At 33.8% G+C, this 124669-nt stretch overlaps 2 protein-coding genes across 4 annotated transcripts; both read right to left on the bottom strand.

Moving 5' to 3' along the window:
* Window positions 1–13125: 13125 nt before the first annotated feature.
* LOC110033050 (xylulose kinase) lies at window positions 13126–29227 on the bottom strand. 2 transcript variants are annotated; one of them, XM_020736903.1, is made up of 10 exons: window positions 29075–29227; window positions 25178–25392; window positions 17048–17187; window positions 16679–16931; window positions 16408–16540; window positions 15180–15268; window positions 14768–15045; window positions 13939–14008; window positions 13626–13841; window positions 13126–13538 (listed from the first exon to the last, which is right to left on the bottom strand). In XM_020736903.1, the coding sequence occupies exons 1-9, from the start codon at window positions 29127–29129 to the stop codon at window positions 13641–13643; spliced, it is 1434 nt and encodes a 477-aa protein (XP_020592562.1). In that variant the 5' UTR covers window positions 29130–29227; the 3' UTR covers window positions 13126–13538; window positions 13626–13640. The 2 variants fall into 2 exon arrangements, with proteins under 2 accessions (XP_020592562.1, XP_020592561.1); XM_020736902.1 differs by having other exon boundaries at window positions 13126–13841.
* Window positions 29228–34685: 5458 nt separating this feature from the next.
* On the bottom strand, window positions 34686–102355 carry LOC110033031 (CCR4-NOT transcription complex subunit 1). Of its 2 annotated transcripts, none has more exons than XM_020736875.1 (51): window positions 102116–102355; window positions 99940–100237; window positions 98708–98936; window positions 98283–98622; window positions 98082–98195; window positions 97860–97988; window positions 97594–97776; window positions 97096–97287; window positions 93370–93507; window positions 93171–93290; window positions 86334–86563; window positions 83705–83808; window positions 77923–78017; window positions 77610–77849; window positions 76375–76599; window positions 76143–76266; window positions 75890–75957; window positions 75534–75679; window positions 75323–75431; window positions 75088–75234; window positions 70142–70189; window positions 69933–70061; window positions 69594–69833; window positions 69365–69499; window positions 69205–69290; window positions 69008–69113; window positions 68832–68927; window positions 68588–68737; window positions 67187–67369; window positions 66863–67101; window positions 66626–66746; window positions 66421–66546; window positions 65295–65339; window positions 65108–65185; window positions 64898–65014; window positions 47082–47208; window positions 46401–46504; window positions 46181–46318; window positions 46003–46083; window positions 44733–44879; window positions 44426–44563; window positions 44179–44226; window positions 43932–44078; window positions 43781–43842; window positions 39764–39917; window positions 39482–39673; window positions 39287–39391; window positions 36861–36995; window positions 36123–36368; window positions 35307–35408; window positions 34686–35059 (listed from the first exon to the last, which is right to left on the bottom strand). In XM_020736875.1, the coding sequence occupies exons 1-51, from the start codon at window positions 102212–102214 to the stop codon at window positions 34910–34912; spliced, it is 7305 nt and encodes a 2434-aa protein (XP_020592534.1). In that variant the 5' UTR covers window positions 102215–102355; the 3' UTR covers window positions 34686–34909. The 2 variants fall into 2 exon arrangements, with proteins under 2 accessions (XP_020592534.1, XP_020592532.1); XM_020736873.1 differs by having other exon boundaries at window positions 75890–75987.
* Window positions 102356–124669: the final 22314 nt, after the last annotated feature.

Below are 124669 nucleotides of genomic sequence, written 5' to 3' on the forward strand. Positions count from 1 at the left end.
GGAAAGTAGTTTTCCAGTGGTTAAGCAGAACAAAGTATCATTTAAAGAGCAGGCAAATAAAATGTGAAGTTGTAGACCATCACATTAGTTAAAGGGCTTAAAATATTCCCTCTTTGTATAAATCATAAAATCTTAGAGATCATATAATGCTATATTAGTGGTGTATTAGTGCACGATTGATGTACTAATTTTATTTTGTGAGAACTTTATTAAGACATTGGAAATTAAAGGGACTGAAGTACTTGAGCCATATATTTTTGGGTCGTTGGTGTGGTTGGTCGGTTAAATTATGTCAATAGTTTTTTTTTTTTTTATTGTGATGAAATATAAAGTCTTATTTGATTTTACTTTTTGTTTTAGTTTTTGATTTTTTAAATTAATGATCTTAATTTATTAGAATTATATGAAAATATGAAACTAAATAGGAAACAATGGAGAAAAAGAATTTATGTAGCCGACCTCACTTAGTGGGATAAATGTTTTGTTTTTGTGGATGAAACCTAAGGTCCTATTTGAGATCACTTGCTGTTTTTTATTTGTATTTTTGAAAATAAAAAACAAAAAATAAACCCAAAAATAATATTTATTTATTTGTTTTTTTTTTTATATAATCACATGGGGATTGTTTTCCAAACATAAAAAAACAGAAACTATGTTTTTTGTTGTTATAAAAATATGTTGCTCGGAGCATTATCTATGTGAGGCACCGCCACTCACCACGATCTGCCGCTTGTCGGTGGCTTGTCACCTGCTGCCTGTCGTTGCTTCTCGCCCACCGTCTGCCTTCTCATTAGATATGTGATAATGGCTTGACGCCAATCAACACATGTTTCGTCTGAAGTAGAAAGTATTGTGCCTTCACTGCCCATAGGGGTGACCTTTGAATGCTCAGGGCACACCGGTGACAGGAACCTTCTATCCTGAATCACTATTATCACGGGGTACTCGGTGGGACTCGACTATTCCTTGGCTAGCTTAGCAAGAGCGTCAACTTGTCATTCAATGAACGAGATATCTTGAGCAACGTGACCTCAAGGGTGTGCTCTAATAATATCATTACTTTTTCATGATAGGCTAAGAGGTCAGGTTTGAGAACCTTGTAAGTTTCTAACACATGGATAATGATGAACTGTGAATCCCCATGCACCTTGATCATTTTGATATTCCTTTGGATGGCTAATTCAAATCCAAGAATCAAGGTGTCATATTCTTCCTCGATATTTGTGTGTGGCTTTGTTAAGCTATAACAATAGCGAAGAGTACAATGCTCGGAAGAAACGCAAATCAAGTCGATTTTGGCTCTTACCCTTGGGAGGGATACAGATTGGTCTTCCTTCAAGGAGGACGCCCCATCGAAGTACAGTTCCCATTCTAAGAAGTTGACAACTGACAAGTATTCATCAGTAAAGTCATTGTTTAGCGGTTAGTCAGCTAGGACCAGATGAGCTGCTAAAAAGTCAACTGAAGTCTTTCCTTTGATGGCTCACTCATGAACCATCTCATTAATCACCCAGCTAGAGTGGGACAAGTCATTAGCTACTGCAAATGGTTTATCTTTGAGATCACATCAATGCGATGAAAGAGCATGTAATTGCTCAGTTTATGAACTAAAAATATTACGCCAAACAATATTTCTCGATTGGCAGATATTTCATTCAGCTAGGATGAAAAGCCGAATAAGGTAATACAGAGCATTCTCTTTCCCATTGCATTAATCTGGGATAACAAAGCTGCTACTGACTCGTCAAGAGCAGTGATATACAGAATCAGGGGTTTAACTAGGATAGGAGCAGCCAAAAATGACAAATTTAGTAGATAACTCTTGATATCGTCGAAAGCATCCTAACACGCTTTGTCTTAATGGAAACGAGCATCCTTTTTGGTCAGTGTCAAAAGAAGGTCTACACACCTGGAGAAATTTGAAATGAACCTCGTAATGAATGCAAGCTTTCTTTGAAGGGAGCGCAATTGCATAAAGCATTTAGGAGGCTCCATCTCTATGATGGATTTAATCTTGCAAGGGTCAACCTTAATGCCCCTATGCAAGACTACAAATCCCATAAATTTTCTAAAAGAAATGCCAAATGTGCACTTCAATGGGTTCATCCTCATATCATATTTTCTAAGGCGTTCAAAGATGGTCCTTTGATCTGAGAGATGATATTCTTCGAAATGACTCTTGACCACTAAATCATCAATGTAACATTCGACTTGGTTATGCATTAAATTATTGAAGTTATGCGACATAACGCGTTGATAGATTGCTACAGTGTTCTTTAAACCAAAGGGCAAGACCCTATAGCAAAAGATGCACATGGGCATGCGGAACGCCATATGTTGTTTTTCTATTGGGGCCATTAGATTTGATTATAACTAGACAAGTCGTCGATGAATGAAAATATCGCATGTGTGGAAGCAAAATCTAAAATTAGCTTTGGTGTAGGCAAATGAAAATAATCTATCGGTCATGTCTTATTTTGGTCTCAAAAGTCGATGCAAATCGTATCTATCTGCTCTTCTGAATGGATATGATGTTTGCAAAACCATGTGGGGTAAAAGATTTCTCTAATGAGGCCAACCTCAATAAGCTTTTTGGTTTCTTCGATAACCATCAGCTCTATCTCGAGCCACATTCTTCGAGGCATTTTTTTTACAGAAACAATGCTTAGGTCAATGGTTATATTGTGAATGACAACCTCCGGGGCTACATTGAGCATTTTGAAATAGCTCCAAGCAAGGCAGTCTCAAAACTCTATGAGGATCTCTATGACTTTTCCGACCATAGAATTTGATAGGAGTTTACTTAGGAAAGTAGGGTGAGGATTATCAATTGTGCCTAAGTTGACCTCGATTAACTTGTTAGCAATCAAAGAGGTGTCGACCTCTAACTCAAGAGGGGCATTCTAAGCTTTGACCTCCTCTTTGTGGGAGGTAAAGATCTCGCCATCATGAGATGTGGAGATCATCTTGCGTGAACTATTGGAGATTTTAGCATTGTTCGACCTTTTGATATATACAAGGCCAGATCTTTCCCATGGGGATCTTTTCTTCCACATAGTCATGCATAGTTTGGCTTGACGAACAAACTACTTTTTGGGCAGTAATATGTTATCCAAAAGTTTATACATGAGAGACAAACAAAAAATAAGAAAAAGGAAAGTCCTCTACTTGTCCATTATCATCATTTAGGAGCATTACATCATTATTGGGTACATGAGAATCAACTTTATAAAATAGAATGCCCTTCCCCTTAGACTCAGGTCTACGAGGTACATAGAAGGCCTCGAGATCCTCCACTGCAAAGCATTTGCAGTTGTCAGACCTTTATAATGGCCTCACGGTACCGGATTGATAGTCAACATTTTATTTGCCAAGGATAACTCAGATAGATGAGGGACCGTGATCATTGATGGCAACTAAAATTTCTCTTCATCGGTGTCATCTTGATCATTGTCGTGTGGGCCCGTGGGTTTCTGCATCGATAAGGTTCTTCTGAATTAGAGTCAGTGTCTGATTCGACAATCGTCGTTACCTTAGAGGTTGCTAAAGTAGGGAGATTTTTGGCTGGCTCCAATGTCAATAGGGCATAGAGCCTTTCCTCTTGTTTCACCATCTATATACATATACATATATTACATATATCTACATATCAATATATATTATATGCATACCGAATTATGTGAACAAAGTAATATGTTTCTCTAAAAAGTAATTTGTACTTGCATTCGGGGAACTCGAACTCATTATAAAAATCTAACACCCGACAGTGACAAGCTTGGCGAGGGGTGCAAAAAATCTAACAACTGGCAACAATAAGCTCCACCAGGGGTGAAAAAAAAAATTTAACACCCGACATCGACAAGCTCCGCGAGACGTACAAAAAAATCTTACACCCGACAGTGACAACCTTCATGAGGGATGCAAAAAAATCTAATACCCAAGAGAGACAATCCGCGATGAGTGAAAAAATCTAATACCCGATAACAACAAGCACCACGAGGGGTATAAAAAGAATCTAACACCTAACAGTGAAAAACTTCGCTGGGAGTGTAAGATGACTCGTCAACTAACAATGACAAGTTACATGAGAGGTGTGAAACGATCGTCCTCATCCTTTCTAATAATTTAAAACTCGACAACGACAAGCTCTGTGATGGGTATAGAGCTTTAGGACTCCACCCCGGGAAGATCAGCTCCAGGACTCCACTCTAGGGCAAACAACTGCAAGACTCCATCCCGGGGCGAACAGCTCTAGGACACCACTTTGGGGCAAACAACTCTAGGACTTCACTCCATGGCAGATAGATCTAGGACACCATTCTAGGGCGAACAACTCCAAGACTCCACCCCGCAACAAACAGCTCCAGGAGACCACTCCAAGGCGAACAGCTCCACAACGCCACTCCATGTCGAACAACCCCAGGACTCCACACTACGGAGACCAGCCCCATGTCTCCACCCTAGGGCGAACAGTTCCAGGACTCCACCTTGAGGAGAAGAGCTCCAAGACTCCACCCCGGGGCGAACAGCTTTGACACTGCTCTAGAGCGAACAGCTCCTGGACACCACTCCAAAGCGAGCAATTTTAGAGCTTTCCCCCATGAAAAGCAAACGGGCTAGGGTCGGCCGAGCCAATTAAATTTCTATTTTTCATAATTAAGATCGCCCATTATAAGCGGGTTTATGGCAAGCTCGTTGAGCCACTGGTTCAATACCCAGGTCTAGTTAAGATGTAAGTTGGATCCTATATTTTATTTTAATCGTTTCAATCAACTCAAATTCTAACAAGTATTTTTCTACTACGAACATTTAAAAAAAAAATTGTAGCATTGTTATTTCTTTTTTAATGGTTGCTTAAAGAATAGATTTGAAATTTTAAACCATTAATTGCAATTGTTTTTTGTATTTTAGCCCAAAGATTTTTTATTAATTTTTTCTCATAAAGAGGGAGTGACAAAAGTAAAAAACTCTTAGGTTAAGTTTATCTTGAAATTATGAAATATTAATATATTTACTAATTTTAAAATATTTTGTTATTGATGAATACTTCAAATATTAGTTAGCAATTAGCATGCTTAATTATGCTTTATGATGGCCATTTGATTGTTAACATGCAATCTCCTCTTTGGGTGAGAGAAATAGTTCAATGAAACAATATTGCAAGGACCTTAATGGGGCATTTTTAGATCTCTTAAATATTATGGTTGGATTGCATCACTTATAACTAATGATGAAATTCTTATTCTATTTTAATTTAGTATCTCTAAAAAACTTATGAAAAGAAAATCAATTCTCATTTCATTCCTCTAGTTGTTTTGATCATGCCAAGAAAATATATCAAAGAGATGCAATGATTATGACAAAGGACTTTCTAATTTCATGATTGGTAGCACAAAAATAAAATTTATTTATTTTTAATTACTTTGAATAATGCTTTAAGGTGTTGTATCTTAGCTAAAATAGTAGTCATATGCAATGTAGTTTTGATCCATATTCAATAAGTGGCTTGAAATACTAATATTTCAATGAAAAGAGTTATAATGCATCTTACTCTTCACCAAGTTAACCACCAAACTATGACTACATGGCTGATGTGAAAGGTGAATATTCCTATCCTCCACTCGCCTCCAGCCTTGCCAGGAAGATTATATTTTCCTACCTCCTCCCTCATTGTTTTCTAATATTATTCAAAAAAAAAAAAGGAAAAAGAAAAAAATCTTATTGTGATCACTATCATCTATAACCATCGACGGCTTTTTGTGCATAGAAAATATCGTGTTAATTATCGATAACATTTAGTTAATTTCCAACGGCTTAGCAGCTGCATAAATCGTCCCTTTTGCTCGAAAATGTTTCTGATGACACATTTACATTTGTATCTCGTCAGTTCATCTCTAAATAAAAGCCGACAGACATAAGTCATCGATATTAACAGAGTCGTTTTTCCTAGGTCATTAATCGATGAGTGTTTGATTATAACAGACGGGTTTTAATGTTGGATTTGTATTATAAATTAACGAATAGTAAACAATGGCTAAACCATCGAAAAAGCATGCTTAATAGCTGAAAACTCTCATCTTCCCCTTTCTCCCACGCGCTCAAAACACTCATCAACATCCTCTTTCCTTCCTCAATTTTGCCTAAACTTCTCATCTCTATCCAAAACCCTCGCTTAGGTCACTCCTCTCCCGGTTTTGCCAAAAACCATCGCCTTCGTGAATGAACCTTCGCGATACAGTCACCATTAGAGCTAGCTGGGAAGACAACAACATGATCACAACTTACAGAGACCACTGAAACTCCCATCTTTCTCAGCCTTCCGCTTCGCTCCTATCAAAAATCATTAAGGAAGGTAAGCTTGTTCGCGCCATTCTTCCTCTTCGCTCGTCCCAGATTTACTAAACCCTAAACCCTGCATAAATCTTGCTTAAATCCTACTTAAAATTCTGCTTAAAAATAGGTTAATTTTAGCTTTAAAGCCTATTTAAAATCCTGCATAAATATTGTCATAGCTCCTGTTGTTAACGTCTTTCTCATATATATATTGGCGAACACGATCGGGTCTTGTATTATTTGAGAATTGTCATAGGAATTGAAATTCGAGTTAACTCGGTTGTTATCAAATATGTTATCACTAGAGACGGTCAAAACATCGCTGGAATCATAACTCTTAGCAATATACGATTCTGAAAGGACAAATAAATAATCATACAGATTCAACGGTTTGATGGATTTCTGCCCCAAATCTGAAACAATCAATCTATGAGATCAGCCCCTACTCTCTTCGAATCGTCAGTCTTTGTTTCTTCGTCCATCTTTCTTGCTCGATCCTGAGGTAGCTCCTCTGCTGCAATTGATAGTGTTGGCTTAACAGGTTCTAAACTTTGAATGGAAGCTTGCACCGAAGCAGTATGAATTCGGTTCAATGTCTTCTTAGAGGATTTTGTCCAAGCTATACTCCATCCATTATTAGTTGCATAGAGATCGATTGGAAAAATTGGAGAAGAAGAAATCATATTGACGAAACACTTTTTAGGTTTTTTCAAATACTCTTTCGGGATCGTTATGTTCTCATTTTTGAAGTTCCTCTCGAGCCATTCTTTGAAGCTGAAACAATCTTCTATGGTGTGTCCAAGCAACATGTGGTATGGACAGTATTTGAGGTGGTTTTTCTTACCTCTTCTAGTTTCTTTGACTCGGGCAACCCGAACTTAGGCTTCTTAACCAAATTTCAGAACATCTTCCCAACGACCTCAACCTTGAAAGAGTATACATGTTCAATTGATCGGTCATGGTCGAGTTTTGCATTCCATCCATCTGGTAGGGCCTTTGCTGGAATGATTGTTGACTATACTGTTCTGATAAGTCTGCCAAGGCTGCTCAACTTGGATCTGCATTGGTTGCTTACGCCTCTCTCTACCGCTGTCACTATTCCAAACTACTTTTCAAATGCTTTTACCGACTTTGGTTTTTTAGCTCTTTCTAGGAATCCAAGTTGTTTTGCTTCTTCTTGTAAACTTCAAGCTTTACTGAGTAGCTTCTCGAAGATCTTGATTGTAAATCCCTTGAGTAAGAAAGTCGTTGGATCGTGGATGTTTTTCAGCAAAATTACCATCGCATGTTGTTCTTGGAGTTGTGCCTCACATTTCATGCTTAGATTTCTTCATCATAAAAAGTAGTCCAATGTTTCTGTCGGTCTTTGTCACTCTACCATAAGATCACCTCCAACGAAACTCTTAACAAACAGGCTTTCTAGTTCTGTGAGCGTCTTTATCAAGCCGTTGGTTAACTCCGCATGCCAATCAAACGCAAGTCCTGAGAGACTGCTCATGAAATGAGGGAACAATAATGCTTCATCACCCCCCACGTTGCAACAACTTAGTCGAAAGTGTGCAACATGCTGTCAGGGGTTATCTATTTCATCGAAGGTTTTGAACAATAGTGGTATGAAACCCTTGGGATATTTCACAGCATAGAACTGCTACGGATAGTGTTCCCTTCTGTCACTCAGGACTTCGCTCACCAGTTGTTCTACCATCTGCTTAATGTCCTTTTTTGGTATCGAGGTGAATTCATTCTTCTCGTCTACAATTTGAATGATCTCCGGCTAATTTTCCTTTGCAAGGGTTATTTTTTGAGACTAAGGCTGACTCTATTGAGTCGTTATAAAGGTCATAATCTCTTCCATCGTTTTCTCCATGCGATTGATTTGCTCGCAGAGACCACTGAAACTCCCATCTTTCTCAGCCTTCCGCTTCGCTCCTATCAAAAATCATTAAGGAAGGTAAGCTTGTTCGCGCCATTCTTCCTCTTCGCTCGTCCCAGATTTACTAAACCCTAAACCCTGCATAAATCTTGCTTAAATCCTACTTAAAATTCTGCTTAAAAATAGGTTAATTTTAGCTTTAAAGCCTATTTAAAATCCTGCATAAATATTGTCATAGCTCCTGTTGTTAACGTCTTTCTCATATATATATTGGCGAACACGATCGGGTCTTGTATTATTTGAGAATTGTCATAGGAATTGAAATTCGAGTTAACTCGGTTGTTATCAAATATGTTATCACTAGAGACGGTCAAAACATCGCTGGAATCATAACTCTTAGCAATATACGATTCTGAAAGGACAAATAAATAATCATACAGATTCAACGGTTTGATGGATTTCTGCCCCAAATCTGAAACAATCAATCTATGAGATCAGCCCCTACTCTCTTCGAATCGTCAGTCTTTGTTTCTTCGTCCATCTTTCTTGCTCGATCCTGAGGTAGCTCCTCTGCTGCAATTGATAGTGTTGGCTTAACAGGTTCTAAACTTTGAATGGAAGCTTGCACCGAAGCAGTATGAATTCGGTTCAATGTCTTCTTAGAGGATTTTGTCCAAGCTATACTCCATCCATTATTAGTTGCATAGAGATCGATTGGAAAAATTGGAGAAGAAGAAATCATATTGACGAAACACTTTTTAGGTTTTTTCAAATACTCTTTCGGGATCGTTATGTTCTCATTTTTGAAGTTCCTCTCGAGCCATTCTTTGAAGCTGAAACAATCTTCTATGGTGTGTCCAAGCAACATGTGGTATGGACAGTATTTGAGGTGGTTTTTCTTACCTCTTCTAGTTTCTTTGACTCGGGCAACCCGAACTTAGGCTTCTTAACCAAATTTCAGAACATCTTCCCAACGACCTCAACCTTGAAAGAGTATACATGTTCAATTGATCGGTCATGGTCGAGTTTTGCATTCCATCCATCTGGTAGGGCCTTTGCTGGAATGATTGTTGACTATACTGTTCTGATAAGTCTGCCAAGGCTGCTCAACTTGGATCTGCATTGGTTGCTTACGCCTCTCTCTACCGCTGTCACTATTCCAAACTACTTTTCAAATGCTTTTACCGACTTTGGTTTTTTAGCTCTTTCTAGGAATCCAAGTTGTTTTGCTTCTTCTTGTAAACTTCAAGCTTTACTGAGTAGCTTCTCGAAGATCTTGATTGTAAATCCCTTGAGTAAGAAAGTCGTTGGATCGTGGATGTTTTTCAGCAAAATTACCATCGCATGTTGTTCTTGGAGTTGTGCCTCACATTTCATGCTTAGATTTCTTCATCATAAAAAGTAGTCCAATGTTTCTGTCGGTCTTTGTCACTCTACCATAAGATCACCTCCAACGAAACTCTTAACAAACAGGCTTTCTAGTTCTGTGAGCGTCTTTATCAAGCCGTTGGTTAACTCCGCATGCCAATCAAACGCAAGTCCTGAGAGACTGCTCATGAAATGAGGGAACAATAATGCTTCATCACCCCCCACGTTGCAACAACTTAGTCGAAAGTGTGCAACATGCTGTCAGGGGTTATCTATTTCATCGAAGGTTTTGAACAATAGTGGTATGAAACCCTTGGGATATTTCACAGCATAGAACTGCTACGGATAGTGTTCCCTTCTGTCACTCAGGACTTCGCTCACCAGTTGTTCTACCATCTGCTTAATGTCCTTTTTTGGTATCGAGGTGAATTCATTCTTCTCGTCTACAATTTGAATGATCTCCGGCTAATTTTCCTTTGCAAGGGTTATTTTTTGAGACTAAGGCTGACTCTATTGAGTCGTTATAAAGGTCATAATCTCTTCCATCGTTTTCTCCATGCGATTGATTTGCTCGTCCTTATGTTGAATGACTCTCTGTAGCATCTCAGCAGCGTCCTCTTCAACAATTGATGGGGCATCTTGTAGAGATGACAAAGCTCTGGTCTCAACAATGTTGATCTCAGCAAACTCTTCCTCCATATAGTCTGGCAGATCATATTCTTCATCATCAATGTCCTCACATTGCTCTTCAGAAAGTTGTTTAATGTCAGCTCTAAGCGTTTCCAAGGTGACCTCAATCGATTTTCCTTTGATAGCTTTAAGATCAATTAGAGGCTCCTGATGAATATTATAGTCACCATGTCTTTTGTTGTTAATTACTATTACGCTTCCAACTATGACATCCATGGTCAATTGTCGCTATCGTGATATCTATGAACTATTACTGTTACAGCTTTCAACTACAACATCTATGACCAACTGACGGTATTGCAATCAGAAACTATGGTCTTTATAGTCAACTGACAATATTGTGGCTTCCAATCACAACATTTGTGACCAACTATTGCCTATGCAACAATCAACTAAGACATATGTTGCTAACTACTATAGTTACGGCTTCATACTCGAACTCTGTGATCAACTACCTCTAATGCAACCACCGACTATAGTCTATGTAACTCACTATTACTATTATAGCTTTTAACTGCAATGGCCAACTTACATTACTACGGTCACCAATTACGGCCTCTAAGGCCAACTGATGATATTGCAACTTCGAATCACGACCTTTGTGGTCAACTATTGCCTATACAACAACCAACTACGACATTTGTGCCCAACTACTAATATTATATCTTACAACTGTAGTTTCTTCGTGCAATGCTAAATCGTTAAATAATCACTCTAATGCCATGAATTTTCTAGCACAAAATAAACCTATTACAAACAAAAGAACCAATAACTCGTCCAAAATAAAAAAAGAGAGAATAAAATAAATAAAAATGGAGGAACTCAAAGTTAGTGCAAATATCAATTAGTATAGACAAAACTCTAAGATAATGTTTGGTTTGTTGTAAAAGGAGTGCATTGCATATCTTTTGTAAAAATTAAAAAAAAAAAGTTTGGTGTTTGGTAAATGAATTCTTACTGCAATATAAATTTACAATACATTTTGAATTTATTCTCTAATTCATTTTCAATGTATTTAGAATTCATTGGATTTGAGCAAATTCCAAACACATCACTTTATGTAAAGTGTTGTACGCCACTATCAACTACTCCTATCAATGTCTACAACATGTCATCCAATCAAGAATCACCCGCCATCGGCCGTCAGCCACCACTCGCCGCTATTTCTCGTTGGCTGCATACTTTATACACATTTTCTTTTCTTTAAATCGAACTAAAAAAATGTTATCCTAAATTTATTTTTTATTGAACCAAATAACTTCGAAGTATTCTGAATACAATAAACTATTTTTGCACCGCATTCCTTTTTCCGCAAACCAAAAAACCCCTAATCAGAACCAAACAATTAAAGAGTAGCTTTGCTAATAACATAACAAGATTCATCCACATCCAACCAATTATCGCAATCAAAGGAAAAACCAACCACAAAAAATTACAACAAAAAAGTAATACTCCACAAAATGGCCAACAGCACAAAGATAATATTTGAAACGGTAAGGGAGCAAAGAAATAGAGCCAACAAATTTCGAATGTAAATAAACACCAACTCCAAAAGCCTAAAGAAAATTGAAGCCCGATCAAAGACAAACAAAAACATTGGTGAATTTTATAGAAAAAAGAATTATATGATTCTCTTCATATGATGGTGAGATAATGTAGAAATTTTGTGCTATATTTGAGGTTTTATTCCATTTTAAGCTCACTTATGTTGAAGATTATGACATGGTTTGGAACGTTGGATCATGTTTCATCATTGGAATGCCCTCGTCTTCAAGAAATTGTTGTAAGATTTTCAATCAACCAAGAAAGACATTTTATAAATTCCAATTTGGATCAAATTTATATGATATTCGCTATGTTGTTGGGATGAGAAAGGTTTGTTTTGCATTTCTAGCAAGCTTGAAATCTATTTGGTTGTTTAATAGTAATCAAATTAACCTTCATGAAAATAGAATCTCCCAAGATCTTTATGATTTGAAGCTCAAATCATGTCAGCAAGAAGATACAGTAAAGCACCGTACGTCAAAAAATTAAGGGCCGTGTTTACTCATCCACATCAAATTCCACCTTAACCTCCAAACTATTCTTCCATTTGTGCTTGAAAGCATCTCCTCTTCGCTTCTCTCGTATCATTGCAAGTAATTCCCACACCTCATCCTTAAATTAGGACAACCCCATTGTCCTCTATCGAAGTAGCAGGTCACTCTTCACTTTTAAGATACAGCAATCTCTCTATTGGGATTAGCCAAACCCCTACTGACTTCCAGGCTTCAACTTCCCAAAACCCATATTGAAAAAATTCAAGAAGGTTGTAGATATTATGATTCTTCACATGCCAAGTCTCTAAACCCAACAAATCCAACTCCAATCCCCCCTCTATTTTTGTCCACCCCTTTCAATACATCTCGGAATATGAGGGGCCTCATAGCTAAGGGTTGTGTTATTGATTTTAAAAATCTGATCAAGAACAGTAGCATTGATAGCTATATTTGCATTTTTACTCTACTTTGTGTTAATTCTGAGCTTTAATGAACCAAAGCAGTTCAGTGATTTTAACTGAAAAAGGAATGATTTTATCCCACCACAATTTAAGTTACCTCGCAGTTTGGTCAACACGGCATTCTCATGAAAGCGCAAATCATTTATTTCTAAACATAGATTTATAGAACATAAGTCTAATACCAATTGTATGCCATGTCTTAAACATATTATACTAGCTTAGTCCAGCTCTTAAATTATAATCAGTTAATAAATGGCATATCATATGACACAATATAATGAAAAATGACAAATTTATGGGTGTGAGAAACATTGCTATCCTAAAAAAGACGGTGCATGCCATAAATAATAGTTCAGACTAGAACGTTGAATGATGTGGGTGCTATCACGCCATTCGACAAATCATTCAACCATACATAAATAGATAAAGGATCATTCTTTACTTCAAGAAATCTTCAACGAAACAAAAATAGCTAAATGGTCATTGTTCCCTTCAGAAGTCAACAAATGTGAACCGAATTGCACTCGGGTATCTTTAAATTTCTATGAACAATTAAAGAGTTAATTTCCGGTCTATGAAATGAACCGATAAGGCATCCCCATCTTGAGAGCATATTTAATAATCATCCCTTCTGCTCTTCTCTCACTTCAATTTTTTTTTTTTTTTTTGTAATGAGAGAGACAGTTAAAAGAGAGAAAAATCCTGTAAATCCTCATTCTAGACCAATAATCATTCCTTCTGCTCTTTCTCAGTTTGATTCTTTTAATACACACCCTTTAATGTGAGAAACACTCATTCAGCATTAGTAAATGTTAGGTCATTGCTTTTCATTACCAATAAAAATTATATCAATATGCTTACAGTTTCACAGGATGTTCAGATACTCTGACCAGCACCCTTCATTGCAAGGAGTGCAGCACCATATGAAGCTTCAGTCTGCAATGCACAGTGCACCGGCAAGTCCAGGAGTCGCACCCTAATCTTTCTCCACTGCTCATTCTTTGCTCCTCCACCTGCTGTGAACACTTCCTCCACTTGTGTGGCCCCAAGCTCCTTCAGCAATCTATAGCCCTTAACCTGCGCACAAGCAAGGGTTGATCACACATAAGAAAGATCAACATTACCATCATTAAAAGAACTTTAAAAAAAAATGTAACATTTGAGTTCCTGGTACCTCTATCCTAGCAATGGATTCAAAAAGCCCGTGCAAGTATTCTGCATCACTTTGAGGCCGTGGGTTCAATCTTATGAAAAAATAGAAAAAAATATTAAATAAATAGTTTGTGAGCAAATTACACAAAACTATCTTTCCCAAAGTCCCATCTCAGTTTCAATGTTTTTAAAGTCCCATCTCAGTTTCAATGTTTTTCAAAATATTCATTTTAATTTTAAGGCCTTGTACCATGCAATGCAAGTTGTGGCTTAAAGTTGTCCGGCCAAATCACTAAATTGAAAGTTTCAAAACCTATCATCTTCATCATCAATATTAGCCCCATTCTTTCTACTTATTATTTGGGATGAGCTCTTCAAATGCTAATTCTAAACTCATTTGTATCCAAGTTCTGCATGAGTTAACACCATTTCAACATATCTTTTTGTGCAACATCAATGCTTTGAAGTCCATGTTACCCAAATGAAACTTTTGAGACGATTACTAGTTTACTTAATTTTAAGTGGATAATTGTAATGTTGTTTTATTTTTAAATGACCATTCTTCGGCAATACAAAAGTAGAATAAAAAGCACAATCAATAACCTAACAAACTTAAAAGTCTTGTAGATTGAAAATGAGAAAAAAAAAATAATCATTTTTTTTTCATTTTATGCATGCTAAAAGCCATTAAATTTAATGAATGTGATATTTTAAATCCATACTTATTTCTAACCAATCAAATGATAAATAAATATCATTTTACCAATTTATAAAAAAAAATTTAAGGATGCCTGCCCACAATGAGAATCTTAATTCCCTATGCATGATATGGTAGATGACTATTTTGATACCTGGGCATCATGTCTAGGTCTGCAACAGGAAACCGTTCCCCCTTTGATGCTAAAGGATAGTAGTCCAAAGAAGAAGGTACCAAAGGGTTAATTTCCTTGCTTAGCAGTTCCAATTGCCTATCTGTGAAAAATTGATGAAGAACAGATCCTCCAGTATTCGAGGCACCACCTACTAGCCACTTATCATCAAAGCGATGACTATATACACCGTATCGTGAATCTTCAACTCGGGAGGTACTTAAGAGCTTGATGGCTAAGGTTGAACCCAGTGATGTAACCTAGTCAAAGTAAACCAATGATAATAATACTAATAAATAAATAAATAAATGATAAATAAAATACCTAGTCACAGTAAAGCAAAATTGTGGTATTCTCTCAACAATTCAGTTACAAATATCTCTTTGAAACTCACAGCTTGCCCTGGTTTGGTAGCACGTGCTGCAAGAAAAGCTGCAATACTATCAGTTGTTCCAGCGCAGACAATGCAATTCTTGGAAAAACCTGCGATTAAGAGCATAACTAGAGGTTAAAGCACATTCTGCTGCCTGGATGAGAAGGGAAAAGGCATTGTTTTAACCGGAATTTTAACCAGTTCTGATAATTTAGATTGATGAGGTCAGTAACGGCAAGCCAAATGGTGTGTAATGCCCTTACAAACAAGTTGCAGTCATCTTTTAGGTTAAAAGCCCTGTCTGGAATGGTACCTTATCCGAAACTCTGAATTGTGCTGAGTCTATTTAATTTAAGTGGAAGCAAAATGTTCGAACTGGAGACTAACCAGCCACTTTGGATTAACAAATGGCAAGTGTAACACCTTAGAATCAAAGCAGTTAGTTCAGAGCTAAATATACTGATTGGGCACCCACAAACTACTAAGGTCACAGATTACATCAAATCTGAGCAACAAAGGGGAAAAATTTTTTTTTTTTACAACAGAACCAAAACACCTTGCCACTTAATATTGACGGGCATGATCAAACGAAACGTGAGAGTGCGTTAAACCCAAAAAACATAGTCATTTTATATTGCTTCTTTCATATTTATTAGTTAGATTTTGTGTTCACATAAAGTCTGATAATATCATCACAATATAAAAAAAAAAAAACTTTAAAAAAATGCATGTAGATCAGTGCAATGACAAAAGGAAACAGTTTCACAAAGTATTTAATGAATATTAGTTGTAGTCCCACATGACAAACGTGGTGGTGAAAGAAAATTAGGCAAATAGTTATGCGGTCAAACAATTTGATCCTCGAAGCTAACATGTGGAGTTCCCAATCTAGGTAGTTCATAATTGCTAAAACAGCGTAGACAATATACCAATTATAATAATTCTTTCAACACTTATGCAAGGAATATCTGCTATAAATACAGAAGAATGAATCAATATTAAAAATCAACTAAGAAGATAAACGACATAATTATACCCAGGATCAACGTTGTCATTATTAGACTTATCACAACTACTGGGAGTAGGTCCAAGGAAACCTCCTGCACTATTTGAGTAATATTAGAGCTGAAAATTCTAGTTTGTACATGCATGACTTCAATCATGTCAAAACTGCTTGAGTTTTTATAGAAAATGTAGATATCATCAAATCATTATCTTACTCTCTACATGATATGGAAGGAAGACTTGCCGAATTGCAATCTGATGTCCTCCTTTAAACAACCAATTGGTGTTCCCGGTGCTTTGACAGAAGGTAATAGAACTGAAAATGGTTGAGAGAGCAACCACTTAGGATAGGAGTCAGCCTCCAGATCATATCCAACCTATCATAATCAAAGTTACTAATACATACGGAAAGAATAAGACATTGAAAGTTCAAGTAAATCTAACAAGAGATTGTTAGTATCATCATATGTCAAAAAATAAATCAAAAAAATAAAATGGATAATATAACTACAGACCTTCAAAGCGTTGTTGTAGTCAGTTACGCCAAGCTTTCCATGAAGAAGCCACAGTAACCAGTCAGACTGATGCATCAATAAGGCAGAGGATTTGTTTGAACCATATGAATTCCACCATGACACGACCTTACATAGTGTAGATGACCCAGAGCAGACAGTGTGGTTTTTGGGAGCAATAGAACGAACAAATGGCAAAGCATCTGGAAGGCTTTCATTATAAAGATAGGGTCTGCAGAGTAACTCCCCTGTATTGCTGTAGTTACAAATTTGAATTCACACTTACAGGGTGTTTAATGTATGCCAATCTACACCAACACAGAAATTGTGGGAAATAAGATTTGGAAAAGATATCAAAAAAGAGGCATCCACCTGTCAATTATAATCGTTGTTGCTGAAGTAGCATCTATAGATATGGAAACAATATACGAACGAAGATCAATAGGAACATCTTCGAGTAGCAAGAAAAGTGTTTGCTTCCAGGAACTTCCCCATTCTATTGGTTCTCCCACCTGCACAGTAAAAGAGAATTTATTTTCTCAGCGAGGAAAACAAGCAAGGAATTACAAAAGAGTTAAATTATATTCACAAATAGAGAGGAGATTTTTTTTTTTGGAAAGGGGGTGAGGCAGGATATGAAGAAAAATTTTCAACTAATTCTTAAATCTTAAAGCAGTTCCACATCATATTTTTATATGGGTCGGCATTGAAATGGGTTTGAATCTGAAATCAGCAGAAACAACCCCTAAAGTCAATCCAGTAGCTGCAGTCTCCGTAGTATCAGTTGTATATCATTAGACCTTTAGTAATAAGTTTGTTTATTTCAAAAGAAACGCAGGGCTTGAGATGATTATGAATACATAGTGAAAGAGACTAAAGAAAGAGATAAAAGAGGGGTTTCACGCCAATAGAAATTATATAGTACTTCTGCACTTCGTTAAAAATGTTGCACTTGAAGAAAAGAAGCGAGCAACAGAATAACAATAAATTTATATAAATAACTGATTATAATCACTTAAAGGTATTGCTTCAGCAGTACATCTGTTGAAATTTTTGTCATTATGTACTGCTCATTTGATTTCCTTTGAATTTTTCATGTGAAGGTGATCTGATCAGATATGTGAATTTTAAATTTCAGTGCTCATTCAGAATTTGAATAAACAAATTAATTTGTGTAAATTCTGTTAGATGTGACAGAAGTGGTTTGATTATTTTTAAATATTTACGGATGGCATTCAATTATTCAACATTTTATTATTGAAGGAAAACGGCTTTTGGATTGATTGTGCCAAAATTTACATAACAAAATGCAGCCACTTCCTTAGAAAATTAGATGACCAAGGAAGTAACTAGCTTCCATTCAATAACTCCAAAAGACGCCTCTCAAAACCATACCTCCAAGTTCATTTTCAATTGACTATCATTTCTCAGAAATAGCAAAATAGTATAAAAACAGAGACGTGCTAAAATGACCAAAAAGTTGACCCGAAAAACTGGCCAGGGAAAGTCTTTTCTACCCTCATACCCTCATAAAAATGATTAATTAAAAAAATCAAAATTCTCTCAATCCCAGCTCATTCAGCCTAATTTTCAGTATTTTCTTAGTCACTGTAGCACGAACCAAAAAAAATTTGAAGATAAGAAGAAACAAAATAAATTTAAAACCTATAACTATCTTTCCATATGCCTAAGCCCGCAAAAATTCACGACATTTCCTACAACTCCCCATTCCTTCTAAAATCGAAGGGCCCCTCACACTCACCCCTTCCTATTTGAATCGAGGCCCAAGTCTCCCTCTGTCTCGCACGATGGGGCAAAGAAACCCAACCCTTTGTCTCTCCATCTTTCCCAATTGGCACCAATAATCGCTACATGACGCCCCTTTGCACACAGAAAGGCCACGCAAAGCCTCCCTATCCATTTCTTCCTCTCTATCATAAAGAATCGCAGACGAAAATCGAGTCGTTCGCAAAATCCACGTCTGAGCCCGCCCGAGTCTCCCAGCCACAAACTCCTACCTGATCTCTCTCGGTGTTTGTAAGAACCAAAACTGAAGCCGATGCCATAAGCTCTTGTCAAAGCCTCCCATCTCCCTGTTCACCTACATCACTGGTCTTACACTTTCAACTAGGGCTGGCTGGGAAACCAAAGAAGTGATTGCTGTGTACAGTGACCTTCAAAACTCCCATCTCTCTCTCTTGAACATCTCCACCGCGATATAGTTGAGACTAAAGCCAGCAAGAAGAGCAACCAGGAGTCAAAACATACAAAGAGTTCTGAAATTCACAAATTTCTCGCCTCCCTCAGCTCACACGATCTCTGGAAACATTATTGCTTTCTTCTCTCTGCTCTATCGTTTTGAGTACCCAGGCTGAACCCGAGAGCAACTTCAGCCCTGCCTTGCTTGTTTGAATTCAACTCCCCAACTCTTCATGTTTAGCCTGCACTTGAGCAAGCTGAAAGCCCTAATCAACAAAAAACCTTTTATCTATTTATATATAGATATATAAAGATAATTCATCGGCCCGCCAATCTTGTTTCAGCGTCATGGTGGCCGCTTCACAAACAAATGTATAAAAACAGGAAATTGCGCTTAAATCACTTTTCATGCAGGTTAATCGAAGGTTCATACGAATTTTATAAACGAGTGAGTTAGAAGACCTCTATGGCCGCAATATATTGCAACACTAACCAACACATCTTATAAACAAAAGAGCAGGTTAGGCACTCCCGATGCAGCCCCCTAAGCGGGGATGACGTCTGGAGTTTGCTGAAATTTCTGATTATTTTGGACATGAAAATTACTTTCATTTGAACACTTTGAACATGCAAAATAATTTAATATGTGAACATAAATGATTTAAAACTTGGACTGTTTGGACTTCGAAATGACATAAAAATATATAAATTACAAAGGGACAAAATAATCACTCAAATTATAAATCAAAACATTTCAAAAGAAAAGTCAAATGCACATGGGATTTATATAGGATTTATGAAAGATTGAATAATTCGCCTATAACTTCATCAATATATTCATTCAAATAAGTCAAGTTTATATAACTTCATGTCTTGTATGTGATTTTTAAAATAATTATTGATTCAATTCATGCTTTAAAATCATGTAAACTGCCGCAAGTCATGCAAAGTTGTCTAAAATAAACCGCATGTGCTCGCCAAATTGACTAAATACCTAAACTTAAAAAGTCTGGGAATGTTGTGCGGGTTGAGGTTAAATGCTCACTAAAATAGTTTCTATTTTGAGAATCGTGCAAAGCTCTTTTAAAAAATCAATGATTATTAAACAATAAATAACTCTCATAATTTAAAAAAACAAACTCGAGATAATCAAGCTATGCACGGTATCAATCGCGCTGACCCGTCTATAGGGCAGAGTTGTAAGACTCACTTAACTAGTCTAATTAGCCTTTTCCTAAAGACCGAAGTTGACGATTCTAGTACGTTTCAATAAAGGTCAAATCACACATAAGAATTTACAAGTTCAAATCACCAAGTCAAATCCTCCTCACAAGAGCTGAAGTCGACAAAACTGATATTGTATAGATATTCAAGTAACAAATTTCAAATAAATTTCAAGCATCTGTGTTTAAAATGTTCAAATCTTCAATGATAGTCGAGTTGATTAAAAATTTCATTTAGATGATTCTATTTTCAAAATTAACTTTCAAAATCTATTTATATAAATTCAAACAATAAAAATATGAATATGATCAATTGTAAGCAAGACAAAGTTAACAAATTCATATAAAATCATGAGCCAGTGTTAAGTTTGGTCTTTTACAAGAAAGACAAAATCTATAGGGTTCAAATCAAGCAATCAAATCCCAATAATGATCATGTTGACTGAAAATCTCTACTAGAGAGTCAACTTTTAAATTAATTTTCAAATCAAATTCTCAAAATAACTAACCAAAACACTAAAATTAAAATCACTCACCTAAAGGCTTCAAACAAACAAATCAAAATATTTAAGTTAAAATCAATCACTTAGGTCGAAAAGAAAAATTCATCCACCCGAAGCAATAGTTTATTTAGGGTGATAATTTTTTTTTTACTTCAGCTAACAAAAATTAAATGTCATATCGAGTATATCACTATATTCACATTTAAAGCAATCTTAAGCAGTAAAGACGTGACTCAAGTCTTCTGTCTACTTGATTTAGCCCAGCAACTCCATAAAAATATCAATTACGATTATAGCCCTCTGACTGGGCGGTTGCCACTAAATGGCGTCATTATTAAACGTATGTTCCCCAAAAATTTTTTACTCTGAGTTGTAAACTATAAGGGTACATTTAATTTACATAAAACCTCCCTTAAATAAACTTTCACCCCAGATCTAAAAGGGTCTTTTGAATGACGAAACATATGATTGCTAATAAGAATCATTTAATCAGGTTTGGTAGAGTACCTCCTCTGACTAATCACATCAAGGACTATGTGACCCGAGATAACATAATCATGGGATCATGATCAAGTTCATCATCATTTACCCCACCATTCACTTTATGCTTATAATGGTAAATCATAAAATCTAAAATCAAAGTCTGCTGATAATAATATGTTAAATATTCAATGTTAAATGATTATCCTTAATCGAAAGAAATCTCTTATTATTAGGGAAAAAAATAATCATACGGGTTTGCACCTATTGCACCTATGGGAAGTCTCAAGCCCCATATCAAAAAGTCCTCACAAAATAAGCGTGAAATCTTTGGGTAGTTGATACCAATCAAGACTATTTTTCAAAGAAATTAGGGTAACCAAATATTTTATTTCAATAGCACAGAACAACACCACTCAAATACATAAAGATAAGCACCTACAATTTGAGAGGTAGGTAATCTCTTCCAAATCCTAACCCTAACACCTACAATCCAAAAGACAGGCGACCTCTCCTAAAATTCTAATCATAAAACTCAAGACAACAATCTCATGCATACCCTAACCCTAAGCATAATAAGACATTTGTACCCCCACAATAATAGCAAATAAAAGAAATAATTACCCTTAGGCACCAACATAACAATACCGCCCTCCCTAAAAAGAGCATTGTCCTCAAGGTAGGAAAAAAAAACTTTTGTTAGGTCAAGTTGTATGGCTCCCACATGGCATCATTATCTGACAATCATTTCTATTTAACTAGAATTTCGTAATGACCCTCATGAGATTGAAATGCAGTCTTGAGACATCTTTCGACAAAATTCGAACCTATTGGTACCCTAACTTCAAGTCAATCTTGGAAAATATTGCAGTCTCAAACAACTCCTTGAGTAGCTCATCGATTGTCGTAATCTTTTTCAACTTCATATCACGTGTATCTTCCATGCTATGCAACTCAATCCAGAATCTCAACCCTGCATCTTGAATTGCCCTTACCATGGTCTTGAACTTTGTCAAAATCTTGCATAAATAATAACTAATAAAAGACTAAATTGCTTTGAAACAAATTTAATCTCAATTGGAGACAAATTTTCATGAAAAATACGGCAAACAAATATTTTCTTCAATAGCACAAAATAACACAATCCGAGCACGTAAAGATGAATAACTATAATTTAAGATGTAGGCAATCTCTCCCAAACCCCAACCTTAAGCCCTATAGGTGTCTCTTCTACAGGTGTAAACGAGTCAAGTCAAGCTCGAGGCATGCCAAACTCGAGCTCTGCTCGTTTATCAAAATTTGAGCAACTAAAAATTCATTTTTTTTTTATGGGAGCTCTCCGAAGAAGGTATTGGTGGCTGAAGAAGAAGAATGTTGCGGCAGCTCACCTAAAATGCATCGAAATGATTAGCGGTAAGCTAATCAAGCCAACTCACGAGCTAACGAGCCAAATCTGGAGGAGCTCAAACTTGAGTTTTTTTTAATAAATGAGCCCATATTTGTGCTCAAGCTCGTGGCTCGATAAGCTCGGCTCGTGAGCTTGTCAACAAGCCGAGCTTGAGCCAAATCACGAGCCGACTCCGCTTATTTACACCCCTAATCTCTCCCGAACCCTAACCCTAAAACTAAACATAAAAATCTCATCATGCCCTATTCCTAACCTATTAATACCTATTTATACCGAGCAATCCGTAGTCACCGGTATAATATTACTCCACTCTTAATATGACATATTGTCCTCCAGGTGAAAAAAAAAAACATATCATATTGTTGGATCAAGTCGTGAGGGCTCCCACTCATAACTAACTTGAGTTTAGTTCTCATCGTCAGCACTTGATTGAAATAAATGATAGATCGTTGACACTGCCTAAGGATTGTGACTAATCTATAGCCTGAATCATGTCTCTACAACGAAAGGTTAGCTGAAATTAAGTAAGACCTGCATGATATACTCATCATGGCCTTCTTTACCTTCTCAAAAGCATGGGTCGCCACTTTCCCCCACTGAAAGTATTCTTTCAACTTCTCTATCAAAGGCCCACATAATTGAATTACAATCCTTCACGAACCTCAACACCTGGAAGGTCTTAAGTATTGGCCACTCCAAGATAACAACCACCTTTGATGGATCCACAAAACCCCAGATCTTGCACAAACTAGGGCCACTGCGAAGAGCCACCATCTTGCCTCCCTCATGAAAAGCTTTACAGTGTCAAAATCAATGTCTTACAAACTCACCTACTCTTCTCCACCTATCTTGTTCCCATCATTACTCCTAAATCGTCTTTCATCCGGAAGGCTGCAACAACAAAAACCACTAGCACACTTCAATGCAATCCTTTGTCGGGTTTCCATCCACCATGGTTTCCTATTCCAAGACAAAATCATTTGAATCAACATTTTCCTGCACTGCATCACACGTATTGTTTCTCCTGTTTTCGCTTATTCCAAACCTCCTGATGTCGTACAATTCCTTACAGATGTCATTACTCGAATCTGCTCCTGATTATTTTATTGAATCTCACATGCTTCCATTTGTTCCAATAATCTGAATATCACACTATTCCTTTCAAATGCTTCCGCTAGAGTCTGGTCTCAATTCCTTCGCTCGATCCGGCGGCTTCTAATCCACCTAGAACAATAGCACTGTCATGATGTTGTGTTAATCCTTCTAATTGATGCAGTTTACATTCGCTTCTAATTCCTTCGCTCAATCCCGCAACTCCGGCTCCACTTAAAGCAGCAGCGAGGCTCTAATGTCGCACAATTTTTTTAAATTGTTGTCGCTCGCGTCCACTCCAAATGTTGTTGCTCAATCTTGCGGCAGACAGTGACAAGTTTGCAAGTTTGTGTAAAGCTCCAAGCCCATCATTTTTTTCCAAGGCTGTGAATCTCCCCTTAATGGACAAGAGTCGTCCCTCCATGGACGAGAACGCCCCTCCATTTCTGATATGATTTAGCTCACTTCTCTCTCTAATTTCTCCTCCAACGTCTCTATTATTTTTATTAATTTTTTTTTCTACCATTACTCCCAATAAGTTTCAATCAGTAAGGCAAAACTATGTACTTCGCAATCCTGTCATTGGTTTCCCGATTAGCTCGAATTACCATTGTGCAACGACGTTAGGTCACGTCGTGCTTCACAGAGAAATTGAATCACAGCTGTATTGTGTCATAAGGGCACCTAAGTTGCTTCCCAGCTAGCTCGATCGTGATTGTATCACATCACGAAGGCACCCATATTGCTTCCTAGCTAACTCGATCGTGATTGCATCACGTCGCGAAGGCATCACTTGTACGCCGCAATCCCTTTCACTGCTTCTCAGATTGAAACGTAATTGTTTCGTCTGATTTCCTGTACGTAGAGATCCCTTCTTTGCTTCGCAATCAAATCGAGTGACTATATCATCCTATAAGTTGCAATCCCTTCATTAGCCTCGTAGATATCTCGGATCGGAACAGCTTCGCAGTTAGGCACGATGTCAAATGCTCTAAATACTACTTTGATAAGAACCAAAATGATTTTTTGCATAAATTAGGGCAACAAAATATTTTATATTAATAACACCAAGCAACACCACTCAAATACATAAAGATAAGTACCTAAAATTCGAGAGGTGAGCGATCTCTCTCAAATCTCTAATCCTATAACTCATGACAATAATCTCATGCATATACTAATCCTATGCATAATAAACACTATTTATACCCCACAATAATAACTAATAAAATACTAAATTGCACTTAGATGCCTGCGTAACAATAGTGTCTTCTGTACAAAGCTCTCAACAACAAAGAGAGTTTGAGGTATGAATTTTCAGAGCACACAAAAGAACGGAACTGCTGCACAAAAGAGGGAAAATCCCAGGTTTCATTCATGTCGGTAATAATAAAAAAAAAATCTGAATAGCCTACCCAAAAAGTAAAATATAGGATTAATCTGAATCATCAACAAAGTAAAGGCAAACAAAATCTCATTTCTTGTAGTCACTAAACAAAAGAATGTTTAGGTTGAAGGATATGAACAAAAAGTCATGATACATGATAGGTTGAGGGTATAGTAACAAATTGATAGTACATTTGAAACAAAATCTTACAACTCTTGGATATGCCCGTTTACTTTCAGAATGAACTGTCCCTTCTTTATCTATAAGAGCATATCGAGCACCAGACGTACCAAAGTCTATCCCCAGGTAAAGCTGTTCCGTTTTCTGAGGCTTATAATCAAGCCTTTCATGGTTACGCTTAGCATTCATTGGTGTATCCAAATGTTGCCGAACTTTTGGGAAGTATTTTCCCATTAATAGTAACCCTTACATTAGACATATAGAATGTGATTAGTTACATTTCAAATTGCTGATGATTCTTAGGTTACACAAATGCTAAGTTATGGTCCTACAATTAACCAATTTGCAGAAATCTTTTACTTCGCAATTCTAGTCAACAGTGCAGGTAAATTTTGACAGGCCTAATAGCAAAATGTAACAAGAATATTTATTTAATAGAAAGTAATGAATGAAATCATATTGTTAGGAATTTATTCAAAAAGTGAAGTTAACTCCTAAGAAGTGGACTAAAATTAAAAATTTGGTATAGTTGAATTTATTAAAAAAAACATTGAACTTTCATGTGAATACAGCCTCTGAGAGTCATTATGATGAAAGCAAAAAATAATACCCAAGAGATAAAACATCACAAGAAAATCAAAATTTACATGCTTTGGCTAACATAATTCTATGTCAACATGAAAGGACACCCATAAAAACACCTTTCCAAAAGAGATTGGATGGCTGGGATTGGTAACCCCACATGGCACAATTACCATCGTAATTGTAAAGGATCCAAATCTGTCCTCAATGTATCCACAGCTTACATTGAAGGCTTTGAATCTAGGTTTGAACTATGAAGCCTACTCATGATTGTTGGGGCATTCAAATCAAAGAGAGTGCACCACTAAAAACATCTAATGCTCGATATGCTAATTTTATTCCAGTGGTACAAAAACAAAACGATACAATCTCAAATACATAAAAGATAAACACCAATAATACGAGGTAGGCGATCTCTCCCAAACCCTAACCCTAAGATTCAAGACAAGAATCATACATTATAACACTAAACATATTAAGCCCTATCATACCCCACAATAATAACTAACACGTGACTAAATTGCCCTTTTAGTCTTGCGCCTAGCATAATTCTTTAAATTATTTGGCAAGCTCGACATCGACTCAGTGGATCATGAGGAGGACGACGCCGGTCTAACATTACTCCCTTACCAAAAAAAAGATACATTGTCCTCAAGATGAAAGAGAGGAAATTGTTGTTAGACCAAACCGTAAGGCTCTCACATCTGGTCATAATCTGGCAATTCTTTACGTTTAATCAAAACTTCAACCTCACCTGCCGATTCCTAGCGCACCCCTTTTAACTCAAGTGGCTTCAAGAGAACTTTCATATCCTCATTATTTCTCAGGAAGTGCACGATGCATAAAACATAATCTATTGATATAACCATGCAACACCCTTAGTGACTCCCATTGAACTGACCTCAATTAATTGACTGTCTTGGACAACATCAACAACTGAATTAGATATTGGACACCTCCATAAATGTTGTAGCATGTCCCTAGCTTGAATTCTTCCAAATTCAACATATGTATGCTTGTAGTTCAATATAACTGAGGTCTACCGATGTTCGAAGTGAGACATGGAAATTCTTTATATAACATACTCAAAAACAGGATCCACCCTGTCAACCCCATTCATATTAAGATGCTCTAGCATTGTAGTCATCCACTCTCCATTTGTAAGTAGCAAAAACATCCCATTTTCATGTTGTTGGCCCCATATTTTTTTTCCCCGAAATTATCATCTAAGACACTTCTATCACTTCCACTCAGAATAATAAAGGCAATTTTTTTTATTATTGCAAAGTATTGTTAACGGTCTTTTAAGTCTACATGAATCCTAAGCTCCATCTTCTTAATTTGATCGCCACATCTTCTACCAGAGGATTAAACCGACTCTATTAGTGTTGATTTGAAATCCTGGGGTAGCAGTATAAGCACACTAATGAGAGAAACTTTTGATATCAGAGTTATTGCATGCTAGTGTTCCCTCTAAGGTGACAATTCACATGGCAACTGAAAAACCTTTGCGAATTATTACAAGAACTAGTGGATCGGTGTCAGAATCTCTGTCAACTCCGTGTCATGTGTCTCTTCCATGCTATGCAACTCAATCAAGAATCCCAAGACTGTGTTCTGAATTGTCCTAAACATGATCTTGAGTGTCACCAAGGTTTTGCATAAATTAGGGTCACCACGAAGCACCACCACTTCTTATCCCTCCTGAATCTCTGATGTGAGAAAAAAAATATAATGTTTTTATGCTATGAAGTCTATGTTTTAATTGATATTTAAAATAATTTTATGCTTGTAGAAGGTGTATTGGTTGTGTATTGCAGAATACAGGCATGGAGCGAGCTTAGGGGAGCTAAAGGAGAAAAATTGGCCAAACATGAGGACTGGCACCCTTTTGCCAATGTCCAGTACCCTTTTGATAGTATTCAGCGCCCCTTGGCCAGTCCTTCTCTCATGGAACACAACGAAAGAGCACCAAGAAAAGGAGCAACAACCAATAGCACCCCCGCGTCAAGCCCCAGCGCACCCATGCCAAAAACTTTAGTTTCGTACAGAGAGAGCAACAAGAAGGCACCAGCAAGCGGTGCACCCACATCAGGCAATATCTCACCCGCGTCACTCCCTAGCGTGTGGGGACTTAGATACGCGAGATGACGATTTTGGAAGGTTTTATGGAGTTGTTTGGAACCCTATATAAGGGATGGTTTTAAAAGATCCTGGGACACACTCTTGCTTTTAGGGGTTGCCTCTTGTTCTTTGGAGAGTTTTGTAGAGATTTTTAGTGAGTTTGAAGAGGAAGAAATTGTGAGACACTTGAGTGCTTGTACGTGAGAGATCAAAACAATGGAGTGCTTTCATATAAGGAGAAAATCACGGTGTACTTCAAGGAGAGGTAACTCGGGTTTGAGTTTTTCTTTACATATATATTTGGATTTTATGATTTCAATGAAGTTTTTTATGTTTTCTTCGATCATGTGTAGTAGGTAAGTATTTTCATACTCCTGTGATTTGGACATATGAATGAATTGTAATTCTTATTTTGAGATTTCCCTACACTTCTTCGTGTTCTTCATATTTGATTTATATTGATGTGTTAACTTTCCAATTATAATTTACTTCTAATCTGATCAATTAGAAAGTTAAAATCACTTTTGATCTATAACTCCTACCTATTAACAAAAAAAATAGATAAGTTGTCACAGTCACCTAATGAAATAAATATATTGTTGGTAGGAGATACCAACTCATACCCAGGCGGACAATACTCATACCCTGAGTTCTCTCTCTCTCTCTCTCTCTCTCTCTCTCTGTGCAAGTCAGGAGTTTGGTTCATCTTTCCTAACGAACAGTTCAACTGGGTCCCTGGAGCGAACACTTGAGAGATTACAGAGACTTGTTTTGATCTACTTTTCATCCTATCTAGCTTTGTTTTCCTCGCTGGCCGAGTAGGTTCAGCATTTTTTCACCAGAGAATTTCGAATCGAACTCTCTTTTTTTTTTTCGTTGGGCAGTGGATCAAAGAGTCGTCACTTCTGAAAAATACTCCACTAAAATAAATGAAAGGAAATAAATATTGCATTAGTGCTTCCGATTTCAAGCGAGCCCTTCCCAAAGAAATACAAGAACACGCCATGGGTAAGCATCGAGAAGCTTTTCTTTCGAAAGCTAACACGACATTTGAGGCCATACTCATAGCTCAACAACAAATTTTAGGTTCTCCGCCCCACTAACTTAAGCCCTACGCTCAAAAGCAATTTTTTTATGGCAGGAAAATAAATGTCCTCGAGGGGATCGAGAGAGAAGACTGGGAGAAAGCGGGACGGAATGGGATTAGCAAGTAAAAGTTACCTCGTCCAGAAAGAAGGCAATGGTAGGGTAGAAGAGGGTACTGTAATGTTGACATCTCTATCACTCCTTTGCTCAGCTGCCTAAACCCTAAACTTCTCTGGCTGATTATAGCGAAATCAAAATGGAAAAGAGAAGAGGATGGATGTGGAGAAGGACATGGGTGGAGAAATGAAGCCTGCATCTTAATTGATTTATATTAATTTTTTTGGAAAATTATTTATTCAACATTCAAATCTTTTTCATTTATAAAACTAGTTGCAAGCAGCTGTTTCAATTTATAATAATATCATTTAAATTTTAAATAATATAATAAATTTGTTTTGATACAAATAATCGTACGAATAGGTGGAGGAACATATATGATTGGATGTTACTCATTGATAAATGTCGAATGATAAATGGTGAGAAACGTTAAGAGATAGAACAAGTGTTCAAATTTAATGTTCTTTTGATAGAGGACGATTTGGAAGATGATTATCGAATTTCAAATGTTTACTATTGGCAGGCGATAGTGTGCAATTTATTCAGTCATCCTTCTAATAAAATATGAGACTAAATATACTCTTTAATTTTTTTTCTATTAAACGATCGAATCTTAGTAGTACAATTAGCATAACAATTGCACAAACAAACGAAATACTATGAACTCATTTGTCCAATGTTTGTGGTTCAATCTTAGGAAATCCAACTCCATTTTGGGAGACTTTTACCTTAACTCAAAGAGTCTTCATCTTAGCTCGCGTATTTTCTCTCGGAAAGCAAGATGCATTTGTGTAGTATTCAATAGAAAATCGGCATGATTTGGAAGTTTGTTGACAAAGGAATAAGAACCTTTAGCAAAACCTTAGTATTCAATAAATAAGGACTTATAATGACATCATGATAATTTAGGTAGTGCAATAGAATCTCATATTTATACATTTCATTTTTATTGAGAATTATTACTTTTTCATTGAAAATACTAAATACTAGTGGATTAACAATGAAATTTAGCCCAAAAAAATATTCTTGGTTATAAATACATTTTAATAGAGATTAAATTTTTCAAAAAATGTTTCTGGACAAAAATTCCATAAGGCTATTAAAATATGTAGATGGACAAGCACGTAGGAAACATCGCCAAAAGTTGGGCAATCAACTGAAAATAGAACTTACAGAATTTCTCGTTGAACTATGACAAAATATCTAATGAACACTATCGGCTAAATTTTTTATAAGTTTGACCACCAACAATAATGTCAAAAGTTTTCAATTTCTATTTATGTCATCATATTTCATATCATGAACAAAATAATAGAAAATTTATCAGAAATCTGCGAACAAATATGTAAAAAAAAATTAATAAAAGAAGCTCATTCTTTCTCAACTTTATTCCTGCAATATATAAATAAATTAAATTGATATTTAGCTAACGTTCTATAATTGTCTGCCATCACATCACAATAACGATACTAAGGAGACTCAAAACACACACACACACAGACATGCACACACATATTTGTGTGTGTGTGTCTAACTAATATAAACAAAAATTAATCATAGTTAATCTCTTCGTCATTTTCCACATCCTCCTCCTCCCTCTCCTCTACCATTAACTATTTTATTACTTTCCCCCTCCATCTATGATGGCATATCTTTTTTTATTCTTGCTTTCATAGCAACCAATCGAGTTTTCATCTGAGTTGTTACTTAAGACTCAATATTATCAACAATTGCAACCACATATACCTTTTAGCCAGGTCGTCAATTGAATTGATGCTATATTTAGAGAAATAGTGTTCATATCGTATGGTAAAGTCTACAACCGTATGCCACATAAGGTTCATTTCTTTTTAATCAATAAATTCTCTCTATATGTTAAACTCTAATTGTTTAAATAATCTATTAAACATCCTGCAACTATAGAACTTTGATTATGCACTTCTTTTAATCTCATGTACTCTTCTTAAAAATAATTACAATGTAATTAAAATATAATATATTTTTAAATGGATTACAGTTTGAAAAAAAAAATATTTTATTTATTTAAGCTATTTAGGACATGAATCAATCCATTGGTTGTCCACCTGGTGTTAATATGCTCTACTATGCAATTTCACAACTGTCAATTCTCTTTCAAGTGCATATTTTTATAAACATACTTACAATATTAGTAAATAATTCTTATAAAATAAGTTAATTAACATTTTATATAACTTACCAGTATTCTACTATACTCGAAATGAGAAATTAAGCATCCAGTATGTAAGGATTTGTCTATGACCCCATGATTTGAACCAACTTTATAACATGTTTACATTGTAATTTTCATGTTTTCTTTCTTTATTATGATGATTTTATATTTGTGAAAGGTGCTTTGGCTATGTTTTGCAGGTTACAAGTCTTGAGCGCAATTCAATGAGCCAAAACATGAAGCGAGACAAAACAAGAGGCTAGTGTACCTATGTCAACCCCTGCATGGCTACATTGGGTCACTTGGCTGAGAGGTGAAGGAACGATTGAACAAACAAAGGAGATAGAATAATTACATCAAGTGTTGTTGAAGCTATGTCTCCCTTCGATGTACCTACGTTGGATTCAAGCATAGCTATGACAGGGCATCGCAAAGCACTGTTTATATAAGATTTTGAGACGATTCGGGAAAAGCCTATTTAAGTTAAGTTTAGGGTTTCATTAAAGACTCTTTGGTTGTTTTAGGGACTATCTTCTGAGGTCTAAAGGATAGACTTGTAACCCAAGGCTCTTTCCTTATGGTTCTCCCTTAGAGAATAGTTCTATAGTGTATTTTATTAGAGAGTTCTGAGAAGATTGTGAGGGAGCCATTGCGTGCTATTGTATGTGGGAGATTAACAGGGAGTTTCATAATACAACAAGGAATTTGGTGTATTGCGAAGAACGATTGGTTTGATTATGAGTTTTTTATACTTTTCTATATTGTATAATTGATAATTTCAATGAAATTTCTTGTATTTTTTGCCTCATGCATCGTTGCTAAATTTTTTCATGCTCTTGTGATGCAGGGCATGTGAACTACTTGTTATTTTCTTCATGAGTTTTTCTCAAATATTTTGTATGCTTCTAATTTTGCCGAAGTGTTAACCTTTTAATCTTTGTCTACTCTTGATTTGACCAATTAGGATGTTAAAATTTGTAATATTCTAATACTTTTTATTGTTGGTTAGAATAACTAGTAGATTAACACACAATAGTCTGGTGGAATAAACATATTGCCATTAGAAAATTACGGCATTTAGAGGGGGCTAGAGGATTCCTAAAAAAATTTGCATAATTAGGTCTCCTTAACTATAATAAGATTTTCTAATGCATCTTATGACCTGGACATAGGCTAAGGAGGATTTATCTCTGGGTGTCAACTATTATATGGGAAACTCATAGAAAAAATTTTGAGGAATAACTAGGTTGGTGTCACAGAAGCATTAACCTCATCGCCTCTAAAAAACCTTAAAGAGTTAGTGTTATTTTATGATTTATGCTTTAGAATTGTAGAACATTTTACTTTTTGGAAATTTGAACCTTCAAACTGAACTTAATGGGGAGTAAACTAAAACTTAGTTTGTTAGAAAAATTGACAAGTTTTCTCATGGGATCAATATGCAGACTTTTATTTTATATATTATTTGATCGACATATATATGTTTGTGGTTGACCGATTGATCGATTACTTCTAAGAAATTTTGGGCATCAAACTTTTGACACCATTGTCGAGAAAATGAGTCAAATTTTCTTATTTTAGAAAAAGTTTAGTTGAAACACAAGTGTTTAGATTTGAACATTCTTTTTTTTTTTCAATTTATATGTGCATTTGTTATAGCTTTACTTGTTCTTTGTTTTTGAAAGATTCAAAAATCTAAAAAACCATTATGCTCTTGTTTGTTATACATTAGCATTATTAGTAGTATGTTTTATTTGTGTTTATAATTCATGATTTTTTTTATTTTTAAATTAACTATAGTTGCATGTGTAAGAGCTATTTAGCTAAATTAGTACGCTTTCTAAAAACTCAAAAAGTTTCACTTAGCAATGACAAACCTTTAAGAAAACCATCTGAAACCCCTTAGGGATTACGTCAACCTATCCGTAGAAAAAATTCACATGAGTATTAATTATACTATCATAGAAGCCAGTACATTTGAACCGAGACCCGCCATAATATAAATGGTCAATAATAACCAATTTGGGGGATCACCCACTAAGGACCTAAATTGTCAATTAACTAATTTTTTTAGAATTATGTGCCACCTTTAGGTATAGCAGTGTCATCAATTATGTCGTTCGACTAAAGCAATTTTCTTCCTAACTGAAGAATAAATCCAAGATGCGGTTAATCTCCTTAGAATCAATATCAATCACCCCTTGGACTAACTTAGCTAAAAAATTCTAGGCCAATAATTCCCTTCGACAAAAGCATCCAACTCAGGAATGACGTCATTTCCTTCACTCAGTTATATTGAGAGTCAATTCAGAATTTTTGGAGATGTTAAAAAATTACTTAGGAAGGGTTCACACCACTTTTTTGATTTGTTGATTATACAAATCTTTATAATTTGCTAGCGAGATCCCAAGTAGATCGTAGATGTTGTTTCTTGTGGATTTGTCAAGTCAAAACCCTTTGATGAAGTCTATGAACGGATATATTAAATGACCACAAATAATGTCCAATGATCATCTAAGAGAATCACCCCAAAGATAATAGCTAGTATGCATGAAAGTGATGTTCTGATTATTCTATCATCACAGGTGGATGCCACTTGTGGGAAATTAAATGGCTCTGGGTTAAATTCAGTGCAAAGATCTCTACCAGCTCATAAGATAGCCTATGAACTAGTAGATCTTAATACTGCTGCTTTGAAGATCTTGAATGTTGAACGACAAAGATTGAACACTACATATTCAACACCTACAGCATAGGCTAGAAAACAAAACAAATTTCAATTAGAGAAATAATAACTTAGGTGTAGAAAAATGGTAGTGGAGAAACACACAATCCAACCATGTAGAAAATTGGAATACCTAAATGTTGGGGAATTTATTTAATGCAGTGTTGAAAAATGTGTACGCATATTTACTTTCTGATCAGCTTGATTTTAAGAATTTTCATTATGGAATTTTGATGCTTCTTTAAAAAAATTGTAAAAGACTTGATGTCACTCTTTGGACCCATCAAATAGTAGTGTCCTACACCGTTATGATGAAAAATTTACAAACAGTAATTGTCATGGTTAAATTTGATGCACTCCTAAGATAAACTAGCCAATCGTCCTGCATTAGCGGGTAAGAGTCCCACATCTTCTGTTAGATCAGGACTCTAGATGCATCGAGAGTCTAATAGTGGGGCATCACGTGTCAGGTGAGCTTCACAAATTTTAACACTGACCAATCCCATTGTATTGAAGTGGGCCTACTTGACTGTGGCGCCCCACCATTGTACTCCGGACGCAAATTGCGTCCGGAGTCCGGATGAAATATTTGCTCGGAGTATGCGCGCTATTGCAATATCCCAATGCATGAATGAAGAATAAGATGAGTGCAATTTGTATGCCCAGCGAAAATTAAACAAGGGATAACAATATAAGAAAACGAGAGACCAAGGAACCAAATAAATGAACCATGCAATTTCATGGTAACAATTGTCAACAAATCCGATTGAATGAGCTGTACATGATGTACAATGCCTGTAAACTATGGAATACATTAAAGAAACAATCAACAGTCAAAAGGATTATTTAACGTCAACAATTGCATGCAGTACATAGCTACAAAACAGAAGAGAAAAAAAATGAAAAAAATAAAAATGAAAAGTTGAATCAACAATAATCAGTGGTTGCCATCGGGGAGGGTGGCTGGGACCATTCCATCGTCCACTGTTTTTGGACCTCCGCAGGATCTTGATACGGTCTCAAATAGCTTCTCAATTTCTGGGGCGCACCTGGTGAAGGATCGACTCCAGAAGCTGTATCTTGGATTCTGCATGTTTTAGAAAAGATTTATGTACCATCTTAACCCAGAGCACATATTATGTGTGGAATCCAAATGTGCGGATTAGTGTTATTGTGATGGAATTGTAGTGAATACCACCAAAATACTATCAAATACGCATTTATCCTGTTCACACGCAATATTTTTTTCCTCGACAAAAGCTATTTTTTTGAGACATTTATGGTGCAGCATCCCAGAGGAGTAATTCCGGGTTACAGAGATAGTTGTAGAATACCTTGATAAGTTCAATGAAAGTAATAAGAAGGCCCCAAGGATGAGGGCGGTTGACTATCAAGCGCTCCAAGAGGACCCTCGTAATCTGCTCCTGAATAGGTTCCTACCAAAATATTCGAAGTCCAAAACATAATCTCAGATCACGCGTGGATACTAAAAGTTCCGCGTGAAATGTAACAAAAAACCCAAACAAAAACTATTAATCAGGCAAAATTTTTTTTTTAGATTAGAAATTGTACTTCAATTTAATTTAACTTTTTAAACTATATTATATTAAACATTAATTAAATTTAATTAACAAATAATTAATTATATTAGACTTATTTTTATTAATCAGTAATTTATTATTCATTAATTAGTATAATTTAATTACAATTAGCATAGCATAGTACATTAGTTAATCATTAATTGAGAATTTATATATATAATTAAACATAAGAAATCCAAATTAAATCATTAACAATATTTTCTTAATTAGCTTAATATTGGTTAATTAATGAACTCATAAATTATAATTATATTTTATGGGTCCAAATGTTCTAATCAAGAGACTTGCACATTTAAAATAAATCCAGTCAATATTAGGAACTAAAAAATCTGGGATTTGAGGCAAACCGAGAAATAACGGGAGTTAAGATTTTGTAGGAGTTGAAGTTGCCAATTTGATTGTTTAGCAGGAATTGTCAGAATTCAAATTAAATCCAGCTTATAAATCTTTGCCTTAAAGCTGATCAAAGATCTCAATTTTACAGCGATATATCAAAATATGCATGAAAGCAAAACGAGGAATAAAAGCAGCTTAAAAGAAAATTCTCACCTGGTTTTTCTCCCCAAAAAGATAGAGAAGAACAAAGGAAAAATAATGGGTATGGTTGTTTGGGTAGCGCAGCTGGTTAGCAACAGCATTGAGGAATAGATATCGACCCTCGGGATCCAAATTCTTTATTAAACTTTGAAAGATATCCATTGCAGCACCAACAAGCATTATATCCATAGGAGGGTTTTGAGTTATCTGTTGGGCGGACGAAGGCTGACTGGATCTGCTCTGCAGCTGTTGAATCGCCTGCAACACACGTGCACACAAAGAAATAGGTGCTAATAAAAGAAATAAAAAACAAATTAACCAGCTATTATATGTAAAAGCTTGTCATCATCACGCTCAAAATGTATTTTCTTCAGGTTTTACAGTGATTCAAGTAAATAGAAAGCACAACATCAAACAACAATGCGAAACTTAGATAATTGTTAATAAAGTGTCACAAAATAATTGCTAACAATGGGCACTAACGTGAATGAACGTTATTCATAAATGCTTCATAGTACTGATATGAACAGACGATCCAAATCACTTATTAATTTGAAATTAATTCAATCAAAGTAAGTATTACATGCTCTCACAAGAACTTTAGATGAATTTTATGGTTTTCCAAAGTATGCCATCCTACAAGTCAGCTAGTTCAGCACAACAATAATGGCATACTTATCGCCAAAAAAGACAAATTAATCAACTTCATGGACAACATACCAGCGCAAAATTACGGCAGTTGATCATTACCTGCATGCCTACATATAGCACCAGTGAGTTTATCAGCGGCACATTATAACGAGTTCCTGCCAAGCTTGCTTCGCTTGGGGAAAGCAGCAACCTCTGTTTCAGCTCAGCTAAGAATGAAGACCCCTCTGATCTCGTCTACAGCACAAAATTAGAAAACTAATTAAAACAAATGGCAATAAACAATCAACTGAAATAATCATAACACTCGCAAGAAAACAAAGAATGCACAAAATTCAGAATAAGAAATTTTTGGAGGGCAATGTAGAGATAATAATAAAGCATAAAACCATATACCCCAAATAAGCAAGAACATGGAATGGATTTTATATTCACATTGATCGCATAAAGCATAATATTAGGAACACATTCCCATTTGATACAAACCAGGCAAGCATCGTCACAGATGTACAAGAATCTATTGAATCCCAAGTTCTTGGTATTCTATTTGGGGCTTGTAACATTACTCAGCTATGATATACCACATGTTTGTGTTATTCCCGATTGCATTTACATCACAAGCTATTAACTATGAAAAAAAAAGAAACTCACCTTCACCCAAAAAAAAAAAGAAAAAAAAAAGAAACTCACCAGCTACACAAATGAGTCCCACAAAAAAGATTTAATTTCACATTACCACTCCAATACTTGGCGAATAAAAAATCACTGCCTTTATATTATGAGGAAGTCTCTAGTTCCATGATAAAATCATCGAATAGTGTAATGAACAAATTGGCCAATTAAGGTAAAATTTTGATTATTTTAAAATATGCTTAATTTTTCATATTCTCCGAAATCCAATCAAACTATTTTATAAAATTCTAAATTTTATGTTGATCAAATTAATCATAGAAGTGTAGGTTAATTTTTAATACATTTTGTTTTATAAAATAAATAACTAAACTAATATAACTAAATATTAATTAATTAATATTATAAAACTCTGTTAATCCCCTCTTAATCTGGCACTATAGCATACCCACTGATCTCGGCATGCAGTGGCTGGACTAATTGGATGTTGCAGATTAATTTAAATTAAAAAAAATTAATATATAAGTATGCATGTTATGTTAAGATCTTTATTCCTTCTCATTTCATGTTTCTCCTCCCTGTAACACACTCCGCACTGTACCAAGGGCAAGAGCTTGCGTGACCGAGAGCTTCCACTCTCAATAACAGCAGCAGAAGAAATCGAGAAAGAAAGAGGAAAGATTGGGGGAGAAATTCGAGGTAAAATATTTATATATGCATATTTATCAATCCAAATTCATTTCTTAAGCCTATAATATTTTCTTTATTCCCTTCGTGTTACTGTCGCAACAGGGACGATCCCACCACTTGGCACTGTAGAGGAACGGGCGCGAAGACTTGGGAGGTGAAGCTGTAGTCGGTCTCGGTTTTGGGCTTTTGGGGAAATTCAGCTCCAATAGTGAAGAAATCTGAGGTAATGGATACAGTAATTGGCATAAATACATATAGATATAAATATGATTGTGTTTATTTTCATTAAAACAAAGAGGTTTAGGGTTTAGGGGTTAGGTAAGTGTAAAAATGATATAAGTAGAACTTCTAAAATAAAAATATTTATCAAAATTATAATTTTTTCACCGAGTTTTCTTCGACTTCCAACAACTTCAGTTGACTTATTATTTTAATTCAGAACAAGTTTTGATTGTTGGATTTTAAGAGGAAACAGAAGAAGTTAGTAGTAGAATAGGAGAAATGATGCAGGGAGACTTTGGAATATTTGAGTGAATTTAATCACAAGCACACAAACACACCAAATATGCAACAGGGAGATCATTTCGAGGTAAGAAATAGCACTTGAAAACCACTTCGGTTTAAATTAAGACTTAACTTAAGATTTTTCTAATATTTCTAGAAATTGTGATTCCAGGCTGTGCTGTTAGAAGTTGAGCATGAGTCAAGCCTAGGGAATCTCATCATGAGGCTGGCCCATCAACAGAAGTTAAAAAATTAGTGCTAAAGTAAGATTAACTTCAAAAAATATTGGATTACTTCATAAGCTGCTATCTTTGAAAAAATAAAATCACCGGCCATACAAATGAGAAACACTAACAAGAAACAGTTTCATATTTAAACTTAATGAAAGTGACAGATGCAAGCTGCTATTACACTTCTAACTTTTGCCCAAATCATCATTAACTTTATTCAATTTTTCAATTCTCATAAAATTAAGCATAACAATTTTAGAGTGTCATATTTCTTTTACAGAGCTGCATACAGAAGCAAATTAGGGCATACATATACATATAGGCTGAGAAATAACGAAATTACCTTCATCCTTAATCATACATAAACTTTAACTCGGGGACAATTGTGTTTCTATAAATGAATAATACAAGCAAATTTCATCTATAATTCAGGCCAATGAAGAAGTTGCCAAAGAACAAAGTAAGAACCCTTACCATGAGGTACTCATCAACATCAGACTTAATCTGTTTTGACTTGAGAGCACCCTCAACGTCGGACAAAATCTGAGGTGATTGGCTGATTTCAGTTAGAAGATCAATCTGCAAGGAAAACAAGAAATTTGGTGCTTCAGCATGTGCTACCAACATGCAGATATTGAAGTTAATGAAACATAGAACAAAGAGAGCAACCTTTAAGTTAGGCGTTGATGGATCAGGAAGTCTCATTTTCTGTGGAAAAGCACTAAGAATAACATTACGCATTTGGATACAACTTGGAGGTATAACATCACAAAAACTGAAATGATAGTCACAGAGAAATTCAGGAAAATCATGCAAAAGAACTAGAAGAACCCTAAGCGTCCCTTTGTAATAAGATTGAACCTGCAAAGAATTTAAACAACAAACAAGTAAATCACCAAAGTTGAAAATTTGGTGCTTCAAAATGTCAGTAATCACAAAAGAAAACCTAACCGATTCACTCAGCTCAGCGTTTCTCAGATATGGCTCAACAAATTTGAATAGGTCAACAAGTAATCGCTGGAAAAATGGCCAACCCTTTAAAGAATTGATTGTAAGCAACTTTGGCATAAAGCTTCTGTGGCTAATCAACTCGAGCCATGCAAAGCTGAAATAAGTATAAAAAAATCAATACAAATAAGCCACAATGAACTATTCAAGAAATCATTTAAAAATAAAGCAGCAGAATTGCTTGAAACATTCTCTCTCTCTCTCTCTCTCTGGGTTTACTATAAGCTGATGGTTTACTATAAGCTGATGAAAGCTCACGGCCCAGCTTCAAGGATAAAATATTTAAAGGGTCAATCCCCTTATTTCAAGCAAATCCTGGAGCAGAATTGCCCAACATAAGCAGTTCAGGTGGAATGAAATTTGCTTGCCAGATAAATGAGCATGTTCCAAGTTATTGACTTCAAAATTTAATAAACAGAGAGAAAATATATAACCAAATCATTCTTGACATTCTTGGACTAGTTTGAATTTTCAAGAAAGTAAAGTCCACCCTTTTCTTGAGCAATTCAAATTCACTTGCACATCGTTTGACCTTGAAATACACAAAGGGAAAATAGTTCCTTCACAAAATATAACATGAGTTATTAAATGGATGCAAGGTTAGTAGAAAGCTTAAGAACCTTAAGTGCATTCTTCAGAACAAATGGTGAACGGATATGAATGTCTCCCAATCCCATTGTTGCGCAATAAAGCCATCAACAATACATGCTTCTCTATTATTTAGGTAAGGAGTAAAGTACTAAAGTTTCATATGATATATGACACTTGAAGCAATAATCCATGAGTCGATAATGACATTATACGAGTCTAGCAGTCCATAGGAAATGATGGACTTATCAAAGCATGTTAATGGGCAAGCACCAATGGGTTAGGATTTTTACCATTATCTGGGTACTTTAACCTCCTCTTTGTTAAGTCCTTAATATGGGTGTGTGCCTTCAACTTCCTTTGATTGGGCTGAACGACTTTAACAAGGATCAAAAAATCTCTTCAGAAAAATTAAGTCAATGGAGAATCCAACTGCAGTCATGAAGGCTACAATCAAGAAAAAAACATGTGATAATGAAGGTTGAAAGGAAAATATCTGGTGTTCATTGGAAAGCTCGCTAAGGATTGCAAAATCAATGTGATTGAATGCGACGAGAAAGAGAAATGGAGTCGGCAAAAGGATAGAATACACAACGATGAAGTGAGATCATGGATTAGGCATCACCCCTACATTTGTGGTGCAAAATGGCGTGAAGCCATCGTTAGTTTTTTCAAACAACATGAAATGACTCATTGGCTAATTTTCAATAATTTGCAATGAAAATTTATCAAAATTCAAAATTCCATGAGACTACAATATATTAGGATTACAATTTAATGGTTATTATCGGTGAAAACACAAAGTAAGAAAAGATTTTTAACAGCCTCACACATGATGAAACTCGTTCAATTCTAATGACTACCAATCACATCTAGTCTTTGGTCTTGCACATAGGGTAAATTTACTTTGGATGAACAAATGATAGTCTTCTGACATTTAATTCTTTAATTTTGATAGAGCAACTTCTTATACAAGTATAAGACCCGCTTTTTTGGCAACATCTCTTTTTTTCATTTCTCTACCTCCTAATCACATTTTATTATTGGTTGAAAGCATGGTTGAAATTAGATAAATTTGTCTCAATCTAGGTTTGTCATTAGAGTGATAATTCATTCATTTATGTAACTTTTACCATCCCTGAATTTCTCATCATTAATTTTTACAAGGCCCAAACTTTGTTTGACAAAATTAATTTTTACTATTTTCATTTTCATAAAAAAGATATAAAGAGCATTACTAATATGAATTTGATACTTAAAACTACACCATATCAACATCAAACATATGCTAGTATGCAGCACAGTCAGATTTAGTTGGAAAAACATGCATGAAAGAAAAAGAAAAAAACATGTAAAATGCTAACTTTCCAAGGAATGAATAGTAAGCACTTCCAATTGTGATAAAATGCAAACCCTTTTGAAGGATTGTTTTGATGATAGATAATCACAAATTTATCATGTATATTAATGACATGTATGAGAGTCTATAAATAGACATACAAGAGAAAATAATAAAAGATAATAACTAAAATGAAATTTTCATATATTAGTATATCTTCTGCAAAAATTACATTTTCAATTATTAATAACAAATACAACCAAAGAGGTTCATTTCTTTAAATAGTTTAAAGATTGATAGTATATCTTATATGAGAATGAGACCTTACTTTTTTTCCATGGAATTGATTGTTTAGTTGAAATTATTTACGATCCATGCAATTCAATATTTTCATGTTACTTGGCTGTGAAATGAATTTCTTTTTTATTTATTAACAACTTAAATGTGCATTAATACAATATCCTTTAATTTTTGCAATAGTAATATAAATTAACTTCAAATTCTAAACAAAGGCAAATGGCATTAAACGTGACGTGAAAAGGATGGCGGAGAGTGGTGATAACAAATGATGGTGGACAAAAGTGGACATGGGGTCATGTAGGAACAGGCTGAAGGTTGAGATCACAGAGCAGAAATGATGGTGACTGTGGGGATGGCACCACACATGGAACATACAAGCAGAGTAAAGGTTGTGGTCAGAAATAGTGATGCATAGGAGCTAAAGCCCGTTCAAGGTCACTAGCATAAATAAAGATGGCATCCCATGAGCTAGAAACTGGGGAAGTTGGGAGCGCAAATAGTGCTGAGGTCGTGGTAACCAATATAACTAAATTGCAAATTCACTAAGATTGAAAAAATTACAAATTCATAAAAAATGAGCCTTTCAGCATGCAACAAGCATACTTGGAGTCCCAAAAAGGCGAGCATGTGGAAAATTTTAGGGCAATTATTAATTTGCAATAGCTAACTTAGAAGGGATGGTAACAAATAAGCACTCATAGAAGGGAAGAGATACCAACAAGATACATTAGGGGCAAACACAAAATTGATGTTTGTAGCTCAAGCACAAACAACCTTGGAGCGATGCAATTAGCGTTTGCTACAAGCAGTTTAGCGATGCAATTAGTGTTCAAGCACAATATAGTGTGGTCAAACTCAAACGAAGGAAGAGAAGATGATAAGTTTGAAAAAAAACATAGAGCCAAGAGTGAGATCATGAGTCCGAATAGTGACACCAATAAGGATTGAGAGGTGGATGAGAAAGTTACACATGATCAATAATATGCTAGGATTCTTCTGATTTACTCCCCAGTTCAGAGATATTGAGAAAACAAATTTTCATATAAATTCTTGATTTGGGCGAAGGCATAGAAGTAAACATATAGAAGAAAATATTAAGAAAATAAATACCCATAATCATATCTTCAATTATAAGAATATCTTCATCCATAATCTTTTTTCATTATGAGGAGTTTATTTAACATCTATTAAATAAGCCAACATATTTCTAGTTTTCCCCACAAGATATTAACAAAAAATGAAAGTTTATATAATATAAAGGGAACAAATGAAACACCATTTGTAAGTCCATGATGAACAATGTAAAGTTCCAAAGATCACAAGTTTAGATGATATAAAGAGAAGAAATGAAGCGCCATTTCTAAATCCATGATGATCACTGTAAACTTCCACGATTACAAGATAGTGCTCAGGCTAGGCAATTAAACCAAAGAAATAATAGCTCGTAGCTCTAGATTAATTCAACATAAAAAGGATCAGCTGCATTAGTTACACTTCGGGCATTTTGTTAATCTAATGGCAGTCAAAATAAGAAGAATGTGCTGAAAAGAGTAAACAAAACTAAACAGTTTTTTATAGAGAAAGAAGCCATGCTGATGTCATGTTTGCAAAATCTTAAATTTTCAAATGTGAAACCCAATCAGTTTCAGTAAAAGGAAAAAATAAGCACTTTCTTCTAAAGTTTTTGATGAAGTTTATAAAAAAATAAAACAAAATACTCCGTAACAAATAACCTGAAACCAGGAACTTTCAGCGGTTGCAAAGCATGGAAAGCATTTGCAAAAGATGTTAAAACCTGAAATACAAGGTCAAAGAAATGCATGAGGAAAGCAAATAGGATGACATACTTTTGAGCAGCAATTTCCTGAACCTATCAGCACTGACCTGGAAATTAACACCGTCAAGCACAGGATCATGACAAGCAAGGTCATGAAGCCAGTTGATAAACAGCCTAAAGTATGGCCTTGGGTTGAAATATACTTTCTTTTCTTCTGCGTCTTTTACAATTGCTCTCACTAACACGGACAGAATCTAGGAGTAAAATGAGAGAAAGAGGCAATGTCATACAAAAATCAGCTGCTGATTGCTTCACTTACTCTGAAAAAAGTTAAAATGGATTACTAAATATAACCTTCGGTAAAAAGACAACTTTACTCGTTCCTGTATCCGCTGTACCGTACTGGCCACAGAAAATTTATAAAAAATCAATAAATATGCATAAAAACAAGAGTTTATTTTCAACTGAACCAAAAACTCTCATAAATTTTGAAGGAATTACCAACAAGGGACATTTATATACAGCAGAGTGCAAAAGTATGTGGTTCAAAATACCTTCAATTTATATACAGCAGAGTGCAAAAGTATGTGGTTCAAAATACCTTCACAACAAAAGCGACGAGTTTCGCAAATGCATCAATGGTACCAAAAGAAAAGTTATGAATTTGAGTTGACTGAATTGGCAATGATCCTGTAATACCGGCTTGTTCAGAGGATAGACAATGTGCCACAGAGAGTTCCTGGAAGGGCTATCAGAATTAGTAAAGATACCCTAAAAATAAAAGGAAGGCATGGCAATAGATACACACAACAAAGATGCAAAAGCAAACAAATATGCATGCAAAACAAGCGCAGATATCCACACAAGGAATGAATGAGAAAGGTAGGGGGAAAGAGGGAGAAAGAGACCGTCAAAACACGAAAAAATATATCTGTCGTATCATCACCCTTAAGCAGCCCAGCCTGCTGCAATTGGGCTAAATAATTAGTATAAGCAGTATCATTGGCAATGTGTAGATCGCAGATCCGGCACCACTCAGCAAAGAGGAGAGAAGCCTACATAAAAGAAGAATTCCAAATGAAGAATGAAACAGATATTTCAATAGCTCTTAAGGCATTAAACTTGAAAATAATCATGCAAACCCACAACACGATTTTCACAAGCACAAAGAGATTCTACCAATGTATTGATCCTCAGTGAGATTTTCAAAAAATAGACCTAAACATACTGTATGTAGAAGCTTTAAACAGAGATTATATATGTAAATTTTAATGGGTGAAAAAATGATAGATTGGTACCCATTTGCATTCAAAACACAACCATAGAAATAGATTTGACTCAGAAAAGAGGAATATCATCAACTATCCCTTTGCATGCTAAACAATGACTACCTGTTCACGTTATTGATGACAACCTTCCATGCAGAACATGTTTCTTAAATCAACAGATGTTTTAGAAACAAACAATGAAGGCATGAACACCAAAAACCGCAACTATCGAATCATGTCAAACCAATATCAACTGATAAAAATATCACCAGAAGATCAAACTGAAATAATTAAGGGAAATAATTAAGGGCCAGTTTGGTTTGCTAAAAATGAACTGCAATATAAAAGATTTGCAGAGTAATATAATTACAATGTATTTGAAATACTTTTGAGTTGTTTGGTTTATTGTAAAATAAACGTAGGATTTTTTTTTTTATTTGATTTGAAGTAGATTAAAAACAATACATCTACATATGCAAAGGGCGGCGGCAAGCGGCGGGGCAGCAAAGGCGTCGTCCATGGACCGCGATAGCAAGAGGCGATGGCGACGGGTGTTGGAAGCGAGCGGCGGTGGTAGGCAGTGGGAGGCGGTGGAGGGCGCCGATGACTTTCCTATAACATTTTACACGAATTATGTAATTCAAATTCGACCAAATCGACTTACAACCAAAATGAACTAGGATGTAAACTTCAAATTCATTGAAACTTCACATTGTATTTATAAATTTTCATATCAAACACAGAATTTTCTCAAATCTCTGCAAAAGAATTACAGTACACCACTAATTCACTAAACCAAACGGCCCCGAATCTAAATGAATGTTTGGTACAGCAATCAAATGGCTTCAGCATTTATCACATGATATAAAATGAAAGCAAATGTGGATCCATTAAAAATGTTTTCACATACCTGCTCACGAAAGCCAGCAGGATCAGAACCTCCAGAATCATTTTCTTCTCTAGATGATGCAGATCGGCTTATAAGAACTTGCTGCGCACAAAGGTCACAGATTTAGGGGGTCCATCCTAAGGTGTTCAATCCAATAAATAAACAATGAATATTGTTCAAAAAATAAATCTATGCTCACCATTTTGTCTTTAGATTGCCTAGTTTTCTCATCCTTGCTTGCAGTAGAGCTAGCAAGAGAGTTTGCACCCGTAGAGTTATTCCTGGCAATCTCAATCAACTGCTGCAAAGACTCTGGTGATCCTGGCCTCATTGCTAACTGCAAGAACGAGAGTGACATTTAACAAACAGCTTGAAAAAATATACAAACATCAAATATCTAGCAAAACGAAGATGCATACCTTTGTCAAAGCATCAATAAGATGATACAACTCAGACACACTAACTCCAGGTTCATTTATGACCAAAGCTTGAACAAGAGATATTGCAAAATCCGTAGCAGCTTCTGTTTTAAGATGTTGTCGTCATTACAAAGCCAAGAGTAGGAACAAAATATTAAACTTCATATGAACTAGGTTTCCAAGGTGAACACTAAAGCTTTATTGCTATATAAACTCAGAAACTAACTCCTGGTTCCTTTAAGCGGAGAAAAACTGCAGCAGGTGGTGTGTTATATAAGATACTGTAGTCATCACACAACAAACATGAGAAACGACTAATTAAATATTGAACTCCAAATGAACTTAAACAATTTGAGGACAAAAAGGAATATGTACTTTTATCATGAATACTAAGCCTTCATTTGATACTGTTTAGAATTGTATGAAATGACAATTGTTCTTCAAAAGATGAATGAGCTGCCTTCGAAGTGTACCGGTCAAGGTTATACAGCATGGAAGGGGAGCATGAGTCGCATAGGGAGTTTTATCGTACATTTACAAGAAATTTCAGGGGAAATTAAAGCAAGAAGCATTACTGAATGAAGTCCAAACAAATGTCAACATATGGAATCTAAGAAAAATATTAACAGCTAATTACATATCGTGGAAAAAAAGAAGAGCAAATGCATAATTGATACATACTATTCCGTCCCCCATCGATAAGTTTTGCAATATGCATGTTGTACTCAGAAAGGTTTAGCAAGTCAGAACGAATAAGGCCAATGGTAATCTCTCTGTTGAACTTGCGTTCTTCATCAGAGTAAATTACCTGAGAAATAAAGATAGTAACAAGCAATAGAGAAAATCAATTACACATAATAAAAGACCTGTGCATGAGTGCAAAATTCTTACCAAAAAAAAAATTGTAGCTAAATATCTGATTTTCTATCCTTGCAAAACTAGTACATAAGAAACAACCAAGAAATCACTCTAAAAGCCAACATGCAACTTGTACTACATACAATAAAAATTAAGCAATAGAGATGTAATACCCAATTGTTTGAAAGGTATAATTGCAAAATGCTCCAAATCAACTATACCCAAAATTTCAACTTTATCGAAAATCATTAAAAAGAAAAGGTTCATTGTTCTGCAAAACGATCATTTTGAGATATAGAACAATTTGTTAGTTTCAAAGACTAGAAAGCCATTGAATTAGCTTCTATTTTGATAAAATTTTCCTAATGTTTTATTTTAATTTTACTGTTCACCTACTGTTAGCCGTGTGTGTGTGTGACCCCCATTTCACTGTAACAGAGAGGGTGAGTGGAAGAACGAAATCAGGGAAGGAAAGAGAAGAGAAGAAAGGAAATGAGAAGAGGAAGAAAAGAAAAAGAATATAAGAAGTTGAGGAAGGAAAGGAAAAAAGAGGAAGTAGGGAAGGTAAGAAATTTGTTTTAATTTAAATTCATATTTTTGGAATTTTTATAAAAGCAAGGAGGGACTTCTGTATCCATGAATTTTTGTTTACAGTTTCTGGTAGTCCTTTTTGATGGAGTAAATCAAAAATACATTCCCCGAGTAAAATAACCACCTAAGAGCTTCATTGACACAGAAGTCCATTTTGATATTGTAAATATTTTGTTAGTTTGTGATAATGTTAATAGTGAGCCTTCGATACCTATAAGTTAGCTATTTACATATGTAACTATTTAGAATTTTTCAAAAGAAATCAAATGTTCATTGAAATAATTAGTTATAAAAATATGTGTAGCTTAAGAAGTGATATGTTATGAGGAACAGGTTAGCAGTAATATTTATGTTACCTGCACAGGTAAGAGAAAAAGGGTCCATAATGAGGCAAAGAATCCTCAAAGACAGTTTCATAACAGTAATATTGAGTTTCATGTAAGCTTAATTAAACTTGGTGATCTAGATTTCGAGCTCCATTATGAAAGTCAATAACTCAGACTATAATATATGACACATTCTACAGCTAAAATGGAATGCAAAACACCAAGAAATAAATAAGAAAAAAAAAATAATTCAATGCATTTGATTTACTGGGCACTCATTTTTTATAACTTTGTTGGTTAATGATTAGCACGCATATTGTTTATTGTTTTTCAATATTTGAGATTTGTATTAAATTTGTTTATCTTGCCAATCCTTATTGCTTATTAGATAGTTATAATTATCTTTAAAGGAAAAAAGGGAAAAAGAAGTTGAGGCCAAAAAGAATCAGGCTCATTTTTAGAGTTATACTTTGTTGTATTGTTATTATAAGATTAAAAAAAAATTGAGACAAGTCGACAGATAAATTCTACATTTTATATTAAATTTTCTTATGGAATTTAGATGCTATGTAGATTTATTTTAATATTATATTTGAATTGAAGTCACTTAATTTGAGCTGTTGAGTACATTGGATTTGACTAAACTTAATAAGCATGTAATGTATTGTTTCGGATGATATTAGGTGATTTAATCTTTCTCACCGTATCCTGGTCAATAAGATATCGTTGCAAGCGTATTTAGCCAACTAACTCACATGTTCCTGTTACATCATGCATTGACTGGTGGAAGGGAGGGGGGTTGGTGGTGGGGCATGATAAGAGAGGTGGTAAAAGATACTAAAGCTGAAACCTGCAAATAAACAACAATTGTGCCTAATTGAAAACAAATGAACCAGTACGTCGCAAAAAAAGTCAATTAAAAAATCAACAAAAACAGAGATGATATTTCACAAATTTGTATGGAAGGTTCAAATTATGACGTTAAATTTGAAAATTCAAAAAAGAATTGTTGAATTTAAGGAAACATACAGACTAGAAGCACAAAATATCCCAAAAGACAATTTGTGATGACATTTGCGAATGGAATCCTCAATTATGTAATTATAAGATTACCACATTTTACACACAAAACACTGTTATTCTAGAGTGAAGTGTAGTGATGCAATCAACTGACTTCAAGTATTTCTCACGAGTGGTGAGTTGGCAAAGCAAAAGATGTATTATGTATAGGGCGAGGACACAATTCAATTGCGGCTTTAGGTCCAACCCAACGGTCGAGTGGTTTTTTATTAGGTAGAATAAAAAAGGAGGGAGAGTGCTTAAGGCTAGCTATTACAGTGAACAAACATCATAAAGAAGCACTTGACGTGCAACAATAGTGCATCTCGACCTAAATGTAAAATAATTGCTTCCAATGTAAAAAAGGACTTAGTTGTTCGCTAACAATGAAAAGAAAATATTTAAAAAGTTAAAACAGTATTTTAAAATAATGAAAAGGTCATAGTAACAAAAGTCATTAATATCGGCCTAAACCAGCCACTTTGACCATTAAGACTGTGAACCAATCACCCAGCCAATTAAAACTTTCTTCGCATCAAACTGACGAAAATCGGAAAATGATTCGACCAATGAAGCATCAAATTTGTTCTAATTTTTAAATATTATAGGATTCAATTTTTTCCATTTTAATCATCGTTGATCAAAGATCCAAAATGAAAATTATTTCAATAAAAATATTAAATTTATTAAAATTATTAACTTAAATCTCCTAATTCTGCATTTCTTAACCAAAGCAAACCCTATCCCTATCTTGAATCCTTTCGCACATGAGGACTGCAAGTTTGTCCCTCTCCATAACAATTCTTTGGGTGAATGTGGCTAACCAATCTCCTCGATGATTTTCTATCCATTAGTCTATTATTTGACATTAATTCTTCTCTGGGTCCACGGAATTGTATCAGGATGCGTCTCCTCTATGTAAAATGTAAGCTTCGCACCCTCAGTTTTTTGCAGTCTTCGAAAATAATTTTTTTATTAAAAAAATCACCCAACCAATTAAGACTTCCAAAACAACAAACTGATGAAAATTGGAAGAAACAAATGATTCGACCAATGAAGCATCAAATACGTTCTAATTTTTAAATATTACCTAATTCAATTTTTTCCATTTTAATCATCGTTAATCAAAAATCTAAAATCAAAATTATTTCAAAAAATATTCAATTTATTAACTTAAATCTACTAATTCTGCATTTCTTCACCTAAGCAAACCCTATCCCTATCTAATCTTTTTGCACACGAGGCCTGCAAGTTTGTCCTTCTCCATAACAGTTCTTTGGGTGAATGTGGTTAAACAATCTCCTCATTGATTCTCAATCCATTAGTCTATTATTCGATGATGGTTCTTTTCCTGATCCACGGAATTGTATCAGGATGTGTCTCCTCTATGTAAAATGTAAGCTTTGCACCCTCGCTTTTGTAGACTTCAAAAACAATTTTTTAATCAAATTTTTAATTGATATTCTGCTTTAAGTGGATAGTGGTCATTTGATTTTTTTTTTTTTTTTTTTTTTTTTTTTTGTTAAAATCTAAAAAAAAAAGGATATAAAATCTCAAAATCAAAGAAGATTTCATGAATCTAAAAAAATTTATTAGAATGATTAGAATTTTCATTACAACATTTACTAATTTTATCATGATACTTAATGTTATATTCAAAGTGATGGTAATAAAGATGGGGATGTTATTAGTAGAATTCAAGTTGGTTGATTAGAATAGTGGAGCGCAACGGGCGTATTGTGTAAAAGAAAAATACCGCTTAGATTGAAAGGAAAACTTTGCAAGATGATGGGGAAACGTGCAATGTTTTATGGCACGGAATGTTGGCCTTTAAAAGAGAAGCATAAAACAAAGTTAAGTGTTGTTGAGATGAGAATGCTTATGTAGACCAAATGCTAAATGAATATATCCATGATAGGGTTGGTGTAGCTCCAATGGCAGAAAAGATTAAAAGTGATCTTAGATGATTTGGTCACATTAAACGACAACCAACAGATGATCTTGGTAGGAGACTAGATGTTTTTTATTCGACTTATGTTAAGAAAGGCAGAGGTAGACCTAAAAGGACTTGGCATATTATATAAAAAATGGTCTTAACCTATTAGAATTAAATGAAAATATGACATTTAATTGGACGCAATGGAGAAAAAAGATTCATGTAGCCAACCCCACATAGTGGGATAAAGGCTTGTCGTTGCTGCTGTTGTTAATTTTATATTCGAATTCTTTTTTAGTCTATTGTTTACAAATTTATACTTACCTCCACAATGTCACAAGTTTTTTCTTCCAATAGAATAATGTTTCCCTCAAATAGAAGGAAAGCCTCACTTAATAAAGATTATCATAAAAATATAATCCTGCTAAGCAAACAAAAAATAACTGATGAGCAATCATATTTTAGCTTATGAGCTAATAGTTTTGTGTACTTTTTTTTCAATTGATATCAAAATTTCAATTCTAAATCCAATCACATCTCTTTCAAAAGGAAAGGAAGCAAACTTATATTATGCACTACGAGAAATGCAACAAAATTATTTGTGTAAATAACAACCAAAAGGAGCAGCGCTAGTACTACTCGAGCTAAATCTTACAAATTGTATTCAACTTTCATAAGTTTTTCTAAATCGAGCTTACAGGTTTCAATGAAAAAATAAATGGCTAAGAAAGGTACATTTAAATTTTAAAAAATCCATTCAAATTAAGTAATTTCAAAGTAGATTCATTACCTAACCCTAACTCAATTATTCTAAAAATAAGATGCAAACATACAAAAATTCTTGCAAAATTGATCCTATCAAGACATAATTATATTCTTCATGGGTAATTAGATTATGATGATGTGTAACCCAAACTTACTACAAAAGATTTGGCTTATAGATTCAAAATATCAAAAATGTGGCTTAAAAATTCAAAATATCAAAAGGTAGTTTTCAAAAGCTATAAAAAGATGATTCAAATCCGTCAACTCAACGAGTTATAGGGATTCAATTTTCTTCACCGCCTAGATTCCGATCAAATTTCATTTTGACGACTCCTACCTCGACACTTTCATGTTGGTACCATCTTGACAAATTTATTTTAGCAAGTCCATGTCTTAATTATCATTGTGAAAATGATGATGCATGTCAGCTCGACGTGTGTAATTAATTTTCTTCATATGACCAGCAATCATATCTTTGTAACCTTATTATGAAACAATCTTAACCTTCTGTTTATCCTAATAGTGTTCATGAAAAGATGGATACAATTATTTCAGTGAATGCAGACATTCCAATGGGAAGTAACAATTTAGGTGCCTGCATTGTGAAGTAATATAAGAAGATCGAAATTTAAAGCAACATCTATTTGGGGTTTAAAAGAAATGTTACTCCATGCAAAAAAGTTTTATATGATGTTCCCTATCAAATGTAAGAAAATTATAAACTAATATCTCAGGAAATATCAGGCACATGAGGACAAAGGTAGCATATGATGAGCATATCAATGAAGACGAATGAGATTCCTCTATATTAAAATCACAAACTTCAAGTGCACATGATAAAGGATTAAATAAAGGAAATAAATAAATAAATGAGATTGAAATTTATTTTGCTCCTTGAACCAAGTTGATCTCAATCATCTTTAAAAAATATCATACCATCCAAAGAGGTTGTAAAGAATCGACATGACACTTGCTAGGTGATTTTTTTTTTAATTATAGTCCTTTCAATGCCATGAATTCAACTTTTGCTCAAAATGACACGGATGTAATAGCCACAATTGATCTGAATTATTAGCTTCCTTCATATAACAGAATGATATTTGATTTAGTGATGGATTTAAAGAAGAATGTAAGCTTCATGTTGAGTCTTATAAACATGGGTAGAAGGAAACAATATACACTTGGATGGTTGATGGGCAAACGGACACTAGAAATATGATATTGATAAACAACTTGATTTATCATCCACATGTATCTTTCTAAAAATTTTTTATGCTTATAAAGAAAGACGTTTCCATTCTATGCTCTTTATTTACTGAATAGTTAAGCGGGTAGATACAAAGAAAGTGATCTAAAGTAATAATGTTTATTTACAATCATAAATAATGCTACAAGTTATAAAAAACTTGCAACAAAAAATATAATAAAAATAATGATCTTTTTGAGTTGGAACATTGTTCCAGTTTGATTTTGAATGATATCAGTAACATGCCGCATGCCATAGAGTCAACCAAAAGTGTATCTAAAGTAATAATGTTTATTTACAATCATAGATTTATATTATTTTGGTTAAAAATAATGATAGCTAAGATAGATGCAGCGCATCGTAAAATTCTTTATCAGATTGAGAAGTATCTATAAAGTTAAGCAGAATTTACACGCACTTATGACAAGAAACTATGACACGAACTCAAAATTGAGAAAAATCACTAAAAAAAAAGATGCAACTTCTATCATTTTGAATAATTACTTTTAAAATGATTGCTTTATTATTTCAAAATTATCAGTGTGAATAATTTATTCAAAAAAAAAGCCATCCGCTAACTATATTTATAATGCAATGTATAAAGTAAGAAAAGCAATAAAAGAATTCAGAATAAAAAAATTGTGCAAGCAATACATAAGCAATATTAAGAAAATGAAAAAAAAACAATTTCGTCTAGATATACACCAACTTGCATATTCCTTAAATATAAATTTCCAATACAATCAAAAGAATTATCGTGATAAACCTGAAGTGATGTAAGAATTAATTGAACTCAGTCAAAACAAGGACATATATATTAAACAAAATTAGTCATGAATGAAGTCAAAATTTATAGGAATAATTTAGAAAACTTTGAAAACCAGATTGTTCTCATCATTTCAACAGAAATGCGACCTGGACAATTCTTCACAATTGAACTTATTGCCTATACTATGATCATGAAATCTCTGCATATTCTTGAAATTTATCAAAATTTGATATCGTGTAGAAGAACGTTCGAAAAATGTTTGGTTTCAATGCTCCAAAGTTACAGAAAATTGATTATTTGTATTATTCGTCAAACTTATTCACCGTCTAGATGAGATATAAAATGGAGTGTTTTTAAATAAATTTATAGACGGAAGAAAATCATTTAGAGCATGAAAGCCAAAACAGCCTAGTGCATTTTAGATACAATATTAACTTAGTATTTTTTTTATAAAACTTATCATATGCTAGTATGCTACTGTCTTTAAATTTATCGATAAATTATAATATCAATAATATGTTTACTTCATAAGTTACACCTTAAGAAAATAAGTTATAATTCATGAAACTACACACGTATTAAGAGAATGATTTTTTGGACGATTGAAGATGAATATACACTTGAACTAAACTATAATGATCTAAAGGATAAAATTAACAAATAGAATGTTTTGTTCATTATTGAAGAATCAAATATAGCATGCAAGAAACAAATTATAACTAAGTTTTTAATTATATTTGAATTGATTATCATGGTAAAAACATAAATTATTTTATAAGTTTGATTAATAAATGCAAATGAAGGTGTTGATGCAACAGATGAAATGCTTGAGCATAATGATTAGATGCTTTTTCGGAGAAATTTTAAAGAGGCAGCTTTTTAGGAGGGAGCTTTTTGAGATGCAGCATTTAGGGATGACTTTAAGTAAACTTGATCCGAATTTGCATTATTTGTACTTATATCGCATTTATTTATTTTATGCCTTTAGAAAGACAGCCTTTGGTTAAAAATTCATAAACTAATATAGTATAATCCATGTTCAATTAAGAATGTCTAAACTTATAAGCATTTTATTAGTATTAAATTATTTTTATTATAATTTCTGATGTATACGTGCAATTGGATATAAAGTATTATTTTAACTCCTCTTATATATATTTCATAGCATAATATAAAACATAATTTTGCATCTGATATATATTTCATAACATATTTCTCTTATACTACACATATTGCATCATTATTATATCATTTAAATTATATTTAAATAATTTTAATATTTATTAGGTCTTTAAATTTTATTTGAAAGAGAAGATTATACGAAACACACACACGAAACACACACACACACACACACACACACATATACATTGGATGTTACAGGATGTCTCTGTCTCTGCTGCTAGGGTTTGCGTTTCTATGGCGATTTGGGTGATCCTTCGTCATGGTGCGTTTTTTCGTCGCCGTCACGGCTGGCGGCCATGGTGAGGCGAGTCGGAGTCCTCGCTTTTATGCCAGTGTCACCGCTGATGGTGTTCCTAACTTCCCCTCTGTTTTCTACGAAAATCTCGAGCTCGATTCTGTCTCCTCTTTTGTTCGCCGCCGCAGCCGAAAAAGAGGAAAGCTTGCTCTCTTCCTCACGGATGCTGAGAATGTTGAACTTGCCTCTTCTTGTCGTTTACATCTGGTCAGAAAGTTCATTTATGGTATTCCTAAGCTAGATTTTCTTAGACAACACTTTGAGCTGATGAAGCTCACGGGAGAGTGGAAAATTGGTCTGCTGGATGGAAGGCACATTTTGATTCAGTTAGCAAACGAGGAAGATTATACGATCAGTTCGGAGCATATAGGTTACTGGCAAAAGGTAAGTTTATAGCAACACCCTTCTTATTGTAAACATTGTTAGATGTTTGGACATGATCAAGAGCACTGTTTCAAGTTTAATCCTGATTTAAGGAAAAGGGAGGCGAGGATTCAGCAGCAGGGGCCTGATGGCGAGCTGCTAGATCTGTACCAGTCGCTGCCCCCCTTCTTCTTCCCTTACGCATGTGACAGAGGGCAGGATTAATGTTCCTGACTGTTCCCTCCGATCCTCCTCTGAAGGGGGCTTCTGTTTCTGTCTCTACACCTCCCATAACTGATTCGAATATTGATACTAATCAGGGGTTGATTGTTTCTAATGGTATTGCATCTAGTGAGACCTAATACGCAGGTTTTTAATGGTCTGACGCTTCCTATTATTCATAATTCCTCCCCTCCTCTTAATTCGATGGCTGCTAGTAATCAGGATGGTGTTTCTGTATAAGATTCTGTTATCCCGGCAAGGGATGAAGGTACGGTTTTGGCTGATGATTTTGCTACAGAACATGTTATGGTGTCTAATTTAATCGCCCCTAGGATCCTCCCTCTGAAAATACTATTTCTATGATTGATAAGAAGCTGGATGACCCTACTGAGCAACCTACACTTTCAAACCCTCATCAGCTGCAGGAAGCATTAGGTGAAGAGGAGATATTTCATGTTTCACACATACTTGAACATACAGCCATTGCAACAGTTAACAATTCTTCTAGTGCTCATCAGTTGTTATTTATCCGGCGTTCTGTTTACCAACACGATGATCGGATGAGTCAGTCTTCTGAGGAGGAATGAGAGGTCTATTCAAGGACGAAGAAGAAGATTGGAGGCAAACTTCAGCTTGGGAACCTAATGGATGATACTTTGGTTACTTCGGGAAATGGCTCGACACAACAATTTGTTATCTGGATCTCGCCTTAGAACTAGAGGCAGAGGCAGGACTAAACTAGCTCGTCACTAGCTACTCTTTTCTGCGATTTTGTTTCACATCTACCTCAGACAGCTGCAGCTGCCCCCAACAGATCCTTAGTGAGCCTATTGACACATTGCTTTCACTGTTAAAAGAGAACACTAAATGCATAGTATTTGTGAAAAGAATTATTGTTGCAAGAGCACTTACATGTATTCTTAAAAACTTGCAGTCTCTAAAATTTTGGAAATGTGATTCCTTGTTGGCTTCCATTCTGGATTAATGAACATGTCACGGAGTAAGATGAATGCCATTGTCGAGAAGTTCTCCTCAGGAGAGTCCTTTTAGGATGCAGGTTGAGGGTCTGATCGTGATGCAGGTTGAGGATCCGATCGTTGATCGTCTCAAGCTTTGGACTTTTGGGGAGAGTTATTTTCGATCTCTTTGGATTGCGGCATGCCGGTTATTTGGTCTGCTCGTGGGATTGCTTTTGGATAATCATTGCTAACCGGAAGATTTTTTTCTGTGCATCTCTTTTGTAGTCACTTATCTAGATATACTAGATCACAGGTTTACTTCTTTTTGGGTTTTTGCTATTTGGTTTTGGGTATACCTGTAATTTTGAAAATTTCTTTTTGTTAGAGTTGTATTGTGGGGAAAGGAACCCCTAGGGGTGTGTTTAGATGTATTTTTGGTTTCTTAGAAGGGGATCCTCCCCCCCTCCATTTTCCCCCCCCTCCATTTACCTTTTCTTTTAATTAGTGCGTAGGGAGTCACCGTTGCTCTTTCCCCTAATATATATATATATATATATAATTGTTTCGCTCTGCTAGGGTTTCGCCTCACGGTGAACCCTAACAACTGCTACCGCCTTCTCATAAAATTCACCCTGATGTGAATTCTGCATGAATTCCTTGATGAGGCATATACCACACGCTTGAAATTAGCTTCATGGTGCACATCTATCAACAAAAAAAAGGTTTAGGCCACATATTTTAGGACAGGTGAATTAAAAAAAAATGATAATAACAAAAACAAATATCTTAAAATCTTATTTTACCATTCCACGCCATAAAAACTCCAACTAAAGCATTCATTTCATTTCTTTCCTCGACATTGACTGCCCCAATCTCATACACATGCCAACTTAACCCTCTTCTCAACCACAAAAGATTGCATCCTCACTACTACACTTATGTGATCCGCCATTGATCTCCCCTTTACCAAGCCTTCCTCACAACATGTCTTTCTCCACCACATTTCCTCTTCTAGTAGGCAAAGAGCAATGTTTTTTCTTAAACCTGAACGTTTTTTACTTTAGAGTTTCTCTTTTATGAACATTTGCTCTTTAGAACTCTTTTATGTGAAATTTTCATTTTAATTAATAAAACCTTATCTATTATAATAGAATTTGCATAAGTATCACATCTGACAATTTATCTAGTATTAAAAATTTGAGTTTGACCAAAATTTTAATTAATAATCCTCACATTGTTTTTAAGGCTATTAAAGCATATGATGAGGTGAAGAATGCAAAGTACATTTTTGAACTCATTGATGAAGTTATAAAGAAAATTGAAGCACATGTAGTGGTCTATGTTTTACCGACAATTCTAGTATTTATATGACAGCAGAAAAGAAATTCAGAAGTAAAAAAAAATGTGTTAGTCTTAATGAACTGCATATTACATAGACTTAATTACTAAAAAATATTCAGAGTTTCCTCAACACAGGAATGCATAAATCAAAAACGAGAAAATTAGTAAGTTCATTTATAATTATAGTTGGCTTTTAGCTTGAATGAAGACATTTTTCTAAGAAATATCTCTGACGAATATAATAACCAGATTTGCTACAGCAAACTTGACATTGCAAAGCATCTTGGAAGCAAGGCAACTTTTGCAGGCTACATTTAACCTAAGAACCTAAAGGATGAAAGTCGGGGAAATTTTGTTGAGTGATGGGTTTAATTAACTGCTAGTTTGGGGAGGCGGTTTCCCTTCGGTGCGGTTTTGTACCGCCATTTATAGTGTTTGGTTACAGTAGCGCGGCCACGGTTTGATTAATTTTATGCAAAACACGAACTGTGATTCAACCCCGCGACCCCCGTCCTCGCAATTACTTTTCCTTCGCTGCCCTCCTTCCTTCCCTTGACACGCCTCTTGCCCTAAAAATTTACTCTCTCGAGCCCCTTTATTTTGTGGCTCTGGTAGCTAGCCCTTGTTTCCAGGTGCCTTTCGGTGGTTTCGAGTGGCTGTTGCGGTGAGCTTACACTCTTCTCTCCCTCTCCTCTCTTTTCTTCGGCTCGGTTTGGAGGTTTTGGGCAGTTTGCGCTCTGTGCGGTGATTCCTCTTCTTCGATTTCGGTTGTTATTCTGATGATCTTTCTATTCTCCCTCTCCCTCCCCTCTCTTTTGTTCGGCTCAATTTGGTGGTTCTGCGCATAGTGTGTTCTGTGTTGTGATTCCTCTTCTTGCTCTCCCCACTATTCTGATATTCTCTGTGTTATCTACTAGTTGGTTCTTGATTTAGCAATTGGGTGCAATTGTTCAATTGTGGTTGTTTTTTTTTTAATTTTGCAATTTGATGGTTTCGGCCCTCTGCTTTTCGACTTCAATGGATGTTGGTTTTTCGGCTTGGTGGTTTTCGGTGTGATATGCTTGGAAGATATTTTTGCTTCTTTGTGTTGTATCTTGTTGATGGTTTTGGTTATGCGCAATGACTTGTTTAGTGGTGGTGTTTGCATATGCGAATTGAAATATAGATGGTGGTGGTTGGAAATGCATGTCAAAAGGAAATAGAAATGATATGACGTATGAATATCGGTGAAATCATCCCCGCAACAACATTGAATTCTATAGGGCGGATGAGAATCATTCGCATGTCCCTGCTAAGGCGTATGAATATCTTATAGAATGGTCATTGTTATAGACCAAAAATAATGTGCCCGACCTGCACACAAAATCAGAAAGATGCAAGAGAGATGACAACGTTGAGGGGACGAATTACGGATCTTATAGTTTGCGGGTGATTGAAGGGAGCGTTCTAATTTTCGTAATGGTTGTTGAAAACATTCATTGTTTATTGTATTTATATTTTATACATGTCATGTATATTTATGTTTCTTATGCATTTGATATTGTATTAGTTTTTTATGCAAGTAATATGTATTTCTTTTCCTTTTACATGTATTTTTCTTTCACTTGGATGGTCGATGAGGCAATCGTGAGAAATATATGTATCTTAAATAACGCATGTTTTTTTTAGTTTTAAAAGTCTATGATGAGACGTTTGACCTTATGAATTCTTCTAGATGACCTGTATGTCAGTATTGGTTGGTGTCACATGTGAAATCATAATAAATTCAACAATTTTCTCTCCTTTTTCAGTGCTATGGTTTTTTAAGTTCTTCAGAATGGTTTTTTCTTGGTGATATGTATATCTGACACACACAAGCACGATATTAAATAGGTTACAAGCAACCAAAAATTTTTTTTAATAAGGTTTGTTGTCTTCTTGCAGTGACGAATTCGTTGGTTTATATTCTGAGTTCTCTGAGATCTCACGGCTGCATAAAACTTTAATTAATTACTTCTGTTATTATTTTTTTTTAGTGTTATATCTTAGCGTGTGTGTATTTAAGCCTTCAAGAAAAATGAGCTCGAGAATTTTCGGTAACCTTGTGTGTATTTAAGCCTTCAAGAAAAATGAGCTCGAGAATTTTCGGTAACCTCCAGAGAATTGCACTACTACTGCGGACTACCATTCTGCTCATTTCGAGATAGTCACATAACTACGAGAGACAGTTTTATAGTTATCAAAGGAGTAACGAAAAAATGTTGGCAATTTGAGGTGGGCAGATGGGCTAGAAGATTCCATCGCCGAAAGTGATCAGGCGTGGGGAGTTTCCCTGTAGAACTGTTTATCTCATGACAAACACCGTCAATATTTTAAAAATGATATTATCATATTATTAATTATTATTTTAATAGTTATTTTCTTAATTTTGGTAGTCATGTTACTCACTGTTTAGTAAGGTGTATATATTTATTTTTTTATGGTCTGCACTGAATATTTGCTTCAAGTATGAAATGTACTACTATGAACAGTAATGTTGCAAACAACATTGCAGCACAGTTATTTCTAAACTGCAAAAAAAACAAATAGACTTGACAACTTATCTGCAACAATTTATGTGCAACAGCTTCCTTCTACAATTGTTACGCTGCAACTTATTAATAAATTATAGCTGCCCCAAACAGACCCTAAGTGTGACTTATACTACAACAACAACTAAACCCATAGTTGATATTTTAAAAAATGATGATACTAAGAAAAAATCTAATATGGTTTCGTTTACAATGCATTTAAAAAACCAAAGCAACTGATACACAACTCCGAAGAAGAAGAGTCTAGCTAAATAAAAGAAAAAGGAAATAATAGATAAGAAGTGGACACTTCATTTTCATTGATATTTGCATACCACAATATATTGTCATAATCCTCAACATCAATAAGCAACGAAATAAATCAACCAATCCAAAAAATAATTTTGATCAGTACAATTATATGGATGGATAGATAGTTAATTTCACGGAAAGGACAAAAGGCCAATAATTAACTTATAGCATTCGAAAATAAAAAGGAATTTTTTTAATTGAAAAGCCAAGGACACATTAGCCAAATGCATCACAAACAAAAAAAAAAAAAAATTTATTGGTTAAGTTCTACCAAACCAAACTTGAATTTTATGTTAATTTTTGTTTTTTTTTCTATTTTATTGATGGTGAATTCAATGCACTCCATAACTACAATAAATTGCTATCAAATCATTGGGTCTTACATGCCTATCAACAAGGTGTGAGCAAAATTAAACAACACATAAAAATTATGCCAAAAGGAGAAATTGTTTTATAAACTTAATTATGAACTAATTATTTCGTATCATGTCCAGTAAAAGATTAAAAGATAAAGCATTTGAAATAAACTTCATAAAAATCAATGAATTTGTATATGTGTTATCAGATCATAAATAATTTGTTAAGTTAGAACACAAAATTGCAAGAGAAAATCTCAATGTTCACTTCTTTGATGAAATGTGCAAGACCAACAGGCACAACACGTGCTAATAAGAAAATAATAGAAAAGGTTATACTAAAACATTATGCAATTGAATTGGTAGCAAAAAACCAAATTCATTTTTCTAAATTTTTATTAAATTTTTCGTGTTTATTCTTCATAATGATAAGAATATTAAGATGTCAACATACTAAGGATGAGAGGAAAAAAATAATTCATCATAATGTTTATTCTAATGACGAACCACTGAGTTATGAGGGTAGTGGAAACTTTTAAATGGTTTAGCGTGACTTGGACTACTTGTAAATGTTGCTTTGGAAATGAGAGAGAATTATGATAATAAATTTTATTTGATACCTTACTCCAATATAGTCTCCGTACTTCATATTTTTAATTAACTTAACGTTCTAAATTTGAGGCTCACACCGAGACACGGATAGAAAATAATTCAATACCCAATTGTGTAACTTCACACACACACCCCCGCGCGTGCTCACATATAGTTATACATACAATGAAAGAAAAAAAAAAGTAATTCTTACAACTTATATCGCCAATATGAAAATTGCATCGCACCGTGAAAACACAAACATTTCACATAAAGATGAACACATTAACTTGAGTACATAAATCATGAAGAGTAAAAGAATGTGAGATTCTATAAGAGTATTAAACTAGAGTAAGAAAATGTGAGATTCTATAAGAATATGTTATGAGGGCGCCTAGCCTAAGAGCAAATTTGTCTTTTGTATGCCTAAAGGCAATTTAGGGCCCATTTAGGGCAGCTTATAAATGCGGCGGCGTTTTTGAAATGCCGCCTAACAGTTTGGTTTGAGCGTTTTTGAAAACGCTGTCTGTCGCGTTTGGGTTTTTTACACTGAACGCAGGTCACAGATCGAACCGCGGGCCGCGTTTCAGGATAAGCTGCTTATCCTGAAACGTATAAGCTGCCCCAAGCAAACCCTTAGTTTATTATTAATAATAATATTATTATTATTATTATTGGGTATAAATATGTTTGTTATGTCAAGGGTTAGGTTTATGCATGACATTGAGTTGTGAGTCTTAGATCTAGGATTTGAGAGAAATTTCTTATCTCTCGAATTGTACACTCTTATCTTTTGTATTTGTGTGAGTTGTTTGGCTTATTGCAATAAAAATTTATGTTTGCCCTAATTTCTATGAAAATCTGTATGAATTTCTACATCAAATCGTAACAAATTGATATCAGAACATAAATCTTGGTGGGATAGTAGCAAAGAAAGTTGATGAACTAGAAGGAAAGGTAGAGCTATCTGATCGGGATGGAAAAAAGGTTCGCTACCCTGGAGGACAGATTTCTTCTATTGAAAGGCGAATAAATAATGGATTTGAAGGCATAGGAGAAATATGGGAGATGATGAAAAAGCTCATGGTAATCCAATCCAAGGTCGTGCCAACCGCTCTAGTTGAAAACTCTAACCAAAGTTTGATCAAAGAATCCTTGGCCAGGTCAAAAGGGAAGAAGACTGAGCGAAAAGACAATAAAGAAGACATCATCTACCTACAAGAGTGACAAGCTAATGAAGGAGACTTCAGACAGAGGGAGATGAGCCGAAAATTGGAAAAGGGGTGGTGGAAGGGGCACAAAACAGTATGATGAAGGAAGAAAGGAATCGGGGTGAGATATGCCTATGGTTGCAAGAAGAAGTTTCACCTTAGATACATTGGGCGAAATTCCGGAGGGATGGAAAGTTGCGGTGAAGATGCTAGGGTCAGAAAACTGAAGATGTCAATCTTCGAGAGGGAATACGTACATGGGTGTGTGTACCGAGCAGAGCGATACGTTGTTGTGAATGGGTTAGATGGGGAGGAGAAACTCATGGCAGCAAAATTGTGTTTGGAGGGGAAAGCTACAGCATGGTTTCAGTGGAGGGATGCTAGATACCTGATTCGTTCGTGAGATGAATTTAACGATTGTTTGTCAAAATATTTCTGAGCCATCCAGGAAGGAGCTATTCCATGTCTTGACTCGGGAGGGGACGACCATGGAATATAAAGAGAGATTTCCACTATTGTCGAGACGACTGTGGGGGATTTTGAAGTAGGGCTAGAGAAGTTCATGAAGGGCGTAAAGCCCACGGGGATTGAGGGAGATAATGGAGTTAGCCCAAATGGTGGAAGACAAGAACCAGAAGAAGAAAGCCAACATGAGAAACAAAGATGGAGCGTCGTACGGAAAAGTTGCAACCAAGCCAATGCCAAAATTTCAAACTTTTGAAGTCCAGAGGAAGACTGCACGAGACACGAAAAATGAACCATAACTGGAAGCAATACCCAAGCACCTTACAGAGGCAGAGATCCGGGAGAAGGCATCAATGGGTTATGTTTTGGGTGTGATGAGAAGTTCACTCCAGGATACCATTGCAAGCATCAAAGATTAGAAGTTCTCATAGTGCGAGACGAGGAAGCAGAGAATGAAGAAATAAAAACTGTTGTGGGGGAGGAGGAATACTCTCATTTTTTCCTCACCTTGAGGGCAAGGTGTTCAGGGGAGGGGGCAGTATTGTTACAAGGGAGTCTAGCCTAAGGCCAAATTTGTCTATGCTTAAGAGCAATTTAATCTTTTATTATTAATATTATTGGGTATAAATATGCTTGTTATGTCTACGGTTAAATTATGTATAAGATATAAATATACTTGTTATGTCTAAGGTTAGGTTTATGCATGAGATTGAGTTGTGAGTCTTAGATTTAGAGTTCAGGAGAGATTTCCTACCTCTCGAACTTTAGGAGTTGAGAGAAATCGCTTACCTCTCGAATAGTAGACGCTTATCTTTTGTATTTGTGTGAGCTGCTTGGACTATTGAAATAAGAGTTTATGTTTGTCCCAATTTCAACGAAAATCTGAGTGAATTTCTACGTCAAATCACAACAGAATATTGGGCTTGTGTGTGTGTGTGTGTGTGTGTGGAACATGCAGCTACAAATGAAATTATGGCAAGCTAATTAGAACAATAGCATACTGGCATGCCTTAACTTCAACAATCATGTAATAACAAACCAATTCTAACATTAATAAGGAGACATAACCAAAGCAGGTATTAAGATCTAGAGTAATACCCAGCTAGTAAGCTCTTTAACAACAAGCTTGCAAACATCTCGTATAGCCAGAAGAATTGCAAGGTATGCACCAACATAAACAGCATTTGATGAGCTCTCGTACAAACTTTTAAATACCTGACCAACATTATCAGCAACAGAAAGAGGCATAAAATAAACACATGATATGTCTTTGTATTCCATTTAAGATGATAAAAAAATATTACAAACCTTTTGTGCAACAGCCAAGGCGGCCTCATCCTTGCTAACACATCTAAGTAATATATCAGGAACCTCAGCAATAACTCCCTAAATAAGTTTAAGCAAATGAATTGAACCAAGTGAAACTATCAAAAAAGCACACACAAAGCAATCATACGAAATGAAAATTTGACTCAGAAATGTGGAAAATATAAACCTGAATATCAGCGTCTCGGGAATCCTTCGCAATTAAGGCGTCCAACTAAACAATGAAGACTTTCCAAAATAAGAAAGCTAAAAAGTTTATGACCATTGAAATTAAATAATAGATAAAGATAACAGAATGAAATCAGGTCCAAGCAATTTAGGAAACAACTTAGAAAATGCCACAATTGCCACACCATTAAGAGCCACTTATTCTGTAAATACCAGACTGACAACTATTTTCATTGGCAAGAGGAAGTATTTCAACATTTAGATAGTTTTAAAAATGAATAAAAAAAGGAAAAAAAAAAGCAAATCCATCCTTCCATCAAGCATGAATCTCACATAGACTACCCCTGCCCCGTCCCCAGGTCTAATTAATTTAGGAAGAAACTTAGAAAATGGCAACAATTGCCACACCATTAAGAGCCAAATTATCAATGTTCTTACCAGAATGACAATTATTTTCATTGGCAAGAGAAAGTATTTCAACATTTAAATAGTTCTAAGAATTAAAAAAGGTAGAAAAAAAGTCCTTCCATCAAGCATGAATCTCACAGAGGTCCCCACCGCTCCGCCTTGTAATTTTTCTGTTCTTTGACATGTATTCTTTCATGAAACCATAAAATCAGACAAATTGAACAAGCACGTACTTTCAGGAAGCGGTCACCCATCTAGAATATTTTTTTCCAAAGCAATGCAACTAACTGTTGTAGTTGCATAATATAAATTTTAGTTATTATCGCATGCAAAGATGTTTATGATAATTGTTTACTTATTCTACCTCACACAAAAACACTAGAAAAAATAGTTTCAACAGTGAACAAAAAAACATTAGGATTGAACGATTTTAAACAAATAAGGATGCCAAAAAAGTACAATTAGTCAGATGTTTAATAACAACGGCAATTCGGTAAGTTGGAAATTAATCAATTAGAAACTTCTTCATGGCATTTAAATTAGGGTGCATAATGGAAACTTCTTCATGGCATTTAAATTAGGGTGTATAATAGAGGAAATAAAGGATGCTAAAACATTAGTTGATTAAATTCATATAGTTCATGTAAATAATATCCACAGCTGAAGGTTACATTTGCCAAGATTTATAAAATAAGGTTATGATAAGAATTATCTTGCACCTTCTGAGCAACAAGTTGGTATTTCTCTAGAGCATCCCCAGTTGTTAATAATGCCTCGGATAATGTAGCTCCAGATCGCTCTGTTCCCTGAGCTGCAGGTGTCGGTGGCAAGACCACACCCCATTCCTACAAACATACTATGCATATTGATCAGAATGAATCTTAAGGTTAAGCATCTTAGGAAAAAAGGTGCTAGGATGCTAACTTTCGCAACTGACGATGGTTCCACTATTAGCAAATCTGCAGAGGTTGCAACAGAGGTCGTGGCAGAAGGAAAAGACGTAGGAATGGAATTGATTTCAGAACTTGGCTGGACAACACCATCACTTGTGCCAGGATGAGTAGAAGACAATATATATTTAGTACAATCAATCAGTTGATAATAGCTGTGTGCACGCACATACAATGAGGAAAATAAAATGAATAGGTTGAAGAAGATAACCTAAGATGCAATGAGCCACGGTCAGGCTCTTCAGAAAGTGTATCCAAAGATTGAGCAACTGAGCTAAAACTAGGAGCCACTTGTGGATTTGGATAAATGCTAGGATTTAATTGACCCAAAGCTGAACCATAACCACGAGGTGTAGTACTTAAGGAATTACCGCTCGAGATGGCTGGGCCACTAGGAGCCACAGAAGTGCTCTGGCTAGACTGATTTTGCCATATACTCCTGATGAAGTCCTGCAAAAAAGTGCACATGAAATTTGAAGTCAGATTTAAACTAAGTGCTAGCATGAATGTAACCAGAAAGGACAAGAATAGTTACATCATAAACCCTCTGTTGAGCAACAGAAAGACGCCCAGGCTTAGGACGAAGAGCTTCAGGTACCTGAGCAAACGGACCTTGAGAATAGGCACCGGCATCATAATATGCAGAACCAGCAGACTCCCTCTGTTTCCTAATTGCAGCAAATGATGGACCTATAGTTGCATCTATAAGCTCTGCTGCCTGTTAAAGCCCAATGATGCATCAACAACATTCATATACTGCTACTCAATAGCACATTAAGAATGCACAGATTTGATAAAATGATGATTTCATGACAACAAAAAATTACTCTCAACTCGCCAACAAGAAAGGCCCATTAATTTTCAATCCAGATTATTATTTCAAGATTCTGTTAACGTGAAATTTCTATGTGTAGATATGGTTATAAACAAAGATACAGATAACAAGGTAGCCTAAATCCTTTAGGTGGGACAGAAAATTAAAATCCTTGTGTATCCACCAAAATGATTGATTCTGGAAAATGGAACAAAGCTTATGCTCAAGAATCAATAAGCAACCAATGCTAAGTAAATGAAGTTCTTCAGCTATATATGCAAAAACTAAACTGAGAAGGAGAATAAATTCAGTACTAACCAGAATTGCAGGTGCTAAACAGAAGAATAAAACCATATATTGCATAAATGCACCGCAAATTGGGAAGCTGTAAGGATACAAACTTGTATGGGAACAGTTTAATGCACAGGGAGCAGCAAGAATACGCTTCTGGATCCTAAATTACCTCCAATAGGTTCTCTGTTTTCCCACCTAAGTTGTAGATTTCTTGGGGTGATTGATTACTCTCCTTTTACCTGTTTTATTTCTTGAGACAATTGAGGCTACACATTCCAGTCAGAATTTTCCTATCATGGAAAATAAATTTAGAGAGGAATAAGTGGGCTCACGGTGTTAGGAAAGGGAGAAAAGGCCAGGCCAAGTGCTGCCTATGGGATTATACCAACCAGATATTTTGGGCTAACACATCAAAATATAATGTATGAAAGGCCACGCATCAAAGGCTTGTGAATTTGAGTGATATTTTAGTTTAGTTGTCTATTGCTTTCCTGTATATCTGGTTGAAACCTTCTGCTTGTACGTGCTTCTTGAAGTCATTGGAGACTAAGTTTTAACTGAAAACACAATAGACAGCTATTGGCTAAGCTTTGTAATCTTCTTTATTCTTGGGGACGTTCGAGTCTTATATAGTTCAGTTATAAAAATACTACAAGGAAAAAACTGGTGATAAGAAACCAACTAAAGTGAACCCTGAAATTCATATCAGTAAGCTTGAATAAAACTTATAACGAGTCTATAAAAGTCCGGCAATCAAAAAGTACTGTCCAACAAACAAATTCCAATAAAATTGGATATTATGACAAAAAATAAGGCACATTCAATCACCTTTTCATATGCTACATTCTCAATCATTGCACAGCCAAGGTCAAGATGATCATTTGACAAAATCTGCACAACCTGTTCTATACGTTCACTGCTCACATTTCCAGAAAGTAGACTGCGAAGATTATTAGACAAAGCAATGCGAAGAGGTTCCTGAAATATGGAGTAAAATTTATTTCACACAAACCTGGAACCTAAAAACATATGAAGATTCAAATAAACTATAAACTTGAATGAAACTAATGACCTTGCAAGTGACATGGGCTAAACTTCCGGCTAAAGTTCCAACCATCAAATGTGCAGCACGTGATATAACATTGTCATCAGATTCCATAGCATAGTCCTGTAATCAATGTCGAGTGGATAAGAAATGAATACTTTACCCAATCCATGAAGATGTTTATAGGAATATTGGATTCAGACCTTCAAAACAAGTTCCTTAGTAGTACGGCTTGCTATAGTAACACTACGCTGAATAACAGGTGCTACTATATCTTTGATGGCTCTATCCATTGCAACTTGTATGATTCTGATGACAATTTAATCAAGACAATCAAATACATGAACATGACAAATATTAAAAAAATTCGTATGAGAAAAAAAATTAAATAGAGTGGCACCTCTGAAATTGCAACTGTGAGCCCATCGAACTAAGCTTCGGATTGATGTTTATGTAAGAATCGGAATTGGGTATTATTGTCAAAAGCTGCATGTTACAAAAGAATTCCATCAATATTTTCCAATGACTTTGCATGATTAAAATGCACTGTATATTCAAACCTGGCTAAGAGAAAATGGAGAGTGTGATGGCGTGACTTGAGGCAAACCCTGAACAGGTCGTTCTGGAACCATTAAACCCCCAACTTTCTCGTCATCAACCATGGTGCTTGACACAAGGTGGAGAGAAGCAGTATACTACATCCAACAAATACATTACCATGGTTAACTCAGCAAATAGGTAAAAAATTTTAAAAAAATCACAAATTGGTAAGAAAAATATATTTAAAACCTGATTCAATGCATTTTGATGGTTAGCTGCGTTAGATGTGTTATTAGCCTCTTGGTGCAGTTCTGCTTGATTCATAGAAGGTACAATTCCAGAATTAACATCAGCAATTATTGGTGCTTGGGGTGCAGTAACATCCTTATTTGAAAAGTCAGGATTTGCTTCTGCATCGCGAACCCTGTCTTTCAGTAGAGAAGTTGGTTTAACATCTTTCATATCGACAGCCAGATTCTTAAATAATACCTGCAATAGTAAAGCACATCAGATATGGAAAAAAAAAATTAGAAACAGAAGCAAAAACACAAATTACAAGCATGGACAGTTATTTATCTTAGTTAATACCTCAATATCAAATTTAAGGTTCATCTTGAGGCTTGGCAGATTGTAGATCTCAGCAAGTAAACTAAGAATGCCCATTGTCCATGGATTTGGAGGTTGATATGCCAAACTGTTTTGACATGGTTCAAGAATCTGCAATGACTTCCTACCTTGTGTATTATGAAAATACAAATATTAACCTCTGTGTAAATCAAACTTTGGGGACATCATACCTTTGATGTGAATGGAATAACTGCAATCATTAACCCCTTTTCATAAGCCTAGAAAATGAGTAGGACAAATGAGAAAAAGAAGGAATAAAATGCATTTTCAGTCAGTAAATATCAAAACAAAGGCATCATAATCATATCATTTCCAAAAAAACCCCAAAACACGTCAGAGAATAACTAGCACTAGCCAAATAAAGGAGCAGCCTTTGTTTCTTATTAACAAAGATGTCACCAAACCAAAAAAGAATGAAAATTTCTAAAATCCTTCGGCCCTTCCAAGTACAAATAGAGAAATAAAATAACTACAAACATGCAATTTCAAACCATGATAGTCTCATCACTCAATAAAGTGATAAAAGTGCAACTGACAAATCTTACTTTTTATATAACGTTAAACTAAAAAATATTCTGCCAATCTCAATAAAATATATCAACAACAAGAAAATAAAGTAATTTCCAATATGCATAGCCCAATACTAATTCCTCCCCCACCTCAATCTCTCATTTTTACAAATCAGATTAAAGAACTTATTTGAAATTATAAATATCAAACTGAAGTTTCATAGAAATTGTTTGATAATGCTCTGAAGATAGTTATCAATGAAGCATAAATTCTTCTAAAGGATGGATTATCAATATTCTACACATGATTTCACTTGGATACCCAGACCAACATATCCAAATAGATTGGAAGCACTGCATGAAGTGCCAATTTTAAATTTTATAGTTGAATAACTGTATTCAAGGTGCGTCATTTTAAGAACTTTGAATAAGATAGCAATCTCCTAGGATTCTTGGAATCTTACCATTTTTATGTAATATAAGTGCTTAGTAAACAGGTTTGTGCCTTTATAGAGGTGTAAATGTATGGTTGACTTCCCTATTAAAAAGGAGGGGTCAGGATAGCTACATATAGAAGGCATAAAGATAACTCCTACAAAGAAAATCACAATTAATATTACCTCTTCAAATTTCAAGAATTTTTTTTTAAAAAAAACCTTAATTTTACATGCAAACAATTTCCTAATTAATTTAGCATATATGTCTTCATAGACATAAAAATGCATACATATTTTTCTTCAAATAAACCGTCAGCATCACCCCAACAAACATACCTATTTGAAGTTGACTTGTTACGCCTCATTATCCATTTACTCGATAAATGATGCTCAAGGTGTTGAACACATTTTTCATAATCTTTGTATGCAACTTCAATGTTGTCTTTGGTCTAACTCATTTTCTACCAATTTGCACCTACACCCCCCCATTCAAAAAATGGCCCCCCAACTATTTATAAGTAAAGATGTAAATGAACCAATGCTCTTGATGAACGGCTCGATATCGGCTCAATTAATACTTGATCAAGAGTTTGAAGATTCTCTTAAAACTAGAAGGTTACATGAATCAAATTGGAACATAATCCAACTCGTTTCTTAATGTTCACGCGCAAGTTCAATAACTTCTTAACTGCTCCATCCTTATATGATATATTATTTAAATATAAATATACTTACTAAATTTTATTTAATTATATATTTAATAGTACTATATTATAATTTATTATCAATGTGCATATAAACTTAATACATTTTTTTCTTTTTTTTAATGAACTAGTTTGTTAGTACTTATCTATACTATTTGATTACAAGAAAGAATACTTACAACTTATATATTATTTTATTTATATGGTATATATTAATTAAATGCTAATTTGAAATTTACTTGTTTAATTAGATTTGTGTCGAGCAAGTCTACTATGGAAGCTATACATTTATTGAGAGATTTGATGGAGAAGTTCAGAGACAATAATGAGGATCCACATTTGATTTTTATTGATTTAGAAAAAGTTTATGATAAGATTCCAAGAGATATCCTCTGGAGAGTTGTTGAGAAGAAAGGTGCTGATATGACTTATATTCAAGTCATTAAAGATATGTATACTAGAGTTGTTACTTGTGTTCAACCCAAAGAGGATTGACCAAATATTTTCCTATTTTTGTTGGATTACATCAGGGATCGACTTTAAGCCCATATCATTTTTGTTTTAGTTATGGATGGTCTTACTGGAGGATGTAGGAGGATGTACCTTGGTGTATGCTTATTGCTGATGATATCCTTCTTGTGGATATGACGTGAGAAAAAGCTCAAAAAAACTTGAATTATGGAGGTCTACATTGAAGTCTAAAGGCCTTCATTTGAGTAGAACTAAAACTAAATACATGAAATGTAATTTTCGTCGTAATAACTTTAGTAACAAAAGTGTAACTTTGGGTGATCAAATTATTAAAAGGTGTGAACGATTTAGATATCTCGGGTCTGTTGTTCAAAGTGATGGTGATATAGATGGGGATGTTAGTAGTAGAATTCAAGTTGGTTGGTTGAAGTGAAGGAATGCTTCGGGCCATTTGTGTGATAAAAAAGTACCGCTTAGACTAAAAGTAAAACTTTATAAGATGGTGGTGAGACCTGCAATGCTCTATGGTGTTGAATGTTGGCCTTTAAAAGAGAAGCATAATAATAAGTTAAGTGTTACCAAGATGAGAATGATTAGGCGGATGAGAATGATTAGGATTAGGCGGATTAGTGGCTTTACACTTAGAGACAAAATGAGAAATGAATATATCCATGATAGGGGGTTGGTGTAGCTCCACTGACGGACAAAATTAGATAGAGTCGTCTTAGATGGTTTGGTCACATTAAACGTCGACCATCTGATGATCCGATTAAAAGAGTAGATGTTTTCGTTTCGGCTTATGTTAAGAAAGGCAGAGGTAGACCTAGGAAGACTTGGGCTTATTGTATAAAAAAGATCTTAGAAATGAAAATATGACTGAAAATATGACACTAAATAAGACCCAATGTAGAAAAAGGATTCATGTAGTCGACCCCACATAGTGGAATTCAGGCTTTGTTGTTGTTGTTGTTGTTGTTGTACGCGTTTAATTAGATTTGTGAAATCATTTATTATAAACTTTATATAAAAAATCAAACACTCATTTGAATTTTATATTGTTCACTATATCAAAAATTTACTACAAGTATAATTTTTTATTTTATATAAAAAATCAATTACTCATTCAAATTTTTAGCTTATTAAAAAAGGGGCATTTACATACATACCACAAAATTCTTATATACTAGCATATAGAACACCTAAACCCACACATTTCTATACACCACTCAAATCTTTGACATCACATAAAATATCATGACAAACGAAATATCATGATCACTAACTTTTTAAAAGTCCAATACAATGCATAGGCTTTTACTATCAAGTGTTATAAACATAAATATCAAATTTTAGGTGTCAGCTATATAAATGCATAAGAGCGGTGTGGTGTATGTAATTTTTTGTTAATTTAAAAAGATAAGTGCAAATCAAATATAATCATTAAAAAAAATTAAGCAAACCAGGTATGAACATATATGTGCAAGCTCAGCACAAGCACAAGCTCGAATTGAAGATTAACAACTCATGATTCTACTAAGCCATGTCCAATCAATGACATACTCAACTAAGATCAACACAATTACAGACCTGTTAATGAGGAGTCATTTTAGTTCAAAATATGGAAAACGTCGGAGTTATCTCCAAACTCTTTAAGCAAGAATAAAAAAAAGCCTCGTCAACTAAACTGATCAAAGTTGAAGTTAATGGTGTTAAAAATGAAATAATTTAAGAAAATATAATTTCTTTTTTAACTTTTAACAAATCTAATTTTCTACTTACCTTATTTACTCATGTGTAATGCTAATTTAATCATGTGGGTTACTTTATTATATTATACTGAAATACAATGACTTTAACTTTTTTGTTACAATGGAGTCAAATTAGCAAATATGTCAAATGAAAACTTTCTTGTTACAATGGAGTCAAATTAGCAAATATGTCAAACAAAAACTACTTAATACAAAAAAAAAAAAAACTCACTCACTTTGCAACCTGCACGATCTCAATCCACTATTGTTATTGAGAAAGTTATCTAATGTACACAAAAAAGAAGATCAGTGTGCAATTAGATTTCACTAAAAAAACTAAAGAAGGAAATACATTTTCTTAAGATGTCTCCATTTTTAATACCACTAACTTCAATTTATGTTAGTATAGATGTGGGAGTAACTTGGGCCCAATTTAAAGAGTCAAAGGAATAAATCAAACCTTTTTTATAGTTTGAAACTAAAATAGCCCCTCATAAATAGTCATGAGACTCTCTCTTTCTGTGTTTGTGTGCATGCATGTGTGGGCGTGGAGGTGTGAATTGGTGGGATTTCAAACTGCCTAAATATAATTATATCCTAGCTTTTTTTAGATAGGACGTATCACAATTTTGCCCATTAACTTAATAGTGAAATAAATAATGATGCTCCATTACCAGAAGAGATCATGTTTTGCAAAGTTTGCCCCAAAACAGCATTTAATTATGAGTTATCCACAACCAAAAGCTGAAATTAACAAACATTTTAATTTGCAACACCATTACCACCACAAGGGCTGTAAATGAACCAATGCACTCAATGAACAACTCGAACTCAGCTCGACGCAAGCTCTAAGTCCAATCTATAGTATACTCGGCTCGACTATGCTCGATTACAGCCCTAACCACCACCCAGCATCATCAAATTGGCCAAAAGGCATTTACAGAACACCACTGGTTTATTTTTCATGCGTAGAAAAGTGATACAGGGGTAATCTAAAGATCAAAAACCAAGGAGCAAAGTGAGAAATAAAGAGTAAATATAAAAGAATAAAAACGGTGCACTACAAAAAGATATTAACAAATGCAGCATAAGCATGAAAAGAAATTAAGCGTATGATTATAACCATCAGTTTGTGACCCTCCTCCCAATTATTTAAACATTGGCAACAATGAAAATATGTCAATAAAAAAATCACCAAATCCATAAAAAACGCATTACACTGGTAAAGTTCACACAGAACTAATTACCTCTATAATTAACACTTTGGGGTCCAATTCTTTAGCCCGTAAAACTTGGTTCCGACCAATTGTGAACTTTCCAAGCCAACTACCAAGATTTTTCAACAAGGACCGTTCCTCTGAACTTGATTTTATAAGATCTGATCTTAATAATACCTGAATAGGATCAATTTTTTAAAAATAAGGACTTCTTGATTAAGAAAAAATAACAATTACGTAAAGTAGAAAACAGAAAATGTACAACCTTGCAGTTCTCATAAGTAGCTTTAACAATTTCCTTATTCAGGGTCTTTGAGTTAACTTTATCTAAGAATTTTAGATACAAATCATGAAAATTTGGCTCAATACTTGCTCTGCAAATGATAACGCAACTGTGAATCACTCTGCAGAGAATATTAAAGAAAGAATATGGAAAGGAATAACATTAAACTTAGTTTTGTTAACAAAGCTACTACCTCTTCATCACCATATACTGTGCAAACCAGGGATAATACTGCTCTTTAAGAACTTCAGTAAATTCTTTTGCTTTTGCTTCCATATTTGCAGTAGAAATATTATTAACAATGAATAAAATTTTGTCCTGAACTTCTGATGCAGGGGCCTGAATCGAAATGAAAAGAAAGATTAAAAGAGAAAAGATGACGGAAGAGAGAGAATGTAGTCAAATGGTGCCTCAAGCAGTAGAGGCCACATGATGCCAGCTTCGTGTAAAAATGATATAAGCAGAAGCTTTGCATTGAAATTTCAATTTAAAATGTCTCTGATTGTTAAAGAAAAAACAGAAATGAAGAATGCCTGGTAATATGATTACTTCCATTGGTGTATCTCTCTGTTCAGCTGCTGCGACAAGCGTTTCAATGTTCAAAGCAGCCCCAAATCCTGTGTTTTGAGAGGGTTGCCGAAGCACAACTATAAGGCAGGTCAATCACAGAAATTAATATGAAAAGCATATTTTGGTATTTAAGCATACTGCTTTGAAACAGTATCATTTGTCCAGTATATCTATAGAAGAGTATATCGTGAAATACAAGCTTTTCCAACAATAAAATAAGTAATTTAATCACCAGAAGTTGCCATGTTGCGGGGAGGACGTAGAAAAGCAGGAGAAGGTGAAGCAGTAGTTGCAGAACCAGCCAAATGCTGAGAAGATGGAGGTTGAGGTTGAGGTTGAGGTTGAGATGCTGTCAACTATTCACGTAAAAAATGGAAATTTGAAATCAAATCAAGGGATCTCATACAATAAAAGATAGAAAGACAAAATAAAGCCAAAATGCACACAGGCTGAAGGCAAACTACCTTAGGGTTTGTGACAGATTCTCCTGATGAAGACAAGGAAGAAGGTTGCCCGGGATTAGATAGAATAGGCTTGGCATAGCTTACAGGATTTGGAGTAGGTTTGAGTCTGTCCCCGAGAAAACCTTGATGCCTAAGCTGTGGTTGCATCTGCTGAAAAGGAGGAGGCTGTTGCCCAAACTGCTGAGTAGAGCTGGAACCAATTAGCGGCCATGAACCCTCAATTGCCTATACTTCCAAATAAATTAAACAAAAAATTTTAGATTCAGAAACTACAAGAACAAGAACACTGCTAACAAAGAAAGTGGTTTTCATGCACAAACATATACGCTAACAAGCGCACACTAGCATGCATATGGTGTAACAATAAACTAATTGTTGCAGGTCCTTCCTATAATTACTATTTATCTCCGTGATGTAGAAACACTATTGTAGGTAGCCATGTTCCTATATAAGTGAAACATAAACAAAAGAAGTTCACATAGCAATCATATCAGAAGCTCAATTACACAAAGGCGTGCATCTAATTATAAGTTCATAAAAAAGAGGGGAAAAAAGACAATATATGGTCAAAATCCCCTTAAAATCAATACATTGGGTTAAAGGGAAGCCAACTAAACAGAATGTCAACCAATTATAAAACAACATTCCACATTATTATCACCGAAAGAGAAAGAAACAATTATTAATAAAACCAAAGACCTCAATTGTTGGCCGCAAAAACCTACTCAAATCTTTGAAAGGCAAATAATAAGCTATATGTGAGGCAGGAATATTTTTATATTAAAAAGATAAAAAATTTGGCAAACGCAAAGAAGAGAAGTAAATATTTTCCTAGTTAAAACACTTAAAGAAGAAAGGAATATCGCACAGAATCAGTATATTGGGCTAAAGGGAAGCAAGCTACACAGAAGGTCAACCAATTATAAAATAACTTTATTCATTCTTATCTCTGAAAGAACAGGAAGCAGTTATTAATAAAAAAAATACCTCAAGTGTTGGCCGCAAAAACCTACCCAAATCTTTGAAAGGTAAAACATAAGCTATATGTCAGGCAGGAATAGTATTGTTTTAAGAAGATAAAAGTTTTGGCAAATGCAAAGAAGAGAAGCAAATATTTTTCAATTTAAAACACTCAAAGTATTTTGGGGGTCTAAAAAGTTTAGAAAATAAATTACGGCTAAACACTTTAATTTTCCTCGAAAAAAGAAGTCTAAAGAACATCAATAAAGTTATACCTCCATGCTTTCAACAGAAGCTTGTGCAGAAACTTGTTGCATCTCTGTAGAGAGATTGTGTACTCCATTTGATTCCACCTGGCTTGAAGAAACTCTAGCAAGAGTCCGTTCAATCACAGAAACCAAGTCAGCATGTGTGCTGCGCAAATGAGATATCTGCAAAATATGATTGCAATACTGTGGCCATTCCACCAAACGATCCATGAACTGCTCCAAAGCTTTAGTGCCAAACATAAACATCTGCAAACAAGCATTATTATATAAAATAGATTAAAAGAAAACAAAATAATAATTTCATCAATTGATTGCATACCTTTGAATCAATAGATTTGCGTAATGCATCAAGAACGCCACGCAAGGCAATACCCAGAAAAAGATGAGTCACAAGCTGGTGCTTTATAAGCAAACCTGAAAACGGAGAATGAAATATGCCATTGGAGCATCCTTATATGAACATAATCTGCAAATAATGATAAAAACCATTGCTCTCGATGAAAACAAAATAACAAAGAACTACTTCTCCAAATCCCCAGAAAAAAAAATATGTAAACTTTGCTTTAAATAATGACAAAACTTCTGCCAACAAACTTGAGATTGTTTACCAAGCACTGTTCTAATTGCTGAGACATTAAAGCATTAATAAAATGATTCCCACAGATTCTACACAAAAGCATCAATCAAAGGTGGTTGTTTTGCCTGAACCCCTTGTGAATGCTCTTTAAGAAGACTCACTACCCCATTCAAATGGTTTCCTTGTAATTTCCAATATCAAGTATGCACCATATGCCAGCAAATGATTTTCATCACTTAAATCTCTCAATATAATGGCCAAAATATGAAATAGTAGATAAGAACCTCTTTGTGTAAAACTGCAAATATTCTTTGGCCGTCATCTTTAATAACAGAGATCAAATTGATATTTCTGGATTCCTACTGGCTGCCCACTAACAAGGTAATAAGGACTGCTTGAATAGGAACTGTGCAAGGTATCATGGCCTTGCCTCATCCCCAAGCACCCAGCTTGCGCTTAACATCAGTGCGTAGAAGCAGCCAAGTTAACAACTCACAAAGAAAAAAAAAATTAAAAAACACTATCATTTTCCTACCTTCATACTTAGGCGACCATTGTTCTAACTAGAAAATACGTCTAGCACATGCACAAGAAAATTAAAAACTAAATAAAATTTTTAAGAAAAGAAAATATTATCATTAGAACATATTAATTTTTGTTTCGAAATAAAGTTATATACAAACAAATGAACTTTGTATAAAATAATATAAATTTAATGAACACGAATAAAGCAATAATTTATAAGTATTAATATACATTATCAATTAAAAAAACTTGAAGTTATTATGATGATTATATTATAAACATTATTTTAAAAAAAGAAGAAGAAAAAAACTTATAGCAAATCCAAAAGAGCCCAAGCAATTTTTTTTTTCAATTCTATAGTTTGTAATTAATTAATATAAATAGCATTTCTTAACTTATAATAATCATATTAAATAATATTATAGTTTATACCACAGTTAATTTTAGCATAATATACATATAATTACTAAATATGGTTAAATTTCATCGTAAAATATATTAGAACCATACTAGCTGTGATTAAAAAATTATTAAAATTTATTAGGATAAAAAGTTAAAAAACATAATAAGCAATTCTATAGTATTTTCATATGTTCAGATACATATTATATAAACACGAGTTTCAAGTAATAAATTATGGGGTATTACAAAATAATTTGATTTAAAGTACAATGCTCTAATGACATCCTATTTAGTGTCTACATTGGAGTCTAAAGGCCTTCGTTTAAGTAGAACTAAAACTGAATACATGGAATGTAATTTTAGTAGTAATAGCTCTAGTGACAGAAGTGTGACTTTGGGTGATCAAATTATTAAAAGGTGTGAACGATTTAGATATCTTGGGTCCGTTGTCCAAAGCGATGGTGATATAGATGGGGATGTTAATAGTAGAATTCAAGTTGGTTGGTTGAAGTGGAGGAATGCTTAGGGCCTTTTGTGTGATAGAAAAGTACCGCTAAGACTGAAAGGAAAATTTTATAAGACGGTGGTGAAACCTGCATTGCTCTATGGCGCTGAATGTTGGCCTTTAAAAGAGAAGCATAATAATAAGTTAAGTGTTGCCGAGATGAGAATGATTAGGTGGATGAGTGGCTTTACACTTAGAGACAAAATGCGGAATGAATATATTTGTGATAGGGTTGGTGTAGCTCCTGTGACAGACAAAATTAGAGAAAGTCGTCTTAGATAGTTTGGTCATATTAAACGTCGACCATTAGATGATCCGATTAGGAGAGTAGATGTTTTAAATTCGACTTGTGTTAAGAAAGGCAGAGGTAGACCTAGGAAGACTTGGGCTTATTGTATTAAAAATGATCTTAATTTACTAGAACTAAATGAAAATATGACACTAAATAGGATGCAATGGAGAAAAAGGATTCATGTAGCCGACCCCACGCAGTGGGATTAAGGCTTTGTTGTTGTTGTTGTTGTAAAGTACAATGCTTACCCACTAATATAGCACTATATTGCGGGTTCCTAAACCCCGGAAGTGAAAAGTAAAGTGTTGCGTTCCGTAGTCAACAACTAGGATAAATTTTTTGTCGAAAATTCATTAAATCGTGTCAATGCTAGGGCGTCCACTGGAATCAACATGTAGTATACAGTCAAAAGTGTGCAAGGGCCGCTACACCAACGTCGGGGTGTAAGGTCAAATAAACAAGGGTTCCCACAAAATGGACAAATGCAGACAAAGAAGTTAGTCTATGAAATTAATCTTATGATAGAATCTTGAAATATAAGTACTCTCACAAGTAAATTAATAGAATTAGGATACTACGAGTCATAGAAAAATAAATATCTTATACATTCAAGAAACTAAAAAGATTGAACAAAAGACTAAAGAAATTGATGGCTTTGGGCTTAAACTTTAGTGATCAGGTAGGAGTCACATTAAAAATATTGTAATTGTAATTATAAATAAGATTTTGAAAGATAATGTTATAAAAATTAATACAAATTTGAGATAACATTTTAATCTTATAAGTGTTTATGCTCCTCAAATAGGTTTAGATATAGGTTCAAAAGAGAAATTTTGAAATAACCGGGAAGAATTAATGCAAATGATATCTCTTGAAGAAAGAATATTTATTTGAGCAGATTTCAATAAACATTTTGATAGAGTGGTAGAAGATTTTAGAAATATTAATGGTGGCTATGGTTTTTGAGTGATTAATGAAGAAGATAGAACGATATTAGATTTTTTTTCAGCTTATAATTTTGTTATTGCTAATACTTTATTTAAGAAAAGTGATGAGCATATTATTACTTATAAAAATGAATATAATAAAACACAAATTGAGTATTTTCTTATGAGAAAAAGGGTATTTTCTTATGAGAAATTTTCTTATGAGAAAAAGGTTATTGCCGACAATGTAAAAATTATGAAGTCATTCCAAGTAAAAATTTAAGTACTTAACATCGATTATTAGTTTTGACTTTTATGAAAGGAAGCTGGAAGATAAAAAATATAATGAAATATTGTCATAAAATTAAATGAAATACCTAAAAGACAAAAATAAAATTATTTTTACGAGCAAACTTTAAGATTTCAAGATTTAAAATGTTCATGAAGAAGCTAATTCTATGTAGGATAAAGTAACAAGAGCTATTAGACAAGTGGCAAAATATGTACTTGGAGAATTAAAAAATAGTTTTTATAACTAAAAACTGTTGGCATTAGAATAATAATGTGCAAGAAAAGATAACATATAAGAAATTATGTTATAAAAAATGATTTAAATGTAAAAGCTTAGAGAACTGCGAAAAATAAAAAGGGCCCCTAGAGAGTTTAAGAGAACAATTTGTGATGCTAAATATTCTACTTTTAATAATCTTTATAATATATTAGATACTAAAGAGAGCGACAGATATACGTATAAACTAACCAAACAAAGAAAAAAAGTAAAGATTTAACTCAAGTAAAGTGCATTGAATATGAAAATCAAAAATTGTTTTTCTTAAATAAAGATATTAAGCATATGTGGGTGCAATGTTTTTGATAAATTTTTCAATGAAGTGTTTCAAAATACAATCGACCTTGGTGATTTTAATATCGCTAATAATAATAATTTTTTTTATTTTTATCGTCGCATAAGTAAAAAAGAAATTGAGATTGCTTTAAAGAAAATCAATGGTGGAAAATTAGTAAAACCTCATGAATCCCAATTGAAGTATGAAATTATTTAGGAGATCTGGGAGTTTTTTGGCATACTAAACTTTTTAATATTTGTTTAAAAACTAAAAAGATGTCTGATGAGTTGAGGAAGAGTATTTTGTTCCCAATTTTTTTTAAAAAAAGGAATGCATAGCAATTAAGTTAATGTCTCATACATTGAAGTTATAGGAGAGAGAAACTGAATATAGGTTAAGACGTAATACAAAGAATTCTAATAATCAGTTTGAATTTATGGCAACCAAGTCTAGCATAGATCTTAATTTATTAGAATTAACTGAAAATATCACTCACAATTGGACACAATGGGGAAAAAAGATTCATGTAGCCGACCCCGTTTAGAAGGATCAAGGCTTGTCGTTGTTTTTGATGCTTACCCACTAGTATACGTACATTTGCCAAAAATCATTGAAATAAAAAGATGGATTAAAACTTCACATAAGCTTTTTCAAAGATAATAAATTTACTTGTATAATTTTTTGACATTATCCTTGGTCTTATCTAAAGTTAATCATCTCATAATAATACAAATTCCAATTCAACCCAAATTAAGCGGAACCGATCTAGGTCAATTCAACTTCCTCTCGTGGCTATGTAGACAATACAAAGTACCAAATTCCATGAAACTTAGTACAGATTGACCCAACCCAACCCAGTTCAAATGGCCCGACTGAAGTTTGTTGGATTCTTATTCTAATGTGCATGAGGGCAAGCTTCATAGCAGTTGATGCTCCCCCTCTTCTATAAGTCAGCCTCCATTCCTTCAAATGCTTTGGCTTAGGGAGGGGTGGCCTACATGCTGCTGCACCAAGCTCATCAAAGTGTTTAGTGGTTGTCGGCAACCAGGGAAAATCACAAAGGTAGTGCCCTTAAAAGCTATTTTTACACAATAACCCCAGAAAATCAATTACACCAACCAAAAACTCAAATGAAAGGAACCAAACATGCAAAATAATAAACTAAGAGTTTGATAACGGATATGTTAGCATGGCAATGCAGGGCAGCCCATCATGAGCTCCATAAGTAGAGGTTTAAAATTCGATAGATCATGCCAAAGTTCTACATCAGAAACCAAGATTTCCTATGAATCAGACCAAGGAACATGACAATTTTTTGCATTCTTTAAAGATGAAGACGCATTAATTCACCATTTACCATAAAATTTAGGGCGCACTTAAGGATGTGGCTTACTCCATAGAATGGAAAATCTGATTTCCTTTAAAACAGGAATTTTACAGGTAATTAGAGCAACTAACTAAAAAAGAGAAATAAGTTACATTCAAGAATATTTATTCTCCAATAGAGCATTCTTAAAGCAAGTTCTCATGGGTTCTTGTCAAGAAAAATGACTGCCTCAAAAAAGGGGGGAAATCTACTTAAATCTATTTAAACTTTGTAAAAATATGTAAAGGGACGATTTATCACGGTTCATAGGAGAGGTATAAGGAAAACACAAACTGCATTTTCCTATGTATTACCCACTTTTCTTTCCTTTCTTTTCTTTGCCAAACAAATCTGTCCTAAGATGTAGTTCACAAGACACAATCAAAAATAAATCTGCCGCATAAACTAAATATAATCAAGCAACTTGTAACATAAGGTACACTAAAATTTTAACAACTATATACGTACTTTCTCACTGTTTAAGTATTTTTCCAAGAGAAGCATTCACCAAAAGAAGTAGCGCACAAAAGAAATGATACATTGAACAAGAGTAGACAAAACACCAGCACGAAATACTTCCACAATGTGCAAGATTTGTGGAAGTACTAACATGAAGCCAGTTTTTGCAAACAAGAAGGTAAGGCTCATACAGTATGTCCTCACCAAAAAGAATAGCTGCTATCTTAAGTTGTCTGTCAGGATATTTGGAGAAGAACTTGTACTCCTCGAATAAATTAGAAACCATGCATTCATAGATCTTCTGCTCCCTGTAATATCATTAAATATTCAGACTTGAAAATTAAGCAAAACCCTCAAAAGAAAACAAACTTATAATGCTTACAAATTGTTTATGATTTAGAATCAACAAATAAAATTTATGCAAAAAAAAACAGACTGCAAATTACTTCAAGAAGACATTAGACGAGATGATTGTATGATGACACAACATAAGAGAATTGAAATTACTACAAGGGCAGTGTGTTATTGGAAGCTTAAGGTTTAAACCAGCATAGGAATAACAAGCAACTGGACTAGATTGGTGATGCTTCGATAAGCAGATAAAATTTATAAATAAAAATAGAAGAACCAAATAAAATCAGCCAGTCAATATAACTGAACATCATACTAGTGAATATTCAAGGATGCAATATTAAAAGAAGGAACTAGATAAATGTTGTTGCTGAGTAAATAGCAAGCGGGGTTAAGAGATAATGAGAGGGTACAAATAAGTCAAGGCTTGCAAGGGCTTAATTAATCCTAATCTGAGCTAACCAAATCAAGTAAATTCATATTGAGTAGTGTCATTTCACCAAAACTATTACTGATGGTTCCCAATACTCTTCTGATCTCTGGTCAAAAACTATAATCATCCTGTATCCTGTGCCATTTTGTTTAGAAGTCCAGAGGTCTCTCATATCTTTATATGCACTATAGTAGCATACACAGTTCTCAACTTTGACAAGCCGCTTACTACAAATGCCACATCTTGCATGACAACTTTTATATTAAAATTCTGCAATATTAATCAACTGCCATATAAAACGTGACATTAATTTATATTAAAACCTGCAAATTTATTTAACAATTAATTAACACAAAAAAATGGTACTAACTTTTATTTTGAACTTGAATCCATTTATATTTTAAATATGTGTATTATATTTAATTAATGTTCAACTATTTTACTAACTTACAAAAATAAACTCACAAAAAACGTCACTAACTTATAATTGAATTATTTTATTTTAATCTATTTATTAACCTTCAAACATTTCAGCCCATGCAAAAACCTTTATCGTAAAACACAGACTAACTCGGTTTTTTCTCATTTCAACATCCCTGCAGAAACTAGTTACAAACTATTAACTGGAAGAAACAATATTCTTGCATGGTCATTCTATCAAAATATCACACAAAGATCGTAAACATTCACACAGTGGCAAGACAAGTCATCTAAGATGCATATCGTGAATAGAAACATGCCCATGTAAGTTCATAGTACGGTTCAAAGAGGGATCACAAAAGAAGCAATCCATCATAGATGAGCTCAAGTGCAATTGCATATGCATTACATCCTGATTTTTTATGGCTTAGTTCGATAATAAAATGATTATTAATTTTTCTAATTATGTATATATCTATTCAATTTTAGATGATTTATGGGTGATTATCATAACTGGGTGATGTTTTATAAAAAGGTTTTGGAGCGGAAGTTTCAAAATTTTAGAAAAATCATGCTAGTTGTCAAAACTCAAGAGGAAAACAGAAGAAGATCAAAGAGCATGAGAAGATCTAAACTATGGCCAAACAGAATGAATTTTTTTAAGATGATTAATTGTCTTTCTATGTTTTACCTTGCTTTAATTCCTATATATGTATTCAGATTAATTGTTGAGGATTAATCTATGAATAATAAAATTAGAAAACCATATATGTGAGTACAAATCTCAAAATTCAGTGATTCTAATCTATGAACAAGAAAATTGGAAAACCATAACTGTGAGTATAAATCTCAAATTTCAATGATTCAGACGCCAATGGATTTCTTTTGAGAAGTAAATTATTTTAGCAGTAATTGATTAAAATTTAACATTAATAATTAATCTTATCACATGTAGCATGAGCAATATGCTCATTGATTTTTGAGTATAACTATACAAGCATAGCATTTGCATGCTTGTTGTGAGAATGATGAGAATGACATTGAGATGATAAGAGTATGATTCTGAGACTAATTGAATGATATACACGTATGCCATGTACAAGGGAATGTTAGATGATTATAATTCATCACGAAAATGAGTATTTAATTCATGAAAATATCTGCTTCCGTTTATGGATGAAAGTTTCACACCAACAATGAATGAGAACTTCATAAGAAATTGGCTCCATCATCGTGTAGAAATTTTGAGAAATTAAATTTTGGAAAATTGGTTCAAGTATTTTGGAAAAATTTTCAATCCTGTTCACTTGCTCCATTAATAATCTTACTAAAATTTGTGTGCGCCTTTTTCCTAGATAATACTTTATCAGTTGATAACTACATGCAATGAACAAGTGCTGATTGCACAAATGCCAACATTTCTTAAAAGTGAAAAATAAACCCAGATCAAGCTATTACCAACCCATAAAGTATTATCCCCAAAAAAGGTGCATAAAAATTACATGAATAAAGCTAGTCATAGATCATAATGAAATGCAAACATTTGGAAAGAGAAATGTACTTGAAAGCAATATTTCGAAAGAATAAATCAAGAACAGCAGCTAATGTGAACCTGGCATATCTACCCACCTCCTTTCAGAAGATTCTTTGAAACGAGCAAGCATTTGAACCATGTCTTCAACTGAACGCTCTCCAGCAAACATTTGTTGAAAACAAGCATTTGCTTCTGCCTCAATCTCATCAGTGCTCCAATCAGCATTGCATACAGAGCTTTGATTTTTTGTAGTACACAGAACAACAAGCCTATTCAATTCTTCAGAAAGTTGGAGAGAAAATTGCCCAGAGTGGGCTTGAAGAACCTGCAACGTGGTATATAATAATGACCATACTGGCGTGGGTAAGTTTCTTTTTCATTCTTTCTTTCTTCCACTAGGCCATTTATTTGTTTAAAAATGACAGATTTCCAACATTTAAATGAAGGTGCCCTGCCAGGATGATATTGAGTCGAGCTCAACCAACTCATCCCAAACTTGAAATAGAATATTTTAATTTAGACTTGAGTCCAGTTTAAATAGATTAAAGATTGATCAATTTTAAGCTTCAAATCAACCATGCATATTAAAGTATGTTTGGTGTGCGTGTGCATGTATGCCAACTATTATTATTAAAAATGCACTTATGAGTCGAGCAGAATGATGTACAAGCCTTGCACATAACTTGCAAAAGAGACCTGAACTTGTGACAAAGCCCGTACATAACATCATTCTTTCGCATCACATCATAACACTATAAAGTCAACTTCAACCTGGAATGAAATACTAGTTCAAATTTCATGTTTGGTTCAGCATTTTATAAAAGAAGGAAGTCACAGATACGTCCCATTGGTTCTCAAAGTCATTAAGCCCATCTTTTATCACGGTACTATTAGTTTTTCTTGGTGGTTCACCTTTGCACACTATTTCAGTCGTTAGCTTTCGCCCTTGATATTCTCATCATTAGCACTAACGATTTTTCACGCACGTACTTCTTCTCATGATTGATGCTTGATGTATCATCCACACCCCTGATGTCCCTTATTCACCATTTCTCAATTTATGCCACCTCAACCGCTTATTCTCTAGTCTCACAATCTCAATAGTATTAGCAATCTTTAACTTCTTTAATTACTTTATTATTTATATGTAAGATTCTTTTTGGTTTTAGTGCAGATCGTTGGAAATTAATGTTGAATGTGTCATTATATTTATTAAAAGATATTGGCTTGATTTATTTAAATTTGGTAAATTGAATGGTTATTATATGCACTCAATATATGTATATACTGTATAACTGAAATTAAATAAATAATAATAATAAATAAATAAAATAACAACAACAATAAAATCGATCTGAAATAACTGTCAGACGGTTTCTACTATTAGAAGTCAAAAGGAGACTTGTTTCATTCATAGTCTTCAGAAAATGCACGGAGAACGAGAGGAAAAGCGAGAGACGGAATAATATGGAGAGGAAGTCGCCGTTTGCGTGCGTAGGAGATAACATCGAGCCCTAGCCAATAAGTCAAGGAGAAAGGAGGTCGAGCAGCTTCAGCATTGTGCTTGTTGTGCTCGCGTGCACAATGTGTTCATCGTAATAACTGAAATTAAACAAATAATAATAATAAATAAATAAAATAATAATAAAATTGATTTGAAATAACCGACAAACGGTTTTGACTATTAGAAGTCGAAGTAGACTCGTTTCATTCGTAGTCTTCAAAGAACAAACGAAGAACAAGAGATGGAGAGCGAGAGATGGAAGAAGAAGAAGATAGAGAGGGAGAAAGTGACCCCTTGCGTGCATAAGAGAGGGTTCGGTCGAGGAGAAAGGAAGGTGATTGAGCAGCTTCGACGTAGTGCTTGTTGTGCTCGAGTGCTCGCTCTGTTTTGGCGTGTCGAACCCTAGTCGAAGGAGATTAAAGGAAGAAGAGGAAGGATTGTACATGTGGTGAAGCAAACCTCACGTGCGTGAAGGAGGAATCAAAGCCAAAGGTGAGGAGGCAGTGCCTTCGTGCGCTGCTACCATGAGAAGCAATGGAGGAAGAGAAATCAAGCCCTAGTCGAGGAGGCAGCGTGTTGTGTTGCATTTAGTCATTATCGAAGTTAGAGAAATAAGAAGAAACCCAATAAAAAAAATTTGTGACTATCGAGAGGAAAGGAAACTAAGAAGTGTGGGAAGAGCAGAGAGCCGAGCACTATATTAAGGTAAGAGCAGGATTTAAGTTATCAAATTATACATATTTAATTAATTTGATATGTTATGATAGCAATATTAAAATTTTATGAATTTAAAATAGATATTGTAAATGGAAGATTTTGGTGCGAAGGAGAAAGGGCACGACTCATGCAAGCTTTGTGTGCAAGCTGGAAGAACCAAACCTTATTGATATTTACGATTTTTATGATGTTAATTACTTGAACTGAAATATCAGTTTACTTACTAAATGCTATGATACCGAAGTTAACCCAAACAGTGAAAACATGAATATTATTGCTAACTCAATTGAGGATACAATTAGGACTCAAAATTAAAAAAAAAAAAACCACTTGCAAACAAACAACAAAAAAAAGAAGATACAAATAATCTCGACGAGTAGGAGGTCTGAAGAGGTGTAGGGGTTGGCAGCTGCGATGAAGGTCGAACGACAGAAGACCATCGATGAAGAAGTAACTTGTTGCTATTAAAGGGGGGAGGTAAGTGAGGGTAGCAAGGCAGCGAGAGTGGAGGCGTCGAACCGCAAGAAATTAAGAATGTCGGCGGCGGTTGGGAATCTGCTAGGCAGAACGGGAGGTCTGCAAGAGACAACGAAGGTGGGTTGTGGCCTACTGGGAGGAAGGTGACAGCTTGCTGGAAATAGTTAGGAGGGATGCGGCCTGCTGGAGGAAGGTGGTAGTGTGCTGGAAACAGAACGGAGGGTTGCAGCCTGCTGGGAGGAAGGCGGCAACTTGCTGGAAATAGAAAGAAGAGCTGCGGCCTGCTCGGAGGAAGGGGCAATTGGCTGGAAGCATGACGGAGGGTTGCGACCTGTTGGGAGGAAGGCGGCAACCTGCTGGAAGTAGAAAGGAAAGCGGCAACTTGCTGGAGGCAGGGCGGTATTGGACGGTGGCCTGCTGGCTGCAAGGAAACGATTGTGCGGCGGCCTGCAAGGGCGCATTGAAGGGAGCCGGCGGGATCTGACAAGCAGGGTAGCTATTGGCGGTTGTTAAGGAGAAGTAGGAGTGGCGGCAGCCTGCAGGGGTGCATGGAAGAGTTGGAATAAAGGGATAATCACCACCTTGTATGAGGTTACAGCCGGAGCACCCCCTCGTCGTCGTATACAGTCCTCAAGAGGGAAAACACTAAGGCATATCTTGAATTCAGATTCAATCCAAAAAACTAAGGAACTCTAACCACAACACTTCATATTTATATTGAGGGTTAAGACCTATTTTAGGTAATGTTTAAAATAAGACGGAATAAAAAATATAATTAGAATTTCAGATTAAGCAAAGATTAAATAAATGAGGGGAATCGAGATTTGGAAAGGAAAGATATCAGATTTCAACAAAAGAAATTAGATTACGGATTTGGCAGAGACTTATCATAGAAGGGTGTTAGGAGGGAAAAAAAGAAAAGGAAAGGGAGGGAAATGGGAGGGAGAAAAAAAAAAAAAGTGACAGAGGGCGCCTTGAGGATCGGTCGATCCAGCCAAGTTGTGGACCGAACCCTAGGCCGGTCCTCCCCCAAAAACCTGTGTCATGCTAATAACAGGTTTAACTAAATCTGATAAAAAAGGCATAATATATTAGAGGTTGAATCAATTAGAATTATAAGGGAGAAAGAGGAACACTGTGCAAGGAAGCAAACCAAACCTTTTAAGACAAGGAATCGTATACTTAATTATATGTATCATTTTAAATACATGTCATTATATATATTTAAATATTTCTTTTATGATGGGATTCTTATAGTTATATAAACCTTGAACTCATATAGGTGATGGTCAAGGAAGTGAAGTGATGGAATAAGCTCTTGCAACGGTTTTTTAAGGCAAATATGTGTAATTACTTTTTTTTGTATGTATTAAATTAAAATTTTATTAAATGAATCATTGTATTAATACTTCACCTATTTAATAAAAATAATTATTAAAATTAATTAAATTTTTATTAAATAAATCATTAAACTAATTATTTTTCTGTGGATTGTATTTTGTGAATTAGTAGTGCCTCTTTCATCTATTGAAAGTCTTTAAAATCTATAAAATTAAATTAAACGTTAATACCATCCGACCGGAGATCCTGACTTGGTTAATTCTAAGTAATCAAGTCAAGTCGTGACACATACATTATAAAAAATAATAGTACTCTAATAAGCATTGATACACTTTGTGCTTTTAACAAAAAAAAATACTTTGCACGTTGCATCGCGCTTGACACTTCCAAAATGCTGATGTCAAGACCCTTTTCCTACTTTTCTCCTTTTACAATATTAATGCCAAAATATACAACAACAACAACAACAATCCTTAATCCCACTAAGGATGTGTTGGGGGGGGCAACGGTGCGTTGCCGCACCACAGTTTTTCTTATTTGACAAAACTGTATTTTGTCTGCGTCCTCAAAACGCTGCAACTAAAATCTGTATTTTCCCATCATACCTAGTTATTTGCGTTAGCTGCTAGAGTGCTACAGTCTTACCTTTTCAAAAAAATATATATATAATAGCCACCAAAATTTTTTAAACAACTATTTCACATCCGCTTATTCAAACAATTATAGCTGCCCAAACAAACCCTAAGTGGGGCCGGCTAAATGAATCATTTTTCTCCATTGCGTCCAATTGAGTTTCATATTTTCATTAATGCCAAAATATACATAAATAGAAAAAAGTGAGAAAAATAAATATATTTTATAAAAAAGTTTAAGAATATTCTTCATATTTTTTTCTAAGACTGATTTGTAATTTGCATTATCTAAAAGAAATCATTATGACATAACAAACATAGATCGATAAAATAATAAAAGCATAAGATAGAAACATAAGACAAAATAGAATACTATTGCTAATAGTCAATCTATTTCTTATTTTTATAGAATATTCTAATTATTAGAAGATGGTTCACTTCATAACCATAATTAATTAGAAAATTTTATAGTATATCTCTCTTTACAGAGTTGCCTTTTTTTATTTTTCTTTTTTTTATTTTTGAAAATATAAAATTTTTCCTGGCATGAAATCATTTCACTAACATAATAATTAAAACTAGTTAAATTTAATTTAATTTAAAACGTGATATGGAACAAAATCATACACATGTTAATCACAGTGGTCATGTTTGAATTAGAAAAGGCTTAAATGATAACTTTTCTATAGCATTGTTGGCCTCTAAAACTCTAGTGGACTGTACAAGAAATAATAGTCATGGAAGACAAGGCACACGGGCACATACATTGGAAAGAAGAAAACCCAACAGACAAAATTAGGTTGATCAGGCTGCTCACAAATTACTCCTACATGTTGATTTGATAACATGGAATTGGACATCAAATATACCAAAATTTCCATGATAAAATAATTTCTCTGCTAGAACTTGGAGTTCATCTAGATCTTGTTGCAAAATGAAGTGTTATAAGATAATTAACTGATTTTGTAGGTGAATGACAAAGCCTAACGGGCCAATATAGATTAATCAGCCTATTCTAGCCATATTTAAGTGCTCCAAATCAATCTGACTTGATTTATATATTAGAAAAACGGTTTCATATTTATTGAGATGATAAGAGAGTATAGTTACATGTAGTTAGGAATAAAGTGAAAAAAAAACCTCAAAATCAAAAGTTTTAAAACAAATATTCAGTTCAGATATATTATTTATTTTCAATTCAAATTAATAAGTGATAATCATCATATGCATGCCTGTAAATAACATAATGGAAACAAAAACCCATATTATAAATTAAATTAGGGGCATTTAAATATATACCACACAATTCTTATGTATTTACAAATCTAACACCTAAGCTTGCTTATTTACATACATAGCATTCAAATCTTTAGTATCGCATAAAAAATACCTCAATTAGTAACTTTTTAAAAGAGATATACACCTTTTCATGTATAGGTTATGACACCAAAGTGTTATAAATGTAAATATCAAACTTCAGGTGTTAGATGAAATGCACCTTTTCATGTATAGGTTAAGACACAAAAGTGTTATAAATGTAAATATCAAACTTTAAGTGTTAGATATGTACATATATAAGAATTATGTGGTGTGTATGTAAACTTAAAACTATAGAGTAAAATTAATCAAAATAAGTAATTATATTAAATTTCAAGTAGGGATGGGATGATTTCAAATCCATAGTTTGTGTCTGCATCACATGATTAACAAATCAAAAAATAAAAAAAAATATTAAATTTCAAGTAAAAAGATAAATTATGGTGTATAAAGTACAAAATTTTATGACAATAGCAAATAAATAGAAGCTATTTATGACAATTATAATTATATTACAAATTACAAAAACACTACAAGATAAACTCAGAAACTATTGGGATTCACTCCTAATTTTTATTTTTTCTATTTTAAAATATCGTATATAACAAAAACATCACTAAGTCATTACTTTTTTGACAAATTATATATAATATATATATATATATATATATATATATATATATATATAATCAAAACAATTAAATTATACACCCTAGATTACTTTATTTTAAGCTGTATAAGAAACTTCATCTGAATTCTTATTGACTCTTAATTTTGTGAAAAAGGATGTATTTAATCATTTTACTAACTTTTTAAAATATTTCAAAATTCATCATATTAACTTTCTCCATATGGTGCATAGGGTGCTTGCTAGTGTAAATAGAATTTTGTAGGGAGATGATTTAACACAAATGCAAAAACAATGAAAAATCCAGAAAAGGAACCTTCAAGAATATAGACAATGCCTCCAGGTATGCACTCATAATAGATGCTCTAGATTGGTCCAAAGATCCATCAGGTATATCGCCCATATTTGATAGTTCTGAAAGAAATTTAAGGCAATCCTGCAGAGGAAGAGCATCATTTATAACTAGCATGGAGATAACCAAACAAGAAATAAAAGGGGTCTAAAAACTACATCACCTGAAAGAAGGCATCTTTGTGTGTGTTTAAATTATCAGTTAACCACTTTTCTAGGGCTGTTTGCTCCTTTCTAAAAGAAATAGTGGCTAATTTGATGCCAAAAGAAGAAGGAGCCACCTCCAATACAGTTGCTAAAATCTACAAGAGAAACATATAAGAACAAAAAACAAGCAGATTAAAATAAAATTAAATCCCGCCTTCTCCTCCCGGAGCTCATAAGGCTCCACCCATGAACAAAGGGCCAGTGTACTTGTATGTGGTAAAACGAAGCAGATATAGTAAGTAATAGAAATGGTGCGTAGATCTGAAATGTACTATAATAAAATAGTAGTTGAAAAGCAAACTTATGGAACAAAGCTGAACAAAGGATCCATTGTGTGATACAAAAAGCTAAAAACATACTAAAATAGACTACTACTCCAAGAGTTGACGCTCGAGAAACAAGATGGTAATTAAGGTATATAGATGCAGCAGAATTTGCTGTAATAAATATACATAAAATGACGGCAACCATCATAAAGCCCCATCGGAGAAAAAATAGCCATAGCAAGTGAATAAGATAAAAGGAAGTATAGATGATAAACAGCATGCAAAGATATCTCAGAAAAATAGTAGTTCAAAAACCAAACATGTGGAAACAAGCTAAATAAAGGATTTACTCTTTGGTACAATTTACAGCTCAATAAATCAACAGGTAAAGAACAATAGATGGATTCAGCATGCATTATAAGAGTTTCTACTGAATAAGGGAACATCAAACAAGCTCCAACATATGATTCGTAAACAAGCTATTAAAGAACATACAGCTACCCACATGAGTGACTGGCAATAATTTCAACAGAACAAAGAAGTGGTGGAGAAGCCTCATAATTGCTATCATAAAAGATCTTTTACAAAAAAACAATTTTCAATAAAAAAAAATGCAGAAAAAAAAAACGCCAAATGCATGGCTTTCCAGCCAAAGTATATATCCCACATTTTCAAAACCATTGCAGTAAAGGGCCAAATGAAGAATTGAATAAACTATAACTGGTATGATTTACAAAATAAAAAAATATAAATACTTAAAAACATTAGATCGTACTAATGCTTATGCCACTGTGGATTAGAAAATAGAAAAACAAAATCACTCTAAGAGAATTTGCCTGCCTAACACTGTATTATGCATAGCTTTGTAAGAGAAGCAAAGGACAACAAAAAATAAGGTATCAAAGGCGACAGTTCAACTCACATAGCAACAAACTAGCATGAATAACATATGCTCAGAAGCAGTACCAAGAAAATAATGCTCCAAGGTTTCAAGATTTTGTTTCATATGCAATTCTGTTGTCATCTTTTACAAAAAATAAGATGAAGAACAAGACTTCCATATGAATAAATTGCAACCATTGTGCTTAACTAACCTTGAAATTTTAGCATAAATGATTTTAACAAAAACAAAAACCACATAACCACTGATGTTCACAAGCGTGGCACTTTTACTGCTCTCAAAATCCTCATAAACATCAATCTCGCATATATAAATAAAAAAAAGACTCAAAGCCAGTTTGGACTGTGAACTAAGCTGCATTGCAAACAATAAGCAAATCTACTACCATTCCAAATCATTTATGTGTAACATCATGTTCTTTTATTACCGGGAGAGGAATCGAAAGTGTCAAACAAGGTGGGAGAAGAAGCAATGAATCAGACAGTCGTAGAAAGCGATAAGAAATGAGGACACATAAACCAAAAAGAGAAGGACAGGAAACGAGCGAATGGGAAGCCAACAGACAAGTTCGCCCTATAAATCGGCCAGAGAGGCAGGATCTATCGTTTGTGCAATCAGAGAGCAGTGGAAGGGGTGTTGCTTGCTTTCATACTCGAGAAGATGAAGTAGTAGACATTGTGCTCGACGGAAGAAGACAATCGCAGCTTTGCACTGTCATGTCAAGTTGAAGAGGAAAACAAAGGAGAAGCTTAAGACTTTGATCGTGCCCAAAAAGGAGCATCGCGTAGAGGAGGCGGCACTGGGTTGAGGAAGTCGAAGCCAGCTAGTAAGCTGTCGAGCAGGCAACGAAGGGGTGGATCTCGCAAAGGGGAGGAAGAAGCCTATGCGTGGTTTAGGGATCGACGAGGTAAGTTATTTAAAGTTAAAGTTATTTGAAATAATCATAATAATAGTATATTTATATATTTATTAAATAGAAATTAAGTAGAATTAGATAAAGTAAATTTAAAACTTAATTAATCGAAAGATAATAGTTTATTAAAATAATAAATTAATTAAATATCATGTATATGTTAGATTTTAATTTAGAAGATTGACGTGAAAACAAATTCAAGCACAAATTAGTCACCATCAAGTGAGAACTCCTATTCTTAAGCTATAGTATCATTTTGGCATCTCTTCTAAACCAGTTTTATGGGTTGTTATTTATGTTTGATTAATACAATTGATTTTTCTATTATTAAATTTTATCAGTCATTTTGAATGCGAATGTTTATAACTTCATATTATGAAATATTTATTGCATTATAGTATTACATGTTAAGTGAAATGAAATTATAAATGATATGATTTACATAGATTGATTGTATCTGCATGACTGACTATAATAGAGTCACCCCTTTATGGTACCAACGACAGAACGCTAAGTTACCCGCACGTATATGGAAAAAAATATTGATATTAAATTACCTTAATTAACATAAATTTTTAGACAGTGCTCCCGTGACAGTTATACAGATATAAAACGATATTGGAATACTATTCACATAATTAGATTTATTGAATAGCATGTTAAATGTTTATATTGATTTATTAAGAAGTTTAACTGGCATGCATATTATTTTTATATCTCGCATACATTGTTGCGTGTTAAGAATATGAATATTCATTAATTTATTTAGCTCATTATTATTTCAAACTAACTTTTCAAGTTAATTTTAGTAATTAAAAGATGAACGATAAAAAAGATAATGTTTATAGAAGATGTGGGCAATCAGCAACGACATAAATTTAAATATATTATTTTAATTTACTTTGATTAGTGGTTCTTTCATTTATTAATAGTTATTAAAAATTTAATTCTCACCGTACGACCGTTTGTTCCCATCTTGGTTAATTCCAATCCCCGGGATGGATCGCAACATTATGGCTCTGGTAACACTATTACAGGCAGAACAAATCACATGACAGAATCTCCATTAAATCTATGACTGAAATCTAACAAATCTACATTACCACTCACTAGGGTCGAGGATTTGTTTAAATTTTACTATACTTATTTGAATATTTCATATTTATATTTCTAAACTTTTCAATTCTTTTGAAATCAATTTGATACCAAATTTATCATAAGACAAACCATAAGATTCTAGACTTACCAGCCAATATATCAATTTGAAACAGAGATCAATAAACTAAGGTATCCTTTTGTAAGCTTCTACTTAAATTATCTTGTGAAGCTATTGTTGAAAAGTTGCTTCATGAAGCAACTTCAAAAGCTTGTTTAAAAACAGAATTTTCAAAGAAAACTTCTTGACAGCCAGCTTAGCAAATTTTATTCAGATAAGATGCACCAGCCTTAGAAAGCTGAAAAAAAATGACACTTTAAGAATGTTGTTCGGAACTAGTAAGAGTTGTCAAAGCAGATAAAAATTAATAAAGCATAAGAAGACTAGTTTGGTACAAAAGAAATGGTCAAATATTTCAGAAACGGTATTGATCAGAATCACATTTACCTTCAGCTCTTGGCAAATATCCAGTATTCTCAAAAGGAAGATTGGGTCTGTGTAAACATCAAGAAATCTCCGTAATACCAGATTAGGATGAGCACGCCAAACATAATGAATCAAACTAGTCTTCATCGGATCCTTTAGTATTGCAGGAAACAAAATTGAAAAGACTTCAGACTGGAGGAAGTTGTATGTAGTCTGCAAAAGCAAGCACAATCACAGAGTGGGTTAGGGGGGGGCTTATGTATTTACATATCTCACACCAAAAATATCATATTTACACACACAGCACTCGCATCTTTAATATCACATCAAAAATAGCACTATCACCACTTTTGAAAAGAAAAATACATGTTTATGCATATATTTGAAGCATCAAGATACTATGTATGTAAATATGAATGCTTAGTTGCGAAATACGTAAATACGTAAGAATTGTGTTATGTGTGTAAATTTCCCTAATAAAATACTACATGTCATCATAATAAGCAATGCAAGTATTACACTGATTTGGGAAATTGCTGCAAGTAGGACTTCGGGACACTGACTGAGGGGTTGCTCAAGCATCATGCGAACTGTACTTATGTGTCCCCTCTCAGCCAACTGGCATAAAACCTCCAAGAGATCTAGACATGACCATGCATGATTGCCTTCTTTATTTGCAAACTGAAACGAATCTGAGTGATTCTAAAGAACAATTTAATAAAAAAGAGTTAGGAAACTAGCCAATCCAATGGAATTCTTAGAGAGAGAAAAGCAGTTAAAGTTACCAAGTGCCTTGAAGAATGAGCAAAAGTGAATACATCAGGTCGAGCAGACACTGCATGCCTTAATAAAGACAACTGCCCTTCTGCATTCCTCCAGATAGACCCACAAACAGCATGGAGAGGAAATGGATCCTGGAGAGTTCATTCCCATCCCTCAAAAAATTACAAAAATAGGTGCAATTATCTCAAAAGTAGAATGCTACATAAACAGCAATTTGAACAAACCTGGCAAGATTTTTTGTATACAGACATTAATAAAGAAAAAGATGCTTCATCGGGAATGTTAAATCCTTCGTGATCTAGATTCTCCATGACATTCACCCAGTTGATTGTTGGAGCCTAAGATTCAGCAAGCAACATGAGTAACAGAATTTACACTTAGCATGTTCATAACCACCAAAATGAGTTTCAGTATAATTGACTCACCAGTTGCCCAACTGAATCCACAAGAATATCAACATTCCAAGTGTTGAAAGATGATGATTCGCATGGCAAGCTGCTGCCAACAGCTGAGCAAAATGTATAATGTATGTCCAGATCATCTTCCAGACCTGTTCTGGTAGAAATAATTGTACTTATCAACCTGGAAAGCGTCGCTTCTGTTAGAGGTAGAAAATGAGAGAGCATCTCTGTGCAATGTGAAGTATTGGAAGTACATCCATAGCCAAGTTCCCTCATGATATCAGCCATGCTTATTTCCTTTTCCATCTCAACTAAAACTGCCTCAAAATCATTATCAGAACATTCTAAAAGTGCATCTAAATGCCTGCACAATGTGAAAATCAGACTAAAATTAAATTCAGCCCAATATTGAAAAGGCAAACATTTCTAGAATAGCACGGTTACAGTACCCCAGCATATTGGTTTCATTCATATCATCTACATGAGCTGAGGCTCCTACCAAAAAAAATCTCTCGTTTGTAGGTATTAATGACAAGATTTTTGTAAAAGAATCTGCATGCTTTGAAAGGCCCTCAGACCAGCATAAAAACATAAAGATATCCTGAATTTGTTCATTATGGTCGGAAGAGGTGGGACTTGAACAAAGTTCTTCAATCTGAAGAATGCAAAAATTTTGGCCTGAAATAATCAACAAATGAAAAATAAGTATTAACGAATCGAATATGCAATTAAAACTACATTACATTTTGCACAACTACTACTGATAAAGAAGGCAGTCATCCCTGCTCTGCATCAGTATTGAATCAACCAGACCAGTTAATGACAGTAAAACCCATTGAAAAAATTTTCCATAGAGGGCACAAAAATGTGAAAGGGTATTCGGACAACTGAAAACCACCTCTCCATTGCCTTCACCAATTATGAGTCAGATTGGCAGGAAAGACAAAGGAGACAGTTTTATCACATCCCATTAAAGATTAACTTGGAATAGTATAAGAGAGGGGAATGAACGGCAGATTAGGGAACGGACGAATAAACGAAGAACTCAAGCCACCACTATTGATCTTGGTCATCACTCACATTGCCCTCAACTTTTATGTGATCACAATCGCAATCAATCACCGCCACATTCGATGCCTATCCTTGTCAGTGCTCACTTGATAGTCGACGGCATTAGCAAGCCTAAACTTAGGTTTATTTCCCATAACTCGAACACTCATTTATAAATTGGTATGTAGCTTAGGAAGTAGGAAAAAATAATTCTAAGCTTTTTATCACTTCAGTTCAACTTAATTATAATGCATTGCATTTACTTAGCATGCATCAAAAGACAAAAAAAAAATAAATAAAAAATAGAAAATAGTTTTCATAATATTTATATCATAGGCAACCAAGCATCTATGAAAAATCATTATAGATGGTCTCCGTTTTACACAGAACTCAAAAAATACATTCTGAATCTTGCAATTAAACAACCCCTAAATGGTAGTTAACAGTAAAAATTTAAATAAGATCTATAAATCTCAAAAAATGAAAAAAATAAAAAGACCTATGCAAAAGATTTTCAAAACACCAATCTATTTAGAAAAACTGGTAACCTACTCTAGAAAAATTTAAAGTCACCGATTATTAAAATTAATGGTCCAACAAAAACTCATTATGGCAAAATAAGTGTTCTTACCTATGACTTTCAAGTCGATATTATCCGATTCTGATAATGCTAGACCAACACCAACTTTCTCTGCATTTGAAAGCTTCAATGTGTTTGAAAGATCTGCCAAGTATGCCTCACTCGTTGATGTTAATCGCAATGACTCACAAAAAATTGTAGTGAAATTTGGCCTATGCAATAGATGCTTGAAAATAGCAGACACAGGGCCCAGTGGTGATTGCAGATTAGGGTTTACGCTACTGTAATTCAGTAGATCTAAGCAACCTTGAAGCAATAAAATGCTGCCTTCACATCCATACTCTTCGTACTGGAAAAACAGGGTATATGCAGGAGATGTTAGCAAGAAATTCAGTTCAAAACATTGGCACTTTAAAGAATAAAATGAAGAAAAAACAAATCACATAAGCTATTAAAACACATAATAATAAATACAATTAGACATAGAGATAATCTATAATCATTTTTCCATCACGGTTACATGTTTAACTGTCACAAAGGCCAGATCATAATATAACAATGGATGAAAGTTTGAAAGCCCCAAACAAAGCTCTTGAAATCTAAATATAGCTCTCGAAATCATTACAATAGCAAACTTTTTACTGCTTACTCGTGCAATGAGAGACATTCATTTGTTCGGCAAAATCTTTTCTTGTCCTTTCTCTCTTCAGACAAATTTTTGTCGTTTCTCCTTTCAAGCAAATTCTAGCCATGACTGGCTATTTAAAAAGGTTCCTACCATCGCCATTTCACAATGTTTTAAAATAAAAGGGCAATCTGTGCTAAAGATGAATAAAGTAGATTTGAGTGATATTTGTACTTTTTAATGTTCCTCAAGACAAATGCCACGAGATGAAGTACATGTCAAGACACAAACAGCTTACAATGCTATGTATAGTACTGGCAACTATATTTGTCTACAAACATAAATGCTTCAATGAGGCAAGCATTTTTTAGCTGGATAGCAGCCACATGGCGCACCAACATGTTATATGATTATTACTCTGGTTATAAATCTTGAATGAAAAATTCTAATATTATCAAATCCTAGCACACTTAATGGCATGTAGATGTATCTCGCGTCGTCTAAAATTGTTGCTATAGTCACAATGTATTTAAGGGGTTTTACATCCCCAACACTCCTCTTGTTCTGAAAAAATATATGGTAGTATTGTATTAGAAAATAGCTTATTTTTATATGGATTAGCATTGGGCATTGCTTAGGTAAGTCTAGGGGACCATCTCCTAAAAGAATTGTGATGATTTTCTGATAAAACGTTATTTGTGTTTCATTTATAATCATAGATAAGCAATGCAATTCTCTTTCATAATTTGCATTACAGTCCATAGAGTATATCCTCTCTACTAACCACGTCCTCTACTACAGTTTAGCCATAGCTTCCATCATTACAACGTGATGAAAATCCACTCCTAACATTTGTTCATTTATCACATGGTTGATGTGCCTTCATCCACACATTGGGTGGATGGATCTTCATGAAATACTTAGGTACTCCATGGCTGAATGTACCTTCGAGAAATACTTAGGTATTTCATGGTTATAATACGCAAATTTATCACAGCTCAACCACCATCATCAACTTTTCATAATAAACTGGTAAGTGTTTATTATTCTCCTTCTCATCCCACCACAACCACCTCCCACTTCACTAATGTGCAGAATTGCACCTTCCCACTTCACAACCTTATGTATCAAAGCAATCAAATGAGGTCCAATCAATCATCAAAGAACAGGAAAACAGCACCTAATACCTAAATGCATTTTCATATTCACATAAGACTGCTTTACAGCGAAGGCTATAAGATACTCATAAGCCCGGATAAAAAAATAATAAACGGAATCATAGAATTCTTTCCCAACTGAAAATAACCCACACCCTCTTGCAACCAATTACCGCATCAACGAAGAACATATTTATGACGTCATCCGAAAAAGACTATGCTCAGAAAACAAATAGCCGCATTCTAGGAAAATAATATATGGAGTCCCGCAAACGATTCCTACGGATCAATTTTCTATCCCATGATAACTAGCGTCATCGGCAAATAAAATCTGGAAAAAAGGGGGGAGTAGGGGTTTGCAAGGCCATGGTAAAAATAAAAAGTGCTGCCAGACACACAAATCTAGATGAAATGTTAGCAGAGAAAAAGAACCATGCTTTCGTACCTGGCAGAGCTCGCGAAAAAGCGAATCGAAAGTGGAAGGGCTCGCACTCTGCAGGAGGAAACGTATCTGGCTCGATAGGGTAGAAGAAAATGGAAGCATGGTGCTGCTTCCAAAAGAATTTTTTGTGCTGGGAGACGTGAATGGAAGAGGGCAAACGACAGTGTTAGGGTTTTCGCTCCACCGCCGAGGACATGGCTCGAAGATGGTCGATCGTTCTCGTGCGGCAATTTATCCGCTTGCCGTCTCTGTTTTCTTTGTAATTCATTTCGTAAAATAATTTATATTTATTACTCATAATTATCATATGTTTATGTAATTAATAAGTACTTCACTCAAATTTAAAATTAAAAATTTTTAAGATTGAAGTGTCGGACTTTAGTAAATTTAAAATTAAAATATTTAAATATTTTAATGAGATAAATCTATTAAGTATTATGTTGAATGGATTTGTTGAAGCTTTAGTATCTCATGTTTGAATCGTTCGTTCAAATAAACAAGTCGAACACGAACAAAATTTTTAAAGTCGAATTTTAAACGAGTCGAACACTAACAACCTTTGTTCTATTGTATTCAACTTGTTTAACACTAATATATATATATATATATAAATACACTAAATCCATTCATGGAAGGGATTATAATGACTGTTATAGTGCTCTGCCAAAAAAACAAAGGTTCATAACATAACATCCAAAAGAAGCAAGGACACAAAGTAAACTATACATATATAGATGCAATTATATCTAAGTTTAAATCACCACAAGTTGTGTGGTCATGTTGTACATGTTTCAATCCAACACCCTACATTTATTTTTTTAATAAATTTTTAAAAGACAATTTTAAGCCCAACATAAGTCGAACACTAACAAGAAAATGTAAACTGAGTCGAACATAAACACTATGTTCACAAACAATTTTTGGCATAAGCAACTTTGCTCAAAATTAAATTTGAATGAGCCAAGCACAAATCAAGTCTGGGCTCACTCCAGCTTGCCTCATTGACAATCCTAGACACAAAGTCTTGTGGTACTCTATACAATATAGAGATTTATGTCCAATAAATTAATTATTTGTGAGCTTTCTTAAACCTTAACAAGTCTTCATAAACTCCTTAACAAATACATGCAAGTCTTAATGGGCATCCGCTAAGTCAACTATGTTAATAAATTATTATCACATGACTCAACTATTAAGAACTAAATCCAACCAAAATTTTAAGCATTTTTTTAACTTTCACATTAAAAAGTATTGATGCATGTCTGAAGATTTACATCAATAAAGTAATTAATTTGCATATTAATGTTGCACGAAAATTCAGCACACATTTAAGTAATTAAAATGATTGTTAGAGACGCTATAAGGTTTTACGTGGTAAACTCCAGAAGGCAAAAAAATCATGAGGCCTAGCTCAGTTAAAACGATTCACTATAAATTGATGGTTACACGCCCCAACTCTTATCGCAGAGGTGATAAAGAGTTACACAATTCCTTGATATAAATAATTTGTAAGTAAAAAAAAACGCTATGTAGTAGTCAAGAGTGGTTTTGGTTGGGAGTAGTTGTCGGAGTATTGGAATAGCGTCTTTAAGGCGTATCGCTGCATGGATTTCAGGATGATGCACTACTTCATAGGGTGCCTCATTATTCTGTAACGCCAATCTTTACTCTGCATGGCATTTCATTACTTCATAACTTCGGCCTTCACTCAACACGGTGCTTCTTACCACAAACGGGGGTGGCCGATGGTGGTTGATGAGTGGTGGTTAAGGATAGTCTATGACTAAATAAGCGAGATGTGTTTGTTGGGTCTTTAGTTGTGAACTGCGCCGAAACTCAACAACTTCTTCGCCCACCAACCTGAGGCCCAACTTTTCTTCCCGTTCAAGATGTAGGTCCCTCTTCATGAAAAGGGTAAGACACTATTTATGGAGTATGAGAAAGGCTTTCCAACAAATATGGAAGGAATTTGAATCACTCCATCGAAAGGCACGAAGAGATCTCCAATCAGACAGTATTTGGTCAATACTTAAGTGTTTTAATGATGATGTATTGAGTGATCTTAGGCTCGTTGGACTCTTATCATCGAGATGCTCAATTTGTTTATAAACTTATTATATTTGGAATTCATTTCACCTTCTAATTAGGAACTAGAAGTTTCCAAAAGTAATTTAATGGGTTGATCCGAGTTTTATTTGATTCGAGCTGGACAAATTTTGTTGTCATTGTGTTTGTCTTGTTGAGTTGGCTGATTCATCGTAAGTTTGTTGAAATTAAAGTTCTATATGATTTTTAATTAGATTTTAAATGTTTCATGTTTGAAAAATGCTTTGAGATTCATATTAGTCATCTTTAGATTCATGTCAATTCATAAATTTTATTAATGATGTATCAGTTTCCTCCATATTTTTATGTAAAATAGCTTACTCGTTCGAAATTACTGAAATTTTTAAAAATTATTAAAAAATTGAAGTTTCTAGCAATAGTAGGCAATTGACAATGGCAGCGAAAGACGGTGTTGGTGCATGGCAATAGCCACTGGCAGGTACTTGTAGTGGTGGTTCACCGATTCATGTCGGGGTCTAAAAGGTCAGGCAAGTTGTTATGGTGGAGTGAGTCAACGCGTGTTGATGTGTCACGTCGCAGGTATTGTGGGTCAAGTCGTGTTGTGGGTCTAATGAATCATGAAGTTGGTGGATCGCACAGAGGTGACAATTCAGAAATATGCAATTGGATGATGGATGACTGTATGCTAGATGAGGATCATAATGTGGATAGTGTGTGTCATTATGAAATTGGATCATGGGGCTTGAATTGAGTTGAAATCCAACGGATTGTCACGAGTATCGTTCAATCGTGGATCTGGGCCCAATTGAATGACTATGGCGATGTGCGGGATCATACAACGGGCACATGCAAGAGCAAAAATTTTGCCTATGGAACTAGTCGAATCTGCTTGAAAATATGATTCAGTTGTTAATTTGGGTTGAATTTGAAGATGGAGTTTGGGTAAGCGGGGTAAACATGGATTTTGGTCTTTTTAGCCTTCTTTTCCCTTTTTAATCCTATGCAAAAAAGTGAAGAAATAATTAGAGTCTTGTTTCCTATTTATTCGATCAATGGACTTCCGCTAGCATTTTAATTGCGCACCTTAGAGTTACAACCTATTTATGTGATCAATGGAGCTCTCTTATGCATTATTGTTGAACATTCCATATGGGATTTTTTGTGTTTCCAAATTCCAACCATAAAGGATGCCTGCCCTCTTAAAAATTAAAGGAAAACCTAAAATCTCGAAAATGTGATATCAAACCTGACAGAGAATGATCAAATATTATTTAGGAAGAAAATTTAGTTCCTATGTAAAATTTTGGTGAAGTTACCAGCCCCAATTGAGTGAGCCTATTCTCATTCCCCATGATATGTTACAATTTAAGAGGTGATGTTATAGGCTAGCTTGTATTTTTTTCGGCGCCTGAGCTATTGGACAATTTGAAAGTGATCAGAGTCATTATTTCCTAGTTCTTTTGTCGGGCAGCAACAATCATCATATGGCTTATTGTTTCATAAATGTGATTTGAAGTTGACACTGAAGATTTTTGTCTAGTTGGGCCGATTTACTAGCAACACACATGAATGCATCTTCTAATGAAACAAAAAAAATTGATTTTTTCCCGAAGGATCTTGTAAGGCAATGGCATGTAGTATTTTTCCTCGCAAAAAAATGATTGGGAATTCCATGAGAAATTAGGAAAACTATAGTAGATGTCAATCTCCCTCCGGGTCATTAAAGATGAAATATTATGGATATTTCGATTTTAAATTTAACGTAAATGCAGCTCAAGGTGTACTATATCTATGAATTTATAATCAAAGAATTATTGTCCATGCTTAGACTCTCCTTTCATCCTAGATGAACTTCTGCAATGATGTTGAAGAAATTCAAGAAGCAACATGAGCTAACTCCCGTGGCACCTCTGAAGCACACTCTACCAAGCAGTAATTGTAAAATGCTTCCTTAAAAATAGTGTAAGAGGACTGAAGAGGAAGGAAGCCTTTGCTTGGATCTTCGAAGAATCACATTATGCAGAACGTGTTAACTCATTCTTGCATTGAGTTTCAGGAGGTCGAGGACTAAGTGAGTATATGTTAAATATCATCGCCACATATTTCTTTCATCTACCTGATATAGAGCTATTTATTCTAGATGAATAAAATGATGAAGCTTCAAATGGGGCTTAGCCTTTCTTTGAGAGAGTAAAAATCCAAGTTCTTCAAAATTAACTTCATCTAGGTAAGTATAAGTTTTGATATGATTTTGTAGCTACGGGAATTACAACTCTAGAATTTCAGCTGACAAAGTGCAGGACAGAGCTATTTACGATGATAACTTTATTTTCATTGCACTGTCAAGATTTCGAGAGCACTTGTGAGAAGTTGGTTCAATCATAATCTGATCTTAGTAATATGTCAGCTCTTAAGAAGAAAATCCAAAGATTGAGGTCCAAGAAAGAGTTCAATGTCACTAGAGTCAAGTTGAGAACTATGCACGGCTTCAAGAGGTTGCTTGAGCTTAAGAACATAATTCGAGATCACGTTCAAGTGACCCACATTCACATATATGATATTCTGGTAAAGGGCAGTTTGAAGGAGTGTGTCAAGGAGAGATTTATCCCGTGCTTAAGTTGAGCAATACAACATCTAACTAGGGTTGTCCTAGGGAAATTACCTCTAGCCAAAATTTTGATGACCTCCATTTTGATTTTAACGACGATGATATTAAGAGTAAACTGAAGAAGGTGTTCTCTAGTGGCAAACACTAGCAACCCTTGGTTCAATTATGTTTTACTTCTTTAACTCAACATAAGAAGATTATATATATATATATATATATATAATATTGGAGAAGGAATATTACGCGTGGAATCTGCATGAGTTGCCCACAACTTGTGTGATCATGTGATTTTGTCCCTTTACTATGCAGGAGTTGTGCATGCTTGAATCCAACACCTTAAATCTATTTTTTTGATTAATTTTAAGAGCAAATTTTAAGTCAAACACAAGCCAAACACAAATAAGAAAATGTAAATTGAGTCGGACATAGACACACTATTAATGAGAAATTTTGGGCATGAGACAATTTTGATCAAAATTAAATTTGAATGAGTCGAGCACAAGTAGAGCCTGGGCTCACTCAAGCTTACCTTATTTACAACCCTAGACACAAAGTTTTGCGATAACCTATACAGATATAGAGATTTATGTCCAATAAATTAATTATTTGTGAGCTTTCGAAAGCCATAACAAGTCTTCATAAACTCCTTAACAAGTACATGCAAGTATTAATGGGCATTCGCTGAGTCAACTGTGTAAATAAATTATTTTCATATATCTCAACTGTTAAGAACGAAATCCAACCAAATTTTTAAGCATTTTTAACTTTCACGTTTAAAAAGTATTGGTGCGTGTCTTAAGATTTACATCGGTAAAGTGATTAATTTGCATACTAAAGTTGCATGAAAATCCAACACACACTCAAGTAATTAAAATGATAGGTAGAGACACTAGAAGGTTTTACATCGTAAACTCGAGAAGGAAGAAAGCCATGGGGTCTAGTCCGGTTAAAACAATTTGTTATAAGTTGATGGATTCCCCTTCAAACTGATTAAAAGATGTGATATCATTTCTAAGCTTCGCAATTTTTTATGGTGGAAAATATTTAGCAAAGAATTTTTGTGTTAAATTACCCCTACCCCAAGTTCTGATAGTCTGATAGATCCAGGTGCTAACGAATGCAACCACATATTAGGTTTATCTCTAAGTGAGAAAGGAAATAACTTAAGTCTTACGACTTCATCTGATACACCATCATATTTAAATGTAGCGCAAAATTCTAGAAAATTGGCCAGATGTAAATTTGGATCTTTAGTTGGTAATCCCCCAAACTAATTATTTGATAACATTTAGATAATAATAGGTTTAAGCTCAAATAAATTAGCCACTACAACAAGTTTTTGAATACAACAATGAACTTCATCTACCGTAGGGTTGACATAATCTCTTAATGATCTAAATTCTTGATGAATTTCAACATTTTGATTATTTTGATCTGTCATTTTTGTAATTTTTTTAGATTTTTCAAAATTTTTTTTTTGTTTTTTTTTATTTTCATAACAGTTCTTTCTAATTCACAATTGTAGAGGACAATAGTCCTTTAGAACCTGAATTACACATACACTAACAAAAAAATAAAATAAAATAAAACACATAAAAATACTTTATAAATAAATTATTATAATAAGATATTCCTACAATAACTCTTAAAGTTTAAATAAGACTTTCTAAAATAGAAATTTTCTTTCAATCAATCCCCGGCAACGGCTCTAAAAACTTTATCTCGACTGTTTATATGCAACAGTATAATAGTGTATTTGATTATATTTTTCACTTATCTTTCCTTACTTTGCAATAGTACCAAAAGCTTAACACTGGAGAGAATAAGAATTTAATTTTTTAACTTAATATATATATATTGTGATACTACGCAAGTACATGTATCGTTATCAAGTAATATAGAATTTTTTTATTAAGCCTCAAATATTGAACCCACAGGGATTGTTCACAATATGTGATAATTAAAGTAACAAACTTCCAGCTTTAAAAAGATAATTACTTAAACTATAGTTTTTATCACAGGAATGTAATTTAAACTCTTTTTGGTATTTTTAATGTTTGAAAATGAAATAAAAACTTACTAAAGATAACTTGAGTTTATGTAAAAGAAAAGCACTGAATACAAAATATATTTCTCCTTATTATGAATTATTAATAAATATAGGAATTCTGTTGTGGAAGTATTCAAATTGTGTTATGCTAAATAGGAGCAATATTATTCTTTACGCTTACTAGAGATGCTATAAAGAACATTGTCTATTTTAAAGTTTGAATAGTTCTGAAGACTGGTTAGGCATGGAAGATACAAGCTCTCACTCTAGAGTTCCCTCGATTTCCTCTACATGGGGGCTAACATCTCGTATCAAAACCTAAAACAATAAACAAAGTTGGGGGCTTTAAACTGTCACTCTAAAGTCCTCTAACTCTACACCCTTCAAAGATTATCTCCCTATTTGTTTGCACTCAATCATATGAACTACATTCTCATTCATACAATCTCATGCGATTTTACCCAATTGTTGACTGAGACAATACCACCTCGGTTCTTACATGTTCTCACAACAAATTTTAACATCTAGATGGGCCAGATCAAGAAGTAAATGAAGTACATGGAATTAAATCATCACAACTTCTTCCAACATTGAAGATTAATACTCTTCACAACTTCCATCAAACACTTTAATTACTTATCATTTTAAGGAGAAAGATAAAGAAAACTACTCAGAATCTATGGAGAAAACAAAACCACACTTTAGTTCAAAAGTAGAAATCATTTTCAAACCAACAAGAAGTCTCCATTAAAATCAAAAGTAGTTTAAAACAAAGATCAAAACTTATCTCAAATCCTCCACCAAATTCTTAAAGTTCTTTTGAATCTCTTCTCTATTACAACACTCTTAACTCTCAAATTAAAACTATAAACAAAAGGAAAATAAATTTGTGGTACCTGAAATTTTCTCCAAAAGCTTCTTCATGAACTTGTTCAAGAAATTTTCAGAACTTCTTAAGATTTTTCAGGACTCCCCCTTTTTAAAAGTCTTTTTATAATTTTCCAAGTGGTGCATTAGTATCTGATACACTGAAAATATATGCATCTTTAGAACCATATTTTATACCTATTTTTGGTGATATTGCACTTTAATGGAAGTTATTTTGATGTTTTCTTGCATATTGTTGATTTTTAAGACTTAAAACAAAAAGGAAGCAAAAAAGATGAAATTTGACGTTAAAATGATGTTTTTTAGGAAATACTCACCGCCGACAGCGCCAAGGTCAGCGCTGACGAAGCAAAACAACCAAAAGCTGGAGGGTTTTTACTCAGCGCTGACTGGTGCCAGACTAGCATCGACGACGTCAAAGGCAGTTCAGACCCCGTTTCTAGAAGGTTTGATGTAGTTGGATGATTTTTTAAGAGTTTTGGAGGCACCTCTTGTAGAACCTACCTTGGGCTTTATTTGGGGTCGAATTCTATCAGAAAATAGGCTCCTTTACATTTTTCGCTCCTTTACTTTCATTTTTTGCTCTACAACATTCCACTACACTACATTTCCATAATCCATCTTCATTCCACCACATATTATAGTCAATTAGTAATTTTGCTTTCATAGTTTAGAGTTTTTGTGGTGAGATTTAGTGTGAAACTTTCTGTAAGAGTGTTGGAGAAGGAGAAAAGTGAGAGTGTTATTCTTCTTGCATTTCTAATGAAAGACTACAAAGGATTTGCTTTAAGAAAGAGTTTCATATAAGTTTTGTTTGTTTATTAGTGTTGTATGAACTTTCTTTTATATATGAAATTTGTGTTTTGGTGTGTCTTTCTCATGAAGACACTTATGAAGTCTGAGTAATTTCCTCTATCTTTCTCCCTACTCTGAGATTTAGAGAAATGAAGAGATGATATAAATGTGCCATAATTAAAATATAAAATAAATTGTGATGATTTTTCAACTCTGAACTCAATATACTTTCAATTTGGCCAATTGATTTATTAAAATATGTTGTGAAACATATGATCCAGGAAATGGAGTATGCGTTCTACAACAGCGTGAGGATCACATTTGATTTCATGAAAGAGAAATTCGTTCATGAAATTAAGTACAAATAAATAGGGAAATACTCTTTGTTGCGTGTAGAATTGGAGAATCTTTAGGGTGACATACTAAAATCTCCAATTTGGTCTTAGTGTTTAAAAACTAAAGCGAGAGTTAGCTTTCAGGTGAAGGGAAGTGGGAGCTCTAGAGTGGGAGCCGGTATCCTCCTAGCGTAGCCACGAATTTATAGATTAAACCTAAGATTAACCAATGATTTTTTATGCACTGTATCAGGGTAGAGAATAAAATTGCTCTTATTTGGAACAATACATATTATAAACATTTATCTCATCTCATTTCACAAGAATTTCATTGTAGTGGGAAGGTGTTTTTTCACATAAGAAATCTTCATTACATAAACATAATTAGTAGATTAGTAGTTATTATTAAAAATTTACATTTCTGTTTTGCTAATAGTTAAGTAATTTAGTTTGGTTAATATCCAAACATTCAAAATTAGTGACAGTGATTTCGTTTGATTTTCTGTAAATTTCATGTTAAAATTTATCATTGCTAACTTACACCTTTTCCGTGGGATCGATATTTGGGGCTTAAATAGAAAATCCATTATTACATGATAACGATACGTATAATTGCGTAGAATCTCATTATTAATTACCTACAATTATATATATTTTACACAACTTACTTTTCATACAAGGGTTAAGTTTTTGGCGTTGTAGTGGTGTCAACTTCATAAATCCTTACATTAAAAAATCGGATCAAGTTTTTAGCGCCGTTGCCGGGGAAGGTAACAGTTAAATTTAATTAAATTTAATAGTTTTGATAAATTAAGAAATTTAGAGATTATATATATACTATACAAATATATAAAAACAAAAAATAATCCAAAAAAAATTTAATTAGATTGTATTTTTAAAGAATTTTACTTAGCATACTTTATTTGTTTATGCGAAATATTAGATCTGAAGGTTAGCGCCTTACGATTCATAATTAGAATGTACTATTAGAAAAATTTGAAAACAACAAAGAGAAATTAAGAATTCGAAAGAAATGAAAAATAATATAGAAAATCCAATAAATGAGAATCGACAGAGACCTTTAAAAAATTATGCGAATCTGACAACATATGAACTTCATTTAACTATTCAAAATCCTGATGTTGCTACTAATTCATTTGAGTTTAAACCTGCAGTTATCCAAATGGTACAAAATAATCAGTTTGGAGGATCACCTATTGAAGATCCTAATTTACATCTTGCTACTTTTCTTGAAATTTGTGCTACATTTAAATATGGTGGAGTGTCTAATGATGTTGTTAGGCTTAGACTTTTTTCTTTTTCATTAAGGGATAAAGCCAAGGCTTGGTTAAATGCATTAGCACCTGGATCTATTAGAACTTGGGGAGAACTATCACAAAAATTCTTGGCTAAATATTTTCCACCCTCGAAAATTGCTACTTAGAAATGATATTACTTTTTTTTTGTCAGTTTGAAAGGGAAACAATATATGAAGCCTGTGAAAGGTTTAAGGATCTTCTTAGAAAATATCAACAAAATGCTTTACCAAATTGGTTAATAATTCAAACCTTTTATAATGGATTAGTAGGATCATTAGGATTTATTATAGATGCTGTTGCGGGTGGATCATTAATGTCAAAGCCTTTTGATGAAGCATACTCTTTAATTGAAGAAATGACTACTAATAATTTTCAATGGCCCTCTGAAAGGGTAAATCTTAAGAGAGTAACCATTATTTATGAATCTGATGCCATGTCTATTTTGGCATCTTAAATTGCTGCTATTTTAAAAAAGATTGATCAAATAGGAGTGAACTATTCTCAAATACCTCCAGTATTAGAGGAAAATTCACTAGGACAGATTATTGATACTCAACCATCTTATGAAACCTTAAATGCTATAACTAATCAAAATAATGATCTCTAGTCTAACTATTTTAACCCTAGATGGAAAAATCACCCTTATTTTAGTTGGAATAATTATAATAATTTGGTGAATCCATCTGGAAATCTGAACAATAAAAAAAATCCTACTTTTTGATCTTATTATCCTCCAGGATTTAACTCCAATCCTAACCCACAAGTTAAGGAAAAGAAGTTGACGATGGAAGAAGTGATGTTGAATATGAGAAATCAAATACAGAATCAAGGGGCTGCTATTAGAAATATTGAAAATCAATTAAGTCATATTGCTACTGCACTTAGTAACAGACCTTCGGGAATTCTTCCGAGTACGGTGGAAGTTAATTCAAAAGAACAAAATAAAGAGCAAATTAAAGCTATTCAATTACGAAGTGGAAAAGAAATAGAAACAAGGATCCAAAGAGAAACTGAAGTTAATGAAGAGAAAGAAGAAATGGAAAATGATCAACAGGAAAATGATCAAACACAGGTTCCTTTTGAAAAACCATCAACTCTGTTTCCTTAAAGACTGAAGCAGAAGAATAAAGATAAATAATTTACAAAATATTGGAAATCCTTAAGAAGTTAATGATAAATATTCTTTTTGTTGAAACTTTGGAACAAATGCCAAGTTATGTGAAATTTATGAAGGATATACTAAATAAGAAAAAAAAAAGTTTAAAGATCATGAGACCGTTGCACTCAGTGAAGAGTGTAGTGCTATTATTCATAAAAAGCTTACTGAAAAACTAAAAGATTATGATAGTTTTACTATACTTTGTGCAATTGGTGAAAAGTTTTATGGAAAAGCTTTATGTGACTTAGGAGTGAGTACTTAGGAGTGAGTATCAATCTTATGTATCAATCTTATGCCCTTATCAATTTTTAAACATTTAGATTTAGGAGAAATTTCTCTTACTACTGTAACACTTCAGTTAGCTAACTAATCAATAACTTATCTCAAAGGAGTTATAGAGGATGTACTAGTAAAAGTGCATAAATTTATTTTTCCTTTAAACTTTATTATATTGGTTATGGAGGAAGATAAAGAGATTCCTATTAACTATTATTTTAGAGAGACAATTTCTTGCAACAAAAAGAGTTGTAATAGATATACAAAAAGGAGAATTAATAATGAGAGTTAATGATTAGGAAGTGAAATTTAATATAGCCAAAACTATGAAATATCCTGCAATAGAAAAAGATAATGAATGTTTCAGGATGGAAGTAGTTGATTATCTAAGTAATGAACAGTTTAAGAAAGAATTTGATAGTAAATTTAAGCAAGGAGAAATTTTTTAGAATGAAGATAAAATTAATGGAGAAGATTTGAATTATATTAAGGGCAAATTTGAAACGTTAGACTTGATGGAAAATGATTGTAAAAATCTTATTCGTTCAAGTATTAAACCACCTAAACTTGAATTAAGGATATTACTTACCCATTTAAAGTATGTATTTTTAGGAAAGTCGTCTACATTGTCGGTTATTATATCTTCTGAGTTAACTAAGATTCAGGAACAAAAGTTGATATAAATGTTAAAAAAGTATAAAAAGGCTTTTGGATGGACTTTAACAGATATTAAAGGAATTAGTCATTCAATTTATATGCATAGAATTTTATTAGATGAACAACATGAACCTAAAGCTGATCCTCAGAAAAGATTAAACCCAATAATGAAAGAAGTTGTTAAAAAAGAGATTTTAAAATTGTTAGATGTTGGAATTATATATCCTATTTTAGATAATGCTTGGGTAAGCCCAAGGAGGAGTGACAGTTGAAGAAAATGAGAAGAATGAATTAATACCAATAATACAAGTAATTGGTTGGCGAATTTGCATTGATTATAGAAAATTAAATATGACCACCATAAAAGATCACTTTCCTTTACCCTTTCTAAACCAAATGTTGGATAGATTGGCTGGGAAAAAGTAATTTTGCTTTTTAGATGGATATACCAGTTATCACCAAATTCCAATTGCTCGAGAGGATTAAGAGAAAACAACTTTTACAAGCCCATATGAAACATTTGTTTTTCGTAGAATGCCTTTTGGACTATGCAATGCACCTGCAACATTTCAAAGATGTATGATGTCAATTTTTAGTAATTTTATATAACATGGAATGAAAGTGTTTATGGATGATTTTTTCATATTTGGAACTTCATTTGAATTATGTCTTAATAATTTAGAAAAAGTTCTGGAAGTATGTGAAAAAGTTAATTTAGTATTAAATTGAGAAACATGTCAATTTATAGTTGCAGGAGGTATTGTACTTGGGCATAAAATTTTTGAAAAAGACATGGAGGTAGATCTTGCAAAAATCCAAGTTATACAAAAATTACCACCTCCTAATAAAGTTAAAGGGGTGAGAAGTTTTCTAGGGCATGCTGGTTTTTACACGCGCTACATAAATTTAAAAAATAACTAAGCCTCTATGCCAACTTTAAGAAAAAGATACGGAATTTGATTTTAATGAAGAATGCATAAAAACATTTGAATTATTAAAGAAAAAGTTAGTCACTGCTCTTATAATAGTACCACCTGATTGGGAAAAATCATTTGAAATAATGTGTGATGCTAGTGATTATGCTATTGGGGCTGTATTAGGACAAAAGGCACGACAAAGTTTTTAAAGTTATATATTATGCTAGTAAGTCTCTAAATGATGCTCAAATTAATTATACTACTACTAAAAGAGAGTTATTAGCTATTATTTATACCTTTGATAAATTTAGACCTTATTTAATTGGAACTAAACGTATAGTGCATACAGATTATTTTATTATTAAATACTTAATACAAAAGAAGGATGCTAAACCAAGATTAATTAGATGGATACTTCTATTGCAATAGTTTGATTTTACCATGATTGATAGAAAGAGAAGTGATGATCAAATAGCTGCTCATTTGTCTAGAATAGAAATGAAAATATTAACTAATTTTGTAAATGAAATTTTAGTAAATGAAATTTTAGATAAATGAAATTTTAGAGAATTTCTCTGATGAACAATTATATAGTATTGATGAAATTGATGTACAGTGGTGTGTCGATATAATGAATTATATTGTAAGTGATATTCTGCCACCTGATATTAAAAATCCACATTTAAAAAAGTTTATATATGATTCAAAAGACTATTTTTGGGATGACCCATATTTATATAAACAATGTAAATATCTAATTATTCGAAGATGTGTGTCTTATGAAGAAATTTAATAGATAATTGAAAAATGCCATAATTCTGAATTTGAAGGACATTTTGGAACAAATAGAATTGCATATAAAATTTTACATGCTGGATTTTATTGGCCTTCTATTTTTAATGATGTTAATGAATATATTAAAACATGTGATAGATGTCAACGTGTAGGAAATATTTCTAGAAAAAATGAAATGCCTCTAAATTACTCATTGTAAGTTGAAATTTTTGATGTGTGGGGATTAGATTTTGTGGGACCATTTATGCCTTCATTTGGAAACATATATATATTATTTTTTGTTGATTATATGTCCAAATGGATTGAAGCTATTATTGTACCTAGAAGTGATGATTGAAGTGTTTTTAAATTTTTAATTAAAAATATTTTTACAAGATATGGAATGTCGAGAGTAATTATTACTGATGGAGGATCTCATTTCAGGAATAAGAGAATCGAAAAATTAATTAAGAAATATGATATTGTGTATAAATTCTCTACTGCTTATCATCCTCAGGCTAGTGGTCTAGCAGAGATATCAAACATGAAATTAAATGCATTTTAGAAAAGTCTGTAAATCCTTATAAATTGGATTGGTCTGCTAGACTTGACACAACATTATGGGCATATAAAACTGCTTATAAGACTCCTATATGAATGTCCCCATACAGACTGATATTTGGAAAAACATGTCACTTACTTGTAGAATTAGAGCATAAAGCATTTTGGGCTATTAAAGAATTTAATTTTAATCTAAAAGATGCTGGTGAGAAAAAATTATTGCAACTCAATGAACTTGAGGAGATTAGAAATGAAGAATATGATAATGCAAAAATCTATAAAGAAAAAATGAAAATATGACATGATCGAAAGATTATTAAGAAAAAATTTGAACCTGGACAAGAAGTTCTATTATATAATACAAGATTGAGATTGTTTCCAGGAAAACTGAAATCGAGATTGTTAGGGTCATTTAAGGTAATTAAAGTTTATCATTATGGAACTATTGTGATTAAAGATCCTAACACTGAAAAGTTATTTAAAGTTAATGGACATCGTTTGAAACATATTATGAGGGGCACATACCTCAATTTAAAGAAGTTTTAATGTTAGGTCAACCCAACTAAACAAATAGTATGTCAGGCTGAGTATGTCAGGCTGAATAGTATGTCAGGCTGACGACGTTAAACCAAGTGTCTATGTATTACTATGTAACATTCAAAATTAGTGATAGTGGTTTCATTTGATTTTCTATAAATTTCCTGTTAAAATTTATCATTGCTAACTTACACCTTCTCCGTGGGATCGATATTCGATATTTGGGGGGTTTAAATAGAAAGTTCATTATTACTTGATAACGATACGTATACTTGCGTAGAATCTCATTATTAATTACCTATAATTATATATATTTTACACAACTTACTTTTCATATAAGGATCAAATTTTTGGCATTGTAGTGGTGTCAACTTCGTAAATCTTTAAATAAAAAATCGGGATCAGTAGCTCTTCAAAATATGTCCTGATTTGATGTATTTACTAAGGGATGCCTCATTTCACAAGTTATTTAATTATATTTTCATCATTGGTGGTTATAACTACCCATTTTTGCCAATATGTGCCTCAAATGTCCCTTCAAAATTAGTCAAAATGAATTAACCCGTCAAGTCACTGTCACTGGCGCTTAAGCGTGGGGCCTTTAGGCCTTAGGCGCGACCTTCTTTGTTTCACCGACGCTTAGGCGCCAAAATAATTTTGCATAATTTTTGCATTTTTGCTCCAAATTTGATCCTTTTTTAACTCCTTTTAGAATTTATCACATTTTTTACTTGTACTTGAAAGAAAAACACACAAATACCTTCTATTAAAGCGTAATATCTAAAAAATAGGTATAAAAATGTGTATAAAAATACGTATAAAAATGTGTATAAAAATACTATATATTTTAGGTGTATCAAAATCCCCCAAACTTAAAATGTTACTTGTCCTCAAGTGACACTTCAATCTTTAAAAACTAAATAAGTATGATTATGTATATGAGTTTGTTTAGGAGTTTCTAAAATTTTGTTCTAGAAATATAGTTGTCTAATGTAAAAAAAAATCTAGTGAATCAGACCAACTTAAAGTTTAAAAAATCCTGAAAGTGAAGAATTATGAAAAATATGAGTTCTTATCTAATTCAGATATACTTGTAGATTTTTCAAATATAAAACTTAGGCATTTTATTTCCATCACTTAAAATTTTTATTAAGTATAATTTTACTTACTATATTATATCCTTAAGCTTAAGAGTTTCTCAAGTTTTATACTTTAAAAAGATCAGATATGGAACTAATTTTTTATTAGGATCTAATCCTCAAGCTTCTCCTCCCTTTTTCAACTTTTTCTTTTCTTTTATTTTCTTTTTCTTTTTCTTTTCCTTTTCTTTTTCCTTTTTTTTTTCCTTTTTCATCTGGATAGACTTTTAATAATTTTGAATTCCACTCTTCCTTTCCAAAAGCAAAGAGTTGATAATTTTTTTTACTTAAAAACATACTAATAGTTTTGAAAATTAATTTCAATAAAAGAAATTTAAGTATAAAAAGTAAAAGTTTAAATTTCTAAACTTTTCAAAAATACAATATTTCCTACTAAAGATAATTACACAATATTTATCATTTCTCCATTTAAGAACTTTTAACTTTAAATTTTTCTATATCACTTATAAAATTTTAACTAAATTTTCTTACTCATTTCTATAATCAAATTTTTACTTCCCTAATATAACTTCATATACATGATCATTTTTTTTAGATCAAATTCACTTGTAGCTCATTTGAGGACAAATAAAATTCAAGTTTTGTCATATACATAATCATTTTTCTTTTCTAATCAAATTCATTTCTACCACATTTGAGAAAACATAAAATTCAAGTTTTGAAAATATTTTTCATCCCCCCCAAACTTAGATTTTTAACAGATTAAATAGTTTAGCAGCAAATATAAATAAGTAGAAATGAAAATTTGAAATAACATGCTTACAGGAATTTTTATACCCTAATTATACAAGTATAAAACTAAAAACAGGAGTAAAGTTAATTTTTGATTAATTTTTTATCATTTCATTTCAATTCACTAAGTAGTTGATATAAACATAAAAGCAAACAAACACATTGACTTTAACTTCACAATCTCAACATAAAAAAAAACAAGCACACTAACAAGATAAAAGAAAATATAGGGTAGCAAATTTCTGAAGTTAAAGTTTAAAATTATAGCTAGCAAGAATTTCAACTTTCATAAGACATAGAAATAAGTTCATTCCTAACTAATTAAAACACATTGCACAACAACAATTACTTCCCTAGAATTTGAAACACAATAATAACAAAACACAAACATTACAATAACAATTAGACAAAAGGTCTAACACATCACATATTCCAACGAGTATACAAACTCAAATGCATCAAGTGCACACCACAAAGTACATCACATATTACAAACATAAACAACCTTAATCCTTCTCCTCATCATCATCATTAGTGTCACCACTATCCCAAAATGTTACAGACTCATAATCAGGATACTTTGGATATGAAGGGAATTCCACTCCTTAGTTACCCCTAATAAGACTCTCCAAAGATGAGTGAAAATTCTCCTCATAATCACTATGTCTTTTGATATATCCATCAATATTATTTACAAAATTTTTTAAATTCAGTACATTATCTGCGGTAAAATTAATATTATCCATCAACATTTGCAATAATTGATCCTGAGATTCAGTAGGTTGACCTCTGGATGTAGATGGTTTTGAAGTAGATGGTCTAGATGTAGAAGCAGCGGAGGTGGATGCAGTGGACGTCGACATGCCATAACTTCTCGAAATTCCTCCTCTCCAACAAAAAATAGAGTGTTCAAAATATGATTTCACATTCACACTTGTAATTGGTTTTAAAGGCATCAACACTTCTTCCAACTATCATATTTAACTCTTGTTGGCTCACACAAAGAAAATATTAAGGAAGCAAATCCCAAACCTGCAGTAGTAGCAATAGTAGTAGAACTGATGATAGTCTGACAAATCAAAGCTCTAATGTTGATAGGATTGCACTGCTGGATACAATAACTCAACGTTGCTCTCTCTCTCTCTCTCGTAACTTCACTAAGATGATTTGTCAGTAATAGACGAGCTGAAATAAAGTAATGCCACGCCTTTGATGGTGTACTTAATACTTAACTTTGAAGTGGAAAAGAAGTGGAAAAGTTGACTCTCCTCTCAATTGTAATTTTCTAGAGTCCCTTCCAACAGTCAAAATTGATATAATCTCGTCCAGTTCGGTCTCAGTAGGACTATAGTTTGAATAAAATACAAAGTATCAGGTAGTAAATGGTAGAATATGTTGATTACCTCCGATGAAAAGGTACCAATTTGCCTCTAACCATGACTCGATCCTCTTCCGCGATCCTCTTCTGCCTCAAGGAGGTTTGCATAGAACTCTAGCACTGCAGAAATCACAGCTACAACAGAAAAACAACGGAATCATTTCCATTGTCACAGAACGATCAAATCCTCCACGGATCCACTTGAATTTTTATAATACCTCACAGGATTCAATTTTTCTGACTGTAGAGCGTCACTATATCTGTCTTGAGCTTTTGAACTAACAAACTTGCTTGAATCAAAGTGGGACTTCCCCTTGCTCCTCTTCATTCTTGGGGCCATTCTACAAATTTCACAAAATTTCACAATAATTTCAAAGATCGAGTATAATCTACTAAACTTAACTCCTATAAACTTAAACTATACTTTTTATGTAATTTTTATAGATTTTCTCAAGTTTTTCACCATGAATAGTAAATTTTGGGTACCTCCATAGTGTGCTCAAAATACATGGTGAAAATCCAAAATTTCTTCATAAAAGTGAAAATCTTACCTCAAGAAATTAAAATCTAGTAAATTTGACTTGAATCCACCAAGAAATATCCATAAAAAGGTTTTCCCTAAACTCAAAATCGTGAACGTCGGAGGAAGAAGATGATGGCAGGAGTGAAAAATGGCATTTTTCAGGGTTAATTTTCACTTTTAACCATTTGCAAACCGGTTTTCGTGAAACAGGGCTTAAGCTCGAATATGTGGTGCTTAGGCGCCTACCTCTCGAGTTGCCTCAAGCTTAAGCACGGGGTTGTGGCGCTTAGGCGCCAGTGCACAATTTTTGATATTTTTGAATTTAAGTAAAATGCGCTATTATCCAAAGTAAAGCACCCCTAAATGGTTTTATAACACTCCAATGACTATTTTCTTCCCCTTTAACTCTCATATCTCTAAAAATTCTCCAAAATAACTAATTTGATTAGAGGCTAAAATAACACAAAATTTTTCACAAACAAACACTTATATTCATTCACGAACTATTACAAACAACATTCAACACATAATTCTCATTCCAAAGAGTCTTGGATGAGAAAATTTTCCTAAATACAAACACTAAACAAACTTACACAATAACACACATAATCACATAAACACTAAAAACAAGACTTAACACTGATAAATAAAACAACTCTTAATAAGAAAATCTTAGCGTAGAACTTAATTTCATTCTTCATTTGTTGGAAGAAATTTCTGTCTCTCATTAGTCTCTCCTTGGGCATTTGGAATATAAAGTTGATAAAATGGACGGTGGTAGTGAGCTCTGATACAATCTTCTTCAATCTATTTTTGCTTAAGATACATCACTTTATCTGATTCCTCTATATAACTGGTATGGCTAAATTACATTTTTAATTGCCACTCAATATACTCTAGATGCACATTAACTTCATTTACCTTTGCCTCAATTGAATCCACGTGAACCTCAATTTTGTTGATCTTTTCCACTATTACTTCGATACTAACTGCTAAGAAACCGTTATACATCTCTTATGCACTCTGACTAATGAATTTCTTCCTCATGGCCTCTTCCTTTTTGTACAAATCCATCTCCCATGAAGATATTTTCTCGAAATCTCTCATTCTCTTAGACTTTAGAGCTAAAAATGAGTCTGAGGTGAAATTCCATCACAAAACCCTTCTATGTATAGGCCTAAATCCTTCCAATAATTTCTAGGCACGTCTTAAAATTGCCATGACATGTTTAAGTTAACCAATTACCGGTTAAAACTTCTAGAAATTGCATTTTCGCACATGATTTTTAATGCATGCGCTTAAGCACCGAGTATGGGCACTTAAACGCCATTACTTGATTTAGCACCGAGCAACTTAACGTCCAAATACTCATTCTAACATATCTAAGTCACTTAATAATATCTTAAAATCATTACTAACATGAAATAGTCTAAAAAATACTACCCATTTTTTTTAATCACACATTAATAAAATCAAAGCAAAAGCACATTGATACTATGGGTTGCCTCTCATAGAGCGCTTGGTTTAACATCGTCAGCCTGATGATACACCTAAAATATATAGTGTTTTTAGACACATTTTTATACTTATTTTTAAGATACTGAGCTTTAATGGAAGGTATTTGTGTGGTTTTCTTTCAAGTACAAGTAAAAAAGGTGAAAAATCCAAAAGAAGTGAAAAAAGTGTCAAATTTGGAGCAAAAACAAAGAAAGGTGAAAAATGAACAGGGGTACTAAAAATTGTGCTAAAGTGTTTTGACACCTAGGCACCAGATCCGGCGCTTACGCACCGGTGAAACAAAGAAGGCTGCGCCTAAGCGCCAGAGGCCCCACGCTTAAGGACCTGAGGCGGTTATGTGACAGTTTACTTCATTTTTCCGAATTTTGAAGGGACATTTGAGGAACCTATTGGCTAAAAAGAGTGGTTATGACCACTAGAAACAAAAATATGGTTAGAAGACTTATGAAAGGAGGCATTTTTTAGAGAATTCATTGAATTTAGACACATTTTAAAGATTTACCAAGGAATCTCTTAGAGTTTTATAAAAGAAGGAAGTTAAGACTTTTTGAAGTGTGCTTGAAGGTCCTGAAAAGTGCTAGAAAGGGGGAGTTTTGAGGAAAATTTTGGAGAGATTTTCATGCATTACAAATTTACATTATCCTTTTTGTATTTAGTTTTATTGTGAGAGTCAAGAGTGTTGTAAAAGAGAAGATATTCAAAGGAACTTCAAGAGTTTGGTGGAATATTTGAGATAAGTTTTTATCTTCTGTTTTTAAACAACTTTTGGTTTTAATTGAGCCTTCTTGTTGGTTTGACAATAATTTCTACTTTTAAACTAAAGTGTGATTTTTTTTTCTTCATGGATTTTGAGTAGCTTTTTTTATCTTTCTCCTTAAAATGATATGTGATTAAAGTGTTGGATGGAAGTTGTGGAGAGTATTCATCTTTAATGTTGGAAGAAGTTATGATGATTTAAATCCATGCACCTCATTTCCTTCTTGATTTGACCTATCCAGATGTTAAAATTTATTGTGAAAACATGTAAGAACCGGGCGAAGGGTGTAGAGTTAAAGGACTTTAAAGTAACTGGTTAAAGTCCTCAACTTGGTTTATTGTTTTAGATTTTGATACGAGATGTTAGCCCCCAGGTGGAAGGAATTGAGGGAACTCTAGAGTGAGAGCTGATATCTTCCCTGCCTAGCCGGTCTTCATAACTATTCAAACTTTAAATTATCTAATATTCTTTATAACATCTCTATTAAGGGTAAATAATATTAATGCTTCTATTTGGCACAACACAATTTGCATACTTCCAGAACAGAAATCCTATACTTTTTACTGATTCATGATAAAGAGAAAGATATTTTCATATTAAGTACTTTTCTTTTATATAAACTCAGGTTATCTTTAGAAGTTGATACTATTTTGTCAAAATATCAAAAACACAAAAAAGATTTGAATTTTAATTACTATAAAAAAATCTATAGTTTAACTAATTGTCTTTTTAAAATAGAAAGTTTGTTGTTCAATAGTGGATATTGCTAATTTTCCCTGTGGGTTTGATATTCAGGTCTTAATCAAAAAGTCCTATATTACTTGATAACGATATGTATACTTGTGTAGTATCTCAATATATATATATATATATAAATTAAAATTTTTATTTTCTCCAAGATTAAGTTTTTGGTTTTGTTGCAAAGTAAAGTAACATAAGTGAAAAATATCATCAAAGACGTTGTTATACTGCTGCATATAAGCAGTAATAGGATCAAGTTTTTGGCGCCGTTGCCAGGAAAAAAATTGAAAGATAATTGATTAAAAACAAATTTATACTTTAGAAAGTCTTATTTAAGCTTTAAAAGTTATTGTAAGAATATCTTATTATATTATTTTATTTTGTGCGTGTTTTGTTGTATTTTATTTTTATTTTTATGTTAGTGTATGCGTAGTTCAGGTTCTGAAGCACTAGTGCCCAATGATTCTGAATTAGAGAGAATTGTTAAGAAAATCATAAAAAGTAAAAAAAATAAAAATTTTGAAAATCTAAAAAAGTTACATAAATGTAAACCAAAATGATCAAAATGCTAAAATTCATAAAGAATATAAACCTTTACGAGATTATACCAACCCTACGGTAGATGAACTTCATTAAAGTATTAAAAAACCTACTGTAGTGGCTAATTCATTTGAACTTAAACCTGCTATTATACAAATGGTATCAATTAATCAGTTTGGGAGATCACAAACTGAAGATCACCACTTACTTCTTGTCAATTTTCTAGAATTATGTGTGATATTTAAATATGATGGTGTATCAGATG

Source organism: Phalaenopsis equestris, unplaced genomic scaffold, assembly GCF_001263595.1.
Source record: "Phalaenopsis equestris unplaced genomic scaffold, ASM126359v1 Scaffold001081, whole genome shotgun sequence".
Taxonomy (NCBI): Eukaryota; Viridiplantae; Streptophyta; class Magnoliopsida; order Asparagales; family Orchidaceae; genus Phalaenopsis; species Phalaenopsis equestris.

Bases quoted from the DNA above. Each gene is read 5' to 3' on its own strand.
- LOC110033050 (XM_020736903.1), bottom strand. From the start codon at position 29,129: ATGTCAACATTACAGTACCCTCTTCTACCCTACCATTGCCTTCTTTCT. The intron at 16,541-16,678 runs GTCTGTAGTTAT...TGATTATGATAG, and splicing joins ACTACAACAACGCTTTGAAG to GTTGGATATGATCTGGAGGC. The intron at 13,842-13,938 runs GTACCAGGAACT...GCTTGTGCGCAG, and splicing joins AATCCATTGCTAGGATAGAG to GTTAAGGGCTATAGATTGCT.
- LOC110033031 (XM_020736873.1), bottom strand. From the start codon at position 102,214: ATGCTTCCATTTTCTTCTACCCTATCGAGCCAGATACGTTTCCTCCTG. The intron at 77,850-77,922 runs GTATGCAATCAA...GCTTGTTTGCAG, and splicing joins GCAAATCTATTGATTCAAAG to ATGTTTATGTTTGGCACTAA. The intron at 76,267-76,374 runs GTAGTTTGCCTT...TTACGTGAATAG, and splicing joins AATCTGTCACAAACCCTAAG to TTGACAGCATCTCAACCTCA.